Source organism: Aegilops tauschii, chromosome 5 (genome assembly GCF_002575655.3).
Source record: "Aegilops tauschii subsp. strangulata cultivar AL8/78 chromosome 5, Aet v6.0, whole genome shotgun sequence".
Lineage (NCBI taxonomy): Eukaryota > Viridiplantae > Streptophyta > Magnoliopsida > Poales > Poaceae > Aegilops > Aegilops tauschii.
The window spans coordinates 546,596,298-546,740,476 of record NC_053039.3 but is presented as its reverse complement, the minus strand read 5'-3'; the positions used below and the strand labels follow the sequence as shown (position 1 = coordinate 546,740,476).

General features: G+C 43.1%; 6 protein-coding genes and 1 long non-coding RNA gene across 7 annotated transcripts; 2 read left to right on the top strand and 5 right to left on the bottom strand.

Annotated features, from left to right (window-relative positions):
- Positions 1-58,968: 58,968 nt before the first annotated feature.
- Positions 58,969-63,182, top strand: LOC109733969 (pectin acetylesterase 3). The gene is made up of 9 exons (XM_020293181.4): positions 58,969-59,282; positions 61,208-61,290; positions 61,362-61,491; positions 61,591-61,879; positions 61,968-62,082; positions 62,221-62,298; positions 62,391-62,496; positions 62,624-62,772; positions 62,863-63,182. The coding sequence occupies exons 1-9, from the start codon at positions 59,156-59,158 to the stop codon at positions 62,962-62,964; spliced, it is 1,179 nt and encodes a 392-aa protein (XP_020148770.1). The 5' UTR covers positions 58,969-59,155; the 3' UTR covers positions 62,965-63,182.
- Positions 63,183-94,819: 31,637 nt separating this feature from the next.
- LOC123493914 (uncharacterized) lies at positions 94,820-95,752 on the bottom strand. Its single transcript, XR_006663337.1, has 2 exons — positions 95,256-95,752; positions 94,820-95,187 (listed from the first exon to the last, which is right to left on the bottom strand). It is a non-coding gene; the product is annotated as an uncharacterized lncRNA (long non-coding RNA).
- An 889-nt stretch (positions 95,753-96,641) lies between these two features.
- LOC109733962 (pectin acetylesterase 6-like) lies at positions 96,642-100,199 on the top strand. The gene is made up of 9 exons (XM_020293174.4): positions 96,642-96,936; positions 98,115-98,197; positions 98,329-98,458; positions 98,548-98,836; positions 98,992-99,106; positions 99,194-99,271; positions 99,391-99,496; positions 99,610-99,752; positions 99,858-100,199. The coding sequence occupies exons 1-9, from the start codon at positions 96,753-96,755 to the stop codon at positions 99,957-99,959; spliced, it is 1,230 nt and encodes a 409-aa protein (XP_020148763.1). The 5' UTR covers positions 96,642-96,752; the 3' UTR covers positions 99,960-100,199.
- Positions 100,200-106,181: 5,982 nt separating this feature from the next.
- Positions 106,182-126,250, bottom strand: LOC109733970 (uncharacterized). Its single transcript, XM_020293182.4, has 25 exons — positions 126,013-126,250; positions 125,770-125,911; positions 125,584-125,655; positions 124,778-124,879; positions 124,522-124,690; positions 124,293-124,391; positions 123,691-123,840; positions 122,336-122,375; positions 121,268-121,325; positions 120,334-120,422; positions 119,472-119,570; positions 119,280-119,395; positions 116,287-116,405; positions 114,819-114,889; positions 114,242-114,344; positions 113,467-113,606; positions 112,310-112,468; positions 112,125-112,228; positions 110,793-110,968; positions 109,754-109,943; positions 108,994-109,093; positions 107,797-107,965; positions 107,206-107,288; positions 107,058-107,134; positions 106,182-106,749 (listed from the first exon to the last, which is right to left on the bottom strand). The coding sequence occupies exons 1-25, from the start codon at positions 126,079-126,081 to the stop codon at positions 106,578-106,580; spliced, it is 2,868 nt and encodes a 955-aa protein (XP_020148771.1). The 5' UTR covers positions 126,082-126,250; the 3' UTR covers positions 106,182-106,577.
- Positions 126,251-132,502: 6,252 nt separating this feature from the next.
- LOC141023138 (uncharacterized) lies at positions 132,503-136,154 on the bottom strand. Its single transcript, XM_073499468.1, has 5 exons — positions 135,260-136,154; positions 134,965-135,115; positions 133,464-133,993; positions 133,252-133,368; positions 132,503-133,002 (listed from the first exon to the last, which is right to left on the bottom strand). The coding sequence occupies exons 1-5, from the start codon at positions 136,152-136,154 to the stop codon at positions 132,503-132,505; spliced, it is 2,193 nt and encodes a 730-aa protein (XP_073355569.1).
- Positions 136,155-138,192: 2,038 nt separating this feature from the next.
- LOC141022628 (uncharacterized) lies at positions 138,193-140,893 on the bottom strand. Its single transcript, XM_073498893.1, has 2 exons — positions 139,942-140,893; positions 138,193-139,026 (listed from the first exon to the last, which is right to left on the bottom strand). The coding sequence occupies exons 1-2, from the start codon at positions 139,981-139,983 to the stop codon at positions 138,193-138,195; spliced, it is 876 nt and encodes a 291-aa protein (XP_073354994.1). The 5' UTR covers positions 139,984-140,893.
- LOC109733981 (putative disease resistance protein RGA1) lies at positions 140,113-143,074 on the bottom strand. The gene is made up of 4 exons (XM_073499467.1): positions 142,787-143,074; positions 142,113-142,454; positions 141,330-142,013; positions 140,113-140,412 (listed from the first exon to the last, which is right to left on the bottom strand). The coding sequence occupies exons 1-4, from the start codon at positions 143,072-143,074 to the stop codon at positions 140,113-140,115; spliced, it is 1,614 nt and encodes a 537-aa protein (XP_073355568.1).
- Positions 143,075-144,179: the final 1,105 nt, after the last annotated feature.

Below are 144,179 nucleotides of genomic sequence, written 5' to 3'. Positions count from 1 at the left end.
TATAACTGCGGGTTTGCGGGGCAGATGCGGCTCGAAACCCTATCCTCCCGCCGCCGCGTTCCCCTCCAATTCCCCACCGCGCCGCTCGATTTCTCGCCACCGGCGAGCCTTGAACCACCATGGCCGACTCGGGGGATGAGGCGGAGCGCCGCCGCCGCGCCAGATCTGACGCTGCGCGCAAGCGGGGGGCGCGTCGGTGGCTCAACCAGGGTGCCCGGCCGCCGCCGGCATTCGACTGGCGCGAGCTCGACGAGTTCGAGCTCGAGCGCGCCCGTCGCCGCCGCGCCTCCTTCGGCAACTGGTCCGCGTGGAGCTCATCCGGCCACTGGTCCGCGGGGAGCTCATCCGCGGGCGCATCGAGCTCGCGGCTCGTTCCGGTGAAGAGGGAGCCGGAAGAGGCCGTGCCCGATGCGCCGCCGCGCCGAGGCGTCATCGGACCCGAGGACTACCTCCCACCGGGCAGGAGGAGCTCCTCGAGCGCGTTGTTCTCGAGCGGTCGGCGAGGGATCAGGAGGAGATGGAAGAGCGCATCCGGCGCGAGCTCGAGTACGAGCGGCTCTTCCTCGATTCGGGCCTCACAGCATCGCAGGCGCAAGCATTGAAGGAGGCCGACCTGCGCGTGATGAAGGAGGAGCAGGCGAAGCTCTTCGTCGACCTCGGCTCTGACTCCTCCGAGTCCAACTGATCGCCGCCGGTGGGCAGCTACCGCAGGAGCTCCGGTGAGCTCAATTTTGTTGCAGTGATGCGGTAGCGTAGGCCCTGTCTAGCATATCTAACCTCTATGTATGTATGTGGCATGTATGAAATTATTATGCGAAGAAGAACCATGTATGCGAGCGAGCTCGGGCGAGCTGTTGTTTAAATTTCTCGCGCGAAACAACTTTTTTTAAAATTTAGGGGTCCGTTTGCGGTTTCTAGTAGGCCGCCGCAATTTTTGGCCTGCATAATCGCCCCCGTGCGACCTGCAAACACATTTTATGGGTCGGCAAAATGCGGGGTCTACTAGAGTTGATCTAAGAAGATAGGGGTAAATATAAAGAAGACAAAAAGTAGAAAGTCTCGCACCGACACGGCTAACCAACGGGCTATGGAGATGCCCATCGATTGATATCAATGCGAGGAGTAGGGATTGCCATGCAACAAATGCACTAAGAGCTATAAGTGTATGAAAGCTCAATATGAAAACTAAGTGGGTGTGCATCTAATCCTATAATGAAAAATTCCCACTAGTAGTATATGAAAGTGAGAACATAAGAGACTCTCTATACGAAAAACATGGTGCTACTTTGAAGCACAAGTGTGGTAAAGGATGCTAACAATGCCCCTTCTCTCTTTGTTTATTATTTTTTTTCTTTTTTTTATTTTTTTATTTTTTTTTCTTTTTTTTTTTATTTTTTTTCTTTTTTTCTCTCATTGTCCGGAGTCTCATCCCGACTTGTGAGGGAATCATAGACTCCATCATCCTTTCCTCACTCGGGCACTTCTCTAAAAATGAATAATGATGATCATCACACTTCTATTTACTTATAACTCTGAAGAAATACAAATTACAACTCGATACCTAGAACAAAATATGACTCTATATGAATGCCTTTGGCAATGTACCAGGATGTGCAATGATCTAGCGTAACATGTATGAAAATGATGAACGGTGGCTGAGCCACAACTACTATGTCAGCTATATGATCATGCAAAGCAACATGACAATGAATGCTCAAGTCATCAAAACGGAAGCGGTGAAGTTGCATGGCAATATATCTTGGAATGGCCATGGAAAAGCCATAATAGGTAGGTATGGTGGCTGTTTTGAGGAAGATATAATAAGGCTTATGTGTGATAGAGCGTATCATATCATGGGGTTTGGATGCACCTGCGAAGTTTGCAAAGACTCTCGAGGTGAGAAAGGGCAATGCACGGTACCGTAGAGGCGAGCAAATTGCGAAAAGGTAAGAGTGCGTATAATCCATGGACTCACATTAGTCATAAAGAACTCATATACTTATTGCAAAAGTTTATTAGCCCTCGAAGCAAAGTACTACAACACATGCCACTAGGGGGATAGATTGGTAGGAAAACACCATTGCTCGTCCCCGACCACCACTCATAAGGAGGACAATCAATAATAAACCATGCTCCAACTTCATAGCATAAAGAGAGACTATACGTGCATGCTTTGGGAACCACAAACCTTAACACCAATATTCTTACTAAACACAACTAGTACCTTCCACATATTCCATCTCTATATCGCAAAACTATTGCAAGGAATCAAACATATCATATTCAGTGATCCATAAGTTTTATGTAGGATTTTATGACTAACCATGCAATTGACCAATTCCCGTTGACTCTCTAAATAGATATAAGCGAAGCATGAGAGTTTAATTCTTTCTACAAAAGATCATGCTCTAACAAGTATAAGTGAAGCAAAAGAGCATTCTACAAATAACGGTTTTCTATGTGAAGAGAAACAGGCAATCCAAACTTCAAATGATATAAGTGAAGCACATGAAGCATGATACGTCCATTTTGCATCATGTTTTCTTACTGTTATTTATGATGTTTTCATCCATAATAATGCTTTTTGGAGTAATTCTAATGCCTTTTCTCTCATAATATGCAAGGTATAGACAAAGAGGGAGAATTCCAGCAGCTGGAAATCTGGACCTGGAAAAGCTACGTCAGGCCACCTATTCTGCACAACTCCAAACAAGCTGAAACTTCATGAGGATTTTTTATGGAATATTTGAGAATTATTGGAGCAAATAACTACCAGAGAGGGCCCACCAGGTGGGCACAACCCACCTGGGCGCGCCAGGGAGCCCAGGCCCGCTCTGGTGGGTTGTGCTCACCCAAGCCCACATCCGGTGCCCATCTTCTGGTATATAGGTCATTTTGACCTAGAAAAAAATAAGGAGAGGACTTTCGGGATGGAGTGCCACCATCTCGAGGCGGAACTTGGGCAGGAGCACTTTTGCCCTCCGGCGGAGCAATTCCGCCAGGGGAACTTCCCTCTCGGAGGGGGAAATCATCGTCATCATCATCACCAACAACTCTCCCATCTTGGGGAGGGCAATCTCCATCGACATCTTCAACAACACCATCTCATCTCAAACCCTAGTTCATCTCTTGTGTTCAATCTTGTTACCGGAACTATAGATTGGTGCTTGTGGGTGACTAGTACTGTTGATTACATGATTACTATATGGTTTATTTGGTGGAAGATTATATGTTCAGATCCATTATGCTATTTAATACTCCTCTGATCATGAGCATGATTATTATTTGTGAGTAGTTACTTTTGTTCTTGAGGTCACAGGAGAAATCATGTTACAAGTAATCATGTGAACTTGATATGTGTTCGATATTTTGGTAGTATGTATGTTGTGATTCCCTTAGTGGTGTCATATGAACGTCGACTACATGACACTTCACCATATTTGGGCCTAAGGGAATGCATTGTGGAGTAGCAATTAGATGGTGGGTTGCGAGAGTGACAGAAGCTTAAACCCCAGTTTATGCGCTATTCCGTAAGGGACTGGTTGGATCCAAAAGTTTAATGCTATGGTTAGAATTTATTCTTAATACTTTTCTCGTAGTTGCGGATGCTTGCGGGAGGGTTAATCATAAGTAGGAGGTTTGTTCAAGTAAGAACAGCACCTAAGCACCGGTCCACCCACATATCAAATTATCAAAGTAGCGAACACAAATCGAACCAACATGGTGAAAGTGACTAGATGAAATTCCTATGTACCCTCAAGAATGCTTCGCTTATCATAAGAGACCATTTTGGCCTGTCCTTTGCCTCAAAAGGATTGGGCTACCTTGATGCACTTTTGTTACTACTATCGTTACTTGCTCGTTACAAATTACCTTGCTATCAGACTACTCTGCTACTTACAATTTCAGCACTTGCAGACATTACCTTACTGAAAACTACTTGTCATTTCCTTCTGCTCCTCGTTGGGTTCGACACTCTTACTTATCGAAAAGAGCTACAATTGATCCCCTATACTTGTGGGTCATCAAGGCTATTTTCTGGTGCCGTTGCCGGGGAGTGAAGCGCCTTTGGTAAGTGGAAGTTGGTAAGGAAACATTTATATAATGTGCTGAAAGTTATTGTGACTTGTTATTATGGAAAACAATCCTTTGAGGGGTTTGTTCGGGGTATCTTCACCTCATCCAGAACCACAATTAGCTACGCCTCAACCTACTGCACCTACTGAAAATATTGACTATGAAATTCCTTCGGGTATGATAGAACAACTGCTAGCTAATCCTTATGCAGGTGATGGAACCGAACATCCTGATATGCACTTGATATATGTAGAACAAATTTGTGGATTGTTCAAGCTTGCAGGTTTACCTGGAGATGAAGTTATGAAAATGGTATAGGCTATGCGATGATATTGGATCTTGGAATTGGAATCGACTAAAATTGGAATTTCACCCAAAAAAAATTATCCTATGCATCTAGTTCATCGTGATCGGAATTATATATATATAATTTTTGGCCTCGTGAAGGATAAAGTATCGCTCTAGCTTGGGGGAGGCTTAAGTCAATGTTATATTCATGCCCCAATCATGAGCTCTCAAGAGAAATTATTATCCAGAACTTTTATGCTCGGCTTTCTCGTAATGATCAAACCATGCTTGATACTTCTTGTGCTGGTTCTTTTATGAAGAAGACTATTGAATTCCGGTGAGATCTTTTGGCAAGAATTAAACGCAACTCTGAAGATTGGGAACTCGACGAAGGTAAAGAGTCAGGTATTAAGCTTAAGTATGATTGTGTTAAATCTTTTATGGATACCGATGCTTTTCAAAAGTTTACCACTAAATATGGACTTGACTCTGAGATAGTAGCCTCCTTTTGCGAATCATTTGCTACTCATGTTGAACTCCCTAAAGAGAAGTGGTTTAAATATCACCCACCTATTAAAGAAGAAACTAAAGAACCTGTACCAGTTAAAGAAGAAACTATACTTTACAATGTTGATCCAGTTGTTCCTTCTGCTTATATTGAGAAACCACCTTTTCCTGTTAGGATAAAGGAACATGCTAAAGTTTCAACTGTGGTTAACAAAAGCTGTATTAGAACACCTAAACCTAATGAACAAATTAAGCTAGAACCTAGTATTGCTATGGTTAAAGATCTCTTGGAAGAAGATATGGATGGGCATGCTATTTACTTCTGTGAAAAAGCTGCTAGAATTGCCAAACATGATAAAAAAGATAAACATAGAGCTGTTGTTGGCATGGATGTTATCTTAGTTAAAATAGGAGACCACTTTTAGCATGGTTTACGTGACATAGGTGCTAGTGTGAGTGCTATTCCTTACACCTTATATCAATAAATTATGAATGACATAGCACCCACAGAAATAGAAGACATAGATGTTACTATTAAACTTTCTAATAGAGATACTATTTCACCAATTGGGATTGTTAGAGATGTTGAAGTCTTGTGTGGGAAAATAAAATACCCTACTGATTTTCTTGTTCTTGGTTCCCCAGAAGATGACTTCTGTCCCATTATCTTTGGTAGTCCTTTCTTGAACACCGTTAATGCTAGAATAGATTGTAAGAAACAAACTGTCGGTGTTAGTTTTGGTGATGAGTCTCATGAGTTTAATTTTTCCAAGTTTAGTAGAAATCTTCATGAAAAAGAATTGCCTAGTAAAGATGAATTGACTGGTCTTGCTTCTATTGCTGTGCCACCTATTGATCCTTTAGAACAATATTCTAGACCATGAAAATGATTTACATATGCATGAAAGAAATGAAATAGATAAGATTTTCTTTGAACAGCGTCCTCTGCTTAAACACAATTTGCCTATTGAAACAATAGGAGGCCCTCCTCCACCTAAAGGTGATCCTGTGTTTGAATTAAAACAATTGCCAGCAGACACTTTGAAATATGCTTATCTTGATGAAGAGAAGATATATCCTGTTATTATTGAAAGTTCTAAGGAAGCACCAAGCTGCTATTGGATATACTCTTGATGATTTAAAGGGCATAAGTCCCACTCTATGTCAGCACAAAATTAATATGGAACCTGATGCTAAACCTGTTGTTGATCACCAACGTCGGTTAAATCCGAAGATGAAAGAAGTGGTAAGAACGGAAATATTAAAACTTCTGGAAGCAGGTATAATCTATCCTATAGCTGATAGTAGATTGGTAAGTCATGTTCATTGTGTCCCTAAGAAAGGAGGTATAATTGTTGTTCCTAATGATAAGAATGAACTTATTCCACAAAGAATTGTTACAGGCTATAGAATGGTAATTGATTTTAGAAAATTAAACAAAGCAACTAGAAAAGATCATTACCATTTGCCTTTTATTGATCAAATGCTTGAAAGATTATCTAAGCACACACAGTTTTGCTTCCTTGATGGATAGTCTGGTTTTTCGCAAATATCTGTTTCTCAAGCTGATCAAGAAAATACCACTTTTACTTGTCCCTTTGGAACTTATGCTTATAGACATATGCCTTTTGGTTTATGTAATGCACCTGCTACCTTTCAAAGATGTATGACTGATATATTCTCTGACTTTTGTGAAAAGATTGTTGAGGTTTTCATGGATGACTTCTCTGTTTATGGGAAGTCTTTTGATGACTGTTTAAGCAATCTTTATCGAGTTTTGCAGAGATGTGAACAAACAAATCTTGTGTTGAATTGAATTGGGAGAAGTGCCACTTTATGGTTAATGAAGGCATTATCTTGGGCCATAAAATTTCTGAAAGAGGTATTGAAGTGGACCAAGCTAAGGTTGATGCAATTGAGAAAACGCCATGTCCTAAAGATATAAAAGGTATTCGTAGTTTCTTAGGTCATGCTGGTTTCTATAGGAGATTTATCATATATTTTTCTAAAATTTCTAGGTGTCTTACTAGTCTTTTGCAAAAGGATATTCCTTTTGTTTTCGATGATGATTGTTTAGAAGCCTTTGAAACACTCGAGAAAGCCTTAATTTTTGCACCTATTGTTCAACCACCTAATTGGAACTTGCCTTTTGAAATTATGTGTGATGCTAGTGATTATGTTGTTGGTGCTGTTCTAGGACAAAGAGTTGATAAGAAATTGAATGTTATTCATTATGCTAGTAAAACTCTAGACAGTGCTCAACGAAACTATGCTACTACTGAAAAAGAATTCTTAGCAGTGGTGTTTGCTTGTGATAAATTGAGACCTTATATTGTAGATTCCAAAGTAACTGATCACACAGACCATGCTACTATTAAATATCTTATGGAAAAGAAAGATGCTGAACCTAGACTTATTCGATGGGTTCTCTTGTTACAAGAATTTGATTTACATATCATTGATAGAAAAGGAGCTGAGAACCCCGTAGCTGATAATTTATCTAGGCTTGAAAATGTGCCTGATGACCCACTACCTATTGATGATAGTTTTCCTGATGAGCAGTTAGCTGCAATAAATGTTGCTTACAGTACTCCTTGGTATGCTGATTATGCTAATTACATTGTTGCTAAATATTTACCACCTAGCTTTACATAGCAAAAAAAGAAAAATTCTTCTATGATTTAAGACATTACTTTTGGGATGACCCACATCTTTATAAAGAAGGAGTAGATGGTATTATTAGACATCGTGTACCTGAGCATGAATAGGGACAAATCCTACGGAAATGTCACTCCGAAGCTTATGGAGGGTATCATGCTGGAGATAGAACTGCCCACAAGGTATTGCAATCTGGATTTTATTGGCCTACTCCCTTCAAGGATGCCCGTAAGTTCATCTTATCTTGTGATGAATGTCAAAGAATAGGTAATAATGGTAAGCGTCAAGAAATTCCTATGAATTATTCACTTGTTGTTGAACCATTTGATGTTTGGGGATTTGATTACATGGGACCTTTTCCTTCCTCTAATGGGTATACACATATTTTGGTTGCTGTTGATTATGTTACTAAATGGGTAGAAGCTATTCCAACCAGTAGTGATGATCACAACACCTCTATTAAAATGCTTAAGGAAGTTATTTTCCCAAGGTTTTGAGTCCCTAGATATTTAATGACTGATGGTGGTTCACACTTTATTCATGGTGCTTTCCATAAAATTCTTGCCAATTATGATGTTAACCATATAATTGCATCACCTTATCATCCTCAGTCTAGTGGTCAAGTTGAGCTTAGCAATAGAGAAATAAAATTAATTTTGCAAAAGACTGTCGATAGGTCCAGGAAGAATTGGTCTAAGAAATTAGATGATGCACTTTGGGCGTATAGAACAACATATAAAAATCCTATGGGTATGTCTCCTTATAAAATGGTTTATGGAAAAGCTTGTCAATTGCCTCTTGAGTTAGAACATAAAGCATATTGGGCAATCAAAGAACTCAATTATGATTTCAAACTTGCTGATGAAAAAGAGGTTATTTGATATTAGCTTATTAGATGAATGGAGAACCCCAGCTTATGAAAATGCAAAATTATTCAAAGAAAAGGTTAAAAGATGGCATGACAAAAGAATCCAAAAGCGTGAGTTTAAGGTTGGAGAATATGTTCTTTTGTACAACTCTTGTTTTGGATTCTTTGCAGGAAAACTCCTCTCAAAATGTGAAGGCCCCTATGTTATCGAGGAGGTTTATCGGTCTAGAGCCATAAAAATAAATAATTCCGAAGGTACTAACCCGAAGGTTGTCAATGGGCAACGAATAAAACATTATATCTCAGGTACGCCCATTAATGTTGAAAGTCATATTATCCAAACTTTGACACCGGAAGAACACATAAAAGAGTCTTTCCGGAACACTCCAGAATCGTGAAAATAAGGAGGTATGTGATACGGTAAGTAAACGGACTCCGAAAAATCCCCAAAAATATTTTTTATCAGTTTTGGAATATTTAAAAACTTAGGAAATAAAGAAACTTCCAGGAAGCATCCCCTAGTGGGCACAAGACACCAGGGCGCGCCATGGCACGCCCAGGTGTCCTGTGCCCACCTGGGACACCTTCTGGACTCCGTTTTTCTTCCGTATACTTGTCCTCCAAGATAAAAAAATCTATATATACTTCCCGAACTTGTTGATCACCGTATCGCGAAGAAATCCTCTGTCCTCTTTTCTTGCTGTTTTCCTGTTAGATCTGATAATATGTCATGTCAAGACTCTGAGGGTGAGAGCTATGTTGCTGATCTCATCGCAAACCCCAAATCCTATGGGGATGAGAAGCACTATAGCTGGACCTCCGAAGAAGATGAAGATGAATCAGTTCCTCCCCGGTTCAAAAACGAAAGCATGGAGACGTTATGCAAGAGGATAATAAAACTCAAGATAGATAATGATGAGTTGAGGATAGATAATTTTATTCTCCGTCAGAAGCTGGAGGAAGCGAAGGGCAAACCCTCTACTTTCTCACCACCACCAGTACCTTCTTCTTCACCACCAAAGGAGAATTGAGTATCGGGTATGGGCACTCCCCTTGTCTTCTGCCAAGCTTGGGGGAGGTGCCCCGGTATCGTATCATCCTAGTATCTTTTTGCTTTTACTTATTTTAGTTCGATCCTTTGCTTTAGATAAATAAAAGTTTAGTTCGATCCTTTCTTCTTTGAGAGTTTGCTTAGTGATCGATCCTTGTAATCGTGTGCGAGATATATAATAAAGTTTAGTTTGAGTTTTTGCTTTCTTTACTTTCATGTTGCAAATAAAAGGAAAAGAAATAAGAAATAAAAAGAGAAAGGAAATAATTAGAAGAAAGTAAATAAATCAAGAAGATCATATACTAATCCTATGGTAGGTGATGGCACCACATAAGGAAAAGTATAAGTAGAAAATTTTATTAGAGATTGACAAACATAGCATTAGTCAATGATGCAACTCATGAAAGAATTAATAAGGGAAGAGAAGATTCACATATAAACATACTATCCTAGATATCTTTTGTGATTGTGAGCCCTCATCAAAATATTATATGCCAAAATTGTTGACGTTGGACAAGGAAGACAACTTAATGGTTTATGTTTGTTTATATTCACATAGAAGTCATATTATCATAGATCCTTTAACATGTGATTCTTGCCTCCTATCTTTGCTAGCGAAAAATTCCACACTAAGTAGAGATACTACTTGTGCATCCAAAAACCCTTAAACCCAAATCTTATTTTCAAGTGTCCACCATACCTACCTAGGGATTGAGCAAGATCCCTCAAGTAAGTTGTCATCGGTGCAAAAAGGCAATAAAAATTGCTTCTAAATGTGTGAGATCATTTAGTGTAAGAGTAAATTGAGAGTTGCACGAACTTGTGATGGTGAAGAATAAAAGCGACAGACTGCATAATAAAGGTCGCTATCACAAGGGGCAATGCAATGTGACATTCTTTTGCACTAAGGGGTTGAGCATACAAACAAATAAGCGCATGGCAACCTCTGCTTCCCTCTGCGAAGGGCCTATCTTTTACTTTTATGTATTTATTTTTATGCAAAGAGTCAAAGTTTTCCTTCTATTCCTTTCTATTTTTCTCCTTTGGCAAGCATCATGTGGTGAGGAAAGATCTAGGCACATTTTTCCAGTTGAATATAGATAGCATGAGTTATTATTGTTGACATCACCCTTGAGGTGAATATGTTGGGAGGCGAAACTATAAGCCCCTATCTTTCTATGTGTCCGGTTGAAACGTTTTGCTCATGTGTACACGGTGAGTGTTAGCAATCATAGAAGACTATATGATGGTTGAGTATGTGGACTTGCCTAAAGGCTCTGATACGTGACCCTTCCTGAAAAGATGATGAATTGTAGTTGCAAAGTTGACTGAGAACATAGTTTATTGATTTTTAATAGAGTTTCTGCTTTATACTTCGATTGTGTGATGAATTGTCACTTATTCATGAGAAGTCTATGATAAAAGTTCTATGATAAATGTCTTATGTTTAAATTTTTTGATGTTATAATAATCAACATGATGCTTCTATGTCCGTATTTTGTTTTTATCGACACCTCTCTCTCTCAAAGCATGTGGACATGTTTTTCGATTTCGGTTTTCGCTTGAGGACAAGCGAGGTCTAAGCTTGGGGGAGTTGATACGTCTATTTTGCATCATGTTTTATTACTGTTGTTTATGATGTTTTCATCCATAATAATGCTTTTTGGAGTAATTCTAATGCCTTTTCTCTCATAATATGCAAGGTATACACAAAGAGGGAGAATTCCAGCAGCTAGAAATCTGGACCTGGAAAAGCTACATCAGGCCACCTATTCTGCACAACTCTAAACAAGCTGAAACTACATGAGGATTTTTTATGGAATATTTGAGAATTATTGGAGAAAATAACTACTAGAGGGGGCCCACCAGGTGGGCACAACCCACATGGGCGTGCCAGGGAGCCCAGGCGCGCCCTGGTGGCTTGTGCTCACCCAGGCCACCTCCGGTGCCCATCTTATGGTATATAGGTCATTTTGACCTAGAAAAAAAATAAGGAGAGGACTTTCGGGACGGAGTGCCGCCGTCTCGAGACACAACTTGGGCAGGAGCACTTTTTCCCTCCGACGGAGCGATTCCACGGGGGAACCTCCCTCCCGGAGGGGGAAATCATCGTCATCATCATCACCAACAACTCTCCCATCTTGGGGAGGGCAATCTCCATCAACATATTCAATAGACCATCTCATCTCAAACCCTAGTTCATCTCTTATGTTCAATCTTGTTACCGGAACTATAGGTTGGTGCTTGTGGGTGACTAGTAGTGTTGATTACATCTTGTAGTTGATTACTATATGGTTTATTTGGTGGAAGATTATATGTTCAGATCCATTATGCTATTTAATACCCCTTTGATCTTGAGCATGATTATCATTTGTGAGTAGTTACTTTTGTTCTTGAGGTCACGGGAGAAATCATGTTGCAAGTAATCATGTGAACTTGATATGTGTTCGATATTTTGATAGTATGTATGTTGTGATTCCCTTAGTGGTGTCATGTGAACATCGACTACATGACACTTCACCATATTTTAGCCTAATGGAATGCATTGTGGAGTAGCAATTAGATGGTGGGTTGCGAGAGTGACAGAAGCTTAAACCCCAGTTTATGCGCTATTCCGTAAGGGACCAATTGGATCCAAAAGTTTAATGCTATGGTTAGAATTTATTCTTAATACTTTTCTCGTAGTTGCGGATGCTTCCGGGAGGGTTAATCATAAGTAGGAGTTTTGTTCAAGTAAGAACAGCACCTAAGCACCTGTCCACCCACATATCAAATAATCAAAGTAGCGAACACAAATTGAACCAACATGGTGAAAGTGACTAGATGAAATTCCCATGTACCCTCAAGAACGCTTTGCTTATCATAAGAGACCGTTTTGGCCTGTCCATTGCCTCAAAAGGATTTGGCTACCTTTCTGCACTTTTGTTACTACTATTGTTACTTGCTCGTTACAAATTACCTTGCTATCAAACTACTCTACTACTTACAATTTCAGCACTTGCAGACATTACCTTACTGAAAACTACTTGTCATTTCCTGCTGCTCCTTGTTGGGTTTGACGCTCTTACATATCGAAAAGAGCTATAGTTGATCCCCTATACTTGTGGGTCATCAAAGCATTCTATGAAGCCACCCTCAAAAGATATAAGTGAAGTGCAATGAGCATTCTATAAATCAACCATGGACTATCTCATACCAGCATGGTGCACAAAACAAAAGGGAAAAAACCTAAATGCAAAAGTTGCTCCAAGATTCACACATATCACATGAACGAAGCGAGAACGAAAACATACCGATACTTGCTGAAGAAAGATGGGATGCCTTCTAGGGCATCCCCAAGCTTAGACGCTTGCGTCTCCTTTTATATTTACTTGGGGTGCCTAGGGCATCCCCAGTCTTGAGCTCTTGCCTCTCCTCCTTCTCCTCATATCGAGACCTCCTTGATCATTGATCACTTCATCCACACAAAACTCAACAGAAAGCTCGGTAAGATCCGTTAGTATAATAAAGCAAATTACTACTCTAAGTACTGTTGCAAACCAATTCATATTTTTTTGTATTGTAGCTACTGTAATATAACTATTGCATGTCTTATTCCACTGATAGAATCGATAGTTTCATCAAAACAGGCAAAACAATGCATCGAAGACATAATCTGTCTTAAACAGAATAGTCTGTAGTAATCTGAACATTCACCATACTTCTGGTACTCTAAAAATTCTGAAACAATTAGGAAAAAATAAACAATTTGTATAGCAAGACTGTGCAAAAAGTTTCAAAAAGTTTCGACGTTCTAGTAAAAAATGTAAAATCGCACACTACAGCCAAAGTTTCTGTTTTTGCACCGCACATACCAAAAAGCAATCAACTCATCCTAAAGGCAAATCTTGGCACATTATTTTTATATAAAATTGAATTGTACAAGGGGATAATTACTTTTGTTGAAAAGTTTCTGTAATTCAAGATTGACAAAGTTTCCATGGGCATGAACAAAGTTCAAGGCACGCTCCCGCTTCCACGGTGCTCGTCTTTCTCACTTTCACTTTTCTTTTTGTGAAGTTTTAAGTTCCCCTCTATTTTTTTTAAACTTTATAAAAGCACTCAACATAAATAAATGACTCTCTAAAACTTCTGGGTTGTCTCCCTGGCAGCGCTTTCTTTAAAGCCATTAAGCTAGGCATAAAGTGGTCAAGTAATTGATCCACCCGGATCCCAAGGTATATCAAAGGCAATTTTAATTAACAATGATTTGGCATTTAGTAGTGAGCACAAAGCAACATATATCATGCAATAACGAAGTCTAACTCTCTTCCTATGCATTGGCATGTCATACAAGAACAATTCATGCACATCAAGTAAAGGCCTATACATAGCATACGAAGTTCCTTGCAATTCTTTCGTGTTGGAAACACAAAGAAGCGGAGATGTAGTTCCTCTCTCATAATAATTGCAAGTAGGAGCAGCAAGCACATGCATATTATACTCATCAAAATTATCATGTGTAGTGGTAGAACGCAACCCATCAATGTCATCCTTAATAAGAGCAAACTTCTCCGATATAGTGTAGTTTGGAGAATTCAAAAAGATAATAGGACTATCATGTGAGGGTGCAATAGCAACAATGTCATTCTTAACATAAGGAACTATAGCAAGTTCATCTCCATAAGCATAATTCATATTGGCATCTTGGCCACAAGCATAGCAAGCATCATAAAAAAGGGATATTTCAAACGAATCAACGGGATCATAGCAATTATCATGGCATTCATCCTTCGGTAAGAACAAAGGGAAATTAAATAATGTATGGGTTGAAGAGTTACTCTCATTAGAAGGTGGGCACGGGTTATCAATCCGCTCTTTCTCCTTTTGTTCTTCGCTCTCCTCCTCATCTTTTTCATCCAATGGGCTCACAATATCATCAATTTCTTCTTCCATAGACTCCTGCAAAATATTAGTCTCTTCTCAGACAGCGGAGATTTTCTCAATAAATAAATCAATATCGTAATTGCATTTATAATTATCATAGCAATATTTAAGGATAGCAAAATTTTCAGGTCTATAAACTGAATCATCAAAATCTTCAAACTTTTCAAACAAAGATTCAATTTCATAAGCACCCTTAAAAGCACCAAAACTCTTCTATTCGTTCCACATCATAATAATCATATCTACCATTACCATAAGAAGCCAAGGTTTCATTATCATTAAATTCACATGAAAAGGGAAGATGTGGAGCGTTCATCCTAGAGCAACAAGTATAATCATATCTCAAGCATAGCTCCCAAGCATACCAATGCAACATATGAATTTGATCCCATAACAATTTCCCTTTATGAGTCAAGCGATAATCCCTAAAGTATTCACGTTGATCCAACGTTACTACCATTATATAGTTGAATGGGGTTTTCACGGGATTATCAAAGTAGTGCATAATATTTTTCACATAACGAGCATCGAGGGTTTTAGGAGGTTCCCCATCTCCATGAGTAGCAAGTTCCACTAATTTTTTTGGTGTTTCATGTTCCATATCCATAACTAAAGATAGAGAACAACTTAGGACAGAAAATAAAAAACTACTTAGTGATAAAGCAAACAAGCACACACGAGAATATCCACCCCACACTATTGCTCCCCAGCAACGGCGCCAGAAAAAGGTCTTGATAACCCACAAGTATAGGGGATCGTTTGTAGCCTTCTTTGATTAATCAGAGTGTTGAACCCAATGAGGAGCTAAAGGCAGAATAAATATTCCCTCGAGTTCTATCGACCACCGATACAACTCTACGCACAGTTAACGTTCGCTTTACCTAGAACAAGTATGAAACTATTTTGCAATAATAAAACTATGAGTACTTTGCGAGAACAAAACTATGAATGAATTGAAAGGTAATAAAAGTGGATATATTTTGTCAACAAGAAAGTCATTTGTCCCTAGGCAATCCATAACAAGTACCGGTAATCATTCTAGCAATTTATATGAGGGAGAGGCATGAGCTAACATACTTTCTCTACATGGATCATATGCACTTATGATTGGACCCCTGGCAAGCATCCGCAAGTACTAAAGATCATTAAGGTCGTGAAACCCAACCATAGCATTAAGTATCAAGTCCTCTTTATCCCATAAGCAACAACCCACCTACTCAGATTTAACCTTCTGTCACTCTCGCAACCCACCATAAGCAAATCATGAACGTATTGCAACACCCTACAGCAGGGACCCCTCACGTTTGCGCAAGACGGAGGGCACCGTAGGACAGCACCATAAATAAAATATACAATCATACCAACCAAGATCACGATTAACCCACTGGACAAAACGAATCTACTCAAACATCATAGGAGAGCCAAATATCATTAGGAAATAATATATGGAGTTGAGCACCATGTTTAAGTAGAGATTACAGCGGGGAGAAGGGGTGTTACACTACTACATAGAGGGGGAGAAAGTTGGTGTTGACGGTAGCAAGATTGTTCATGTTTATCGCCGTCATGATCCTTGCCCCGGCGGCACTCCGGCGCCACCGGGAGAGAGGGGGAGAGAGCCCCCCTCCTTCCTTTTCTTCCTTGGCCTCCCCCCTAGATGGGAGGAGAGTTCCCCCCTCTGGTTCATGGCCTCCATGGCGGCGAAGGGGCGGGAGCCCCTCCGTGATTGGATCTCCTCTTTGTTCTCTTCTATTTTGCGTTCCCCTGGTCTGGCCGAAACCCATTTCTTATATTCCAGGAGATCCGTAACTCCGATTGCGCTTAGATTTTAACATGATTTTTTTGGATATAAGCTTCCTTGCGCCCGAAGTAGAGCTCCAACCGACGTACAAGGTGAGCACAACCCACCACCACGTGCCTGGTGAAGGGAATATGCCCTAGAGGCAATAATAAAGTATTATTTATTTCCTTATATCATGATAAATGTTTATTATTCATGCTAGAATTGTATTTACCGGAAACATAATACATGTGTGAATACATAGACAAACAGAGTGTCACTAGTATGCCTCTACTTGACTAGCTCGTTAATCAAAGATGGTTATGTTTCCTAGCCATAGACATGAGTTGTCATTTGATTAACGGGATCACCTCATTAGGAGAATGACGTGATTGACTTGACCCATTCCGTCAGCTTAGCACTCGATCGTTTAGTATGCTGCTATTGCTTTCTTCATGACTTATACATGTTCCTATGACTATGAGATTATGCAACTCCCGTTTACCGGAGGAACACTTTGTGTGCTACCAAACGTCACAACGTAACTGGGTGATTATAAAGGTGCTCTACAGGTGTCTCCAAAGGTACTTGTTGGTTTGGCGTATTTCGAGATTATGATTTGTCACTCCGATTGTCGGAGGGGTATCTCTGGGCCCACTCGGTAATGCACATCACTATAAGCCTTGCCAGCATTGTAACTAATGAGTTAGTTGTGGGATGATGTATTACGGAACGAGTAAAGAGACTTGCCGGTAACGAGATTGAACTAGGTATTGAGATACCGACGATCGAATCTCGGGCAAGTAACATACCGATGACAAAGGGAACAACGTATGTTGTTATGCGGTCTGACCGATAAAGACCTTCGTAGAATATGTGGGAGCCAATATGAGCATCTAGGTTCCGCTATTGGTTATTGACCGGAGAGGTGTCTCGGTCATGTCTACATAGTTCTCGAACCCGTAGGGTCCGCACGCTTAACGCTACGATGACAGTTTCATTATGAGTTTATATGTTTTGATGTACCGAAGGTTGTTCGGAGTCCCGGATGTGATCACGGACATGACGAGGAGTCTCGAAATGGTCGAGACATAAAGATTGATATATTGGACAACTATATTCGGACACCGGAAGTGTTCCGGAGAAGTTTCAGAAAAAACCGGAGTGCCGGAGGGGTTACCGGAACCCCCCGGGGAAGTATTGGGCCTTAGTGGGCCAGAGGGGAGAGAGAGGGCAGCAGCCAGGAGGTGGCGTGTGGTGGGAATCGTAGCATAATTTTAAAATTTTCCTACGCTCACCAAGATGCATCTATGGAGTATACTAGCAACGAGGGGAAAGGAGTGCATCTACATACCCTTGTAGATCGCGAGCGGAAGCGTTCCAATGAACGTGGATGACGGAGTCGTACTCACCGTGATCCAAATCACCGATGACCGAGTGCCGAATGGACGGCACCTCCGCGTTCAACACACGTATGGTGCAGCGATGTCTCCTCCTTCTTGATCCAGCAAGGGGGAAGGAGAGGTTGATGGAGATCCAGCAGCACGACGGCGTGGTGGTGGATGTAGCGGGTCTCCGGCAGGGCTTCGCCGAGCTTCTGCGAGAGAGAGAGAGGTGTTGCAGGGGAGGAGGGAGGCGCCTTAGGCTGTGTGTTGCTGCCCTCCCTCCCCCCCTTTATATAGGCCCCCTGGGGGGGGCGCCGGCCCCTGGAGATGGGATCTCAAGGGGGGGCGGCGGCCAAAGGGGGGAAGGGGTTGCCTTGCCCCCCAAGGCAAGGGGGAAGCCCCCCCACCCTAGGGTTCCCAACCCTAGGCGCATGGGGGCAGGCCCATGGGGGGGCGCCCAGCCCACTAGGGGCTGGTTCCCTTCCACTTTCAGCCCATGGGGCCCTCCGGGATAGGTGGACCCCCGGGACCCTTCCGGTGGTCCCGGTACAATACCGGTAACCCCCAAAACTTTCCCGGTGGCCGAAACTAGACTTCCTATATATAATTCTTCACCTTCGGACCATTCTGGAACCTCTCGTGACGTCCGGGATCTCATCCGAAATTCCGTACAACTTTTGGATTTCCGCATACACATATCTCTACAACCCTAGCGTCACCGAACCTTAAGTGTGTAGACCCTACGGGTTCGGGAGACACGCAGACATGACCGAGACGCCTCTCCGGTCAATAACCAACAGCGGGATCTGGATACCCATGTTGGCTCCCACATGCTCCACCATGATCTCATCGGATGAACCACGGTGTCGAGGATTCAATCAATCCCGTATGCAATTCCCTTTGTCAATCGGTATGTTACTTGCCCGAGATTCGATCGTCGGTATCCCAATACCTTGTTCAATCTCGTTACCGGCAAGTCTCTTTACTCCTACCGCAATGCATGATCCCATGACTAATGCCTTAGTCACATTGAGCTCATTATGATGATGCATTACCGAGTGGGCCCAGAGATACCTCTCCGTCACACGGAATGACAAATCCCAGTCTCGATCCGTGCCAACCCAACAGACACTTTCGGAGATACCCGTAGTGCACCTTTATAGTCACCCAGTTACGTTGTGACGTTTGGCACACCCAAAGCACTCCTACGGTATCCGGGAGTTGCACGATCTCATGGTCTAAGGAAAAGATACTTGACATTGGAAAAGCTCTAGCAAACGAAACTACACGATCTTTTATGCTATGCTTAGGATTGGGTCTTGTCCATCACATCATTCTCCTAATGATGTGATCCCGTTATCAATGACATCCAATGTCCATAGTCAGGAAACCATGACTATCTGTTGATCAACGAGCTAGTCAACTAGAGGCTTACTAGGGACACGTTGTGGTCTATGCATTCACACATGTATTACGATTTCCGGACAATACAATTATAGCATGAACAATAGACGATTATCATGAACAAAGAAATATAATAATAACCATTTATTATTGCCTCTAGGGCATATTTCCAACAGTCTCCCACTTGCACTAGAGTCAATAATCTAGTTACATTGTGATGAATCGAACACCCATTGCGTCCTGGTGTTGATCATGTTTTGCTCTAGGGAGAGGTTTAGTCAACGGATCTGCTACATTCAGGTCCGTATGTACTTTACAAATATCTATGTCTCCAATTTGAACACTTTCACGAATGGAGTTGAAGCGACGCTTGATATGCCTGGTCTTCCTGTGAAACCTGGGCTCCTTCGCAAGGGCAATAGCTCCAGTGTTGTCACAGAAGAGAGTCATCGGGCCCGACGCATTGGGAATCACCCCTAGGTCAGTAATGAACTCCTTCATCCAGACTGCTTCCTGTGCTGCCTCCGAGGCTGCCATGTACTCCGCTTCACATGTAGTTACCGCCACGACGCTTTGCTTGCAACTGCACCAGCTTACTGCTCCTCCATTCAAAATATACACGTATCCGGTTTGTGACTTCGAGTCATCCAGATCTGTGTCGAAGCTAGCGTCGACGTAACCCTTTACGACGAGCTCTTCGTTACCTCCATAAACGAGAAACATATCCTTAGTCCTCTTCAGGTACTTCAGGATATTCTTGACCGCTGTCCAGTGTTCCATGCCGGGATTACTTTGGTACCTTCCTACCAAACTTACGGCAAGGTTTACATCAGGTCTGGTACACAGCATGGCATACATAATAGACCCTATGGCCGAGGCATAGGGGATGACACTCATCTTTTCTATATCTTCTGCCGTGGTCGGGCATTGAGCCGTGCTCAATTGCACACCTTGCAATACAGGCAAGAACCCCTTCTTGGACTGATCCATATTGAACTTCTTCAATATCTTGTCAAGGTATGTACTCTGTGAAAGACCAATGAGGCGTCTTGATCTATCTCTATAGATCTTGATGCCTAATATATAAGCAGCTTCTCCAAGGTCCTTCATTGAAAAACACTTATTCAAATAGGCCTTTATACTTTCCAAGAATTCTATATCATTTCCCATCAATAGTATGTCATCCACATATAATATGAGAAATGCTACAGAGCTCCCACTCACTTTCTTGTAAACACAGGCTTCTCCATAAGTCTGTGTAAACCCAAACGCTTTGATCATCTCATCAAAGCGAATGTTCCGACTCCGAGATGCTTGCACCAGCCCATAGATTGAGTGCTGGAGCTTGCATACTTTGTTAGCATTCTTAGGATCGACAAAACCTTCCGGCTGCATCATATACAACTCTTCCTTAAGGAAGCCATTAAGGAATGCCGTTTTGACGTCCATCTGCCATATCTCATAATCATAGTATGCGGCAATTGCTAACATGATTCGGACGGACTTCAGCTTTGCTACGGGTGAGAAAGTCTCATCGTAGTCAACCCCTTGAACTTGTCGATAACCCTTAGCGACAAGTCGAGCCTTATAGATGGTCACATTACCATCCGCGTCTGTCTTCTTCTTAAAGATCCATTTGTTTTCTATGGCTCGCCGCTCATCGGGCAAGTCAGTCAAAGTCCATACTTTGTTTTCATACATGGATTCTATCTCGGATTTCATGGCTTCTAGCCATTTGTCGGAATCCAGGCTCGCCATCGCTTCTTCATAGTTCGAAGGTTCACCGTTGTCTAACAACATGATTTCCAGGACAGGGTTGCCGTACCACTCTGGTGCGGAACGTGTCCTTGTGGACCTACGAAGTTCAGTAACTTGATCCGAAGCTTCATGATCATCATCATTAACTTCCTCCCCAGTCGGTGTAGGCACCACAGGAACATTTTCCCGCGCTGCGCTACTTTCCGGTTCGGAAGGGGTGACTATCACCTAATCAAGTTCCACTTTCCTCCCACTCAATTCTTTCGAGAGAAACTCCTTCTCCAGAAAGGACCCGTTCTTGGCAACGAAGATCTTGCCTTCGGATCTAAGGTAGAAGGTATACCCAATGGTTTCCTTAGGGTATCCTATGAAGACGCATTTTTCCGATTTGGGTTCGAGCTTTTCAGGTTGAAGTTTCTTGACATAAGCATCGCATCCCCAAACTTTTAGAAACGACAGCTTAGGTTTCTTCCCAAACCATAATTCATACGGTGTCGCCTCAACGGATTTCGACGGAGCCCTATTTAAAGTGAATGCGGCAGTCTCTAAAGCATAACCCCAAAATGAGAGCGGTAAATCGGTAAGAGACATCATAGATCGCACCATATCCAATAGAGTGCGATTACGACGTTCGGACACACCATTTCTCTGAGGTGTTCCAGGCGGCGTGAGTTGTGAAACGATTCCACATTTCCTTAAGTGTGTACCAAATTCGTGACTTAAATATTCTCCACCACGATCTGATCATAAGAATTTTATTTTCCTGTCACGTTGATTCTCAACTTCACTCTGAAATTCCTTGAACTTTTCAAAGGTTTCAGACTTGTGTTTCATTAGGTAGACATACCCATATCTACTCAAATCATCAGTGAGAGTGAGAACATAACGATATCCTCCGCGAGCCTCAACACTCATTGGACCGCACACATCGGTATGTATGATTTCCAATAAGTTGGTTGCTCGCTCCATTGTTCCAGAGAACGGAGTCTTGGTCATCTTACCCATGAGGCATGGTTCGCATGTGTCAGATGATTCGTAATCAAGAGACTCCAAAAGTCCATCTGCATGGAGCTTCTTCATGCGCTTGACACCAATGTGACCAAGGCGGCAGTGCCACAAGTATGTGGGACTATCGTTATCAACTTTACATCTTTTAGTATTCACACTATGAACATGTGTAACATCACGTTCGAGATTCATCAAAAATAAACCATTGACCAGCGGGGCATGACCATAAAACATATCTCTCAAATAAATAGAACAACCATTATTCTCAGATTTAAATGAGTAGCCATCTCAAATTAAACGAGATCCAGATACAATGTTCATGCTCAAAGCTGGCACTAAATAACAATTATTGAGGTTTAAAACTAATCCCGTGGGTAGATGCAGAGGTAGCGTGCCGACGGCGATCACATCGACCTTGGAACCATTCCCGACGCGCATCGTCACCTCGTCCTTCGCCAGTCTCCGTTTATTCTGTAGCTCCTGTTTTGAGTTACAAATATGAGCAACCACACCGGTATCAAATACCCAGGAGCTACTACGAGTACTGGTAAGGTACACATCAATTACATGTATATCACATATACCTTTGGTGTTGCCGGCCTTCTTCTTGTCCGCTAAGTATTTGGGGCAGTTCCGCTTCCAGTGACCACTTCCCTTGCAATAAAAGCACTCAGTTTCAGGCTTGGGTCCATTCTTCGACTTCTTCCCAGTAACTGGTTTACCGGGTGCGGCAACTCCCTTGCCGTCCTTCTTGAAGTTCTTCTTACCCTTGCCCTTCTTGAACTTAGTGGTTTTATTCACCATCAACACTTGATGTTCTTTTCTGATCTCTACCTCAGCTGATTTCAGCATTGAATATACCTCAGGAATGGTCTTTTCCATCCCCTGCATATTGAAGTTCATCACAAAGCTCTTGTAGCTTGGTGGAAGCGACTGGAGGATTCTGTCAATGACCGCGTCATCCGCGAGATTGACTCCCAGCTGAGACAAGCGGTTATGCAACCCAGACATTCTGAGTATGTGCTCACTAACAGAACTATTCTCCTCCATTTTACAGCTGAAGAACTTGTCGGAGACTTCATATCTCTCGACCCGGGCATGAGCTTGGAAAACCAATTTCAGCTCCTCGAACATCTCATATGCTCCATGTTTCTCAAAATGCTTTTGGAGACCCGGTTCTAAGCTGTAAAGCATGCCGCACTGAACGAGGGAGTAATCATCAGCACGTGTTTGCCAAGCGTTCATAACGTCTTGGTTTTCTGGGATTGGTGCTTCACCTAGCGGTGCTTCTAAGACATAATCTTTCTTGGCTACTATGAGGATGATCCTCAGGTTCCGGACCCAGTCCATAGTTGCTGCCATCATCTTTCAGCTTGGTTTTCTCTAGGAACGCGTTGAAATTGAGGACAACGTTGGCCATTTGATCTACAAGACATAGTGTAAAGATTTTAGACTAAGTTCATGATAATTAAGTTCATCTAATCAAATTATTTAATGAACTCCCACTTAGATAGACATCCCTCTAGTCATCTAAGTGAAACATGATCCGAGTTAACTAGGCCGTGTCCGATCATCACGTTAGACGGACTAGTCAAGATCGGTGAACATCTCCATGTTGATCGTATCTTCTATACGACTCATGCTCGACCTTTTGGTCCTCCGTGTTCCGAGGCCATGTCTGTACATGCTAGGCTCGTCAAGTCAACCTAAGTGTATTGCGTGTGTTCCGAGGCCATGTCTGTACATGCTAGGCTCGTCAACACCCGTTGTATTCGAACGTTAGGATCTATCACACCCGATCATCACGTGGTGCTTCGAAACAACGAACCTTCGCAACGGTGCACAGTTAGGGTGAACACTTTCTTGAAATTATTATAAGGGATCATCTTACTTACTACCGTCGTTCTAAGCAAATAAGATGCAAAAACATGATAAACATCACATGCAATCAAATAGTGACATGATATGGCCAATATCATTATGCTCCTTTGATCTCCATCTTCGGGGCACCATGATCATCTTCGTCACCGGCATGACACCATGATCTCCAAAATCATGATCTCCATCATTGTGTCTTCATGAAGTCGTCACGCCAACGATTACTTCTACTTCTATGGCTAACGCGTTTAGCAATAAAGTAAAGTAAATTACATGGCGTTATTCAATGACACGCAGGTCATGCAAAATAATAAAGACAACTCCTATGGCTCCTGCCGGTTGTCATACTCATCGACATGCAAGTCGTGATTCCTATTACAAGAATATGATCAATCTCATACATCACATATATCATTCATCACATCTTCTCGCCATATCACATCACATAGCACTTGCTGCAAAAACAAGTTAGACGTCCTCTAATTGTTGTTGCAAGTTTTTACGTGGTTTGTAGGTTTCTAGCAAGAACGTTTCTTACCTACGTATGACCACAACGTGATTTGCCAATTTCTATTTACCCTTCATAAGGACCCTTTTCATCGAATCCGTTCCGACTAAAGTAGGAGAGACAGACACCCGCTAGCCACCTTATGCAACTAGTGCATGTCAGTCGGTGGAACCTGTCTCATGTAAGCGTACGTGTAAGGTCGGTCCGGGCCGCTTCATCCTACAATGCCGCCGAAACAAGACAAGACTAGTAGCGGCAAGAAGAATTGGCAAACTCAACGCCCACAACTGCTTTGTGTTCTACTCGTGCATAGTAACTACGCATAGCCTGGCTCATGATGCCACTGTTGGGAATCGTAGCATAATTTTAAAATTTTCCTACACTCACCAAGATGCATCTATGGAGTATACTAGCAACGAAGGGAAAGGAGTGCATCTACATACCCTTGTAGATCGCGAGCGGAAGCGTTCCAATGAACGTGGATGACGGAGTCGTACTCACCGTGATCCAAATCACCGATGACCGAGTGCCGAACGGATGGCACCTCCGCGTTCAACACACGTACGGTGCAACGACGTCTCCTCCTTCTTGATCCAGCAAGGGGGAAGGAGAGGTTGATGGAGATCCAGCAGCACGACGGCGTGGTGGTGGATGTAGCGGGTCTCCGGCAGGGCTTCGCCGAGCTTCTGCGAGAGAGAGAGAGAGAGAGAGAGAGGTGTTGCAGGGGAGGAGGGAGGCGCCCAAGGCTGTGTGTTGCTGCCCTCCCTCCCCCCCTTTATATAGGCCCCCTGGGGGGGCGCCGGCCCCTGGAGATGGGATCTCAAGGGGGGGGGCGGCGGCCAAAGGGGGGAAGGGGTTGCCTTGCCCCCCAAGGCAAGGGGGAAGCCCCCCCACCCTTGGGTTCCCAACCCTAGGCGCATGGGGGGAGGCCCATGGGGGGGCGCCCAGCCCACTAGGGGCTGGTTCCCTTCCACTTTCAGCCCATGGGGCCCTCCGGGATAGGTGGCCCCACCCGATGGACCCCCGGGACCCTTCCGGTGGTCCCGGTACAATACCGCTAACCCCCGAAACTTTCCCGGTGGCCGAAACTAGACTTCCTATACATAATTCTTCACCTCCGGACCATTCCAGAACCTCTCGTGACGTCCGGGATCTCATCCGGGACTCCGAACAACTTTCGGGTTTCCGCATACACATATCTCTACAACCCTAGCGTCACCGAACCTTAAGTGTGTAGACCCTACGGGTTCGGGAGACATGCAGACATGACCGAGACGCCTCTCCGGTCAATAACCAACAACGGGATCTGGATACCCATGTTGGCTCCCACATGCTCCACGATGATCTCATCGGATGAACCACGGTGTCGAGGATTCAATCAATCCCGTATGCAATTCACTTTGTCAATCGATATGTTACTTGCCCGATATTCGATCGTCGGTATCCCAATACCTTGTTCAATCTCGTTACCGGCAAGTCTCTTTACTCGTACCGCAATGCATGATCCCGTGACTAACGCCTTAGTCACATTGAGCTCATTATGATGATGCATTACCGAGTGGGCCCAGAGATACCTCTCCGTCATACGGAGTGACAAATCCCAGTCTCGATCCGTGCCAACCCAACAGATACTTTCGGAGATGCCCGTAGTGCACCTTTATAGTCACCCAGTTACGTTGTGACGTTTGGCACACCCAAAGCATTCCTACGGTATCCGGGAGTTGCACGATCTCATGGTCTAAGGAAATGATATTTGACATTGGAAAAGCTCTAGCAAACGAAACTACACGATCTTTTATGCTATGCTTAGGATTGGGTCTTGTCCATCACATCATTCTCCTAATGATGTGATCCTGTTATCAACGACATCCAATGTCCATAGTCAGGAAACCATGACTATCGGTTGATCAACGAGCTAGTCAACTAGAGGCTCACTAGGGACACGTTGTGGTCTATGTATTCACACATGTATTATGATTTCCGGATAACACAATTATAGCATGAATAATAGACAATTACCATGAACAAAGAAATATAATAATAACCATTTATTATAGCCTCTAGGGCATATTTCGAACAGTGCAATCTATGATGTTTCTTACCGATTTACCACTATAGTTTTGGGGTTTTGCATTAGAGACAGTTGCATTCACGTAAAAAAGGGCACCATCTAAATCTGTTTGAGACGACACCGTATGAACTGTGGTTTGGCAAGAAACCAAAGTTGTCGTTTCTTAAAGTTTGGGGTTGCGATGCTTATGTGAAAAAGTTTCATCCTGATAAGCTCAAACCCAAATCGGAGAAATGTGTCTTCATAGGATACCCACAGGAGACAGTTGGGTACACCTTCTATCACAGATCCGAAGGCAAGACATTCGTTGCTAAGAATGGATCCTTTCTAGAGAAGGAGTTTCTCTCGAAAGAAGTGAGTGGGAGGAAAGTAGAACTTGATGAGGTAATTGTACCTGCTCCCTTATTGGAAAGTAGTTCATCGCAGAAACCAGTTTCTGTGACGCCTATACCAATTAGTGAGGAAGTTAATGATGATGATCATGGAACTTCAGATCAAGTTATTACTGAACCTCGTAGGTCAACCAGAGTAAGATCCGCACAAGAGTGGTACGGTAATCCTGTTCTGGAGGTCATGTTACTTGACCATGACGAACCTACGAACTATGAGGAAGCGATGGTGAGCCCAGATTCCGCAAAATGGCTTGAGGCCATGAAATCCGAGATGGGATCCATGTATGAGAACAAAGTATGGACTTTGGTTGACTTGCCCGATGATCGGCAAGCCATTGAAAATAAATGGATCTTCAAGAAGAAGACTGACGCTAATGGTAATATTACTGTCTACAAAGCTAGAATTGTCGCAAAAGGTTTTCGACAAGTTCAAGGTGTTGACTACGATGAGAGTTTCTCACTCGTATCTATGCTTAAGTCTGTCCGAATCATGTTAGCAATTGCCGCATTTTATGAAATCTGGCAAATGGATAAAACAAAACTGCATTCCTTAATGGATTTATTAAAGAAGAGTTGTATATGATGCAACCAGAAGGTTTTGTCAATCCTAAAGGTGCTAACAAAATATGCAAGCTCCAGCGATCCATCTATGGACTGGAGCAAGCATCTCGGAGTTGGAATATACGCTTTGATAAGTTGATCAAAGGATATAGTTTTATACAGACTTGCGGTGAAGCCTGTATTTACAAGAAAGTGAGTGTGAGCACTACAACATTTCTGATAAGTATATGTGATTGGCATATTGTTGATCGGAAATAATGTAGAATTAATCTGCAAAGCATAAAGGAGTATTTGAAAGGAGTTTTTCAAAGACGGACCTCGGTGAAGCTGCTTACATATTGAACATCAAGATTTATAGAGATAAATCAAGATGCTTGATAAGTTTTTTCAATGAGTACATACCTTGACAAGATTTTGAAATAGTTCAAAATGGAACAGTCAAAGAAAAAGTTTCTTGCCTGTGTTACAAGGTGTGAAATTGAGTAAGACTCAAAGCCCGACCACGACAGAAGATAGAAAAAGAATGAAAGTCATTCCCTATGCCTCGGCCATAGGTTCTATAAAGTATGCCATGCTGTGTACCAGATCTATTGTATACCCTACACTGATTTTGGCAAGGGAGTACAATAGTGATCTAGGAGTTGATCACTAGACAGCGGTCAAAATTATCCTTAGTGGAATAAGGATATGTTTCTCGATTATGGAAGTGACAAAAGGTTCGTGGTAAAGGGTTACGTCGATGCAAGTTTTGACACTAATCTAGATGACTCTAAGTCTCGGTCTAGATACATATTGAAAGTGGGAGCAATTAGCTAGAGTAGCTCCGTGCAGAGCATTGTAGACATAGAAATTTGCAAAATACTTACGGATCTGAATGTGACAGACCCGTTGACTAAAATTATCTCACAAGCAAAACATGATCACACCTTAGTACTCTTGGGGTGTTAATCACATAGCGATGTGAACTAGATTATTGACTCTAGTAAACCCTTTGGGTGTTGGTCACATGAAAATGTGAACTATGGGTGTTAATCACATGGTGATGTGAATTATTGATGTTAAATCACATGGCGATGTGAACTAGATTATTGACTCTAGTGCAAGTGGGAGACTGAAGGAAATATGCCCTAGAGGCAATAATAAAGTATTATTTATTTCCTTATATCATGATAAATGTTTATTATTCATGCTAGAATTGTATTAAACGGAAACATAATACATGTGTGAATACATAGACAAACAGAGTGTCACTAGTATGCCTCTACTTGACTAGCTCGTTAATCAAAGATGGTTATGTTTCCTAGCCATAGACATGAGTTGTCATTATATTAACGGGATCACCTCATTAGGAGAATGACGTGATTGACTTGACCCATTCCGTTAGCTTAGCACTCGATCGTTTAGTATGCTGCTATTGCTTTCTTCATGACTTATACATGTTCCTATGACTATGAGATTATGCAACTCCCGTTTACCGGAGGAACACTTTGTGTGCTACCAAACGTCACAACGTAACTGGGTGATTATAAAGGTGCTCTATAGGTGTCTCCAAAGGTACTTGTTGGGTTGGCGTATTTCGAGATTAGGATTTGTCACTCCGATTGTCGGAGAGGTATCTCTGGGCCCACTCGGTAATGCACATCACTATAAGCCTTGCAAGCATTGGAACTAATGAGTTAGTTGCGGGATGATGTATTACGGAACGAGTAAAGAGACTTGCCGTAACGAGATTGAACTAGGTATTGAGATACCGACGATCGAATTTCGGGCAAGTAACATACCGATGACAAAGGGAACAACGTATGTTGTTATGCGGTCTGACCGATAAAGACCTTCGTAGAATATGTGGGAGCCAATATGAGCATCTAGGTTCCGCTATTGGTTATTGACCGGAGAGGTGTCTCGGTCATGTCTACATAGTTCTCGAACCCGTAGGGTCCGCACGCTTAACGCTACGATGACAGTTTCATTATGAGTTTATATGTTTTGATGTACCGAAGGTTGTTCGGAGTCCCGGATGTGATCACGGACATGACGAGGAGTCTCGAAATGGTCGAGACATAAAGATTGATATATTGGACAACTATATTCAGACACCGGAAGTGTTCCGGAGAAGTTTCAGAAAAAACCGGAGTGCCGGAGGGGTTACCGGAACCCCCCGGGGAAGTATTGGGCCTTAGTGGGCCTGAGGGGAGAGAGAGGGCAGCAGCCAGGAGGTGGCGCGCCCCCTCCCATGAGGAGTCCTAATTGTACTAGGGGAGGGGGGCGCAGCCCCTCTTTCCCTCTCCCTCTCCCTCTCTTTCCTTCCCCCCTCTCTTCCTAGTAGGACTAGGAAAGGGGAGTCCTACTCCTACTAGGAGGAGGACTCCCCCCTCTCCTTGGCGCGCCCAAAGGCAGCCGGCCTCCCCCTTGCTCCTTTATATACGGGGGCAGGGGGGTACCTCTAAACACAGTTGAGATACAATCTTTTAGCCGTGTGCGGTGCCCCCCTCCACCATATTACACCTCGATAATATCGTTGCGGAGCTTAGGCGAAGCCCTGCGTCGGTAGAACATCAACATCGTCACCACGCCGTCGTGCTGACGAAACTCTCCCTCAACACTCGGCTGGATCGGAGTTCGAGGGACGTCATCGAGCTGAACGTGTGCTGAACTCGGAGGTGCCGTGCGTTCGGTACTTGATCGGTCGGATCGTGAAGACGTACGACTACATCAACCGCGTTGTGTTAACGCTTCCGCTTTCGGTCTACGAGGGTACGTGGACAACACTCTCCCCTCTCGTTGCTATGCATCACCATGATCTTGCGTGTTCGTAGGAATTTTTTTTAAATTACTACGTTCCCCAACACCTGGCTCCTCGGTGCGCCCTGGTGTCTTGTGGGCTGTGTGGGCCTCCGTTTGCGTTGATTCCAAGTCCCAAAAATCACATATATTCCAAAATAATTCTCTTTCAAATTTTACCGCATTTAGAGTTTGTTTGATATGGATTTTCTGCGAAACAAACAACATGCAAAAAACATGAACTGGCACTAGGCACTGGATCAATAGGTGCCAGTTCATGTTTTTTCTGACTCTTATAGTAAGCAAAGCGTTCTTGAGGGTACACGGGAATTTCCTCTAGTCACTTTCACCATGTTGATTCGATTTGTGTTCGCTACTTTGATAATTTGATATGTGGGTGGACCGGTGCTTAGGTGCTGTTATTACTTGAAAAAACCTCCTACTTATGATTAACCCCCTCGCAAGCATCTGTAACTATGAGAAAAGTATTAAGAATAAATTCTAACCATAGCATTAAGCTTTTGGATCCAATCGGTCCCTTACGGAATAGCACATAAACTGGGGTTTAAGCTTCTGTCACTCTCGCAACCCATCATCTAATAACTAATCCATAATGCATTCCCTTAGGCCCAAATATGGTGAGGTGTCATGTAGTCAACGTTCACATGACACCACTAAGAGAATCACAACATACATACTATCAAAATATCGAACACATATCAAGTTCACATGATTACTTGCAACATGATTTCTCGCGTGACCTCAAGAACAAAAGTAACTACTCACAAATGATAATCATGCTCAAGATCAGAGGGGTATTAAATAGCATATTGGATCTGAACATATAATCTTCCACCAAATAAACCATATAGTAATCAACTACAAGATGTAATCAACACTACTAGTCACCCACAAGCACCAATCTATAGTTCCGGTACAAAAATTGAACACAAGAGATGAGCTAGGGTTTGAGATGAGATGGTGTTGTTGAAGATGTTGATGGAGATTTCCCTCCACAAGATGGGAGAGTTGTTGGTGATGATGATGATGATTTCCCCCTCCGGGAGGGAAGTTCCCCCGGCGGAATCGTTTCGACGGAGGGCAAAAGTGCTCCCGCCCAAGTTCCGCCTCGAGATGGCGGCGCTCCATCCTGAAAGTCCTGTCCTTATTTTTTCTAGGTCAAGATGACTTATATACCATAAGATGGGCATCGGAGGTGGGCCTGGGTGAGCACAACCCACCATGGTGTGCCTGGGCTCCTTGGCGCGCCAAGGTGGGTTGTGCCCACCTGGTGGGCCCCCTCTGGTACTTATTTGCTCCAATATTCTTCAAATATTCCATAAAATTCTCTGTAAAGTTTCAGCTTGTTTGGAGTTGTGCAGAATAGGTGGCCTGACATAGATTTTCCAGGTCCAAATTTCCAGCTGCCGGAATTCTCCCTCTTTGTGTGTACCTTAAATATTATGAGAGAAAAGGCATTAGAATTACTCCAAAAAGCATTATTATGCATAAAAACATCATAAATAATAGTAGGAAAACTGATGCAAAATGGACGTATCAATCATCTCTGCCAACAATGTCGACAATAAGCTCGCCGATCCGACATGCTTTGCCCTAGTTGCTCCTTCCTTCTCTCGTTCGGTCTTGCCATGAGTTTAGCCAATGCAGTACCATCTCCACCTGGCTCGCCATCTTCATCCACATAAGTAGTTTGGGAGCTTGAGATGTCGTTGTTTTATTTCTTCTTGGATGCAAGGTTGGGGTTGTTGAGTAATGTAATATGGGAATTCCATTATTTGCCTTGTTCACCTTGAACCAAGATGCAATCTAAACTACGGAAAAACTGGAAAATGGCACCAAGCGACCTGGAAATATAACACCACGTGATAGTTTAGGATTGATCAAGTCTATCTTGGAGGGGGGATGAATAGACTACTAAGCCAAAAGGAGACTCTTTTCAAAATTTTAATTTTCTTGAAAATTTTAGGCTTTTCTAATAATCTATGGAGCACCCTACACATGTAAGTCTACAAGAGTATAGGCAGTAGAAATTAAAGACAGCAAGTGTAAGTAACAAGGTAGGGTTAGAGAGATGTAAACCTGGGTTCGCTCAATGAAGATTTTTCCTATGGTTCGAATATTTGGTGCTATCTTACATCCATGTTGATGTAGGATTTTAATGAAGGGCATAAGATCACAACGATCATAGTTGCGAGGTCCCACAAAGAGAGGGTCCACGGAGGTTACCAAGTTGGTGACATCATCTCCAATCCAGTCCCATGTTGCAAGGTTCCACATTGAAACCATCTAGTCCTGGTGATGCATTTAGCTTCATATCCTTGAGAATCTGTAATATTTCATTCTTATCAGGGATTGAGTAAGTGGGGTCCTCTTGATGAAGTAGCGGATGTGTCTCAATATAAGGCCTGCGCATATTAATGTTAGGAGAGGCAAAGATGAATCTGAAGTAGTTGACAAAGGCATTAGCAATTTGACTTGGTTTAAAATGAACTACATTATACTCATCTTTGATGGAAAAATAGTGTTTCTTCTTCATCTTTTAAGAGCAGCTTGCTGGAAAAATCTAGTGTTTCTATCCCCACCTTTAGCCCAGTTTTTCTTCGCCCTTTGCTTGTAGTACTGATTAAGTTTAGAAAGGTTATGCTCATACCTGATTGTAAGGCAGTTCTCTAGTGCATGATCCTGCTGATGAAGAGGCTTTAACTGGATCTGATTGATTTGACCTTCCAATTCTTTTAACTCTTCCTGAATAGGCTTCTTCTTTTTGCACCACCTCTTTAAAGATCCTGCAAGACAAAAAATTCTATCATACAGGTATATTACCTCCTCACATTAGTGACACAAATATTGCTCTCATCCCTAAAAAGTTGGTTCCTCAAGTTCCTACTGATTATCGCCCAATTAGCCTTTGTAATGTTATTTATAAGATCATTGCTAAATCTTTGGCTAATAGGTTCAAACCACACCTCCCTGATTACATTGAACCAACTCAGCAAGCTTTCACTGAGGGGCGTAGAATTAGCGATAACATCATCATTGCTCAAGAAATTACTCATACATTTGTTCTTAAATCCTGGAAACAACACGCTTTCATGCTTAAGATTGATCTTGCTAAGGCTTTTGATCGTATAAAATGGAATTTTATTGTCTTTGCTCTTGCTTGTAAAGGTTTGCATTCTCATTTTATCAATCTTATTTATGCTTGCATTTCCTCTCCCAGTTTTTCTGTCATCATTAATGGTCAACCTACTCAGAAATTTAAAAGCAGCAGAGGCATTAGGCAGGGATGTCCGCTTTCTCCTTATCTTTTCGTGCTTGCTATTAATGAACTTTCTCTTGCACTTAATGAGGCCATGGCTAATAACCACTTACATGGTATTTTGCTTGGTACAAATTGCCCCCCTATCCGCTCTTTACTCTTTGCAGATGATCTTTTGGTCTGTGGTCAAGCAAGCATTCAGGAGGCTCAAACGATGGCTCAGATTATTCAACATTTTTGTGCTCGATCAGGTCAAACTCCTAACTGGTCCAAGTCGGCTATTCTTTTTAGTGCACATGTCAATCAATCAACTATTGCTGATATCAGGAGCATCTTTCCTGTTAGTTCCATGGATGAGAGTTTTAATCACCTGGGCCACCCCTTAATCCTTCCAGCCAAGAATAGGGTTGTAGCTTACAATTTTGTTCTTGATAAATTTAAGGCTAAACTTCCTTCTTATAAAGCTAACATGCTTTCACATGCGGCGAGACTTGAGCTTATTCTAGCTGTTTTCTCAGCCATTCCTGTTTATTACATGTCCAATATTTTATTCACCAAAAAATTTATTACTAAACTCACTTCTATTATTAGAACATTTTGGTGGACAGGAATCAGGGAGGACAATTCCAAGGGACTTTGCCTAAGAGCTTGGAAAGATATCTACACTTCTAAGAAAGGAGGGCTAGGAATTAGAAACCTTCATGCCATGAACCAAGGCCTCATCCTTGCCTCGGCTTGGAGACTTGCAAACAATCCAAACTCCCATTTACATCTTGTTCTCAAATCGAAATATTTTTCAGATACCTCCATTTGGGCTGCCTCATCCGACACTCCTAAGTCAGCTTTTTGGTCATCCATTCTCAAGATGCTACCTAAACTTAAGAACCATTCTTTCTACCACATCACTCAAGGGAACATCTCCATTGGGAGCAATCCTTGGTGCTCAGCTTGGACTGATATTCACAATCATCTCATTATACAACCTACTGGCTACATCTATCCTGCACAAGTGAGAGATCTTTGGCTCCCAGGGCATAAAACTTGGAACATTAGCTTAATTCATTTTCTTTTTCAGGAGCCGGCGGCATTTATTATTACTCTGACTACCATCATTCCAAATGACTGTCCAGACATTCTTTGCTAGGATCTTACTCCTAATGGTAAATGTAACTCTAAATCCACTTACAAGTTGTGTTTGCAGGATATTCAAAGGCAGCCAAGGAACCAACCTTCGCAGGTCTCCCTACAGGTTAAATAGCTTCTTAACCAAGTTTGGAAGCAAAAACTGATGGCACCAAGAGTTCAAACTTTTGCCTGGAGGTTACTTTGGAAAGCTCTTCCAACAGGTTTGAGAGCTAGTCGATTTTCGTCTCATATTTCTAAACAATGTTGTCATTGTGATCTTGAAGAGGATGACATGCATCTCTTTTTGTTGTTGCACTTTTGCGAGAGCATCTTGGTTTGCTCATCCTTGGTACCTCAGAAGTGATCTTCTAACTGAGAATCATCTTTCTATGCGAAGTGTTATTCATGCTCTGCTCAATATGAATCACCCCTATGCATCTATATCTAACATTTTCAATTTCCCTTGGTGCATATGGAAATCTAGAAATGATTGCTTATTTGCTAGAAAAATTTCTCTTCCTCGTCAGGTATACATTGCTGCTTCAGCTTTGGCTGAACACAATAATTACTTACAGAATTCAGTCCATGATGGTAAGCAAACTAATCAGCTTCTTACCTCTCATAATATAAGTACCTTACCTCAACAGGGCTGCACTATTAGGACGGACCTTCTCATTTCAGGAGCTAAAATTTATTCTGATGCCGCTTTCAATTGTTCGAAGATTCCAGGACTTCTACATGGAACAACAGCTACTGGAGTTGGAGTGTTTCTCTGTTTTTTGCAGGATCAAGCTGAGGTCAATGTGCAAATTCAAGCTTCCACCCGAAACACAAGCACGCCTCTTCAAGCTGAAGCCCTTGCTTTTCTTCTTGCAGCTCAAATTGCTCACAGGCTTCACATTAATAGGCCTACTTTCCTCACTGATTGTCTCTCCTTGGCAAAAGCGGCAGCAGAAAAAAGTGTTTTGGCTGATTCTACCCCTTGGTCCATCACGAAATGTCTTGCTGAATTTTCCTCTCTTACTAAAGATGTCCAAGCAAAGGTGTTTCATATATCAAGAGAGATCAATGGCATAGCTGACAATGTGGCTCATCAGGTTCTTAGATGTTCTATAGAACCTGACATTAGTTGTTTTGCTTCAGCTCATTCAAATAGGACATGCCCTGTAGTTTCCCTCCTTTCCAATATCAATTTTCAGGGCTATGTACTTCACGTTGTACGATGTTATTGAGTTGAATAAAAATGTTGGCGCTTTGTGCGCCTTTCTCTGTTCAAAAAAAGAAGGAGCAACCAACATATTTCACCATGTCGTACGCCCACGAACGACTAGTCTTACTAAGGGTAAATCTTCATGAAGTACGCGATCTCTAAGCTCTTTCAAACTTCTTGGCTTCTTCACAAACTTGAAAATTTCCAAGCGCCTAGCCGATAATTTTTTTTTGCAAGAAACTTTTGATCTATTCATCTTCAATCATGGCAGTACAACGAACACCTGAAATAATAAAAATTACATCCAGATTCATAGACCACCTAGGGACGACTACAAGCACTGAAACGAGCTGAAGGTGCACGCCGTTGTCGCCCCTCCCTCGCCGGAGTCAGGTACAACTTGTTGTAGTAGATAGTCGGAAAGTCGTTCTGCCAAGGCCCTATAGGACCAACGCACCAGAACAACAACCGCCGCCAATGAAGAGAATATTAGATCAGAAGAATCCAACCTGAAGACACGTGAACAAAGATGAAGAAAGACCGAATCCGAGCAAATCCACCAAATACAACCACCGACCGAATCCCGCGAGATCCGTCGGAGACACACCTCCACACGCCCTCCGACAATGCTAGAAGCACCACCGGGACAGGGGATAGGCGGCGAGAACCTTATTCCATCTTCAGGAAGCCGTCGTTGTCTCGTCTTCCTGAGCATGGCACAAACCCTAACAGAACTTGAAGAAGCACCTAAAAACTAAGCCCTCTCGCCGGCAAGGGCGGGTCCACTGCGCCTCCATGGTCTAAGGACCATAAGAGATGAGGAGGACCAACAGCAGCCGATGAGAGGCTGGGTAAACCCTAGTGCGAGCCGCCTAGGTCATCGCCTCTTAGAAAACGATTCACGCGCCTAGCCGATCTAGGAGGCACACACTCTCCAAATCAATAAGATAGCGGTTGCTTGGTTATGAATCCATTGCTCTTGTGCTTCAAAAGATAATCTCCTCAACACCCAGACTCTATCAAGCTTTGGCTTTTGAATTGGAGAAGTAGGAGTCGAAAGCGAGAGGTATGAGATCTCAAAGGATTGGCTTGGATGGTTGGAGTAGAAAGCCACTAGTAGAAAAAGGGTCATCTGTCCCGGTTGGTAAGGGCCTTTTGTCCCGGTTGTTGAACCGGGACTAAAGGGTCGTTACTAATGCCCTAGCCCTTTAGCCCCGGTTCTTACACGAACCGGGACAGATGGGCCTCCACGTGGTGAAGGAAATATGCCCTAGAGGCAATAATAAAGTTATTATTTATTTCCTTATATCATGATAAATGTTTATTATTCATGCTAGAATTGTATTAACCGGAAACATAATACTTGTGTGAATACATAGACAAACAGAGTGTCACTAGTATGCCTCTAATTGACTAGCTCGTTGATCAAAGATGGTTATGTTTCCTAGCCATTGACAATGAGTTGTCATTTGATTAACGGGATCACATCATTAGGAGAATGATGTGATTGACTTGACCCATTTCGTTAGCTTAGCACACGATCGTTTAGTATGTTGCTATTGCTTTCTACATAACTTATACACTTTCCTATGACTATGAGATTATGCAACTCCCGTTTACCGGAGGAACACTTTGTGTGCTACCAAATGTCACAACGTAACTGGGTGATTATAAAGGTGCTCTACAGGTGTCTCCGAAGGTACTTGTTGGGTTGGCGTATTTCGAGATTAGGATTTGTCACTCCGGTTGTCGGAGAGGTATCTCTGGGCCCTCTCGGTAATGCACATCACTTAAGCCTTGCAAGCATTGCAACTAATGAGTTTGTTGCGAGATGATGTATTACAGAACGAGTAAAGAGACTTGCTGGTAACGAGATTGAACTAGGTATTGAGATACCGACGATCGAATCTCGGGCAAGTAACATACCGATGACAAAGGGAACAACTTATGTTGTTATGCGGTCTGACCGATAAAGATCTTTGTAGAATATGTGGAAGCCAATATGAGCATCTAGGTTCCGCTATTGGTTATTGACCGGAGACGTGTCTCGGTCATGTCTACATAGTTCTCGAACCCGTAGGGTCCGCACGCTTAACGTTTCGATGACAGTTATATTTTGAGTTTATATGTTTTGATGTACCGAAGGTTGTTCGGAGTCCCGGATGTGATCATGGACATGACGAGGAGTCTCGAAATGGTCGAGACATGAAGATTGATATATTGGAAGCCTGTGTTTGGATATCGGAAGTGTTCCGGGTGAAATCGGGATTTTACCGGAGTACCGGGAGGTTACCGGAACCCCCCGGCAACATAATGGGCCTTAGTGGGCCTAGGTGGAAGAGAGAAGAGGCGGCTAGGGCTGGGCCGCGCACCCCTCCCCCTAGTCCGAATAGGACAAGGAGAAGGGGGCAGCGCCCCCCTTCCTTCTTCTCCCTCTCCTGTTTCCCCCCTCCCAAGTCCTAATCCAACTAGGAAAAAGGGGGAAGTCCTACTCCCGGTGGGAGTAGGACTCCTCCTGGCGCGCCCCAAGGCTGGCCGCACCTCCCCCCTTCGATCCTTTATATACGGGGACAGGGGGCACCCCATAGACACAAAAATTGATCATTGATCTCTTAGCCTTGTGCGGTGCCCCCCTCCACCATATTACACCTCGATAATATCGTAGCGGTGCTTAGGCGAAGCCCTGCGTCGGTAGAACATCATCATCGTCACCACGCCGTCGTGCTGACGAAACTCTCCCTCAACACTCGGCTGGATCGGACTTCGAGGGACGTCATCGAGCTGAACGTGTGCTGAACTCGGAGGTGCCGTGCGTTCGGTACTTGATCGGTCGGATCGTGAAGACGTACGACTACATCAACCGCGTTGTGTTAACGCTTCCGCTTTCGGTCTACGAGGGTACGTAGACAACACTCTCCCCGCTCGTTGCTATGCATCACCATGATCTTGCGTGTGCGTAGGAAATTTTTTGAAATTACTACGTTCCCCAACAGTGGTATCAGAGCCTGGTTTTATGCGTTGATGTTCTAGGAGTAGAACACAAATGAGTTGTGGGCGATATAAGTCATACTGCTTACCAGCATGTCATACTTTGGTTCGGCGGTATTGTTGGATGAAGCGGCCCGGACCGACATTACGCGTACGCTTACGCGAAACTGGTTCTTCCGACGTGCTTTGCACAGAGGTGGCTGGCGGGTGTCAGTTTCTCCAACTTTAGTTGAACCGAGTGTGGCTACGCCCGGTCCTTGCGAAGGTTAAAACAACACCATCTTGACAAACTATCATTGTGGTTTTGATGCGTAGGTAAGAACGGTTCTTGCTAAGCCCAGTAGCAGCCACGTAAAACTTGCAACAACAAAGTAGAGGACGTCTAACTTGTATTTGCAGGGCATGTTGTGATGTGATATGGTCAAGGCATGATGCTATATTTTATTGTATGAGATGATCATGTTTTGTAACCGAGTTATCGGCAACTGGCAGGAGCCATATGGTTGTCGCTTTATTGTATGCAATGCAATCGCCATGTAATTGCTTTACTTTATCACTAAGCGGTAGCGATAGTCGTAGAAGCAATAGTTGGCGAGACGACAAAGATGCTACGATGGAGATCAAGGTGTCGCGCAGGTGACGATGGGGATCATGACGGTGCTTCGGAGATGGAGATCACAAGCACAAGATGATGGCCATATCATATCAATTATATTGATTGCATGTGATGTTTATCTTTTATGCATCTTATCTTGCTTTGATTGCCGGTAGCATTATAAGATGATCTCTCACTAAATTTCAAGATAAAAGTGTTCTCCCTGGGTATGCATCGTTGCCAAAGTTCGTCGTGCCCACACACCACGTGATGATCAGGTGTGATAAGCTCTACGTCCATCTACAACGGGTGCAAGCCAGTTTGCACACGCAGAATACTCAGGTTAAACTTGACGAGCCTAGCATATGCAGATATGGCCTCGGAACACTGAGACCGAAAGGTCGAGTGTGAATCATATAATAGATATGATGAACATAGTGATGTTCACCATTGAAAACTACTCCATTTCACGTGATGATCGGTTATGGTTTAGTTGATTTGGATCATGTGATCACTTAGATGATTAGAGGGATGTCTATCTAAGTGGGAGTTCTTAAGTAATATGATCAATTGAACTTAAATTTATCATGAACTTAGTACCTGATAGTATCTTGCTCGTCTATGTTGATTGTAGATAGATGGCCCGTGTTGTTATTCCGTTAAATTTTAATGTGTTCCTTGAGAAAGCAAAGTTGAAAGATGATGGTAGCAATTACACGGACTGGGTCCGTAACTTGAGGATTATCCTCATTGCTGCACAGAAGAATTACGTCCTGGAAGCACCGCTGGGTGCCAGGCCTGCTGCAGGAGCAACACCAGATGTTATGAACGTCTGGCAGAGCAAAGCTGATGACTACTCGATAGTTCAGTGTGCCATGCTTTACGGCTTAGAACCGGGTCTTCAACGACGTTTTGAAAGTCATGGAGCATATGAGATGTTCTAGGAGTTGAAGTTAATATTTCAAGCAAATGCCCGGATTGAGAGATATGAAGTCTCCAATAAGTTCTACAGCTGCAAGATGGAAGAGAATAGTTCTATCAGTGAGCATATACTCAAAATTTCTGGGTATAACAATCACTTGATTCAACTGGGAGTTAATCTTCCGGATGATAGCGTCATTGACAGAATTCTCAATCACTGCCACCAAGCTACAAGAGCTTCGTGATGAACTATAATATGCAAGGGATGAATAAGACAATTCCCGAGCTCTTCGAAATGCTAAAGGCAGCGGAGGTAGAAATCAAAAAGGAGCATCAAGTGTTGATGGTCAGTAAAACCACTAGTTTCAAGAAAAAGGGCAAAGGGAAGAAGAAGGGGAACTTCAAGAAGAACAGCAAGCCAAGTTGCTGTTCAGGAGAAGAAACCCAAGTCTGGACCTAAGCCTGAGACTGAGTGCTTCTACTGCAAGCAGACTGGTCACTGGAAGCGGAACTGCCCCAAGTATTTGGCGGATAAGAAGGATGGCAAGGTGAACAAAGGTATATGTGATATACATGTTATTGATGTGTACCTTACTAGAGCTCGCAGTAGCACCTGGGTATTTGATACTGGTTCTGTTGCTAATATTTGCAACTCGAAACAGGGGCTACGGATTAAGCGAACACTGGCCAAGGACGAGGTGACGATGCGCGTGGGAAACGGTTCCAAAGTCGATGTGATCACCGTCGGCACGCTACCTCTACATCTACCTTCGGGATTAGTATTAGACCTAAATAATTGTTATCTGGTGCTAGCGTTGAGCATGAACATTATATCTGGATCTTGTTTGATGCGAGACGGTTATTCATTTAAGTCAGAGAATAATGGTTGTTCTATTTATATGAGTAATATCTTTTATGGTCATGCACCCTTGAAGAGTGGTCTATTTTTAATGAATCTCGATAGTAGTGATACACATATTCATAATATCGAAGCCAAAAAATCCAGAGTTGATAATGATAGTGCAACTTATTTGTGGCACTGCCGTTTAGGTCATATCGGTGTAAAGCGCATGAAGAAACTCCATACTGATGGACTTTTAGAATCACTAGATTATGAATCACTTGGTACTTGCGAACCGTGCCTCATGGGCAAGATGACTAAAACGCCGTTCTCCGGAACTATGGAGAGAGCAACAGGTTTGTTGGAAATCATACATACAGATGTATGTGGTCCGATGAATATTGAGGCTCGTGGCGGATATCGTTATTTTCTCACCTTCACAGATGATTTGAGCAGATATGGGTATATCTACTTAATGAAACATAAGTCTGAAACATTTGAAAAGTTCAAAGAATTTCAGAGTGAAGTTGAAAATCATCGTAACAAGGAAATAAAGTTTCTACGATCAGATTGTGGAGGAGAATATTTGAGTTACGAGTTTGGTCTACATTTGAAACAATGCGGAATAGTTTCGCAACTCACGCCACCCGGAACACCACAGCGTAATGGTGTGTCCGAACTTCGTAATCGTACTTTACTAGATATGGTGCGATCTATGATGTCTCTTACTGATTTACCGCTATCGTTTTGGGGTTATGCTTTAGAGACGGCTGCATTCACGTTAAATAGGGCACCATCGAAATCCGTTGAGACGAAGCCTTATGAACTGTGGTTTGGCAAGAAACCAAAGTTGTCGTTTCTTAAAGTTTGGGGCTGCGATGCTTATGTGAAGAAGCTTCAACCTGATAAGCTCGAACCTAAATCGGAGAAATGTGTCTTCATAGGATACCCAAAGCAGACTGTTGGGTACACCTTCTATCACAGATCCGAAGGCCAGACATTCGTTGCTAAGAATGGATCCTTTCTAGAGAATGAGTTTCTCTCGAAAGAAGTGAGTGGGAGGAAAGTAGAACTTGATGAGGTAACTGTACCTGCTCCCTTATTGGAAAATAGTTCATCACAGAAACAGGTTCCTGTGACACCTACACCAATTAGTGAGGAAGTTAATGATGATGATCATGGAACTTCAGATCAAGTTGTTACTGAACCTCGTAGGTCAACCAGAGTAAGATCCGCACCAGCGTGGTACGGTAATCCTGTTCTGGAGGTTATGTTACTAGACCATGATGAACCTACGAACTATGAAGAAGCGATGGTGAGCCCAGATTCCGCAAAATGGCTTGAGGCCATGAAATCCGAGATGGGATCCATGTATGAGAACAAAGTATGGACTTTGGTTGACTTGCCCGATGATCGGCAAGCCATTGAAAATAAATGGATCTTCAAGAAGAAGACTGACGCTGACGGTAATGTTACTGTCTATAAAGCTCGACTTGTTGCGAAAGGTTTTCGACAAGTTCAAGGGATTGACTACGATGAGACCTTCTCACCCGTAGCGATGCTTAAGTCTGTCTGAATCATGTTAGCAATTGCCGCATTTTATGATTATGAAATTTGGCAAATGGATGTCAAAACTGCATTCCTGAATGGATTTCTGGAAGAAGAGTTGTATATGATGCAACCGGAAGGTTTTGTCGATCCAAAGGGAGCTAACAAAGTGTGCAAGCTCCAGCGATCCATTTATGGACTGGTGCAAGCCTATCGGAGTTGGAATAAACGCTTTGATAGTGTGATCAAAGCATTTGGTTTTGTACAGACTTTTGCAGAAGCCTGTATTTACAAGAAAGTGAGTGGGAGCTCTGTAGCATTTCTGATATTATATGTGGATGACATATTGCTGATTGGAAATGATATAGAATTTCTGGATAGCATAAAGGGATACTTGAATAAGAGTTTTTCAATGAAAGACCTCGGTGAAGCTGCGTATATATTGGGCATCAAGATCTATAGAGATAGATCAAGACGCTTAATTGGACTTTCACAAAGCACATACCTTGACAAAGTTTTGAAGAAGTTCAAAATGGATCAAGCAAAGAAAGGGTTCTTGCCTGTGTTACAAGGTGTGAAGTTGAGTAAGACTCAATGCCCGACCACTGCAGAAGATAGAGAGAAGATGAAAGATGTTCCCTATGCTTCAGCCATAGGCTCTATCATGTATGCAATGCTGTGTACCAGACCTGATGTGTGCCTTACTATAAGTCTAGTAGGAAGGTACCAAAGTAATCCGAGAGCGGATCACTGGACAGCGGTCAAGAACATCCTGAAATACCTGAAAAGGACTAAGGATATGTTTCTCGTTTATGGAGGTGACAAAGAGCTCATCGTAAATGGTTACGTCGATGCAAGCTTTGACACTGATCCGGATGATTCTAAATCGCAAACCGGATACGTGTTTACATTGAACGGTGGAGCTGTCAGTTGGTGCAGTTCTAAACAAAGCGTCGTGGCGGGATCTACGTGTGAAGCGGAGTACATAGCTGCTTCGGAAGTAGCAAATGAAGGAGTCTGGATGAAGGAGTTCATATCCGATCTAGGTGTCATACCTAGTGCATCGGGTCCAATGAAAATCTTTTGTGACAATACTGGTGCAATTGCCTTAGCAAAGGAATCCAGATTTCACAAGAGAACCAAGCACATCAAAAGACGCTTCAATTCCATCCGGGATTTAGTCCAGGTGGGAGACATAGAAATTTGCAAGATACATACGGATCTGAATGTTGCAGACCCGTTGACTAAGCCTCTTCCACGAGCAAAACATGATCAGCACCAAGGCTCCATGGGTGTAAGAATCATTACTATGTAATCTAGATTATCTACTCTAGTGCAAGTGGGAGACTGAAGGAAATATGCCCTAGAGGCAATAATAAAGTTATTATTTATTTCCTTATATCATGATAAATGTTTATTATTCATGCTAGAATTGTATTAACCGGAAACATAATACTTGTGTGAATACATAGACAAACAGAGTCTCACTAGTATGCCTCTAATTGACTAGCTCGTTGATCAAAGATGGTTATGTTTCCTAGCCATTGACAATGAGTTGTCATTTGATTAACGGGATCACATCATTAGGAGAATGATGTGATTGACTTGACCCATTTCATTAGCTTAGCACACGATCGTTTAGTATGTTGCTATTGCTTTCTACATAACTTATACATGTTCCTATGACTATGAGATTATGCAACTCCCGTTTACCGGAGGAACACTTTTTGTGCTACCAAACGTCACAACGTAACTGGGTGATTATAAAGGTGCTCTACAGGTGTCTCCGAAGGTACTTGTTGGGTTGGCGTATTTCGAGATTAGGATTTGTCACTCCGATTGTCGGAGAGGTATCTCTAGGCCCTCTCGGTAATGCACATCACTTAAGCCTTGCAAGCATTTCAACTAATGAGTTTGTTGCGAGATGATGTATTACAAAACGAGTAAAGAGACTTGCCGGTAACGAGATTGAACTAGGTATTGAGATACCGACGATCGAATCTCGGGCAAGTAACATACCGATGACAAAGGGAACAACTTATGTTGTTATGCGGTCTGACCGATAAAGATCTTTGTAGAATATGTGGAAGCCAATATGAGCATCTAGGTTCCGCTATTGGTTATTGACCGGAGACGTGTCTCGGTCATGTCTACATAGTTCTCGAACCCGTAGGGTCCGCACGCTTAACGTTTCGATGACAGTTATATTATGAGTTTATATGTTTTGATGTACCGAAGGTTGTTCGGAGTCCCGGATGTGATCACGGACATGACGAGGAGTCTTGAAATGGTCGAGACATGAAGATTGATATATTGGATGCCTATGTTTGGATATCGGAAGTGTTCCAGGTGAAATCGGGATTTTACCGGAGTACCGGGAGGTTACCGGAACCCCCCGGCAACATAATGGGCCTTAGTGGGCCTAGGTGGAAGAGAGAAGAGGCGGCTAGGGCTGGGCCGCGCGCCCCTCCCCCCTAGTCCGAATAGGACAAGGAGAAGGGGGCAGCGCCCCCCTTCCTTCTTCTCCCTCTCCTCTTTCCCCCTCCCAAGTCCTAATCCAACTAGGAAAAAGGGGGAAGTCCTACTCCCGGTGGGAGTAGGACTCCTCCTGGCGCGCCCCAAGCTGGCCGCACCTCCCCCCCTTTGATCCTTTATATACGGGGACAGGGGGGCACCCCATAGACACAACAATTGATCATTGATCTCATAGCCGTGTGCGGTGCCCCCCTCCACCATATCACACCTCGATAATATCGTAGCGGTGCTTAGGCGAAGCCCTGCGTCGGTAGAACATCATCATCGTCACCACGCCATCGTGCTGACGAAACTCTCCCTCAACACTCGGCTGGATCGGAGTTCGAGGGACGTCATCGAGCTGAACGTGTGCTGAACTCGGAGGTGCCGTGCGTTCGGTACTTGATCGGTCGGATCGTGAAGACGTACGACTACATCAACCGCGTTGTGTTAACGCTTCCGCTTTCGGTCTACGAGGGTACGTAGACAACACTCTCCCCTCTCATTGCTATGCATCACCATGATCTTGCGTGTGCGTCGGAATTTTTTTGAAATTACTACGTTCCCCAACACGTGGCCGGTGTGGCGAGCCCGGGCAGGAGGGCCTCTGGTCCCGGTTGGTGGCTCTAACCGGGACCAATAGGCATCCACGTGTCAGCATTTCAGGGGCTGGGCTTTTTGTTTTTTTTTTGAAATGGGGGGGGGGGGGGGTTGGGGGTTTTGGGGGGTTAATTTAGGTGTTTCATATATTGTGTTAGCTAGCTAATTAATAGAGAGAAGTGTCCTCTCTTATCTCCGTGCTTGGTTGACGCTACGTACTATATACGTATAGAGAGGACTAGACATGGTAGCTAGTAAGCAAATGAAGGAAACAGAAGATTGTCATGAACATATATATGCATACAGAGAGAAGTGATATCGACCACCTCTCCTTCTCCGAGAGATTGGTCGAACAACAAGTTCTCGTATATCTATCCGACACTACCAGTTACATATATACAATCATTATCTCGTACAATATAATCTCCTAATTATATATGTACACAGGGTCCACATAGTATTCTCCGTTTTCAGCGATCACGTGGTCAAGGAAGAATGCCGCCAATTCCTCTTGAATTGCTCGCATACGATCTAGTGGTAGGAGTTCCTCCCGCATCCGAAAGATCTAATTTGAAGAAGGGGTCAATACATATATATATGAATAAATGAAACTCAACACAAATGATGGTAATAAAATAAAATTGTGAATATTATTGCTTACGCACTTCATATTGTTCGTCAGAGTAGCCCCGCTCACAGGTCGTGTAGCGGATGGACTCGCAAACGTAGTATCCACAGTAATTATTCCCGGCTTCCTGCCACAACCACTTTACAAGAAATAGAGGTCAATCAAACTGATAAGCAAGCATGCTAAATGGTATTGATGAAACTAACGCTTGAATCACTAGGAGATGTGCGGAACATGCTACTATAGTACATACTTTCGGGTGTCTAAATTGCAGGTTCTTCAGCAGTCCCGGAGCTTTTTTGGTGAATTTTCTCCAAACCCTGCCAGACAAAGGAAACAATTACTTGATATCAGGAAATAAACAAAGTTGCTGATATGGTGGATAATGATCGATTTAACTTACTTCTCGAGCATTTGAGTCATGTCCGCATAGTCCTGGGGATCTTTTCGTCTCGAGTCTAAGACGGTTACTAGTCCCTGCTCAAGCTTAATCTCTAGGAGAATATAGTGGAAGCTGCGCACGCATGCATAAGTCATCAATTACATTACTATAACCTGGACTAATAAGGGAAACCGAATATGCACAAGACAGTAACACTCACTTGAAGTTGTAAGGAAAGAGTATCATATCTTTGTTTTCATTTATTACACACGATCGTAGCAAGTTGGCCTCGGTATTTTTGGCATGATATTTAACCTCAGTTGCATCTATGAGATTTGTGTTAATGAATCCAATATTACCGATTTGTCTTTTCTTCAATTCGGCGATCTTCAATCTGCATAATATAGTGAGGATAATTATAAATACATGCAATGAAAGAGCTGACCTATATAGAGAGACTTAATGACAGAAGTAGTACTACTTACAGACAGTAGCAAGTGATCGTTGATTTATCGAGGGCCTTTTGATTGAAAAACTGGAAGAACTCCTCAAATGAAACATTCAACATTTCAATTCCAACGAGGTCATGCTCCTCTTTAACTCTCAGCGTCAAAGTATTCCTCCCCCCAGACTCTCTGCAGGTTTTCATGTACCAATCATGTAATCTTCGCATCATCGTTGTTACAGATCTTTCATCTTTGACGAGAGGCTTCCCGTAATGGTATTTGTGTTCGTCCACCTCCAAGAAATCATAATGTACATCGTCGGGTGGGTAATCTCCAAGATTGCTATAACCGGGCACCATCCTCGGATCATTAGCGACGATGTCGCTAGACACCTTGAGCGGGGGGGCACGATTGGTTCGCTTGTTCGCTGAGCTGGGCAATTTTTTTCCCAGCTCGTCGTTCTTTTAACCTTTGATCACTGACAGTACTTCCTGACCGCTCCGCTTCGACAAATGTCTTTGCAATAATGCGCTCATAGTTGCCTTTCGGCGGAGACTTTGGTGGTTTTGTCAGGGCAGCAAGAGTGCGCTTCGCTTTCACCGGATCTACCTTCTCCTCCGGAGGTGGATGTTTCTTTGCTTTCACCCCTTCAAAGAAGTTCGTCACTTTGGCTCGCACGATCTTCGTGGTTTCCCCCTCGGTCCTCTCGTATGGTAACTTCTCTGGAATCTTCAGAGAAGGACCGAATCTATATTGCCTCCCGCCTCTGGCTGTACTGCTAGACGCCGGCAGAGCAGAAGGAGCAGCTGCGGCTGTCTTCTTTCCTTGCTTATGAGGCGGAGGAGAAGGACTACGATGCGCCGGAGCAGCCTGAGAGGTGGCGGGTCTCTTCCGCCCTTGCTGACGAGGCGGAGAAGGAGGAGGCTGGCTGCTCGGGCGCGCTGGCAGAGGCGGAGAAGGAGGTGGAGTGCCTCCACGCGCCGGAGAAGGAGGCTGAGTGCCCTGATCACTCGCCGGAGGAGGAGGCGGAGTGCCGCCACGCGCCAGAGAAGGAGGCTGAGTGCCCTGATCACTCGCCGGAGGAGGAGGCGGAGTGCCCTTACTCGCCGGAGGAGGAGGAGGAGGCGGAGGCGTCCAATTCGGAAAGTTGATGAGCTCCTTCCGCCATAGGCATGGAGTCTTCAGAGCAGAACCCAGCCGAGTCTCCCCTTCACAGGTAGGGTGGTCAAGCTGGAGGTCCTCAAATCCCTCCATTATTTCTTCCACCGTCACCCTAGCATATCCTTCTGGAATCGGACGACAGTGAAAAGTTGCGCCGGGTTCAGGAGGTCAAACAGAGCCGACAGCCGCCTTGACTTTGAAGTTCTGCCATTGCGTCATAAGGTGGCAATGTTGAGACTCCGTGATAGCATCCACGGGGTAGCTAGCAGGAGCCGTCAAGACATGCTCCGGCTGAAGCAGCTCGGTGGAAGCCACGCTGCTTCTCCGCTGAGATGGCAGGGTAGCTTCGGGGGTAGTTTCGGCAGGTCGCTTGTTGCGAGCTACGTCTCGTTCCTCTAGCGCTTGAACCCTTTCGTGCAGCTTCTGAATTTGGGTCTGCTCCACTTTTTTCCTCCTCTCCTGGCATTTGTAACCGCCTACGTCCGGAAAACCAGCCTTCCATGGAACGGAGCCTGGCGTGCCTCGTGTCCGTCCAGGGTGCTCAGGATTCCCGAGGGCCATTGTGAGCTCGTCGTTCTCTCTGTCTGGAACGAACGTCCCTTGCTGCGCTGCATCGATATAGTGCTGAATCCTCTTGACTGGTATTCTCAAAAGCTCGTCCGTCCAAACGCACTTCCCTGATACAGGGTCCAAGGTTCCGCAAGCCCCGAAGAACCAAGTCCGGCAACGGTCTGGCCAGTTCATTGTCTCTGGTTCGATCCCTTTATCAAGCAGATCATTCTCAGCCTTGGCCCACTTAGGCCGGGCTTTGAGGTAGCCACCTGACCCCGTGCGATGGTGAAGCTTCTTCTTCGCAGCATTTTTCTTGTTTGTCGCTGACAACTTCTTACTCTTTTCCGATGTCTTGTGGGCCACAAATGCGGGCCAGTGATCTCTGATCTTCTCATATTTGCCGATGAATTCTGGTGTCTCTTCTTTGTCGACAAACATTTTCAGCTCATTCGTCCACCTCCTGAATAGGTCTGCCATCTTCTTAAGATCATGAGACTTGATTAATTGCTCTTTAACTGGCTTCTCCAGATCCTCCTCTGGCGGTAGGGTGAAATTTGCCTTCAGCTCAGTCCAAAGATCATCTTTCTGCATATCATTGACATAAGACACCTCAGGGTCTTCCTTCTTAGGCTTATACCATTGGTGGATGCTGATCGGGATCTTGTCCCTAACAAGAACCCCGCACTGAGCAGCAAATGCTTCCTTTGTCCAGATGGGTTCAATCGGTTGGCCGTCGCGCGCGATTGCTGTGATCTCAAACCTTTCATCCCAGCGCAACTTTCTCTTTGGGCCTCGTCTCTTTACCAAAGTTGTGCTCGATCCGGAGGGCTAGAAAAAAAGAAGAAAGACGAGAGTTAATTAATATGTGTACATACCAAAACAATGAATGCATCAATTAGCTAGTCAGCACAGGCTTAACTAATATATTTACCTGGCCGGACTCTGTTCGGTCACCGGAGCCGTCACCACGGGCTCCTTCTTGCACCAGCATTGGGTCACCGGAGCCATCATAATCATGTCTTTCCTCCTCCACTCTTCGATCATCGTAGCCTGCTTCTTCACCCTATTCTTCCAGACCATCATTGTCGTTAAGATACGACAAGACATCACCTCCGGCTAAGATAATGTCCCCCAACACCTCTTCTGCTTCCTCGTCTCGTCTGTGCTCCATTGTTTCTGCAAATATTACAACATGGCAATTATTACACAAACATGACAGCAGGTGGATATATTAGTGCAAACGTAGACCTAGCTTATTCCGGGTTTGGGGTAGCCTCGGCAACGCTTCAAGGGTAGGGGCGCGGCGGGAGGGGGTAGGAGACCGACATCATTTTTTTCTAGGGATTGGGTGTCCTCGAGAGTTTTGGTCGAGCGAGAGGGCCGGGGGTTGCTCCCGTGGTATAAGTTATCACGGTCGAAGTTATCCGGCAGGGGGTTATATCGACAATGACGATATACATACATGGGAAAATAATGTTATCGGGGAGGGGGTAGGTCGAACCCCCCCCCCCCCCTCGTGTTGAAGTTATCGGGACACGGGGTATATCGACAACGACATATCCGATAAAAAATAAGAAGATGAAGAAGAAATAAAAAGAGGAGAAGAAGATATTAATAGAGGAGAAGATTGAAGAAAAGAAAAGAGGAGAAGAAGAAAGGAATAGAGGAGAAGAAGAGAAAATAGAATATTATTAATAGAGGAGAAGATTGAAGAAAAGAAAAGAGGAGAAGAAGAAAGGAATAGAGGAGAAGAAGAGAAAATAGAATATTCTATTTTCTCTTCTTCTCCTCTATTCCTTTCTTCTTCTCCTCTTTTCTTTTCTTCAATCTTCTCCTCTATTAATATCTTCTTCTCCTCTTTTTATTTCTTCTTCATCTTCTTATTTTTCTTCTTTTTTCTTCTTCTTATTTTCCTTTTTCCTCTCCTTCTTTTTCTTCTTCTTCATTATCTTCCTAGCTAGATATATAATACTTTTCTAAAAATGTAACTTTTGCATATATAAAACTTTTTCTTCTTCTTCCTTCTTCCTTCTTTTCCTGAATATATAAAACTTTTCTAAAAATGAAACTAACCTAAAATATACTAAATCAGAGAACATATATAGATAAAACTAACCTAAAATGTACCCAAATGTACTAAAAATCTAACTTTTATATGCACAGAGAACATACATATACACATTTTTATAAAAATGCAAAAAACAAATCATCATATATATGAACAAAAAATTTGAAACAAATAGGACATATAATCATATATACACACATACATATGGTCACACATATGCACATAATCTGGAAAAAAATATCATATATATGAATTTAACAGAGAGGAAGGCCGGCGGCCGGACCGAATGGGGCGGCAGCGTGTGGTCGGGGCAGGCCAGGGGCGTGGGGCGGCGTCGGGGCAGGGGCTCAGTCCGGGGCGGCGCGTCGGGGCAGGTACACGAGCCGTGGCGGCGCGTCGGGGCAGGGACACGGGCCGAGGCGGCGCGTCGGGGCAGGGCAACGGCGCGGGGCGACGGCGACGAGGACTGGGCGGTGACGAGGAGCGGGCGGCGGGGCGGCGACGACGAGCATGGGCAGCCTGGCGGCGTCGGCGAGCACGGGCAGCAAGGGCGCGGGGCGGCGACGGCGAGCACGAGCAGCCTGGCGGCGTCGATGAGTTCGGCGTCGTCGGGGGGCAAATGGTCGATGAAACTGAAAAATTTACAAGTCCTGCTTATATACGGAGAGCATTGGTACCGGTTGGTGGCACAAACCGGTACCAATGCCACCCTTTAGTCCCGGTTGGTGTCACCAACCGGGACCAAAGGCCTCTTTTCAGCAACCCAAAGGGCGGGAAGCGGCGGCCTTTGGTCCCGGTTGGTGGCACCAACCGGGACTAAAGGGGTGCATTGGTACCGGTTCGTGCGAACCGGTACCAATGCACCCCTTTAGTCCCGGTTGGTGCCACCAACCGGGACCAAAGGCCTTGTGCTGTTGCGCCCGCGTCGAAAGTTTAGTCCCACCTCGCTAGTTGAGAGGGGCGCGCAGTGGTTTATAAGCCCCACTGCCACTCCCCTCTCGAGCTCCTCTCCATTGAAGGCTTACGAGCCTAATTGTCACTGCTATGCCTGATGGGCCTACCGGGCCTTCTGCAGGCCTGAATCCTGGCCCATCAATGGGTTTTTAGTCGTATTCAGGCCGTGCTGGCCCAGTAGGTGGCATATTTTTATTTTTTGCCTTTTTTTGTTTTCTTTTTTGCTTTATTTATTTCGTTTTGTTTCTACTTACAACAAAAAACTTATTTATTTTATTTTATTTTGTTTCTAATTACTTATTTATTTTACTTTATGATAATTCTTTTTGCTATTAAAGTTTCTAACAAAAAAAGTTCTTTACGAAAATTCTTTTTGCTTTCAATGATTTTGAACAGAAAATACTTCGATAATTTTAGTTGCATCAATTTTATATAATTTTAGTTTCAATAATACTAGAGGTTGCTTATAATGTTTTGAACAGAAAATACTTTGATAATTTTAGTTTCATAAATTTTATTTATGTTATTAAAGTTTATTTTATTTTGTTTCTACTTATATATTTTATTAAAGTTTATATTATTTTGTTTCTAATTACTTATTTATTTTATTCGTTATTTTTCATGCACCATTTTTCATGCATTTACTGATTATTTTGAGCTATAAGACCCTAAAATTGAAAAGCATTTCGAATGAACTCTGAAAAGGTTGAAAGTTGGCATGGTATCATCATTTCATCCACATAGCATGTGCAAGAAAGTTGAGAGTGTTACGGCAAAAACTGGATGCACTTCGTGTACAAAACGGACAATCTCTTTCGAAGTATCAGGATTTCATACGGAAACTCGTCTGTTACAAAGGGATTTCATTTTTTTAACTTATTTGAACTCCTGAATTTTTGTGTGTTCAAAATGCACCATTCAAAGCCACATCATCAATTTTCAACCCTTTCTGACTTCATTTGTTATTTTTCATGCATTTATTGACTATTTTGAGCTATAAGACCCTGAAATTGAAAAGCATTTCAAATGAACTCTGAAAAGGTTGAAAGTTGGCATGGTATCATCATTTCATCCACATAGCATGTGCAAGAAAGTTGAGAGGGTTACGGCAAAAACTGGATGCACTTCGTGTACAAAACGGACAATGGTAGCATACTCGTCTGTTACAAAGTTGGCATGGTATCATCATAATAGTTGCGGGAGAAAGTCTTCACTTTTTCTTCGCTTGTGTCATTTGCTTATTGCGTCGTAACCATGGATAATCTTCATCGTTTATCAGGATGCTTGGGTCAGCCTTGACTTTGAAGGGAGGAATTTCATGAAACTTTTCATAATCTTCAGACATGTCGGTCTTGCCCTCCACTCCCACAATGTCCCTTTTTCCTGAAAGAACTATGTGGCGCTTTGGCTCATCGTATGATGTATTCGCCTCCTTATCTTTTCTTTTTCTCGGTCTGGTAGACATGTCCTTCACATAGATAACCTGTGCCACATCATTGGCTAGGACGAACGGTTCGTCAGTGTACCCAAGATTGTTCAGATCCACTGTTGTCATTCCGTACTGTCGGTCTACCTGTACCCCGCCTCCTGACAGATTGACCCATTTGCACTTAAACAAAGGGACCTTAAAATCATGTCCGTAGTCAAGTTCCCGTATGTCCATTATGTAACCATAATATGTGTCCTTTCCCCTCTCGGTTGCTGCATCAAAGCGGACACCGCTGTTTTGGTTGGTGCTCTTTTGATCTTGGGCGATTGTGTAAAATGTATTCCCATTTATCTCGTATCCTTTGTAAGTCAGTACAGTCAAAGATGGTCCCCTGGACAACGAGTACAGCTCATCACAAACAGTGTTGTCACCTCTGAGACGTGTTTCCAACCAACTGCTGAAAGTCTTGATGTGTTCACATGTAATCCAGTCGTCGCACTGCTCCGGGTGTTTGGAGCGCAGACTATTCTTGTGTTCATCGACATACGGGGTCACCAAGGTAGAGTTCTGTAGAACTGTGTAGTGTGCTTGAGACCAAGAATGCCCGTCCCTGCATATTATTGAGTCCGCTCCTAGCATGCCTTTTCCAGTCAGTCTCCCCTCATACCGCGATTTAGGGAGACCTATCTTCTTAAGGCCAGGAATGAAGTCAACACAAAACCCAATGACATCCTCTGTTTGATGGCCCATGGAGATGCTTCCTTCTGGCCTAGCGCGGTTACGGACATATTTCTTTAGGACTCCCATGAACCTCTCAAAGGGGAACATATTGTGTAGAAATATGGGCCCAGAATGACAATCTCGTCGACTAGATGAACTAGGACGTGCATCATGATATTGAAGAAGGATGGTGGGAACACTAGCTCGAAACTGACAAGACATTGCGCCACATCACTCCTTAGCCTTGGTATGATTTCTGGATCGATCACCTTCTGAGAGATTGCACCGAGGAATGCACATAGCTTCACAATGGCTAATCGGACGTTTTCTGGTAGAAGCCCCCTCAATGCAACCGGAAGCAGTTGCGTCATAATCACGTGGCAGTCATGAGACTTTAGGTTCTGGAACTTTTTCTCTGGCATATTTATTATTTCCTTTATATTCGACGAGAAGCCAGTCGGGACCTTCATACTGAGCAGGCATTCAAAGAATATTTCTTTCTCTTCTTTCGTAAGAGCGTAGCTGGCAGGACCTTCATACTGCTTCGGTGGCATGCCGTCTTTTTCGTGCAAACGTTGCAGGTCATCCTGTGCCTCAGGTGTATCTTTTGTCTTCCCATACACGCCCAAGAAGCCTAGCAGGTTCACGCAAAGGTTCTTCGTCACGTGCATCACGTCGATTGAAGAGCAGACCTCTAGGTCTTTCCAGTAGGGTAGGTCCCAAAATATAGATTTCTTCTTCCACATGGGTGCGTGTCCCTCAGCGTCATTCGGAATAGCTAGTCCGCCGGGACCCTTTCCAAAGATTACGTGTAAATCATTGACCATAGCAAGTACGTGATCACCGGTACGCATGGCGGGCTTCTTCCGGTGATCTGCCTCGCCTTTGAAATGCTTGCCTTTCTTTCGACATTGATGGTTGGTCGGAAGAAATCGACGATGGCCCAGGTACACATTCTTCCTGCATTTTTCCAGGTATATACTTTCAGTGTCATCTAAACAGTGCGTGCATGCATGGTATCCCTTGTTTGTCTGTCCTGAAAGGTTACTGAGAGCGGGCCAATCGTTGATGGTTACAAACAGCAACGCGTGCAGGTTAAATTCCTCCTGTTTGTGCTCATCCCACGTACGTACACCGTTTCCATTCCACAACTGTAAAAGTTCTTCAACTAATGGCCTTAGGTACACATCAATGTCGTTGCCGGGTTGCTTAGGGCCTTGGATGAGAACTGGCATCATAATGAACTTCCGCTTCATGCACATCCAAGGAGGAAGGTTAAACATACATAGAGTCACGGGCCAGGTGCTGTGATTGCTGCTCTGCTCCCCGAAAGGATTAATGCCATCCGCGCTTAAACCAAACCATACGTTCCTTGGGTCACCTGCAAACTCAGCCCAGTACTTTCTCTTGATTTTTCTCCTCTGCGACCCGTCAGTAGGTGCTCTCAACTTCCCGTCTTTCTTACGGTCCTCACTGTGCCATCGCATCAACTTGGCATGCTCTTCGTTTTAGAACAGACGTTTCAACCGTGGTATTATAGTAGCATACCACATCACCTTCGCAGGAACCCTCTTCCTGGGGGGGCTCGCCGTCAACATCACCAGGGTCATCTCGTCTAATCTTATACCGCAATGCACCGCATACCGGGCATGCGTTCAGATCCTTGTACGCACCGCGGTAGAGGATGCAGTCATTAGGGCATGCATGTATCTTCTGCACCTCCAATCCTAGAGGGCATACGACCTTCTTTGTTGCGTATGTACTGTCGGGCAATTCGTTATCCTTTGGAAGCTTCTTCTTCAATATTTTCAGTAGCTTCTCAAATCCTTTGTCAGGCACAGCATTCTCTGCCTTCCACTGCAGCAATTCCAGTACGGTACCGAGCTTTGTGTTGCCATCTTCGCAATTGGGGTACAACCCTTTTTTGTGATCCTCTAACATGCGATCGAACTTCAGCTTCTCCTTTTGACTTTCGCATTGCGTCCTTGCATCGACAATGACCCGGCGGAGATCATCATCATCGGGCACATCGTCCGGTTCCTCTTGATCTTCAGCAGCTTCCCCCGTTGCAGCATCATTGGGCACATCGTCTGGTTCCTCTTGATCTTCAGCAGCTTCCCCCGTTGCAGCATCACCGTATTCAGGGGGCACATAGTTGTCATCGTCCTCTTCTTCTTCGTCGTCTTCCATCATAACCCCTATTTCTCCGTGCCTCGTCCAAACATTATAGTGTGGCATGAAACCCTTGTAAAGCAGGTGGGTGTGAAGGATTTTCCGGTCAGAGTAAGACTTCATATTTCCACATTTAGGGCATGGACAACACATAAAGCCATTCTGCTTCTTTGCCTCAGCCACTTCGAGAAAATCATGCACGCCCTTAATGTACTCGGAGGTGTGTCTGTCAGCGTACATCCATTGCCGGTTCATCTGCGTGCATTATATATAATTAAGTGTGTCAAAAACCATTACAGAACATCATGAATAGATAATTAAGTGACCAAATTAATAGAAGTTCATCATCACATTAAAACCAAAGTACATACATATAGTTCTCATCTAACAACATATAGCTCTCCAGAGCATCTAATTAATTAAACCATACATTGAAACTATGTAAAACGTTTCAATGCGAAAACAAATGCGATCATAATCGCAACCAAGGTAACAATTGATCCAACGGCATAATGATACCAAGCCTCGGTATGAATGGCATATTTTCTAATCTTTCTAATCTTCAAGCGTATTGCATCCATCTTGATCTTGTGATCATCGACGACATCCGCAACATGCAACTCCAATATCATCTTCTCCTCCTCAATTTTTTTATTTTTTCCTTCAAGAAATTGTTTTCTTCTTCAACTAAATTTAACCTCTCGACAATAGGGTCGGTTGGAATTTCCGGTTCACATACCTCCTAGATAAATAAAATCTATGTCACGTTGGTCAGCATAATTTTCATAAACAATAAATGAACCAATAGTTATAAAGATAATATACCACATCCGAATCATAGACAGGACGAGGGCCGACGGGGGCGGATACCAAAACCATCGCACTATATAATAACAAGCAATAAAATAGTAAGAAAATTAGACAAGTATCTATCTAAAGTAAGAATTTTTTATCTTTCAGAAAGAAGATAAGAACAAGAGGCTCACCACGGTGGTGCCGGCGACGAGATCGGCGCGGGCGATCGACGGCGGTGAAGACGGGAATGGGACGTGATGGGCCGCTAAACCTAGACAAATCTCGAGGAAAATGGAGCTTTGAGGTCGAGCTTCGAGAGGAGAAAGCTTAACTAGTGTGGCTCGGGCATTTCATCGAACACCTCATGTGCATAGGAGGTGAGCTAGAGCACCACAAAACCCTCCCCTCGCCAGCCAGAGAAAAACAGAGCACTGGAGTGCTCTGCTCGCGGGCGAGGGGTATATATAGGCACCTCATTGGTCCCGGTTCGTGGCATGAACCGGGACTAAAGGGCAGCCTGTGGTCCTGGTTCAAGCCACCAACCGGGACCAATGGTGGTGGGCCAGGAGCGAGGCCCATTGGTCCCGGTTCGTCCCACCAACCGGGACCAAAGGGGCCAGACGAACCGGGACCAATGCCCCCACGAGGCCCGGCAGGCCCCTGGCCTCACGAACCGGGACCAGTGCCCCCATGGGTCCCGGTTCTAGACTGAACCGGGACTAATGGGCTGACCCGGCCTGAACCAAAGCCCTCTTTTCTACTAGTGAGCCCTTTTAAGTCATCACAAGGAGGTGGAGTTTTCTTTGAGAACAAATGATGGGAGTGGAGTTTGCTTCGAGTAAAAATGTGGGATATGTGGGGGTATAAATAGGAGCGATCAGAAATCTGACTGTTTTACAACTCAGAAGCTCTAGAGTGTCAACTCGGAGGCTCCGATGTGAATAAAAGAGGCAACTTTCAAATGACTCGGATGGTCCTACCAAAGAACATTTGAAGGTTGTGAAAGGAACCCTCCAACAGTGGCACACTCTCTATTGTTGTTTCGGAAATTCCAACCGGATGACGTCAGAAATTCCAAGGAGGCAACAGAAGGTTTGCCAAGAGCTTCATCCCTAAGGATCCTCCAAACCTATCAGCATAAGGGTCACATTCATGCGGCAGGGCGCGAGAATACCTAGACTCCAGGTCCTTAGGCAAGCATATATCCGACCACTTGACCATATGGTATTCCTGGTGCCCATCGACCCGCCGGCCCAAAGAAACATGATAGATCCTTGTCGAAGGAGCTATGCACCCCTTCTGACAAAATATACAACATATGTCATATACATGGGAAGGATAGAGAGACAAGAGTCGATAAATACAAATTTACTCCCTTTGGAGGTGAATCTCCCGGCCACGGCTCTGTCTTGGACGCAACCCGTCCTGTAAGAGGGTCAATGTCGTGGATCAGGATCCTAAAATTTGACAATGGCATCCCCAGGTATGCAATGGGGAAGGAGGACAGCCTACAATTAATGTTGTCCTCAATCAGCTGTTGATCTGCAGCCGAATACCCAATGAGCACAATCTCACAAAAACATCATATTCTCATGATTATTACCAACAGTTCCTAGATAAGAAAGTATCCAATACTTAAGTTGACGTGAGATCTTTGGTGGTGATCGGTCATTGTCTTTCTCTTAGTTTGAGCAGGTGCGTGTGACTATAGAAGATGTGGGTGTAACTATATATAGAATGTCTTCATCATTGGGTGATGTATTGTCTCATGGATAGATATACTTGCGTGGTGATAAGGTTCGCTTGGGTATGGACGCGACGGACCGAGAGAAGTTGAGACGTGTTGCACCCCGATCCCAGAGTACGAGACATATAAATCTCGAAGCTTCACTTCTTGAAATTACGTGCTGGCAAATTGGCACATATGGAATGGGGATTGACTTTCTTGTACGAGACATATATCTTGAAACTCCACTTCTTGAAATTTTGTGCTGTCGAATTGGCACGTGTGGAAGGAAATGTAAGCAAAGTTGTAGCTAGGCCCCCAGGCGGTGTGCCATGCCATTTTTCTTTAGCTGGACCAGCATATACGCATGTATGGATTGGATACATGCAAGCATCCGGTCCCCGCATTTAATACCTACCTTTTATTTATTCTTATTTACTAGTACCAATTTAGTTCCTTTATTTGGTACTATTTGATTTGAGGACCATCAATATATATATTCCTGTAACAGCTCAATCATCGATTCGGCTGGCATATATATTTCTTTGGAGCCAGGGAGAGAGAGCCGTGAGTATCCATCTCCATTGTTGAACTTGAAGATGGGGGAGAAGATTGGGATGGCCAAGCTTTGGGCGCTTTCTCTTGTGGTTTTGGTCCTCGCGGCCGCGCCGAGCGTACCGGCGGTGCCTATCACCCTCATCACATCCGCCGTCGACAAGGGAGCCGGTATGTACATGTACATGTGTCGATGCCAATTTTTAATCAACCTTTTAATACTACGTTTTAGAGCATGTCCAGTTTTCCAACCACAAGCCCCCCGCCCCCCAATTAGTTTGGAAGAGTTTTATGATTCATTACAATTTCTATATCCATTCAAAGTGAATCCCCATAATTCAGTTATGATTGTCCCCTAGAAGCCGTATTTGCTGGCCCAGGGACTAGTAAGTGCTATAACACGTATGTCTGCTTGTTTCAAAATTCACATGTAGTCTCAAACATAAAGACAGATGCAGCAGCAAGTATTCAGATGTGACTCTTTTTTCAAGCAGTGTGGCAAGAGCTGTCTTTTCGTCAAAAGGAAGCATACCTTAGATTTTAATTACCATATGGAAATCAGGCAAAAACCAGCACCGCAGACCCAACCTTCTCGATTTTCACACCTTAGATGGAAAATCTACTTTCAACCCTTTTGATTTGCAAAAATAGCACCAAATTGAAATTCAAGCGTTTCAGTTGGTTTCTCCACTCTATGTTTGTATCTATCTCTCTTATATATATTATTTAAGGAAAATACTTAATGTTATTGTTGTCCCTCTTTTTTTCCATCCTCCCTCCCACCTCCCCATTTCTGGGTTGTCGATCTTTTTCCCACCGATTTTTTCTTGAGAACGGCCCCTAATAGTCGACGTCTTATTGGCTTACCATATAAAATCATATCTTACGAAATAGTATTCAATTGAATCTTTGGTATGCCATCACATCAACAATGAAATGGATGGTACAACTAACGGAATTGAATAGTATCCAACTGTACTGCAAATTCAATATCTTTGGTCATGAATTTGTTGGATCCTTACAGATTCCGTCTTAAATGCACACTAACTACCATAATATTCCCTATTACATCCTGCTAATTCAACACTAATTAGGCAATTATTATGTTGCTTGATAATATCACATAGCTCTCTTGCAATATTCCAAACAGTTTGTACTAATATTCATATTAAATCATGCAAATTCAACAGTTTTATTACGATGATTGATGATATCAGATCCTACTTACTAGCATTCTTGCAATATTCCTTGATTCCTTTTTTTAGTGGAGTTCCCTGATTCTTACGACTCTTGAGTGCTACATATTCGTAACCACGACTTGTCTCATGTGTTCAATGGCTTTCACGATTTTGATTAATTCGGTGATTATCTAACTTAGTCGATTTCTTGTTAGGCTATTTAATTATTCTCTGAACGTGGGATGACGATCTGTTGAATTCATACCTCATGTAAAATGGAGAAAACATGCACTGTACCTATGGATGCATCTTCGAGATAGTGAAGATTAAAACATGCACCTTCGAGATAGAGGCATGACGGGCAATGTTGTACAAATAGATAGCCCGAATCAAGATTATACATATGAGCTATAAACCTAAAGTATAGGTACAACATTCATGTACTGACCAACCTAATCTAACCAGGGAATACCCCGCTCGTTGCTGCAGTGATCGATTGCAATATATTTCAGTGATTTGATTGTATGAAACGGGCATAGTTAAATTAATAATACATGAATGAAAACAAAAAATGAGTATTATATTCTGTATTTGATTATTGTGTAGTCGAAAAATATTTTGAATATAAGAGGCATGATATAATGGGAAAAAATCCCCATGCATGTTGAGTGGACTTTTGATGAGATGGCATATGTGGTGAGGTGAGATGTGTGCATGTGATCAACTAATAATGGAGAACTTTTTCTCATGCATGTGGTGGGTCTTTAATAAGATGTCATGTGTGCATGTTAAGACAATAGAGACAGGGAGGATGCATTATTTGGGTATATAGGATCATGTGGAAATTTATTGGGATAAGGGTGTACTGAAGCAGACCCCATGTATGTGACGACACCATTTATGAAAAATGATGTGCAGTGTGCATGGATGGTACGCCGCCAGCTTACCACATGGATCCGGGCTCCGGTGCAGGGAAGAAGAGCTGGATCGTCAACCTGGAGGTACATATACACAGAAATATTTTGCCAGAACATGTGATACATTTTACCAAATCCATCGAACACAAATGCAGGGAGGCGGATGGTGCGAGAGCGTGACGGCGTGCATGTACCGCAAGGGCAGCCGCCTCGGATCTTCGAATCTCATGGAGAGGCAGCTCGAGTTCCGTGGCATCCTGAGCTCCAACCCCGCCGAGAACCCTGGTCCGTACATACATACATATGGCTCATAAATACGTACAGTATGCGGTATGCGTCGACGTTGGATTTACTAACGCTTGCACTCCTGCGTGCGCACATTAGATTTCTACAGCTGGAACCGGGTGATGATCCGCTACTGCGACGGCGCGTCCTTCGCCGGCGAAGGCTACGACGCGGGCTCGAGGGTCTACTTCCGGGGCCAGCGCATATTTAACGCCGCCATCCAGCACCTCCTCTCCATTGGGATGTCCTCCGCGGATCAGGTGCTGCTGGCGGGCGGCTCCGCCGGGGGCCTGTCGGCGATACTGCACTGCGACCAGTTCGGCGCCTTCTTCGCCGGCCGGAGCACCACCGTCAAGTGCCTCGCCGACGCAGGACTCTTCCTCGACGCGTACGTTACAAACACATGCATCCATGCATAGCTCATCCATCCACTGTGAATCGATCTATCATGGTTCTGAATGCATGCATGCACGCAGCGTCGACGTCGCCGGTGGCCATACCTTGAGATCCTACTTCGGAGGCGTCGTAGCCACGCATCGGGTGGCGCAGACCCTGCCGAGGAGTTGCACCGGTCATCTCGACGCCACCTCGGTGCGTAACGTGAATACATGCATAGCGCTCATTTCATCTGTTTCCATGCATGCATGCTTGCTAGCTGTTGAATCCTACGTATAACCCATGAAGCAGAACTCAACTGACCCCTACCATCTCATGTACACATGCATGCAGTGCTTCTTCCCGCAGAACATAATCGGCAGCATAAAAACCCCGATCTTCCTGTTGAATGCAGCCTACGATACATGGCAGGTAGGAAGCTGTGGTATATTTGACCTGATATCATCTCAGCATAGTTTCTTGCTTTTTGTATGTGTTGACAATAAAGAGCAAATGTAATTCAGATCCATGAAAGTCTGGCCCCGGACGTAGCCGACCACGGCGGCGCCTGGCGAGCCTGCAAGTCCAATCGTCTAGCCTGCAACGCATCCCAGATGAAAGTCCTGCAAGGTATACATACATCTATCTACAGATTAATTTAGCAGCACACTAAATTATGATATTTGCATTATTGCATATGATGATCAAACAATGATCTGAGATTGGGGTGTCGCATGTATCAATCCTACGGATGCAGCTTTCAGGGAACAGATGGTGGGAATTGTGGAAGGCGCCTTCTCCCGCTCCAAGGGCAATGGGTTCTTCATAAACTCGTGCTTCACGCACGGCCAGTCTAAGGTCCCGGCTACATGGAATGCAAATGGCTCTCCTACTATTCACAATAAGGTATCTACTGGCTACCAATTGGATTTTAAAGTGGGTTATATAGTTCATGCTCATTGGTTCATTCATTTGTGTCTTGTTCTGCGTGCACAGAGTATCGCGAAATCTGTGAGTGACTGGTACTTTGGCCGGGCTGAAGTGAGGGCCATCGATTGCCCCTACCCCTGCGACCACACATGCCACAACGACATATGAGAACAGCTGATTTGATTACTCTTAGCGTGTCTTGGAGTAATGTTTTGTTGCGTGTACTTTTTCTGTCAACTCGTTACGGAGGAGACAAATATGCTTATCAAGGCAGGTGAACCAATCACTGCACCAGCAGATGAGCTCAAGCACATCAAGATTGAGTAATTACAAACTAATTACATTATACAAAGGACCCGGATATCCAGCGACCGTCAGATTTTTAAGCATGACAAATATGTTTGCTGAGGATGGCAAGTTTACTTGGCGAGCTAACTAAATTTGCCATCATCATCCAATATAAATGGCGGGTACTAGGCGCCGGTCGATCGGCCCAACTTTGGGCCGATCGAACCCTGCACGTCCAATTTGGTATCTTCCGGCCGTCGTATCCAGTCAGCGATAGCAACCCTGACCCTCCCCCTCCCCCCTCTCCATCTCTAACCTCACACCCCTGTTCTTTTTCCCTCAAATCACATCAATGAGCGTAGGGGAGAGAGAAAAACGGAGTCACCACGCCCGGCACGCCCTACTACGCTCCTTCGCGAGGCGTGGCGGCCGCATTCATCGTCGACGGCGGCCCCGGCAGCACCAACGTGTAGCACCCTCTCTCATTTGCCACCATCGATTGCAACACGGCTTCATTCGTGTCCAGCCCAAAAAGTGCTACAAAAAATGAGATGATCCAACCAGCGGTCGCTTTTACTGGAACAACGACTAGGGATGTTGCCACCAGCGAGGCGATTTGCTGAAAACGGCGGCCACATTAGCTAGAACCGGTGACCACGTATATTGGGACTGGCAAAATAAAAATTGTAAGCATTGTTGCTAAAAGTTACTAGACGGAAAAAAATGCTAGAACCGGTAAATCAAAAAATGTTGATGTCGAAAGGGAATTGCTGCAACTGGCGAAATAAAAAACTGGAACCGTCGACGTTGGGAAGCTACTACCGACAAAAAAATATCTGAAACCAGCAAATCAAAAGTTGGTGCTGGCGAGGGGGGTGGGGGTGAGTGACAACGCCAAGGGAAGAAGAATCCATGTCATGGTGAAGCGGGGACGGCCAGCGTGACAATAGATGGATAGAGAAAGGAGACGCGTGGGATGTATGGCTAAGGCCCTGTTTGGTTCATAAGTCCTAGGACTTTTTCTAGTCCCAACTAAAAAGTCCCTAGTCCCTAAAAAGTCCCTCCCTGTTTGTTTCCAGAGACTAAAAAGTCTCTAGTTCCTCCCTAAAGGTTATTAAATGACATGTAAAAAACCATGTTACCCCTAGTATACAGAAAAATAACAACCAAACAACACCACGGGGCGGCGGGGCAATGAACGCAGGGAGGGACATTGTTGGAAAAGTCCCAAAAAGTCCCAAAAAAGACTCTCCTTGAGAGTCTTCTTCATTTAGTCCCCAAAAGCAACTTTTAGTCCCTAGTAGTCCCTCCTGTTTGGTTAAAAAGTTTCTAAGAGGGACTTTTTCTAGTTCCTACACCAAAAAGTCCCTGGAATCAAACACCCCTAAAAATATGCAGTTGAGAAGATAAGGCTGAGGAGCATCACGAGTGCGGTGGGTGGTCCAACGAAAAACACATGCGTGCGAGCGGGAGCATCTAATTTTCGTCGATCGAACGACGCCCGCGCGACAGGCCCAACACTCGGCCGGTCGGCCGCTGTAAATCATTTCTCAGTATAAATTGTCATGGAAAACTTTAGAGTTGACATGCCTAAAAATCTGACATCAGATTTAACGATTCCGTATACAAAACGCCACCGCATCTTCTGTAGTTTTGTCCCCCTACGCGATTGACCATCGTAAACTGTAAAGAGAACAGATACAAGTGTGGATTCTGAACATCAGCATACTGTAGCTACAGAAAATATCTCACATCTAGTTCAAGATGCGGCTTGGGCTAGGCGGCCCTGTGTTGGTATGTTGTTGCTTCTTCATCACTCGTGTTGTGGAAGATGGCCCTGTGTTGGTATGTTGTTGTGTGAGACTGGGCGGCGTCGTGAGGCCAGTGTGCTACATGGTGTGGTGGACCCATTAACTTGGGTTGGTATTAAGTAATCGTAAACATACTTCTAAACCTTAGTAGTTGATGTGATCCCACCCCGTGTATAATATAGCATGGCTAAGCAATGTAACTGCAATCATTGGCGACAAGGAACGGGGTTGAGACATATGGCTATTCTCAGCATATTCTCCCGGGTGCTCCCCCCCCCCCCCCCCCCCCCCCCCCCCCCCCCCCCCCCGCGCCATGTTGAAGTTTCGTGAAAAATACGAGAAAACATATGCGTGGCGAAGAAAGTACTATCCGATCTACGATCCATCCAAACCGGGTTTTTTTTCTGTACATACAATTTTTTTTGCCTATTTTTAATGAGAATACGCTTCTTAGTATTTTTTTCACGAAACTTCAAACAGGAGTATTGGGCACCCGGGTTAGATATCCCAAATTTCAGTTTTTGTTTACTATTTTTGCTTTGTTTTTTAATTTAATACTCATATAGGGGGTGGGTTGGAGCAAGTGCTCCAAATCCTCTTCCTATACTCACACCCTATTCATGGCGTACTACATGCATACTAAAATAAGGGTGGCCTGATCCAATATACCACTTTCCTGCTAATTGTTGACGTTCTTCACTCTCGGGATCCTGACAACGCTACTCTTTGCTCTCCGATCTATCTATTGTAAGTAAAAGAAATAGGATAAATGCCATATAGAAAAATCAAAAGAACAAATAAATAGTTATGGCCAGGTTTTTTTTTTGAGAAACAGTTATGGCCAGGTTAAGAAACATCAACATAATTATGGCCAGTTTAAGCAACGCTATGGGGAGTGGTTCAATCCACCCAACTCCTTCTTTCTCTCACATTTATGCCATTGTAGCCACCGCATAGCCTTCTTCGATTAACCGGTCTACGACAATGACTCTTGGTGCAAAAAAGAAGGTTGCCGCCAGCCCGCCACCGCCAGCTTTGTCCTTCCAAGAGATTGGAAGAAAGGTGATTCGCTGCCCCCTCCTTGATGGAGGAGAGCCATTTGGTGAAGTAATCTCATGCAGGCTTGATCCCCACGGAGGATTTGAACCAGTTGAGGGCGCCCGGCGTGGAAATGGTGCCGACTTTGCATGGGATGAGTGCATACTCCACCGCCCCTTTGTTGATCGAGGCATGTCCTTTCCCCTACACAATTCAAATTAAGGAATCCTCTCTTTCTACGGCATACAACTCTGTCACCTGAGCCCCAAAGGCATGCTGCACATTGTCTGTTAGATCATGATGTGCAAATGCGTCCTGAGCACCCATCGTGTTAGGGGATTTGGAAGTGAATCTTCATAGTTAAAATGCAACCGGTGAAGAAAGGCAAGCAAATGTCAATCTATGGAGGTGCCGCCATTCTAGTGGAGTCGGGAGCCAGCTACTTTCATATTTCAAATCACATCGAAGCAGGCTTAATGAGGGTTCTAAACAGATTTCAATCTAGCGCATGATCCCAATGTTAGAGATAATCCTTTAGGGTTAACTAGCAAATATGTCTGTGCGTTGCAATGGGAGAAAAAATAGCTTTGTGTTGTCCTACTAAAAAACACAACGTGCTAAACGAAAGAATCGGGACATAATAGAACTTTCAAGAATTCTTCAGCACCAACGTTAACCGGTTTGTCCAAATTTGAATAATCATTGAAGACACATAGAATTGATTGAAGAATGAAATGATACAAAGTTGATTACCATTCAATAAAATGGCACATTTCTTTTGACTGCAAGTTTATTAATTAACATTATAAAATTGAGATGAATTTAAAATTTTCAGAATTCTCGGGCATGAATGTTCACAAGACCGAGGGTGTTACATTCGAAAAAATAACAAATTTAATATTTTTATAGAATTATTTTTCATGGTGTTCATTGACTTAGAAATAACAATTACTAAATTATCGAGAAATAGCTCATTGATATTACTTTGTGCAATTTTGAAATAATCTAGAAAAATGGTTTGCATAGGTCATTATCAAAGTTAGAGAAATTTACAAATTCCAAACTTAAAGAAATTATTACAAAATTTTCATTTGTGATAATTTTTGTTCCGAGCGTATCTAATGAATTGAGGAAAACATTATCCTAAAGTTGGTCAAAGAAATACACAAACTTTGATGTTTTTATCCTATTTTTTTGCCCACATTGTAAACATCTACAAGGCTTCACGTCATTCCATGAGAAGTTGATACAATAACTAAGAAAACCATGTACTCCTACAAACCCTGAGATGTTAAAATTTAGCACAACAAAATTCTAATCATCCATATGGTTACTAAGAACAAAAATTGCTTTTTTTCCACATAACTTGACATCCACAATTTTTCTGCTGGTCTATCCCAACACTAATTTATTTATTGTCGAAATTAACCCCGCCTATATATGGCATGTAAGCATCCAAATTAACCCTATCTATTTATATCCACCTCTAAGTAATATTTTTTACGTGTTTGTTTAGAAAGAACGGGTGTGGATATGTTTGTATGCCCTTTTTTACTTTACCTTTAATATTTATATGGTGTGCAACATCTTCTCCTTTATTACTCCCATTGAATTAGGAGTCAATTAGTAGGCACAACAACCCGGAATTCCATTTAGCGGAGGCATGCATGTCCCTCCTTTATTTTCGGCATTTGAATTTTTGTTTCCCTGAATCCTGGTTAACCAAAGGCTCATGATCTCTACTCCTAATGGAGCAGTTGGTAGTCTCCGTTCCGGGGTTTTTTTCGTCCCACCTTCGTTGGTTTTTTTCATCACGGTTTCTTTTCTCTGGTTTTATTTCGTCCCACCTCACATCCCGCTCCTCCTGGGTTTTTTCCTGCCTGTACGAGTGTACGTGCTACCCACCGGTTTTCTCCTCTCCCTCCCGAAAACCCCCCGAGCCGCTCCCGTCTCTCCCATCGCGCAAACCACTCCTATCCCCGATAGCCCTCTCGCGTGCTAGGGTTCATTGAGCCGCCGCCGCACCGGAGCTCCTCGATCAGCCCCACCTCCTGCCGCTCCACCCACTGCTTCTCCCTCCGCTCGCTGCACTCGCCCTCTCCGCCGCGCCCGCCTTCCCCGATGGTCGCTCCCTTCCCCGTCGATCCTCCAATCGGCACCTTGTGGTTGGGGAGCTCAGCAGCCGTGGTCTGAAGGACGTGGGGAAGCCGCCCCCCTCGCTGACGAACGAGGCCCCCTCAAACACCCTTGCACAGCCACCCACTTCCCTCTCTCCCACCCAGAGCCGCCCTCTTCCCCGCCGGCGCCGCCCTCTTCCCTCTCTCCCACCCCGAGCCGCCCTCTTCCCCGCCCGCGCCGCTCTCTTTCCCGCCCGCGCTGCCCTCCACTCACCTTTTATTCTTCAAGCGGGGATGCCCCAGATCGAGTCGAGCAAGTCAGCGGGGCAGCGGCCAGATCTGCCACGGCCACATCTCGTCGAGTAGGGCCGCGCCGGGAGAGGTAGATCGAGGCGGCGGGCACCGTGTGTGTCTTGTCTCCTGGGACGCCGCTACGACCCGATCCGGTGAGGAGGCAGCCTCCGTGTGCGGCAACGAGGGCGGCGGCCGGCTGTGCGAGAGGTTGAATTGATTGTGCCTCCATGACGGCATCGTGAGGTCTATGTGTGCCATGAATATTGTTTTAGTTCACCTTCAGCCACTAAAGCGATCACACTGTTGGGGAACGTAGTAATTTCAAAAAAAATCCTACGCACACGCAAGATCATGGTGATGCATAGCAACGAGAGGGGAGAGTGTTGTCCACGTACCCTCGTAGACCGAAATCGGAAGCGTTATGACAACGCGGTTGATGTAGTCGTACGTCTTCACGATCCGACCGATCCAAGTACCGAACGCACGACACCTCCGAGTTCTGCACACGTTCAGCTCGATGATGTCCCACGAACTCCGATCCAGCAGAGCTTTGCGGGAGAGTTCTGTCAGCACGACGGCGTGATGACGGTGATGATGATGCTACCAACGCAGGGCTTCGCCTAAGAACCGCTACGATATGACCGAGGTGGATTATGGTGGAGGGGGGCACCGCACACGGCTAAAAGATCAATGATCAATTGGTGTGTCTATGGGGTGCCCCCCTCCCCCGTATATAAAGGAGTGGAGGAGGGGGAGGGCCGGCCCTCTCTATGGCGCGCCCTAGGGGAGTCCTACTCCCACCGGGAGTAGGATTCCCCCTTTCCTAGTAGAACTAGGAACCCTTCCAAGTAGTAGGAGTAGGAGAGAAGGAAAGGGAAAAGAGAAGAGAAGGAAGGAGGGGGCGCCGCCCCTCCCCCTAGTCCAATTCGGACTAAGCCTTGGGGGGCGCAGCCTCCCCTCTCTCTTTCCCCTAAAGCCCAATAAGGCCCATATACTCCCCGGCGAATTCCCGTAACTCTCCGGTACTCCGAAAAATACCCGAATCACTCAGAACCTTTCCGATGTCCGAATATAGTCGTCCAATATATCGATCTTTACGTCTCGGCCATTTCGAGACTCCTCGTCATGTCCTCAATCTCATCCGGGACTCCGAACTACTTTCGGTACATCAAAACACATAAACTCATAATACCGATCGTCACCGAACTTTAAGCGTGCGGACCCTACGGGTTCGAGAACTATGTAGACATGACGGAGACACGTCTCCGGTCAATAACCAATAGCGAAACCTGGATGCTCATATTGGCTCCCACATATTCTATGAAGATCTTTATCGGTCAAACCACATAACAACATACGTTGTTCCCTTTGTCATCGGTATGTTACTTGCCCGAGATTCGATCGTTGGTATCTCAATACCTAGTTCAATCTCGTTACCGGCAAGTATCTTTACTCGTTACGTAATGCATCATCCCGCAACTAACTCATTAGTCACGTTGCTTGCAACGCTTATAGTGATGTGCATTACCGAGAGGGCCCAGAGATACCTCTGCGACAATCGAAGTGACAAATCCTAATCTCGAAATATGCCAACTCAACATGTACCTTTGGAGACACCTGTAGAGCACCTTTATAATCACCCAGTTACGTTGTGACGTTTGGTAGCACACAAAGTGTTCCTCCGGTAAACGGGAGTTGCATAATCTCATAGTCATAGGAACATGTATAAGTCATGAAGAAAGCAATAGCAACATACTACCGATCAAGTGCTAAGCTAACGGAATGGGTCAAGTCAATCACATCATTCTCCTAATGATGTGATCCCGTTAATCAAATGACAACTCATGTCCATGGCTAGGAAACTCAACCATCTTTGATCAACGAGCTAGTCAAGTAGAGGCATACTAGTGACACTATGTTTGTCTATGTATTCACACATGTATTATGTTTCCGGTTAATACAATTCTAGCATGAATAATAAACATTTATCATGATATAAAGAAATAAATAATAACTTTATTATTGCCTCTAGGGCATATTTCCTTCTGTCTCCCACTTGCACTAGAGTCAATAATCTAGATCACATCGCCGTGTGATTTAACATCAATAGTTCACATCACCATGTGATTATCACCCATAGTTCACATCGTCATGTGACAAACACCCAAAGGGTTTACTAGAGTCAGCAATCTAGTTCACATCGCCATGTGATTAACATTCAAAGAGTACAAAGGTGTGATCATGTTTTGCTTGTGAGAGAAGTTTAGTCAACGGGTCTGCGAAATTCAGATCCGTATGTATTTTGCAAATTTCTATGTCAACAATGCTCTGCATGGAGCTACTCTAGCTAATTGCTGCCAAATTCAGATCTGTATGTATTTTGCAAATTTCTATGTCAACAATGCTCTGCATGGAGCTACTCTAGCTAATTGCTCCCACTTTCAATATGTATCCAGATTGAGTTTAGAGTCATCCAGATCAGTGCCAAATCTTGCATCGACGTAACCCTTTACGATGAACTTTTTGTCACCTCCATAACCGAGAAACATATCCTTATTCCACTAAGGATAATTTTGACCAATGTCTAGTGATCTACTCCTAGATCACTATTGTACTCCCTTGCCAAACTCAGGGCAGGGTATACAATAGGTCTGGTACATAGCATGGCATACTTTATAGAACCTATAGCTGAGGCATAGGGAATGACTTTCATTCTCTCTCTATCTTCTGCCGTGGTCGAGTTTTGAGTCTTACTCAACTTCACACCTTGCAACACAGGCAAGAAGTCTTTCTTTGACTGTTCCATTTTGAACTACTTCAAAAACTTGTCAAGGTATGTACTCATTGAAAAAATTTATCAAGTGTCTTGATCTATCTCTATAGATCTTGATGCTCAATATGTAAGCAGCTTCACCGAGGTATTTCTTTGAAAAACTCGTTTCAAACACTCCTTTATGCTTTATAGAAAATTCTACATCATTTCCGATCAACAATATGTCATTCGCATATACTTATCAGAAAGGCTGTAGTGCTCCCACTCACTTTCTTGTAAATATAGGCTTCACCACAAGTCTGTATAAAACTATATGCTTTCATCAACTCATCAAAGCGTATATTCCAACTCCGAGATGCTTGCACCAATCCATAGATGGATCGCTGGAGCTTGCACATCTTGTTAGCACCTTTAGGATCGACAAAACCTTCTAGTTGCATCATATACAACTCTTCTTTAAGAAATCCATTAAGGAATGTAGTTTTGACATCCATTTGCCAGATTCCATAAAATATGGCAATTTGCAAACATGATTCGGACAGACTTAAGCATCGCTGCGAGTGAGAAAATCTCATCGTAGTCAACACCTTGAACTTTGTCAAAAACCTTTTTCGACAAGTCTAGCTTTGTAGATAGTAACACTACTATCAGCTTCCGTCTTCCTCTTGAAGATCCATTTATTTTCTATGGCTTGCCGATCATCGGGCAAGTCAACCAAAGTCCACACTTTGTTCTTATACATGGATCCCATCTCAGATTTCATGGCCTCAAGCCATTTCGCGGAATCTGGGCTCATCATCGCTTCCTCATAGTTCGTAGGTCCGTCATGGTCAAGTAACATGACCTCCAGAACAGGATTACCGTACCACTCTGGTGCGGATCTCACTCTGGTTGACCTATGAGGTTCGGTAGTAACTTGATCTGAAGTTACATGATCATCATCATTAGCTTCCTCACTAATTGGTGTAGGAGTCACAGGAACAGCTTTCTGTGATGAACTACTTTCCAAAAAAGGGAGCAGGTACAGTTACCTCATCAAGTTCTACTTTCCTCCCACTCACTTCTTTCGAGAGAAACTCCTTCTCTAGAAAGGATCCATTCTTAGCAACGAATGTCTTGCCTTTGGATCTGTGATAGAAGGTGTACCCAACATTTTCTTTTGGTTATCCTATGAAGACGCACTTCTCCGATTTGGGTTCGAGCTTATCAGGTTGAAACTTTTTCACATAAGCATCGTATCCCCAAACTTTAAGAAACGACAGCTTAGGTTTCTTGCTAAACCATAGCTCATACGGTGTCGTCTCAACGGATTAGACGGTGCCCTATTTAATGTGAATGCAGCTGTCTCTAATGCATAACCCCAGAACGATAGTGGTAAATCAGTAAGAGACATCATAGATTGCACTATATCCAATAAAGTACGGTTATGACATTCGGACACACCATTATGATGTGGTGTTCCAGGTGGCATGAGTTTGTGAAACTATTCCACATTGTTTTAATTGAAGGCCAAACTTGTAACTCAAATATTCGTCTCCGCGATCAAATCACAGAAAAACTTTTATTTTCTTGTTACAATGATTCTCCACTTCACTCCGAAATTCTTTGAACTTTTCAACTGTTTCAGTTTCATTAAATAGATATACCCATATCTGCTCAAATCATCTGTGAAGGTCAGGAAATAACGATACCCGCCGCGAGCCTCAACACTCATCGGACCGCATACATCGGTATGTATTATTTCCAATAAGTCAGTAGCTCGCTCCATTATTCCGGAGAACGGAGTCTTAGTCATCTTGCCCATGAGGCATGGTTCACAAGCATCAACTGATTCATAATCAAGTGATTCCAAAAGCCCATCAGCATGGATTTTCTTCATGCGCTTTACACCAATATGACCTAAACGGCAGTGCCACAAATAAGTTGCACCATCATTATTAACTTTGCATCTTTTGGCTTCAATATTATGAATATGTGTATCACTACGATCGAGATCCACCAAACCATTTTCATTGGGTGTATGACCATAGAAGGTTTTATTCATGTAAACAGAACAACAATTATTCTCTAACTTAAATGAATAACCTTATTGCAATAAACATGATCAAATCATATTCATGCTCAACGCAAACACCAAATAACACTTATTTAGGTTCAACACTAATCCCGAAAGTATAGGGAGTGTGCGATGATGATCATATCAATCTTGGAACTACTTCCAACACACATCGTCACTTCACCCTTAACTAGTCTTTGTTCATTATGCAACTCCCGTTTCGAGTTACTAATCTTAGCAACTGAACTAGTATCAAATACTAAGGGATTGCCATAAACACTAGTAAAGTAAACATCAATAACATGTATATCAAATATACCTGTGTTCACTATGCCATCCTTCTTATCCGCCAAGTATCTAGAGCAGTTCCACTTCTAGTGACCAGTCCCTTTGCAGTAGAAGCACTTAGTCTCAGGCTTAGGTCTAGACTTGGGCTTCTTCACTTGAGTAGCAACTCGCTTGTCGTTCTTCTTGAAGTTCCCCTTCTTCCCTTTGCCCTTTTCTTGAAACTAGTGGTCTTGTCAACCATCAACACTTGATGTTTTTCTTGATTTCTACCTTCGTCGATTTCAGCATCACGAAGAGCTTGGGAATCGTTTCCGTTATCCCTTGCATATTATAGTTCATCACGAAGTTCTAGTAACTTGGTGATAGTGACTAGAGAACTCTGCCAATCACTATCTTATCTGGAAGATTAACTCCCACTTGATTCAAGTGATTGTAGTACTCAGACATTCTGAGCACATGCTCACTAGCTGAGCAATTCTCCTCCATCTTGTAGGCAAAGTACTGTCAAAGGTCTCATACCTCTCGACACGAGCATGAGTATGAAATACTAATTTCAACTCTTGGAACATCTCATATGCTCCGTGGCATTTCAAAAAACGTCTTTGAAGCCCCGCCGTAAAGCATGGTGCACTAAACTATCAAGTAGTCATCATATCGAGCTTGCCAAACGTTCATAACGTCTGCATCTGCTCCTGCAATAGTTCTGTCACCTAGCGGTGCATCAAGGACATAATACATCTGTGCAGCAATGAGGATAATCCTCAGATCACGGAGCTAATCCGCATCATTGCTACTAACATCTTTCAACTTAGTTTTCTCTAGGAACATATCAAAAATAAAACAGGGGAGCTAAACGTGAGCTATTGATCTACAACATAGATATGCTAATACTACCAGGACTAAGTTCAAGATAAATTAAAGTTCCATTAATCATATTACTTAAGAACTCCCACTTAGATAGACATCCCTCTAATCATCTAAGTGATCATGTGATCCAAATCAACTAAACCATGTCCGATCATCACGTGAGATGGAGTAGTTTTCAATGGTGAACATCACTATGTTGATCATATCTTCTATATGATTCACGCTCGACCTTTCGATCTCCAGTGTTTCGAGGCCATATCTGCATATGCCAGGCTCGTCAAGTTTAACCCGAGTATTCTGCGTGTGCAAAACTGGCTTGCACCCGTTGTAGATGAACGTAGAGCTTATCACACCCGATCATCACGTGGTGTCTTGGCACGACGAACTTTCGCAACGGTGCATACTCAGGGAGAACACTTTTATCTTGAAATTTAGTGAGAGATCATCTTATAATGCTACCGTTAATCAAAGAAAAATAAGATGCATAAAAGATAAACATCACACGCAATCAATATAAGTGATATGATACGGCCATCATCATCTTGTGCTTGTGATCTCCATCTCCGAAGCACCATCATGATCACCATCGTCACCGGCACGACACCTTGATCCCCATCGTAGCATCATTGTCGTCTCGCCAACTATTGCTTCTACGACTATCTCTACCACTTAGTCATAAAGTAAAGCAATTACAGGGCGATTGCATTGCATACAATAAAGCGACAACCATATGGCTCCTGCCAGTTGCCGATAACTCGGTTACAAAACATGATCATCTCATACAATAAAATATAGCATCATGCCTTGACCATATCACATCACAACATGCCATGCAAAAACAAGTTAGACGTCCTCTACTTTGTTGTTGCAAGTTTTACGTGGCTGCTACGGGCTGAGCAAGAACCTTTCTTACCTACGCATCAAAACCACAACGATAGTTCGTCAAGTTAGTGCTGTTTTAACCTTCACAAGGACCGGGCGTAGCCACACTCGGTTCAACTAAAGTTGGAGAAACTGACACCCGCCAGCCACCTGTGTGCAAAGCACGTCGGTAGAACCAGTCTCGCGTAACCGTACGCGTAATGTCGGTCCGGGCCGCTTCATCCAACAATACCGCCGAACCAAAGTATGACATGCTGGTAAGCAGTATGACTTGTATCGCCCACAACTCACTTGTGTTCTACTCGTGCATATAACATCTACGCATAAACCTGGCTCGGATGCCACTGTTGGGGAACGTTGTAATTTCAAAAAAATTCCTACGCACACGCAAGATCATGGTGATGCATAGCAACGAGAGGGGAGAGTGTTGTCCACGTACCCTCGTAGACCGAAATCGGAAGCGTTATGACAACGCGGTTGATGTAGTTGTACGTCTTCACGATCCAACCGATCCAAGTACCGAACGCACGGCACCTCCGAGTTCTGCACACGTTCAGCTCGATGACGTCCCACGAACTCCGATCCAGCAGAGCTTTGCGGGAGAGTTCCGTCAGCACGACGGCGTGATGACGGTGATGATGATGCTACCGACGCAGGGCTTCGCCTAAGAACCGCTACAATATGACCGAGGTGGATTATGGTGGAGGGGGGCACCGCACACGGCTAAAAGATCAATGATCAATTGTTGTGTCTATGGGGTGCCCCCCTCCCCCGTATATAAAGGAGTGGAGGAGGGGGAGGGCTGGCCCTCTCTATGGCACGCCCTAGGGGAGTCCTACTCCCACCGGGAGTAGGATTCCCCCTTTCCTAGTAGAACTAGGAGCCCTTCCAAGTAGTAGGAGTAGGAGAGAAGGAAAGGGAAAAGAGAAGAGAAGGAAGGAGGAGGCGCCGCCCCTCCCCCTAGTCCAATTCGGACTAAGCCTTGGGGCGCGCGCAGCCTCCCCTCTCTCTTTCCCCTAAAGCCCAATAAGGCCCATATACTCCCCAGCGAATTCCCTTAACTCTCCGGTACTCCGAAAAATACCCGAATCACTCGGAACCTTTCCGATGTCCGAATATAGTCGTCCAATATATCAATCTTTACGTCTCGGCCATTTCGAGACTCCTCGTCATGTCCCCGATCTCATCCGGGACTCCGAACTACTTTCGGTATATCAAAACACATAAACTCATAATACCGATCGTCACCGAACTTTAAGCGTGCGGACCCTACGGGTTCGAGAACTATGTAGACATGACGGAGACACGTCTCCGGTCAATAACCAATAGCGGAACCTGGATGCTCATATTGGCTCCCACATATTCTACGAACATCTTTATCGGTCAAACCGCATAGGAACACACGTTGTTCCCTTTGTCATCGGTATGTTACTTGCCCGAGATTCGATCGTCGGTATCTCAATACCTAGTTCAATCTCGTTACCGGCAAGTCTCTTTACTCGTTACGTAATGCATCATCCTGCAACTAACTCATTAGTCACATTGCTTGCAAGGCTTATAGTGATGTGCATTACCGAGAGGGCCCAGAGATACCTCTCCGACAATCGGAGTGAAAAATCCTAATCTCGAAATACGCCAACTCAACAAGTACCTTCGGAGACACCTGTAGAGCACCTTTATAATTACCCAGTTACGTTGTGACGTTTGGTAGCACACAAAGTGTTCCTCCGGTAAATGGGAGTTGCATAATCTCATAGTCATAGGAACATGTATAAGTCATGAAGAAAGCAATAGCAACATACTAAACGATCAAGTGCTAAGCTAACGGAATGGGTCAAGTCAATCACATCATTCTCCTAATAATGTGATCCCGTTAATCAAATGACAACTCATGTCCATGGCTAGGAAACTCAACCATCTTTGATCAACGAGCTAGTCAAGTAGAGGCATACTAGTGACACTATGTTTGTCTATGTATTTACACATGTATTATGTTTCTGGTTAATACAATTCTAGCATGAATAATAAACATTTATCATGATATAAGGAAATAAATAATAACTTTATTATTGCCTCTAGGGCATATTTCCTTCACACACATGGTGACCTGTGGCGCCCGAGTGGATCTAGACGTTGGGAAGTTGCACTAAGTTGCTGCGGCAGCGGCCAGCTGCAGTAGTTGCACTACAGGGCGGATGGCAGCAACAGTAAGATGAGGCGGTGAGTGGCAGCATCTGCAATTTGGGACGGCGGTAGCGAGTAGCAGCAGTAAGGCGAGGCAGTGGTGAGTACTAGCTGCCGTGCGAATTGCAAGAAGTATGAAGCAGGGGCAGCACCTTATGGCGATATAATTCATCAGGTATTACTTCTTTCATATGACTTATGTTTGAGCATGATTAGGAGCTAGCTTGAGAAGAGAAGTTAGTGGACGTCCTCTAACTCTAATGTACCATGATAATTGCTTCATGTCTAATGTATCATGGTAATTGCTTCAGTTCACTATTTTTTCGAGTTTACATATCCTTGGTTGAACCTCACGGCATGTAGCTGAAGGAAGATGGGTTGAAGGAAGATGGATGTTGACAAAGGCCAATGTCGAATTTAGAAATTGTAAGCCCCTTGAAGCACGACAAATTATGAGTGATGCTATGATTTTTGGTGAGTTAAGCAGTGCAATACTAATGGAGCAAAAATATATGCAATATGTTTCATATATTTGTCATCATTGCTGGAACGAGCTTTTGCTTCCGTTTCCTTGTTTATTGGTTGCCTCTCATATTTCCGATGAAGTTTTGTTTTGTGCCTAAAATTGATGAAATGTTACTTTGTGTTGTGATGGTGCAGGGCATATTTTTCCATCGGCCTTGTGAACATTCTTACAGAATGTTCGGAAAGAAAGCAAGAGAACATTCAAATCCGTGGATGTCAAATTCATTGATGTTTACTTACAGCCAGGTATGCACTATGATAGATCAAGCATGCTTAGAACTATAAAATATTGTATTTAATCTGTTCCTCCTAATAATAAAAGACTAATACCCGAGCCACATTGTTTATATAGTTATATGACATATGACATCTCATTATGTTGGCATATTGACAGGTAGATAACACATATGCACGAAATATTGAGAGATTTGTCCACAAAGTGTGAAAGCATAGTCTTCTGCGGGAAACAAGACTACAATGTCTGTCCATAATGGTATGTGTGACTTTGTAGCTCTCTTCTTCCTTTTAGGTACCTTCTCTTTCTAAAGTTGGTTCCTCTCCTGTGTTGATGGGTTTTAGTAGTGATCAGATCCGCTTGAGCAGTTGAAGAAGAATGTGGAGATGTCAGGGACAAGGCTCACAACCCCTGCCTCCTTTTTACCATCTGCGAGTTTTCCGATGTCGAGCCTCTCATTTATTATGTACTTATTATCAACACCTTCAAGTCGATAATACGAAATTGTTGCATGTTCATTGCTGAGGTATCAATACTCCTACAGAATCCACCTCTCAGTATATATAGTGTACTGACGGCTTGCATTTTGGTTCAGCCTTACACAAGTACATGCCCTTCGGCAGCCTGGAGAGTCATCTCTTTGGTAATACTTCTCTCAAAATTATTTAGACTTGCTAATAGAGCAGTCGATGTTTAGCTTCTGCCAATCTGTACATTCTGTTCTTAGATTTATTTTCCCTCAATACCTTGTTTAGTACAAGGAAGGACTAATATTATTTCGCAGCCAGGGTCGTTGATTATTGTTTATTTTATCATAGTTTGGTGTTTTTCATCTGAAAATAGATTCAAATGGGTACAGATAGGCTTGGCTCAACTCCTAAACCGGATAAAGTCCCCATAAGATTTCAATAGAATTTTTTTTGGACTCGGCAGTTATAAGATTTCAATTGAATATTGATATTGCGATGGATCGGACGCCAAAATTTGTTTTCATTTTTGTATTGAAATGGATATGGTATTTTTTTACTAAGATACCTCCACTTGTTTTCAAAATGGATTTAGATTTTTTACTGAAACTGGAATGGATATGATTTTCTACTGATATATGGTATTAAATTGTGGTACTGAAATTGTGATCCGGTCTATCGAATTTGTGGTAGTGAAACTGGGAATTGGATGTGCGCTCTTCTACTCGGCTACTCGGACGTGCCCTCAGGGTACTCAGCTCATGAGCCTCCCGCTATTCCTTATGAAGCAGCAAATGCAACATACCTAAAGGTGAATAGAGTATTTATTTGTAATATAAATGTCATAAGAAAAAGTTGACTTTATGCTGGTTATAGTTTACCCATGAATCATCATGTCATCCTTAGGTGCCTAAATTAAGGTGTACATAATTTATTTTGTAGAGGAAGAATATGGCAACTTAAACAATATTACATGTGATGCCATGTCACCGCAAGGAAGCATTCGCGCACTCATGTTTGGCATATTCCATGCAGCAGACCTGTCGTCATTGGTTGAGGTAAGCAATGTTTATTGCTTTGTCATATATTTGTTTTTATTCACTAAGTTCGACTTTGCACTTAAGAAGTCAAATCACTATTTCTGTTCAAGGTTGTCGTGAAAATTTCAAAAATGGACTGGAATGAATTGACAGTGCACTTCTGCGTTTTTGGCTTAGATGTTGCAAGGCTGCGAGGTAAGGGCAGACGATGCACGTCATCACTGCCTCTCTCCCCTGTCACTGTTTTTCTCTTTGCTGCAGAAATTTCACACAACCACCAGCAGTGAATAGGGTTACAGTTTGTGAACTGAGATGTTTGTGTAGTTCCTGCACTTTTATTACTAGTTCTGATTAGTTGCGGATGCAATGATGTTTAGTTGATGTGGAATATTTTTGACTAGAATCCTTGATTGTGTAGTTGTTGCATTTTTAACTTGATTTATTCATGCTTCATACACATTGGAGACAGTTTCATCTAAGAAAAATCAAGTTCTGATTTAAAAAATAATAATTAAGTTCTTGGCACGATTAACATTGGATGACCTGCCTTGCTATATTTTGAACATGCTTGCTTTAAATTATTGGTTAATTGAAATAATTTATAATTTTATTTCTGTTCAAGGCTGTCGTGAAAATTTCAAAAATGGAATGGAATGAATTGACAGTGCGCTTCTGCGTTTTTGGCTTAGATGTTGTAAGGCTGCTAGGTGAGGGCGGACGATGCACGTCATCACCGCCTCTCTCCCCTGTCACTGTTTTTCTCTTTGCTAGAGAAATTTCACACAACCACCAGCAGTGAATAGGGTTACAGTTTGTGAACTAAGATGTTTGTGTAGTTGCTGCACTTTTATAACTACTTCTGATTAGTTGCAGATGCAATGATGTTTAGCTGATGTGGAATATTTTTGACTAGAATCCTTGATTGTGTAGTTGTTGCATTTTTTAACTTGATTTATTCATGCTTCGTACACACTGGAGACAATTTCATCTAAGAAAAAATCAAGTTCTGATATATATAAAAATTAAGTTCTTGGCACAATTCACATTGGATGACCTGCCTTGCTATATTTTGAACATGCTTGCTTTAAATTATTGGTTAATTGAACAAACTTCGGTCATCAAATCACATAACTCATAATACAAATCGTCACAGAATGTTAAGCGTGCGGACCCTACGGGTTCGAGAACTATGTAGACATGACCAAGACACGTTTCCGATCAATAACCAATAGCGGAACCTAGATGCTGATATTGGCTCCTACATATTCTATGAAGATCTTTATAGGTCAAACCGCACAACAACATACGTTGGTCCCTTTGTCATCGGTATGTTACTTGCCCGAGATTCGATCGTCGGTATCCTCATACCTAGTTCAATCTTGTTACCGGCAAGACACTTTACTCGTTCCGTAATGCATCATCCCGCAACTAACTCATTAGTCACAATGCTTGCAAGGCTTATAGTGATGTGCATTACCGAGAGGGCCCAAAGATACCTCTCCGACAATCGGAGTGACAAATCCTAATCTCGATCTATGCCAACTCAACAAACACCATCGGAGACACCTGTAGAGCACCTTTATAATCACCCAGTTACGTTGTGACGTTTGGTAGCACACAAAGTGTTCCTCCGGTATTCGGGAGTTGCATAATCTCATAGTCATAGGAACATGTATAAGTCATGAAGAAAGCAATAGCAATATACTAAACGATCAAATGCTAAGCTAATGGAATGCGTCAAGTCAATCACATCATTCTCTAATGATGTGATCCCGTTAATCAAATGACAACTCATGTCTATGGCTAGGAAACTTGACCATCTTTGATTCAACGAGCTAGTCAAGTAGAGGCATACTAGTGACACTTTGTTTGTCTATGTATTCACACATGTACTAAGTTTCTGGTTAATACAATTCTAGCATGAATAATAAACATTTATCATGATATAAGGAAATAAATAATAACTTTATTATTGCCTCTAGGGCATATTTCCTTCACACACATGGTGACCTGTGGCGCCCGAGTGGATCTGGACGTTGGGAAGTTGCACTAAGTTGCAGCGGCAGCGGCCAGCTGCAGTAGTTGCACTACAGGGCGGCAGGCAGCAACAGTAAGATGAGGCGGCGAGCGGCAGCATCTGCAATTTGGACGACAGTAGCGAGTAGCAGCAGTAAGGCGAGGCAGTGGTGAGTACTAGCTGCCGTGCGAATTGCAAGAAGTATGGAGCAGGGGCAGCACCTTATGGCGATATAATTCATGAGGTATTACTTATTTCATATGAATTATGTTTGAGCATGATTAGGAGCTAGCTTGAGAAGAGAAGTTAGTGGACGTCCTCTAACTCTAATGTACCATGGTAATTGCTTCATGTCTAATGTATCATGGTAATTGCTTCAGTTCACTATTTTGTCGAGTTTACATATCCCTGGTTGAACCTCACGGCATGTAGCTGAAGGAAGATGGATGTTGACAAAGGCCAATGTCGAATTTAGAAGTTCTAAGCCCCTTGAAGCACGACAAATTATGAGTGATGCTATGATTTTTGGTGAGTTAAGCAGTGCAATACTAATGGAGCAAAAATATATGCAATATGTTTCATATATTTGTCATCATTGCTGGAACGAGATTTTGCTTCCATTTCCTTGTTTATTGGTTGCCTCTCATATTTCCAATGAAGTTTTGTTTTGTGCCTAAAATTGATGTAATGTTACTCTGTGTTGTGATGGTGTAGGGCATATTTTTCCATCGGCCTTGTGAACATTCTTACAGAATGTTCGGAAAGAAAGCAAGAGAACATTCAAATCCGTGGATGTCAAATTCATTGATGTTTACTTACAGCCAGGTATGCACTCTGATAGATCAAGCGTGCTTAGAACTATAAAATATTGTATTTAATCTGTTCCTCCTAATAATAAAAGACTAATACCCTTGCCACATTGTTTATATAGTTATATGACATATGACATCTCATTATGTTGGCATATTGACAGGTAGATAACACATATGCACGAAATATTGAGAGATTTGTCCACAAAGTGTGAAAGCATAGTCTTCTGCGGGAAACAAGACTACAATGTCTGTCCATAATGGTATGTGTGACTTTGTAGCTCTCTTCTTCCTTTTAGGTACCTTCTCTTTCTAAAGTTGGTTCCTCTCCTGTGTTGATGGGTTTTAGTAGTGATCAGATCCGCTTGAGCAGTTGAAGAAGAATGTGGAGATGTCAGGGACAAGGCTCACAACCCCTGCCTCCTTTTTACCATCTGCGAGTTTTCCGATGTCGAGCCTCTCATTTATTATGTACTTATTATCAACACCTTCAAGTCGATAATACGAAATTGTTGCATGTTCATTGCTGAGGTATCAATACTCCTACAGAATCCACCTCTCAGTATATATAGTGTACTGACGGCTTGCATTTTGGTTCAGCCTTACACAAGTACATGCCCTTCGGCAGCCTGGAGAGTCATCTCTTTGGTAATACTTCTCTCAAAATTATTTAGACTTGCTAATAGAGAAGTCGATGTTTAGCTTCTGCCAATCTGTACATTCTGTTCTTAGATTTATTTTCCCTCAATACCTTGTTTAGTACAAGGAAGGACTGATATTATTTCGCAGCCAGGGTCGTTGATTATTGTTTATTTTATCATAGTTTGGTGTTTTTCATCTGAAAATAGATTCAAATGGGTACAGATAGGCTTGGCTCAACTCCTAAACCGGATAAAGTCCCCATAAGATTTCAATAGAATATTTTTTTGGACTCGGCAGTTATAAGATTTCAATTGAATATTGATATTGCGATGGATCGGACGCCAAAATTTGTTTTCATTTTTGTATTGAAATGGATATGGTATTTTTTTTACTAAGATACATCCACTTGTTTTCAAAATGGATTTTGATTTTTTTACTGAAACTGGAATGGATATGATTTTCTACTGATATATGGTATTAAATTGTGGTACTGAGATTGTGATCCGGTATATCGAATTTGTGGTAGTGAAACTGGGAATTGGATGTGCGCTCTTCTACTCGGCTACTCGGACGTGCCCTCAGGGTACTCAGCTCATGAGCCTCCCGCTATTCCTTATGAAGCAGCAAATGCAACATACCTAAAGGTGAATAGAGTATTTATTTGTAATATAAATGTCATAAGAAAAAGTTGACTTTATGCTGGTTATAGTTTACCCATGAATCATCATGTCATCCTTAGGTGCATAAATTAAGGTAACTTAAACAATATTACATGTGATGCCATGTCACCGCAAGGAAGCATTCGCGCACTCACGTTTGGCATGTTCCATGCAGCAGACCTGTCGTCATTGGTTAAGGTAAGCAATGTTTATTGCTTTCTCATATATTTGTTTTTATTCACTAAGTTCGACTTTGCACTTAAGAAGTCAAATCACTATTTCTGTTCAAGGTTGTCGTGAAAATTTCAAAAATGGACTGGAATGAATTGACAGTGCACTTTTGCGTTTTTGGCTTAGATGTTGCAAGGCTGCGAGGTGAGGGCAGACGATGCACGTCATCACTGCCTCTCTCCCCTGTCACTGTTTTTCTCTTTGCTGCAGAAATTTCACACAACCACCAGCAGTGAATAGGGTTACAGTTTGTGAACTGAGATGTTTGTGTAGTTGTTGCACTTTTAGAACTGCTTCTGATTAGTTGCGTGATAACCCACAAGTATAGGGGATCGCAACAGTTTTCGAGGGTAGATTATTCAACCCAAATTTATTGATTCGACACAAGGGGAGCCAAAGAATATTCTCAAGTATTAGCAGTTGAGTTGTCAATTCAACCACACCTGGATAACTTAGTATCTGCAGCAAAGTATTTAGTAGCAAAGTAATATGGAAGTAACGGTAACGGTAGCAAAAGTAATATTTTTGGGTTTTGTAGTGATTGTAACAGTAGCAACGGAAAAGTAAATAAGCGGAGAACAATATGTGAAATGCTCGTAGGCATTGGAGAATTATGCCGGATGCGGTTCATCATGTAACAATCATAACATAGGGTGACACAGAACTAGCTCCAATTCATCAATGTAATGTAGGCATGTATTCCGAATATAGTCATACGTGCTTATGGAAAAGAACTTGCATGACATCTTTTGTCCTACCCTCCCGTGGCAGCGGGGTCCTAACGGAAACTAAGGGATATTAAGGCCTCCTTTTAATAGAGTACCGGACCAAAGCATTAACACATAGTGAATACATGAACTCCTCAAACTATGGTCATCACCGGGAGTGGTCCCGATTATTGTCACTTCGGGGTTGCCGGATCATAACACATAGTAGGTGACTATAGACTTGCAAGATAGGATCAAGAACTCACATATATTCATGAAAACATAATAGGTTCAGATCTGAAATCATGGCACTCGGGCCCTAGTGACAAGCACTAAGCATAGCAAAGTCATAGCAACATCAATCTCAGAACATAGTGGATACTAGGGATCGAACCCTAACAAAACTAACTCGATTACATGATAAATCTCATCCAACCCATCACCGTCCAGCAAGCCTACGATGGAATTACTCACGCACGGCGGTGCGCATCATGAAATTGGTAATGGAGGATGGTTGATGATGACAATGGCGACGGATTCCCCTCTCCGGAGCCCCGAACGGACTCCAGATCAGCCCTCCCGAGAGAGTTTAGGGCTTGGCGGTGGCTACGTATCATAAAACGCGATGAATCCTTCTCTCTGATTTTTTTTTCTACCCAAACATGAATATATGGAGTTGGAGTTGAGGTCGGTGGAGCTCCAGGGGGCCCATGAGGCAGGGGCGCGCCCAGGGGGTAGGGCACGCCCCCCATTCTCAGGTGGTTCAGCAATAGGTTCACTAGAAGCATGCAAAGTCCTATCATTTTTCTTTTTCTTCTTTTTAGAAGGACTAGGTGCATCTACATTATTTCTCTGAGAATCTTGTTCAATTCTCTTAGGGTGGCCTTCATGATACAAAGGTTCCTGAGTCATTTTACCAGTTCTAGTAGCCACTCTAACAGCATAGTCATTATTCTTACTATTTAATTCATTGAGCAAATCATTCTGAGCTGTAAGTACTTGTTCTACTTGAGTGGTAACCATAGAAGCATGTTTACTAATGAGTTTAAGTTCACCTTTAACTCTAGACATATAATCACCCAAGTGTTCAATCATATAAGCATTTTGTTTCAATTGTCTACCAAAATAAGCATTAAAGTCTTCTTGCTTAACCATAAAATTATCAAACTCATCCAAACATTGGCTAGCAAACTTAGTAGGAGGGATTTCAGCTTTATCATATCTATAGAGAGAATTTACCTTTACTACCTGTGTCGGGTTATCAAGACCATGAGTTTCTTCAATAGGTAATGGATTAAGATCATATATTTCTTCAACAGGCGGTAAATTAAGACCATGCATTCCTTCAATAGGAGGTAAATTCTTAACATCTTCAGCTTTTATACCTTTTTCTTTCATAGATTTCTTTGCCTCTTGCATATCTTCAGGACTGAGAAATAGAACACCCCTCTTCTTCGGAGTTGGCTTAGGAGTTGGCTCAGGAATTGGCTCAGGAAGTGTCCAATTATTTTCATTTGTCAACATATTATTCAATAAAATTTCAGCTTCATCTGGTGTTCTTTCCCTGAAAACAGAACCAGCACAACTATCCAGGTGGTCTCTGGAAGCATCGGTTAGTCCATTATAAAAGATATCAAGTATTTCATTTTTCTTAAGAGGATGATCAGGCAAAGCATTAAGTAATAGGAGAAGCCTCCCCCAAGCTTGTGCGAGACTCTCTTCTTCAATTTGCACAAAATTATATATTTCCCTTAAGGCAGCTTGTTTCTTATGAGCGGGGAAATATTTAGCGGAGAAATAATAAATCATATCCTGGGGACTACGCACACAACCAGGATCAAGAGAATTAAACCATATCTTAGCATCACCCTTTAATGAGAATGGAAATAATTTAAGGATATAAAAGTAGCGAGTTCTCTCATCATTAGTGAACAGGGTGGCTATATCATTTAATTTAGTAAGATGTGCCACAACAGTTTCAGATTCATAGCCATAAAATGGATCAGATTCAACCAAAGTAATTATATCAGGATCAACAGAGAATTCATAATCCTTATCAGTAACAAAGATAGGTGAAGTAGCATAAGCAGGATCATATTTCATTCTAGCATTCAGAGTTTTTTGTTTCAGCTTAGCTAATAATTTCTTAAGATCACTTCTATCATTGCAAGCAAGAAAGTCTCTAGCAGTTTCTTCATCCATAACATAGCCCTCAGGCACAACAGGCAATTCATATTTATTGGGGGAGTCTTCATCATCACTTTCATCAATATTATCAGTTTTAATAATTTCATTCTCTCTAGCCCTAGCAAGTTGTTCATCAAGAAATTCACCAAGTGGCACAGTAGTATCAAGCATAGAAGTAGTTTCATCATAAGTATCATGCATAGCAGAAGTGGCATCATCAATAACATGCGACAGATCAGAATTAATAGCAGAAGCAGGTTTAGGTGTCGCAAGCTTACTCAAAACAGAAGGTGAATCAAGTGCAGAGCTAGATGGCAGTTCCTTACCTCCCCTCGTAGTTGAGGGATAAATTTTTGTTTTCGTGTCTTTCAAGTTCTTCATAGTGACCAGCAGACATAAATCCCAAGTGACTCAAAGAATAGAGCTATGCTCCCCGGCAACGGCGCCAGAAAATAGTCTTGATAACCCACAAGTATAGGGGATCGCAACAGTTTTCGAGGGTAGAGTATTCAACCCAAATTTATTGATTCGACACAAGGGGAGCCAAAGAATATTATCAAGTATTAGCAGTTGAGTTGTCAATTCAACCACACCTGGATAACTTAGTATCTGCAGCAAAGTATTTAGTAGCAAAGTAATATGGAAGTAACGGTAACGGTAGCAAAAGTAATATTTTTGGGTTTTGTAGTGATTGTAACAGTAGCAACGGAAAAGTAAATAAGCGGAGAACAATATGTGAAAAGCTCGTAGGCATTGGATCGGTGATGGAGAATTATGCCGGATGTGGTTCATCATGTAACAATCATAACATAGGGTGACACAGAACTAGCTCCAATTCATCATTGTAATTGAGGCATGTATTCCGAATATAGTCATACGTGCTTATGGAAAAGAACTTGCATGACATCTTTTGTCCTACCCTCCCGTGGCAGCGGGGTCCTAACGGAAACTAAGGGATATTAAGGCCTCCTTTTAATAGAGTACCGGACCAAAGCATTAACACATAGTGAATACATGAACTCCTCAAACTATGGTCATCACCGGGAGTGGTCCCGATTATTGTCACCTCGGGGTTGCCGGATCATAACACACAGTAGGTGACTATAGACTTGCAAGATAGGATCAAGAACTCACATATATTCATGAAAACATAATAGGTTCAGATCTGAAATCATGGCACTCGGGCCCTAGTGACAAGCATTAAGCATAGCAAAGTCATAGCAACATCAATCTCAGAACATAGTGGATACTAGGGATCAAACCCTAACAAAACTAACTCGATTACATGATAAATCTCATCCAACCCATCACCGTCCAGCAAGCCTACGATGGAATTACTCGCGCACGGTGGTGAGCATCATGAAATTGGTGGTGGAGGATGGTTGATGATGACAATGGCGACGGATTCCCCTCTCCAGAGCCCCGAACGGACTCCAGATCAGCCCTCCCGAGAAAGTTCAGGGCTTGGCGGTGGCTACGTATCGTAAAACTCTATGAATCCTTCTCTCTGATTTTTTTCTCCCCGAACACGAATATATGGAGTTGGAGTTGAGGTCGGTGGAGCTCCAGGGGGCGCGCCCAGGGGGTAGGGCGCGCCCCCCACCCTCGTGCCCAGGGTGTGGGCCCCCTGGCCTTGATTCTTTTGCCAATATTTTTTATTATTTCCAAAAATAATCTCCGTGGAGTTTCAGATCATTCCGAGAACTTTTGTTTCTGCACATAAATAACACCATGGCAATTCTGCTGAAAACAGCGTCAGTCCGGGTTAGTTCCATTCAAATCATGCAAGTTAGAGTCCAAAACAAGGGCAAAAGTGTTTGGAAAAGTAGATACGACGGAGACGTATCATTGCGGATGCAATGATGTTTAGCTGATGTGGAATATTTTTTACTAGAATCCTTGATTGTGTAGTTGTTGCATTTTTTAACTTGATTTATTCATGCTTCATACACATTGGAGACAATTTCATCTACGAAAAATCAAGTTCTGATTTAAAAAATAATAATTAAGTTCTTGGCACAATTAACATTGGATGACCTGCCTTGCTATATTTTGAACATGCTTCCTTTAAATTATTGGTTAATTGAAATAATTTATAATTTTATTTCTATTCAAGGTTGTCGTGAAAATTTCAAAAATGGAATGGAATGAATTGATGGTGCGCTTCTGCGTTTTTGGCTTAGATGTTGCAAGGCTGCTAGGTGAGGGCAGACGATGCACGTCATCACTACCTCTCTCCCCTGTCACTGTTTTTCTCTTTGCTGCAGAAATTTCACACAACCACCAGCAGTGAATAGGGTTACAGTTTGTGAACTGAGATGTTTGTGTAGTTGCTGCACTTTTATAACTACTTCTGATTACTTGCGGATGCAATGATGTTTAGCTGATGTGGAATATTTTTGACTAGAATCCTTGATTGTGTAGTTTTTGCATTTTTTAACTTGATTTATTCATGCTTCGTACACAGTGGAGACAATTTCATCTAAGAAAAATCAAGTTCTGATTTAAAAAATAATAATTAAGTTCTTGGCACAATTAACATTGGATGACCTGCCTTGCTATATTTTGAACATGCTTGCTTTAAATTATTGGTTAATTGAAATAATTTATAATTTTATCTATATAGTTGCATGCTCCATATTTTGATGAAATTTACAAATGTCAGATTTTGTTCATTAGCATAGGTTCATGAATGCCAAGTGCATCCAATCAACGTCATCAAACTTTGGGCTCTTGCACATCCCTGTGTTTGTGAGGATGGGTCAGTAGTGCGCTCACCAAGTGGATGGCGGTAGAAGCAACACTCAAAAGGAGCGGCACAACAAAGAGGGTGGACAACATTGAGCGGAGGTGAGCCACTAACAATTTATCATGGAAGATAGTTTCTTTTCCTTCCGCCTCATGTGTTACGTCTGATTGTTTGAACTTTGTTGTTATCAAGCTAAAGGTCTTGTAGTTTCCGCGGATGATTTTCTTTCATACTCTAAAATATTTTCCCTAAATATTTTGGTACCTATGGGTGTAGGGCTCCTTGACATTCATGATCGAAGTGATTTATTTCTGAGTTGGATGACGGAGACAAGGCTAACTACATGGCATTTCAGCAATGCAGGAAGCATTGGAAAGGCAATAGTAAGATATTAAGGTTGTGGTGTGGTTTGGATGACGGTGACGAGGCTGACATGAAGGATGATGAACTTGAAGTAATTTTGAGTGTGATGGTGTGGTGGTGTGGCTGATCATTAATTCATCACATCCAGATCTTACCCCAATGTTATCAATGATCTTGTTTATTTTGTGCTTATTGATACATAATTTCTTCTCACTGGCTTATTTCTATATTTCCTTATTGACACATAATTTGTTGTGACTTGCCCTCTCCACCCCTCCTCCCGATGGCTTGAGCTAGCAGCGATGTCAGGCACCTTGTTGATGGGGTTGATTTGAGGTGTGTGGAGAGAGCATTGGGGAAGGGGTCATGTTGAGGACCCATTTGGCGCTGATCCGGCTCCGGTGGAAAACAAGCCACGCTCACCCCACCCCATGGATGACCCTGACCAAGGTGCAGGTCGGTGGTCACCTTGGGTGCATCCGCACGGCCCAGTGGCCCGCACCTAGCAAAAGTTGTGAAGCATGGCAAAGCCACAAGACCAGATGTTCCCCTCAACCTAAAGATGTGAACTACGCTGCTGCTCTTGGTATGTGTGTTGCTTCCCCTGGATGATGCTTTGTTGCCGTTGTTGCCTTATCCCTCCCAACTGTCTTGTTCTTCCCTTCTCTTGTTACTCGACGAAGTTGGTCATGCCATATACTTTTCATACTATGGAGTCTCTATTTCTACTTATGATAATTCAGTTTTGGTCTATACATGTGTTTGTACCAAGGTCTAAGACCTGGCTGATGATATATTTTGAAATAATGATTATTATCTATACTTTTTTGGTATATATGTATGTCAGTATACATTATTAAGTATCTGCCAAAAGAGGGGGATGTATTATATCTCAGTGTGGAACATCGTCTTTTAAGTGAATATATATGTTTATTCAATCTGAATTTAGATGTTTTACTTAGCTTGTACTAGCTAGCTTGTGATTCCCTATTCTCAAACTGTAATGAATTTTCTTTTAACATAGCTTTCTATTTCCGAGGCAACGCATGAGTGGCGTTGTCGTGGTAGAGCCCAAAATGAATGGTGTTTCCAGTATGGAAGTAGGAGGTACTAGCACTAAGATGGGAAGGCGGTTGCCACCCTTGTCCCTTGTTGCTGGCCTGCCATGACGACATCGATCAATGGCTCATTTAGAACACGAGTAACTGGATTTAGTGAGAAGCCTGAGGGTTGTGAGTTAGCGGGATGGGAGTTGGGGTTGGTCTGTTCAACTACGGATGTCTAAGTGGAATAATTCCCCTACATTAGAAAATGTGGCAAATTGCATGAGCGAGTGGTTCATTGCCTTTTTTCCCGGGGATGTTGCCTTATTTCTATAGTAAGCAAATAAACAGTGTGATGAACTTAATAACTCTCTATCCTTATTTGCTATTTCTCTTATTCATACCAAGTTTTCCCCATTTATACATGTAATGATGGTGAACTTAGACTTTTTGTAAGGTGAGCCATTCTGTTCTTTGAACTTAACATCTCTCTATTCTTATTTCTCTAGAAAACTTTCAGACGATACTCACACCATCTGATTCCTTGCAACATGAAGTGTTTTTCACATCTGTTACAATACAATGTTTGTTTATTAATCATATTATTTATGTTCATAAGTAGTATAAAGTTGCCTCAAAATTGTTTATATGATTTTGGATGATATATTATGATGCTGACAAGGAGGTTATTGGTGCTCATTAAAATAGCAGTATGAAATAAGCCTGCATATGTTTGTTGGTTTTCAAATTAAGCCTTTCAACTCAACTGGAATTATCATTTGTACATTATTTACTGACATTTACCTCTTGTTTCGCAGGCTATCTAGAATGACTGCAGGTTTTAATCAAGAAGTCCTCAATAGGTGGACTGGCTCAAAATGGAGAAGCATGCTGGTAGCTTTTCTGTTGATTGTATTAAGCATTTAAGGTCGTAGCAATTCATAACGTCAATATCTTTGGGATGCCTTGTAATATTTTAGAAAACTGTCTTTTTTTCGGCCTGATCTGGCGTGTTGTCCATACACGTCCTTACCCCATTTCCTTCTCACATATTGTATGGGTTTTCGGATAGCCTAGATATACGGAGACAATTTGGGGGTGTCGATTCTCTCTCTCTCTCTCTCTCTCTCTCTCTCTCTCTCTCTCTCTCTCTCTCTCTCTCTCTCTCTCTCTCTCTCTCTCTCTCTCTCTTGCACGCACGCACACATATTATGGACCTTCTCCTCAGTCCTACCGTGCATTATTTGACTTTTGTGCTAATAGATGAAAAAATATGTTGTAAACTTGTGAGTTGTGAGCTACTCCCTCCGTTCCTAAATATATGTCATTCACACTTTCACCCTTATATTTGATGTTAATGTATGAGTGTATGTCTAATTAGGGTTTCTCTCCAGTTGGTTGGTGTTTCAATAGGGGTTGCTTGCTTCCCTTTTATGGTGTAGCTCCTATTACAACACACACATTTCCTTTTGAGTTTTATGTGAAAATCCTTTTGAGCCGATACACAAAATATGAAGTTACATAACGCAAACAAAATTGAAAAATTGTTATAAAAATACAAATAAATGCCAATAAAAGTTTAAACAATGAATGTTATCAAAGATTGATATATCTACCTGTCACAAGAGAGGTAGGAGTAGCATGTTCTAGAACATGTGTTTTTCTTTATTACTTTCTAAATGGTAAATTGTATGGTTTGAAGCGCCTAAATCCATATTATGTAATAGTTTGCCAGCCAATTGCATATTGCAACGAAGTTTCTGGTTGGAACATCTTGGAACATTTGTTTAAAGGAAAAAAAATTATTCATGTGTTGTTTTTAATTAATGGATAATAACAATGCACATGCTTTCATGAGGAAAACGATTTTAAGAATTAAAAAAAGGCATTCAAGTGTTATTATCATTTGTAATGCATTGCAGAATAAAGAGTTCAGTGTTTGTGTACCACCTTCTTTATTTTGTACATCAGGTATAGGGTTGAATTACATTTTTTTAATCGAAGTACATTGAAAGCGAATTAGATTCCAATTATTTTTTTATTTGTTATTGCCTATCTTTCTATGTATGTAAAATTTTACATGTAACCGATACAAATTTTTAAAAGCCCGTGGCAACGCACGGGCAGTCTACTAGTAATTATTAGGGAATCAATTAGCGCCATGACAGACCACAATTCCATTGAATGGAGGCTCCTTTATTTTCGGCAATTGAAATCCAGTTTTTTTTAATTAGAGCCAGCCTTCTTTTATTGTGGCGCTCATGTCCTCAATTATCGGGTCTTTCTCTTTTTGTTGACATGTGCAGTCAAGGGCACAAACCGTAGAACATGGCAGGCCTAGTGGCCCATGCAAGGGATAAACAAAAAAATTAGAAACAATGCGCAACCCACGCACCAGGAAATTTGCAAAATGTCACGACGGACCAAGAATACCTATTTGCTTTATTATTATTAGGTAAAGACATAAAAGGATCATAGATCTCATACTTAGAACTCCTGAGCGAAATATTAGTGATAAGTTGTGATTGGCATGGACTAATAGAGGACAAACCATGCTCCTTCCGTGAGCCTCCAGCGATATGGAGCTTGTTAGAGAAGATGAGTAGCAAGACAGATGGTTCGCGGGCACAACCCTCTCCATAGCCGGCGACAGAGATGGTCTTCACATACCACATCACAGCTTTAGGATTGACGCTAGGTCGTTTAGATCATCTTGCAGTCATCACTTCAAAACAAAAGAATTATCTCTTAAATGTGTGTGGGGGCGGGGGGGTACAAGCAACCAAAACCAAAAATGTTCTGGTGCACGGATGAGACGTGGTGCTCATTGATGTTAGCATGTAAACTTTGGAACCACTTCTTTTGCTCATCATCCATGACAGCAGTGTCGAAGAACATGACCCTCGACTTCTTGGTGAACCATGCGAGCCCAAATTAGCCGGCCTTGGTTGTTGCTCTTTTTCCCTCAATGCCCATCTTCTCCCTCTTGATGTTATCCCCTCCCTCGTAAGTTCCGCTTTGTGGCTACTATTTCCATGAACCCCTTGAACCTTTCTTCTTTCTTTTTTTCCCTTCCTGTCACCTCTCTCGTCACTTGAAACCTCTTTGTTAGAGATCATCTCTACCAACGAGGTCAATAATGATGAGCTCGTCGATCAGATATGTTCTGCCCTATTTTGCTCCCCCTGGTCTTGCCACGCATTTAGTGAGTGCAACATCATTTCCACTTGGCTTGCCATCTTCATCCACACGAGTAAATTGCAAGCTTGAGTCGCCATTGGTCTTTTGCTTCTTGGATGCAAGATTGGAGTTCTTGAGTGATCCAATGTGGCCATTTCGTTTATTTTCCTTGTTCAAATAGATCCAAGATGCAATCTAAACTACTGGAAAACTGAAAAATCTTATCGAGCGACCTAAAAAAATGATACAACGTGATAGGTATAAGGGTGTCCCATTCTTTCAATGAGAGGTACTCATTTGATTTGGGTGGAGTCGAGTTTGACGATCCGACTAAAATGTGTGACAACGTTGAATTTTTATTGACCATGTTGGGGCACCATCAACCTGACCACGAATGTCTAATCCCTACAGGCAATCGAAGAACTATGATTTGTGATATGAATATTGCAAATATGTACGAAGAATAGATGAAAGCTGGAGTTTCGTAAGCAGACATGGAATGATCGTTGAACACAAACAAAGTAGACGGAGTTGCTGATATGGAAAGCTTTTAACTAAACAAAGCAGAGTCTAAATGATGCCCTAGGGGTGATATTTATGTAGGTACACGAAAATCCAGCCAGCCCTATAGGGGGGTCCCACCTTAAGTCGGTTTTCTCCACTATTGTGGCTCTAAAACCTACCTATGGTCATACATTTCAAAATTACATGGGCTTGGCCCAAAAGTAATATGGCACAACACCTATAGAAGGCCATGGATGAAATATGAATTGTGATCTTCGATATTTCATCTATGTGTTCTTACATCATTATGGTGGCTCCGAAGTTACAAAATAACCACTTGAAACTCCATCTTCCTTCCATGTATTCTTGCCGCCATCTCCATGCTTGCTCATGCCCCAGTGCTTGTCCCTCTCGTCCATGCAAGTTCCTTTCTTCCTTAACAATAAAAATATATACGGTTTATTCTCATGATCATTAATGAAAGTTCTCAGAGGCGCAAGTACCTGATATTTAATTTGACGTCTTTCTTTCCCCTCTCGGAAGACGACTAGGGCAAAGTCTTCCTCCACTCGATCTCCAAAGGCGAGCCTGTGGATTCACCTTTCCTCTACCTGCCGCTCTGGCGGCCGGTGGCGGGTAGATGAATCATGGTGCCTCGGCTCCTGCTAGCAGATAGCTTATGGTTCTATTCCTCGCAAGGGTGGCGCTCGGACGGATGGCGACGCTTCTTCTCCGAGTCAGTCTTCGGGGCTCGGATCCTCCTCAAGTTTGTCTATCGGGGCGGATTAGATAGAGCTCTATCGTAGATTCCTTCCTATTCCTCAGCGCGTTGAGGTTGGGATTTCTTGTTGTGTGTACACAACGGCAAGATTTGGTGTTAGGTTCTTCGATTCAAGGGTTCAATGGCGGCAACCGCGTCTCAGGGGCGCTGGTCCTTAGGGGCACGTGCACGAAAACTTCCCGACTATCATCGGTAAGGTCAGGCCAAGTCTGGTATGAAAGCGACGCATCGGTGGCTCTTTCTAGCGGCGGCAGTAGTCGTTCAGTGAGGGGTGCTTTGTACTTCTAATGAACTATGATAATAGATGCGAGTCCTTTTCACCAGTACCTGATATTTAAGTTGACGTGTCAGAGCACCGCTGATTGGTCCTTATCTTTCTGTGACTTGAACAGGTGTGACAATATCAGCGGTGACCGAAATGGAAATGTGCTCATCACATGGTCATATACGTGTCTAATGGATAGATACATTTGTGCAGTGATAAGGTCCGCTTGGATATGAACGGACCGAGCAAAGTTGCGATGGATTGCACCACGATCCCAGCGGCGTGATTGACTTTCTCATATGTGTCGAAGCTCCACCTCTTGAAATTTCGTGCTGGCAAATTGGCACATATGGAAGCGGGCCGGGGTGATGGACTTCCTTGTATACGAGACATATGTCTCGAAGCGCCGCTTTCTAGTACGAGACATATATCCTGGAGCTCCCCTTCTTGAAATTCTGTGCTGGAAAAACTGGCACATATACAGAAGGAAATGTAAGCAGAATTGTACGCTAGGCCCCGAGGCGGTGTGCCATGACATTCATGCTCTGCTAGATCTTCACGTACGCGGGTATAGTACTCCCTCGGTTCCTAAATATAAATCTTTTAAAAGATTTCACTATAGACTACATATAAAGCAAAATGAGTGAACATATACTCTAAAAGACATCTATATTTATCCGAATGTTGTTTTTATAGTGAAATATCTAAAATGACTTATATTTAGGAACTGAGGGAGTACAATGGATGTATACATGCAGGTGGTCGCTGCATTTAATACCTACCTATTTTTCTTGACCAAGCTGATATTCCTTCCTTCATGCCGTGTTTGAATACCAGTATCTCAATATATATACTTGTAGTAACTGCTCGATCATCAATTCGACTCGCTTATATATACTTCGAGGAGCCAGCAGGGAGAGAGTCGTGAGTATCCATTTTCCGTAGTTGAAGCAGATGGAGGAGAAGGCCGGGATGGCCAAGCTTTGGGCGCCTTTTCTTGTGGTTTTGGTCCTCGCCGGGAGCGCGCAGGCGGCGGCCGACCGGAACATGAGCCGTGGTGGTATGAGGCGGCTTGCCGGGGCGCCGGGCGTACCAGTGCCTATCACCGTCCTCACGTCCGCCGTCGCCATGGGAGCCGGTACGTATATGTACATACGCTTATAGCAATTTTGAGTTAACCTTTAGTACTTTTTCGATCATGTTAAAATTGTCCATCCACCACCGGTTTGGAGGGGTTTTAGGCTTCGGTGCAAATTCCATATCGTCATGATTGTCCTTAGATGCCATATGTGTTGGCCCAGGGACTGGTGAGAGCTGTTCTTTCATATAAAAAAAATTCCCAGGACAATTATTTACAAAAAAAGGAAATGAGGTGAAAACCAGTACCACAGACCCAACCTTCTCTGTTTTCATATACCTTAGATAGAAAATTCACTTTCAACCTTTTGATCTTTTGATCTGCAAAAGTTGCACCAAGTTACTCCCTCCGTCCCATAATATAAGAACGTTTTTCAAGCTAATATAGTTTAAAAAATGTTCTTATATTATGAGACAGAGGAAGTAAAATTCAAGCGTTGCAGGCAGTTTCTGCACTCTGTCTATATCTATATACCATATATAAAGGCCCAAAGGGATAGACACAACAGATCTCAAGCATATATCCTACCAATTAATATGCTACCAAATATGAACGTGAAATCAATATTCTACCATATATCAACGTGCAATAATATCTCCACATGTAATGATAGGAGTATATAAGTAGTGTTCTATTGCACGATTAATACAGTTAAATTTGTTGGATCCCTAAAAATTCCCTCTTAATTGCACATTAACTACCACAATATTCTCCCTAAAAAACTACTACTACTCAAAACGACATGCATGTTTTCACAAAGTACTATCAAATCATTTAGATTTGTACAATATTCTCTTTGAAATCCTGCAAACTGACATTTATTAGGCATTCATTATGTTGCTCTTGCAATCTTCCAAACGTATTCTTCGACTCTTGAATGGTACATATCCGTAACCAAGGCTTGTGTCATGTCTTCTGTGACCTGCACGATTTTGATAAATAAATTTAAATAAATGACATATGTAATTAAGTTGTCAGTGTTTTCGTAACTTGATCTATTTCCCGTTAGGCTATATTTCTCTGAAAGTGGCCGACGATCTGTTGAATTGACACATGCATGATATATAAAATGAAAACACTTGTACATATATATATGTGGCTGCAGCTGTGTTATCCGTTCCTAAAAAAAACTAGTATTATCCATACGTAACGGCTCTGTACATGTAAATGATGTGCAGTGTGCATGGATGGGTCGCCGCCGGCTTACCACATGGATGGGGGCTACGGTGCAGGGAAGAACCGTTGGATCGTCCACCTAGAGGTACATACTCTACATATGCATATATAAAGACATGCATGTTGTTTTCCCAAAAGAAAAAGACACGCATGTGTGTCTGAGCATTGTGATGCATTTCACTCAATCAACCGACCAACATGCTGCACTACACTCAGGGAGGCTCATGGTGCGAGAGCGTGGGGTCGTGCCTGTACCGCAAGGTGAGCCGCCTCGGCTCGTCAAATCTCATGAACAGGCAGATGTACTTCGGCGGCATCTTGAGCTCCAGCCCCGCCGAGAACCCTGGTTCGTGCATGCTCCCTCCGTTTCAAAATACTTAAATTCTATGTTTATTCTAAGTCAAACTTCTTGTATGCGTGTGTGCCCATTATTAGATTTCTTCAGCTGGAACCGGGTGATGATCCGCTACTGCGACGGCGCGTCTTTCGCCGGCGAAGGCTACGACGCGCGCTCGGGGCTCTTTTTCCGGGGCCAGCGCATATGGAACGCCGTCATCCAGCACCTCCTCTCCATGGGGATGTCCTCGGCGGATCACGTGCTGCTGACGGGAAGCTCCGCCGGGGCCCTGGCAGTGGTGCTGCACTGCGACCAGTTCGCCGGCTTCTTCGCCGGCCGGGGCACCACTGTCAAGTGTCTCGCCGACGCGGGATTCTTCCTCGACGCGTACGTACATATGCATGCATAGCTTATACCCATCCAATAAAATCAGTACTCCCTCTCATCCATATTAGTTGTCGCTCAAATGAAGCGACAACTAATTTGGACGGGAGAGAGTACTAAAGTCGATCTATCATTGTTCACCCGGCATACACATGCAGCGTCAACGTCGCCGGGTGGCATACCTTGAGAACCTACTTCGGAGGTGTCGTGGCCACGCATGGGGTGGCTCAGAACCTGCCCAGGAGTTGCACCAGTCATCTCGACGCCACCTCGGTGCGTAACGTGAATTCTCTATGATTAACTCATCAAGAACTCGACTGACCGCTACCGATCATCTCATGTGCACATGCATGCATGCAGTGCTTCTTCCCGCAGAATGTAATCGGCGGCATAAATACCCCGATCTTCCTGCTGAATGCAGCCTACGATACCTGGCAGGTATAGGAAGCTTATATATTGACCTGATATCGTCCAAGCTTAGGTTATTTTGTTATCTGTTGAACAGTATCGTCCACACCACACACCCGTACTGACAATAAAGAGCAAATGCAATTCAGATCCGGGAAAGCCTGGCCCCGGACGTAGCCGACCCCGGCGGCGCCTGGCGAGCCTGCAAGTCCAGTCGTTTTGCCTGCAACGCGTTCCAGATGAACATCTTGCAAGGTATACATCCATGGATTTACTAATTTAGCAACGCACCAAACGATGATCGTCCAAGTTCGAGTTCTGAATGTCACATGTATATATCAATGATCAATATGTACCTATGAGTGCAGCTTTCAGGAACCAAATGGTGGGCACTGTGCTAAGCGTCTCCCGTTCCAGGAGCAACGGGTTCTTCATAAACTCGTGCTTCACTCACGGCCAGTCAGAGTATGCAACTTGGAATGCGTATGGCTCTCCTAATCTTCAGAACAAGGTACCTACTAGCTATCACTTGAATATTGAAGTGGACTGTACATATAGTTCATCATCATATATAGGTTCACTTCATGTTTTGTGTTGTTCTTGCGTGCGTGCACAGGCGATCTGGAAATCTGTGGGTGACTGGTACTTTGGCCGGGCCGAAGTGAGGGCCATCGACTGCGCCTACCCCTGCGACAACTCATGCCATCACGACATGTGAGGACAACTGATTTGATGAAAAAAAATGTGGAAAATATACATTACAGCTAGCAGAGTGATTACTTAATAGTGAGCTTGTGTCTTGTAATATTACTTTGTTGTGTGTACTTTCTTATGCCAATTCGTTTCAGACGAGACAAATATGTATAACAGTTAAAGCAGGTGAAATAATCACTGTACCAGCATATGTGCTGAAGCACATCCTGCCAAAAACTTTTCAAGATTAAGCAATTACAACCAATGAGCTAGCACTAATTATATTACATATACAGAATGCCACCGCAGCACCTGAATTGTGTATGACTACACAGAAGCATTTCTCCACGGTGTGATTGTTGCCTGAATTGTGTGTCCTTGCGAGCAAAGAAACATTGCATGAGAACCGCATGTCCATGGAAGCAATGATTTCTCTGTCAAATGAATTTGACTGGACGGTATTGATACCGAGTGGCATTTTTTAGCACGCACTTAATGGAATGATAACATTTTTTAGCAACTGAAGCATCTGGTGGTAAAATTCATTAGTGTGACACAACAAAAAATGAAAAAAGAAACTTGATATTTTCTTTTAAATTCGATCAACGTTAAAGAAGTTCGCCTTTAAAAAACTTAATACACATATATAACTACTAAGTGCCTCTTTGATTCGTAGGATTTGTAAAATGTAGGAATAGGAAAACATAGGAATGGAGTGGCATGACATCTTCAATGTGACATGACTAGTATGGTCATTTGATAGTGCGCAGGAAAACCGTAGGATTCTTCACATGAGGTTGGAGTGTATGAAAATTATCCTATGAAAACTAGTACAAATTAATCCTACGAATCAAACAACTACACAGGTAAAAATCTTAAGGATTGGAACCCTCCAAAATTTCTTTAGGAATCCTTTGAATCAAAGATTCCCTAAGCCGGCATCACCTCACCAAAACGTACCCATCGACATATCACCACCCCCACATACATGAGAACAACAAATTAGACGGTAGCTTTGTAAAATCAACTGCAAAATGAACTAAGCTGGCTACTGCTTTTAAGATATTTTTACCACAGCTTTTGATATTTTTTAGTAAGGATTACCCTTTTTAATACATTTTCTTTCGTTTTACCTCATTTAAGTACATTTACATCACATTTTAACTTTTTATTTTTACACACGTTCTTTCATACTGGACACACCTGTCAGCGCACATGTGGCGTGCGGGTTTACTTCCAAAAATTTTATCTCTGTTCAGCATATTAGTTGAATACTCTTTTGCCATATTCATTTTGGAGTACAAAATGATTAGTGATCTGTTTCTTAAGAATGAAATAAATATTTGCTCTGTTTTTATTTACTCTGCATATTAGCTTTGTCCTAAATTAAATTTTATAAAGTTCGACCAACTTTATAGAAAATAATATGAATACAAGTGTATATGATGTGAAAATATATTCAATGAAGAATCTAATAGAACTAATTTCGTATTGCAGGAGGGCAATGTTAATTATTTTCTTGAAAAACTATCTTGCGAACGTTCACTGGGGGGCCAATCCTAGCGAACACGCTCTCTCCCATCGGATTCGTTTGCACGAATCTTGGCGCAGGATCGGAGCCACATCTGACTGTTAAACTAGCCAGGACACGTAAGATTTGTTCTCTCTTTTTTACACTAGATGACAGTTTTTCTAGATAATATTAACATGGGATTTTATAATTTTTCAAACTATGTCAAATGGAATTTTCCAAAAGAAACACTTTCTTCTTTCGTTTCACAAAGTTTGCTTTTGTGCGTGCATTTTTATTATTTAAGAGACGGCATTTTTTATTACGAAGAGATGGCTTTTTAATTACTAAGAGGTGACATTTTTTAAGAGATGTAATTTTTTTATTATCAAGAGATGGTAATTTTTATTAAGAAATGACATTTTTATTATTAAGAGATGGTATTATTTTGTTTATTAAGATAAGACATTTTTATTATTAAGACATGGTAATTTTATTTATTAAGAAATGGCATTTTTATTAGTAATATATGGTATTATTTTGTTTATTAAGATAAGGCATTTTTTATTTATTAAGAGATGGCATTTTTAGTTTATTAAGAGATGGTATTTATTTTTTATTGAGAGATTGCATTTTTATTACTAAGAGACGGCATTTTTTTTATTAAGAGATGGCATTTTTTGTATTAAGAGATGACATCTTTTTGTTTATTAATAGATGGAATTTTTTATTTATTAAGAGATGGCATTTTTATATTATAAAGAGATGGCATTTTATTATTTAGGAGATGGCATTTTTTTGTCAGTGCATTTCTTCCCTCTTTGTTGACATGGTAACTCAAATTATAGGACCATGACAAGTTTTAATTCCAGGTTTTTAACACTAATAGTTAATTTTGAGATGAGAGGGCGACATTTTTCATAAATTGTAAGCATGGCATTTCAAATTTTAAGTTTTCTCCATTTTTTATAAGAATTGTCCACGGACATTTATGGCCAGAAACGCGTTGGAGATGCCCTTACCCTACAATGTTGTCCAAGCAGCAGTGTGTTTCGGTTTCAAGTGTGGGTTGTACGGGTAGTGTCTCTTTCTCATTAGATTATCCATTTTCACTCACACTAACATTAGGTCTGCCAAATAAAAGGCTCCAATAGTATTTGTTCTGAATATTGATTTACAATATCGATCGTACACATTTTTTTTCATAAAAAGCATTTTTATTAACTAAAAATATAGCATCAAGCGAATACAAAGCATGATGAGCAACATCTGGCCTCTGCATAGCTAAAATGCACACAGCCAATTTTGACTGTAGACTACCTATTACTCATATCCATATGGAAGCAAATCCGTCGACATTGCATGCTACGTGTGCAATGGCAAGTGGACTAGCGTGACAGAAGCACCAAGCCATCCCCCAAGGGAGGCTATAACGGAATGTGGTAAAATCCAGTTGCTAATGCTCCCGGCTGTGGGTTCTTCACAATTAGCAGGGCTTCTATTCTACTCCCTCCGTTCCTAAATACTTGTCTTTCTAGGCATTTCAACAAGTGACTACATACGGAGTAAAATGAGTGAATCTACACTCTAAAATATGTCTACATACATCCGTATGTGATATTCATTTGAAATGCCTAGAAAGACAAGTATTTAAGAACGGAGGGAGTAGTACAGAGATCACCACTTGTTATGCTAGGGTCTCCTTTTTCAAGTTGGTTACTGTCTTGTTGAGCAACATTTTCCCGGCAATCTCCGCTTATTAGGGTGGCCTCTAACAGGTTGGGAGAGTACTAAAAATCTGGCTCATACGCCTCGCAAGATTGAACATCTGCGAAAGTCCTCTCGAAGCTCTGACTCTCGAGAGAAAGTCTTGGGCTCAAAAATTAAAGAGGCGATAAAATGTGGCATAAGTTTAGTTAAATTGGGTAACATGGATGGGAATCCCTTAAATGAGGTAATCCCTCTAAAAATGACAAAATAGGGGATAGAAGGTCGAAAGAGCTCGAGCTCAGAATTTTTTGAATTTGTTTTCATTTATTTTGGACTGTACTGTTCTCCAAGCTCATATGAGCTCGGGCTCAGTTTATCCACTTCCGAAATTAACTCTAAACATTAGCAGAAACTTGTTTGAGCTTGAAATCCATCAATTCAAGCAGCGGCAACCGGGGGCTGGAAGAGAGGCACGTACTGCCCAAGTGCCCATTGACATCGCAGGAGTGTGAGCGGTGCCAAACCCCGACGATCTCGACGGGGACGACGCTGGTGAAGCCATCATCGTAGAGGATCCGGAGCTCGTGGTCCTCACGAGGGTGCTCGTTCTGCAGGACGACGCGGACGGTGGAGAGGTCGGGCGCCGCGAAGCAGGCCGGGTCGATCTCGCGCACGAACCCGAACCCGCTGCAGTTGTCCCCGATCATCTCCTCCGTGCGCTGCTCGACGGGGTACGTAGTCGCGCAGCGCCGCGTGGACGAGGTAGTCGTGCGTGACCCGCCGGACGTTGGGCGTCTCCCCCTCGCGCACGAGCCTCACGGTGACCCCGTCCAGCAGGAACGGCTGCCGGCGCATGGCCGCCTCCCGGTGGTCGGGCGTGCGGAAGCGCACCGCCATGTCGCCGTGGCAGGTGTCCGGGAGGAGCTCGAAGTTCTGCGGCAGGTCGAGCGCCAGGGTGCGGAAGGCGCGGCGGATGAAGGGCCCCGGGTCGGCGCGGCAGGGGGCCTCCGGCGGCGTGATGTACGCGTACGCGAAGCGCCGCGCGTGGTAGACCGCCTCGGGGTCGCGTTTGCGGGTGGAGTTCATGTACACCTTGATCGAGTCCGGGCGCTCCGTGCGCGGCGGAAAGGCCAGGCGGACGGCGGTGGCGGCCGGAGGGCCGTCGAAGTACACGCGGGTGACGAAGGCCGGGCGGTCTGCGGGGATCTCCAGCGCCGTCGCCCCCTCCGGCATGGCGCGGTGGGCGCCGGCCGGCACCATATTGGTCGGCGGGCTGGAACGGAAGCGCTGATGAAACGAGGCTCCGTGGGTGATTCGTGGGATGGGAGGCAGGAGATGAGAGGGAGCGGGGATTGTTTTATGGTCACGGCGTTGATGGGGGAGGCAGGAGAGTGGCAATTGACAAATTTGACCTATGGATGAAATCAAATCAACTATCCGTGAAACTATTTCACGCGGTTGACTTTTTTTATGACGCCCGACACGAAGGCGCCACACTATACTGTGCAACGGCTCACAGATAGGCGCTACACGCCTGGCCAGCGTCGCACCCGTGTGATCCGAAAATTACTAAGTCAGTGTGCAGCGCCTGAGAGCTAGCGCCACACTATACAGTGTAGCGCCTAGCTTCTAGGCGTTGCACTAGTGGTTGCTTCATTTTGTAGTGCAACCACTAGTGCAGCGCCTGACAGCTAGGCGCCACACTATACAGTACATCGCCTAGCTCTTAGGCTCTGCACAATGACTTAGCAATTTTTAGGCAGTCTGGGATGCAACGCTGGCCAGGCGTGTAGCGCCTATCTGTGAGGCGTTGCACAGTGTAGTGTGGCGCCTTCGTGTCGGGCGTCGCACAAAAAGGTCGGCCACGTGAAATAGTTTCACGGGCAGTTCATTCTGTGATTTGATTTCGTTCACGGGTCAAATTTGTCAAATTTGCCGGCAGGAGATCGAAGGGAGTTGGTGTGCGCGATTAATGGCAGGCGGCGTGCGTTGCGGCGGCGCGGATTCTCGGGGCTGGGTTGGTGTGATCACGGCACGCATGCAGCTCTTCGCCCCAAGGACCTTGCATGTTTGACTCCCCATTGATTTCGTCCCGTATTTCTTTCCAATTTTCAAGTCGATCATAAGTTATTTTTTTAAATAGCACAAACGCAGATGTCCACATACACACACAAACACTGACTTCAACCTCACAACCCTGATGTATTGGTTTCATCATAAGAAATCTAACCATCTAAACTATGCTTTGTTCGCGTTGATCAGGAGTTCTTGGAACTACTCCCTCCGTTCCAAATTACTTGTCATGGTTCTAGTTTAAATTCACGACGAGTAATTTAGAACGGAGGGAGTACCTGTCATCTCTCATACATGGCTCAGACTCACCATGGCCAGCGCTCCTCACGCCATTCCCGTCTTCAGCCTCGCTTTTCACATAAAGAGTGATTGACGCCACACAAAATTCGGGTATCTGATTATTAGTAAACATGAATAATTTCTCCGATTAATTGTAGGTTAATAGTTGGCACGGCGTACATGTTCCAGAGAGTGCTCCTTGCAATAGCAAATTTCAAATGTCATTTTGAACCATCGAATACAACACTAGCACCTTCTGATCTCGCGAACGCCAGATGAGGGAAGGTCCCAGCAAACCCCATCACAGCCGTTTGATCGTGAAAAAATGACTTCAAAACTAAAAACGTCTTATGTTAAGTTACAAAGGGATATATTTTACTCATCATACAATTCGGTGGAGGAATTTGTACACCAAGCCGCCAACGCGCCCTGGCAACTTCAGAAAGATGCAGTTGTGCCTCATACACAATCCAAGTCTCTTCATAAGAACACCGAGCTATATGGCCTGACGAGCCACAGGTCACCTAAGACAAATGGGAGATTAACTACAGAGCATGTACATCGTACGATCAGAGAAGCAACGGAGCATGATTTTCTTGACAGTGAATACATTCTGCAATATCTGGGACCAATAAAAGGGGATGCAATGACACATGCATACCGACTGCAACAAGATACCTTTCACCAATAACCTTTATCAAGAAAATTGACGGACAGTGTACATAGGTATCATGTTCAAGGACTCGAGGGTAAGATGAACCCCAGTTCAGGTTTTGGTAAGATGGATTCGGTTAACCACGCAAGAAAATGGAGCCCAAAAATGTATGCACCGTCCAGTGCATGTTTACACCCTTTCTGTGTCAGCTCTTCTAAAATGAAGGGCCCGCAAGCCCCCTCGTCATCTAAATAAAGAGGGTGTGACCAAGGAGGATCGAACCCCTGTGTGCTGCATCTAGAGTTGCTGGAGTTCGTCCTGTCGCCTTTTTAGACCTCCACAAAAGCTATCGCCCATGGTGCAAGCATTTACAAGGATCATGTCAAACTGTGTACCCAAGTTGAAAATTACTGTGCTCAGTTAATCTTGGGCTTCGGCCTCCTTGGGCGCAAAAGAAACCAAAGCAACCCAAAAACAACTATAAAAGCAGGGATGGTTGTCATGTCTAGCTGTACGTCAATTTTCCTTTGACGAGCACATTTTGCAGGGTGTAGATTTGAGATGGTTGAGTTCACAGCATGAGAAAATCTGACAGGGAAAAAACAGAAAAGCATCAGAATACCAGGTATGTACCAGATCATTCCAGTTAGGGACACAACTCCATTTGATAAAACAAAAAACATCTTAATGTAATTCGCTAACATGCACCTTAATGAGTTCCAGAATATTTTAAAAAAGCTTAAGCTTGAGCTTAATAGCTTTTGTAAGCAGCTAATTGCATTTTATTCCAACAAGAAATAAAATATTCACAAATGCACATTATCAAATTCTACTTCACATAACAAAACAAATCAGACAAGACGTAAATAAAGTGCGAAAGCTCAAGGACTACTGACCCATTAGAAGCCTCCTCAAGCGACGACATGAGCTTTACCGCATCACCATACCGCAACCCTCTAGACATAAAGGCAACCTACAAACAAAACATTAGCCCCCATACCAAAAATAAAATAGGTAAAAGAGGCATATCCGCCAACAACTTACCCTTCTCCACATGTTAACAACGGAATTGTACTTTTCAACCATCACGCTCTCCTTGGTCTTGAAAATTTTAAAGCCTTGTTCGGCTGCAGATTGTTAAGGTTACAACAATAACAAAGCCTTTTGTCCCAAGCGAGTTGGGGGTAGGCGTTGTTAAGGTTAATGGAAAAGCAAAACTGAATAAAATGCAAACATCCCTGATACAGAGCTTTTGGCTAAGTTTGAAGCCACAACGTCCACTATAGTACAAGTTGGACTATCAGTTGGCTAGCATGGATGTAAATTGTGCAAAAAAAAGTGTGTAGTGGCAAAATTGGATAACATATGGATGTTGGTAAGTTGTACAACAAAGATATTTTGCGCAAATTTTTGATAGTACACATAATTTTCAGCAGTGTGCATCAATGATATTTTTCCCACAAATTTTCAAATGTGCATGTGTTTTTTTTCAACTGAGAGCATGTGCCCCAACTATGAATCACTGTGTGAAGTTCATAGTACTTGCTCCAACTAGTTAAGTTCAAAGCAGGCATAAAAAGTATTACTCGCAGCTAATTTTCAAGAAATTGAATGACAAGACAATTCTTAGGATACATGTCCTCTCTGTTACCAATCGTTGAATTGCTGAATTGACTACTCGTATGGATTCCTCCACTCCAGTAATAATATAGTTCCGTGCGATCACATCTTGCTGAAATTCTGAAAGTTGCCAACCTTTAGAACTAATAGATAAGGGATTACAGCCCACAGACCATGTCCAGTCCTAGAAACACCAGAAAAATAAGAAGGTATGAGAAAAGGAAGGGGCTCAAAAATACACACGCAAGCAGGTAAAAAAAGGGGCGAAATAAAATAATGAAGAAATGCTAACAACAATGCGAATTAGGTAACAGACAAGATATAAAGCTGCAATGGAGGAGAATATAGAAGTTGCCAACAAACAATGATGGACAATTCAACACAACTAAGTAATAAAAGATGGAAAATGTATTCTAAAATACATATATCGGGCAAAGTAAATATTTATCAACCTAGAAAGGTGGTAAATGCCACAAAATTTTCCTTACCTATGACATTTAGCAGTAATTTTCAAGTTTTATCTTGGCAAATATAAGTAAGTTGATCATATCAAAAGTATTTCAGCAATATCTGGCATAGATGAAAACTGTTAATAAAATTGTATGTAACATATCTATTCCCTTTTTCATGCATGTGGTTTGGTGGGTGTAGAACCTACAAGTAGCTCCAATGGAATTAAACACTACATCTAATGAAAATTGGTAGCAAGTGTCACATGTACTAGAGGAAGGTAATCCATTCTGGATCAAACATCAAGTTAAGCCAACATGCACAATGGTATGTTTGCGTGGAATACTGGAATTGCATATCATAGCAAGAGAATCATGGGATTGTGAAGACAGCATGTTGCTATGATATTGGTATTAAGAGTTGTACATACTTTTCATGCATAAGTTGTGTAATAACCCTATCATGTAAGAGGTTTCTGCATATTTCCTACACCTGTACGTGTATGAGGATCATAGCAAGAGAATCATGAGACTATATGACATCAAGTTACTAGGATATTGTTATTACAGTTGTACAAACTTAACATCTATCATCTAAAAAATAACCCAATTGCACAAGGGGTTTCTGCATAGTTTCCACACTCAGTCTATGGCCTCATGGAATAGAAGTTGCATACTTCCTTGCATGGTATCAGAGCCTAGGTTTAGGTTACACATTAGTCAACAAATAATTAAACTGATAGACATGAAAGGCAAAACAAACCTCTGATGCAGTTTCATGAGCTGAGCTATAAGCCAAATGCGAAGGAAGTAAACCAGATACATATTCAGCAGATGCAGCAATAGCCGCCTTAACTGGTTTCCTGTTTACAGTGAGTTATTAGTATTTAGTACCATTGATGCAATTGTCTATGATGGCGGACATGTACGTGAACCAAACTCAAAATGAGAAAGAAGACATATTTAATTGTTTTTGGGTAGCATGGGTACAATGTGTGCCAAGTTATGTGCTTGTTCTTATGACTGATGATATAAGGGAGTTCACTGTGTTAGAAAGTTGACTTGAGATCACAAACAAAACGGCTGTTTGTATGCCAAAGAAAAGTTAGCTCCTCAATTTAGCTGCCACATAGTTTTTTGTCCAACTCATATGGCAGGTCAAACAAATTCTGTGTAAAACAATCAATTAAAAATGATGGTACAGTCCCATGTGTGGTCTTAAATCAAGCACACCCTAAAGTAGCAACAGTTTGGCTTCATGAGAAAAATAGGTCCAATTATGTCTATTCAAATGACAAGTCAATGAATCAGAATTCAAATTTAAATAGTGAGTTAACATATGCTTACCGGCACCTTTTAGAAAAATGGAATTTTAAGCTTTGGTAAATGAAAATAAGGCTAGGATATTATATATTGCAAATGGAACCAGCCAGCAACCCCGTAACTGTGAGCTATAGAATGGTAACTCGCCAGGTTAATGCCAATGTTCCCATAAAACTAATGCATAATACTACCAATCATACCTCAGATCCCATAAGATTGACCTCCCATTGCATTGTATGTGGCTTTCCCAAGAATCGACATCTGACTGAACCACGACTACCATGTTTGAAAGAGCCTTAGCTTGATAATGTTTATCCAGTAATAGGGGTTCACCATGTATGAACCAGAATACTGGAACCTCCAATGTTGACCTGTGATTTGTATGTTCTCCTGTGTATAGAAGCAAAGCATAGTTTATAATAATCCATCATACTGTAGCATGTGATGGTGGCCTACTAAGTCATGACTAATACAAATGCAATTCAACATAGTAAAGACTTGCTCCATTTCTCTACTAACAAATCCCAGATATGATAGTACATCAGTTCTTGAATACACATTGACCTAAACACCATGCAGTTTATGGTATCAGTATGGCCACAATATAATCCAGAAAGTTACAAGCAAGACAATACATGGAACGTTCTTGTGGTACATTAGGACTTTTGTGTTTATCTTAGCATACAAGAACATCCATAGAAAGATTCTATGCTTTCGACTTCTCTATTTCTGGATCTTTTGAGCCCTTTTCCGTGCAAATGTTGTGTTGCCACAAAAATTGGCATCCAAACATATTTTTTTTCAATTGAAAAAACTAAGTCGCATCACCATATGTTTAACAATTTTTCAAATATATATAATTAGAACGGAATAAACAAAGGTGTGTGTGGGATATCAGGTTGTCCAAAACAACAGATAAAGAGAATGGTGTTAGCATTGCAAAAACAGATTCATGAACTTCTCACTTTTATTTCCTCTAACAAAATCCCAACATTAACTTTAGCCTCATAAGACCAATAGCAGTATAGCACACAATCCTCGCATGAATCCATGCATGATGTTCTTTACTCATGTTCATCATCATATGCAAGACCAGACTTCAATCTGACAACTAAAACACATGCATGCATGTGAATGGTCAAAAGAACAGCATGAACTATGCAACCAAAGGGCATTCTTCAGGCTAAACCGCATTAAGTGCCCAGGATTATGAGAAGCAAAAATATAACAAATATATACCTTTAAGTGCAGTTTGCTCACTTAATTTCTGTAACTGGTGCTGGAGAATAGCAGAATCGAGGTATGTACGGACTGTGGACCTATAGGTACCATTGACCAATAGAAGTGGAACCGCGGCTGCACGGCGAGCCATAGAAAATGCCATCATCAATGCTGGTTCCTCTGACAATGACAGCCTGAACATCAACATGCAGAATTCAAACTCGTAAGAGTGGGGAAACAAATCAGTATAGGTAATGTCCACGTAGGTAGCTTATAGTCTCAAGATAGTTTGCGAGGATGTCAAGATAACTGTAAGAAGCACACAAGGCACACAACACTTTCTGGATTTTCCTGAATTTATATTCCTTAAAGGAAAAAACTCAATTTGGCTCTCAGGCACCAATGATCTCGCTATCCGGGCCACCTAGTTTGACCCAGCATCCATCTGTGTCTCGCATCCAGCCCATGCTGGCTCAGTTATAAAGATTGAACACGAGTCAGTCTATAGATAACTAGGACCATATTCCTTGCTGTGCCAGGCGCATTGATGTGCTGGTCTACTACTACTTATCTCATGTCTGACTTCCACTGAAAACGACCTAGGTGGCTAGGTTTAGTCGTCGGTATTGTTAATCCATCCACACATAAACCAGTTCAATTAGGTAATCCCAATCTACTGTGTGAAAGAAGGTACTCCTGATCTACTTGCTATTGTATTGCTGCCAATAGAACTTCTGTTCATGGATTACAATACCATCATGTTAACAAGCAACGACAGATAATGCGTGAACACTAATCATGACTAACAGTCAGTTGTTAAGTAACAGAATGCCACATCAGATATTTGTATCAATCCACAGGAATCCTTGCAAGGTTAGAGGTACCAAAAAATAATTAGCAGACATTCAAGACAAATTTGTACCGCTATGAAGGATTGACAGAACGGACTACACCAACAATTTTGTACAGCACACAAAAAAAGCCCCACCCATGTTCTTGCCCACATGAAAAACTAAAATGAAAATTTTAACCACTATTAGAAGTTCATTACAATGATTTTTAGGGGGGAAAGACTAAATTTTCACACAAGTTGCAGATTCATCCACCCCAATTGAAAGTTTCATGCATAGCATAAGAGAAAGAAGTGCATGGATTTCACATGCAGTGTCATATCAAAAGTACATGCACATAAATTTCACATAGAAGTTCTATCTTGATTAGTTTTAAACCCTGTGGTAAGTTTATCACTCCATATTAGTAGCTAACGAAGCACTTCTTTTGCTCTTGCTGATGGACAAAGGGCAAGTAATAACACTATAAATCAAGATTGAGAAAATGAAGTACACGTACATGTGTTGGGTAAACATTGACTTCTGAGACGGTAATAACAAAGAACTAAGGCCATCTCTGATGGATTTTACATTAATGGGCAACTGCTTTATGGTCCTGACTTTCTGGATAAGAAAAAGGACAATGCAGGGGGTGAGTAACTTTATTGATATAGGAAAAATAAGCAAAAGAAATACAATAGCTACCTCTTGTGTGACGAAGTACAACTGAAATGATAGCTTCTCATAGTAATGGTATGCTCTGTGAGAAACAGATGGAGCAACTACATGCCTCATAGAGCCCCATAATGTTGACCCCAGGTGTGCAAGAAATGAATCACGAGCCACTGTGTAACTATGATGTTCCTGGAATTACAAGATGGAATTCTGCTATTAGAATACCTGTAAAGACATTGTTATTAAAAGAATGATTAACAGTAGGAGAGTATTGATATTAGTAGAAAAATGAGTTCATATTAAAACACAATTTTAGTGTGATTCTTCATCGTGCTTTTTGTTATTGTGCATGTGATGCATGGCCAAATCTCATCATACTTCTTACAAAACCATCAGTCTAATTTCTGTTATTCGTTCTGACATGCAAGGTGCAAGAATGAACATGTGATGTTGTACATAATTAGTTTAAAGATTGTATCAAACTAATATAACATCTTACTTGCATTTTATTTGTATTATCGTGTTATATACGACGGGGCAACGAAAAAATGGAACAAAACAAGACCCATCTGATTATTTCTCAGCTACCAGTTATATGCAGTTGGGATGTACCAGGCTAGAGAGTTACTTGCTACAAACTTTATAATGTCTGCATCTATATTGTTACTTCCTAGACTCTACCATGTTGTAATTAGCAACACTTTCTGTTACTTGATGGCAACCTGTCAACTGATTAATACAGGCAACTACAGGTGGTAGCCCTACATTATTTGGTAGCAACCATAGAAGTTATCCATGCGACTCCGTATTGCTATGTAGCAGCTATTTATTTTAGTAACGAGTGCCAGTACTTGTGCATCCATCTAACCACTGGCACTTGTTACTAAAATAAAAATAAGTGGGACATAGCAATACAGAGTTAAATGGAGTAACTTCTATGGCTGGTACCAAATAATGTAGGGTCACCATTTGGTAGCACCACGTCTTCTTTTGTTAAGCCTATCATATGGTACACAATGATTCAGATGGAATGCCAATCTTGACTCTGCTAAAGATAATAAGATGAAGTACAAGAACTGTATCTCCAATTGTCTAGTCCCCCATGTACATGAGTAAATGTGCGCTTACAAAGTGGCAAAACTGCATGCTCTGTGCTACAAAAGTATAAGTAGTTGGACCAAGCTAACCTCAGAGGTATCTTTAAACAAGTTCCAATTTTCCATCCTCTTCAGTGCATCAAGAGCTTTCTTCTTATTAATTTCTTCAGAATCTCCACTATTGTAGCCCTCCAGTTCATTTTTCAGCTCGTGCATTCTCTGATCGAGTTCTGAGCAGAAAAATGAAGGTGGTAATTATGTTTCTGATAAAAGTAATATTGTGAACAGGATAAAACTCAAAAATGTAATTTACGAACGCTTCTGACAACTCAACCAATTTTCTAGGAAACCAGGGATAAACAGGGTGGATTTGTTAGAACTAATATTGCCATTATCTTAAACATATGCATGCTTGCCTGAAGCTTCTAGTCCAGCTATATTAACTTTTTTGAAGGAAAAGAAATACCAGTTACTTAGTGGCTTTCACAATTCATACGAAAACATGATGTTCATGCTCTTTTGGGTGGCGTAGGGGTGAGGGTAGGGGTAAATACTTAATCCCTGGTGTGAGCTCCTGGACCAAAACGAATAAATAACCAAGTAATATGAAACAGCGGTGTAAGTGTGTTAAGGAGTATTAGTATTGGTATAAGTCTCCTTACGTATTCGTATAATCGTATTGGTTTAGATTTCCTTACATGTACTCAAAAGTTTCTTTCTATATATATTCACGCCTTGGCCTATGCAATACAGATAAGTTGCTTCTTAACAAAGTGCACAACTTAGACGACAGATATCACCTACAAGTTTACCACTATGTAGGATAGTAAAACAAAGGTGCAAATTTATGGGCATCCGGAAGTACCTTTGCAAAGGGCAAGTTGTACCCTTCTTTTCATGCAATGCTTGAAAGCAAAAAGTTCATATACATCAATCTCTGCCAATAGGATATCTACGGCATGGTAATCCTGAACCAAAAGAAATCAGTCCATATAAAAATCAAGAGCTAGTTTCATTTTTCAAGATGTCAACAGAAAAGGAAAAAAAAGTGCTAAGTAGAGAGAGTCCATGCCCCTAAAGGCAGTTGGGGCGTCATTATGCTGTGAGAGATTAACCAGCTGTAAAGCGACTTATCAACAGTTCTGGCATCAGAAGTATCATTTATAACCCAGTAAAGGAAACAATTTCAAGTATCCCAAATCTTTCTGCTCCCTCTCTTCTTACCTGTTATGCTGCCAGAGCCCTTCCTACCTCTAATGTTTCATGAATATCCTCACACTTAGTGGTTGGGGCAAGACAAGAAGAAATTTGTAAATCAGCACCACCACCCTTCTATTACAAATCTACTATGCCCCATCAAGGAGATCAGAACATAAATGTGTCTCAGTTCATAATATTGAGTTGGCAGTAAAGAAGAATATCTAAACGAATACTGACAGTACCTCGCCAACAGAAGAAAATCTTTCTCTGATTGTATCTTGTAGACTTTCTTCAGCCTCTTCCTCTGTGACTTCTGCATTAGATCAACTACAGTCACTTAATGCTGAACAAACAAATTGGTCAGAAATTCCTGTGCTACAGAACATTATTGTAGACGTACACTAGAGAAAATGCACTCTACAGCTCAGTCTGCCACCTGGACAAGCCTACTCACTAGTACTCGCTTGGGCTCTCGTACCTGCTTCCGTCAAAAGATATAACACGGAGTTGCAATATACGACCCTTAAGCATTATATGCTCCTATTTTATGTTTGAACTCTATGCGGCAAAACTAATCCCACCGCTACCACACCTGTGCCCCACAGTTCCACTAGTTAGACCAGGGAGTTCATTGACGCACCATGCAAATGGGTTAATGCCCTCAGCAATAGCCCCTTTGTGCCGATAAATGCCTGGAACCCCCTCAGTAAACATTCAAACAGTTTACCCTCCAGAGACCAACATGCATTTGTGCTGATAAAGCAATGGTCATAATCCAGTAATATTCACAACACCCACATCAAGTTGTTCGGCCATTTGACAGACCTCAAGCATTATATTATAAATTCACTCCTTGAACTCTCTGTGTGAGACTAATCCGATACTAACCACCAGAATGCTAGCCTCTTGGCCATCATTAATTGGCCAGGCATACTGCAGGAATTGGGCTTGTTACTGGGTTTCCAAACCCTGCTTGTTTGCCAGTAATACGCTGGAAACTGAACAGCGCCCAGTGTATATCAAGCAATTCCCGGTATACTACAAACACGATATATCAAGTTATCAACAAATGACATCCATCGTAATTTTATGATAGCGTGCATCTCAACTTTCTTTATTTCAGCAAAAGACATTTGTTCTGGATGGTTTCCCCTTAGCTCAGTCAAAACAATCACTATACAACTGTCTTAACTTGTGTTCAGACATTTCGCCAGTTAATAACTTCCTCTAACAACATTATAACTGGTGTACTCTACTTAATGCTACTTCCCTACAATCCATATTACTTGTCACAGCTTTAGTACAAGTTGTACTAAAGCTGCAACAAGTAATATGGATCGGAGGGAGTAACAGAATTTGGAACGACGTGATGAAATGAATACAGCTTATGCAGGTGGTTTACTAAAAATGAGTTCAAGGCATAAACAGACTGACATGGTTAATAGATCACCTGTTGCTACAATTAACTGTAAAGCAATGACTAGTAAGACAATATATGGCCTTGAGAACAAGAGCAAGAAACAGTAATGTAATATTAAGAACATGCTAGCAGCTAAGGAAACTAATGAGGGGTAACTTTTGAAAAAGACAATAAACATAGTGACGCCACACACCATGCATCCCTAATGCATAAGCAACCAGGCTCTGAAGTGTAGAAACAGATAGTAATGAAACATCATATGTACAAAGAAAAATGAAAAAAAAACTGACCTGCGACAGCCCCAACAGTTTTTGCCACATTTGGCAGAGTAAGTTCTGTACGAACACCATCCCCACCGACAGCAGGGCCCCAGGAAAATGGTCCGGCAGTAAGATCAACAAAAGCAAACCTGGAAAAGGTAATTTTGGTTAGAAGAAAGGGAACCAATCCAACCTCAAAAGTACAGGAAAGAGTATATACTGCCCCCTGGGCTTTGATGGCATATCTGCTTTGCCCCCAGAACTACAAACCAGGTTTCTAACCATAATTATTTATTATATTCAGGCGTTAAGAGTTATATTATGTTTCCATGTATAGCGTGTATAGTTTCCCCTAGTATAAGGGGCTTCCTGCATATTTACCACCTGTACATGTATATATATACTGGCCCTCGGCCCCCAATACAAGTTGCATATTTCCTAACATGGTATTAGAGCCCTAGCCCCTAGGTCAAAAAGATATTAGCACGCGCAACTCGTGCCAATCCAATCTCGTGCTGCCGCCATCCTTGGCTGGGCCAACTATCGTGCAGCCGTCTTCCTCCTCCATCGATCATTCGTCGATCAGCACCGTCCTCCTTGCCATGCCTCCTGCAGTTGGCCTCATGCGACTCGGCGCCAGCCTGTGAAGCCCCCGGCCTCCCGTGATCTGTGTCGTCCGCCACCAGCGGCCTCTGGTGCCCGCCCACGATCCGCCCACAGCCCGCGTCATCTATTGCCAGGATCCAGCGTCAGCCTCTCATCCGGTCGCCTGCGTCCTGGCGACCTCCATCCGTGCAGCTCTATCCCCCTTGGTCGTTCACCTCCTAGCCATCTAGTTGGCTATTGCCTATGCCTGCTCCAGCGCTCGAGGTGTTGGATTTGATCGTTCACCTGGTTACTAGGCCAGTTCGATCATTCGTCTGCTTCCGTTCTAAAAAAAGTTACAATGTCTTCATCATCGAGCTACATCGCCCAGTGATTTTCGATGGTGTTAACTACACCGAGTTTGTTACCTTTCTGTGCATTCATATGCATGACCTTTGTCTCTGGGGTGTTCTTTCCGGCGAGGTGTCCTGTCCGCCGCGCCTGATTCCCATGTGTCTCATGTCTTCTACCCCGCTGACGCCACTGGCTCTTGCCATGGATGCTTCTCAGACTGATAAGGATGCAGGAAAGGTTGCTGATTTTGCGGTTGATGTTTATGGGCAGCAGGTCTTACAGTCTTACAATCAGGAGGCTCTTCACACTTATCGTAATACAACATGATACAACGGAGAGAGAAGTGCTACGGCTCTCCTTGCCACTGTTGAGAGTCTATAATGTAGCCTCTGCTCCGGCCCACTCCACTCTCGTCACCGACGGAAACGTCCGGCAATGTAGGCTCGGAGAGGAGCGTGGCTTCCCTTTGCACATATTAGGTCTAGGTTTTGTGTTGTCCTAGTGGCGTGTGGCGAGATGCCATGAGCAGCCAAGCCCAATAACCAATTGGGGAGCGGCCCGTACAAACCAAGTGGCGTGCGAGACGAGCCTGATCTAGGGAACATGGCCGTCGGATTGATCTGGGCAAGTCAGAGGAAATTCTAGCTCATGGTGACGAGATTGAGGAACTCAATCTTAGGAGACTGGAAAAAAAATCTGATCGGGGGGCACGAGTTGCGGCGCCATGAGGAAAAACCTAAACCATAGGCTCTAGTACCATGCTATGGGTGCAACTTATATCTATTGCATAACCTAAGGAGAATATATATATTACACGACTTGGGGTACAAGGAAACATAGCCTAATAAGGACTCCTGGACCAATACTAATACTCCTCAACACTTACTTCTCTTGCCATTCATGCGATGTGTACGCTCAAACTACCACCCCAGATTGTGGAGCACCTCGATAAACTTCATCATCGCTGTCTTTAGAACAAAAACACTGATGATGGTGTGAAGTGTAACTCGCTGGCAGCTTGGGACCTTGTTTGCCGACCGAAGAAGAATGTGGGTTTGGGCATTTCAAACATCAACATGCAGAATGATGGGCTACTTCTTAAGCACCTACACAAGTTTTATAACTGAGTTGATGTCCCGCGGGTACAGCTTGTCTGGTCTGCCAACTATAACAACAGGATCCCTCACAACATGGATGCATGCAGTTCATTCTAGTGCCGGGATGTCTTGCAACTGACAAGGCATTTACAGAGGTCGCGGCTGTGATGATTGGTGATGGAAAAACGGCGTTATTTTGGAAGGATTTATGGACCCGGAACGTGCTCGTGACACACCCTAGAGCCTTCTCCTTTGCTCGCAATGAGAATGCCTTGGTGGCGAACATTTTGAATGTTGTGGACCTGGGCAACATCTTCCATTTGCTGCTATCAATTCAAGCCTGAGAGGAAGGGAGAGCCAGGTCATAACGGTGCAATTTGTGATGCATGGCAACGTATTGGGGCATCAGTTCAAGGCTAGCAAATACTATGTGTACTTGTTTCCGAGAAGTGCATGCTGATCCGGCCTTCAAATGGATTTGGAAATCCAAGTGCCCAACGAAACTCAAAGTTTTTGTCCGCCTTCTGCTAGCTGACCGTTTCAATACAAGAAACATGCTTCCCAGGAGACGTTTTAATGTCCAGGACAATGATTATGGTTGTCTCTTATGACCTGCCCCCAGAGGAAACTGTGGAACAACTATTCTTCCAATGCAATTTCAGTGCTCATTGTTGGGTTTCCTTGGGCATATCTTGGCCTGCCTCTGGATCAAGACTAGAGCTGTTACACGCAGGTAAAGAAAGCTGGAGCAAAGCTATGTTTATGGAGATATTTGACATGGCTGCATGGAGTATTTGGAAGGAAAGGAACAACAAACACTTATATATGTCAGTGAGGTGCTCCCTCAGTCTTCAACGTTAAAAATTAAAAAAACAGAGAAAGGAGAAAATCTGGTAGCTCATGGCGAGTAGACATCAAATTTCAGGGGGGGGGGGGGTAATAATAGCTTTTTTTCCAACAGTAAAGCAAAACAAAATCATAGCAGACCTGTTTCTGCCGACCCATATATCTGTAAGGCATTCAGCATGCAAACCCTTCAAATCACTGGACATGAGTGCGCTCTCTAGAACATCATGCAGCTCATCTTTTGCACCATGTAATATCTAACAAGAACACATGACGTTACTTATACATACATGATAAGATATTTAGTTTTGTGCACTGATATAAGTGTGGCACCTGAACAGCTTTGTCATAAATAATGTCCTCTTTACTTTTTCCTGCCTTCAACAGTTCAAAACCACTTAAGGCTTCCTTGCACTGTTTTGACCAATCACCCTGTACAAGACATGAAAAGGGCATTTTATTGAGTTACACGTAATATTGTCACGATTGGTTTTCATGTAACCTTGGGTTACACACAATAATAATCCACAAGTCATACAGTACATCTTGGCAACAAAACAAGTATGCTGAAATTAAACAAGGTACTTGAAAAGCACATAAGGTATGATCCAAACTAGCAGTGCAAAATAGTTGTGCTGATTCCTACTGACTTCCTAGTTTTTGCTTTCATAAGACTAATAACAACTGAATATCTAAACTCAAAAAGTTCAAGTGCCTCAATACACAGGGCAGGTAATATAAACTGACTATGACAAAAACTAACAATCACATATAGATCAGTAGGTCCAAAGCTTAAGCACACTCGAGAACCAAACAGTGGTTGGATGCTTAGTGGGGTGGTTGTACCCCCGGAACACCAGGGATAATAACCCAGTTTGGCACTTTGCTGTTTCATTAATGCGGATTATTCTTTCAGTGGGAGGTGACGTTCCAGTAGATAGCGAGGTGCATGTGGTGACTTTGCAAATCACGTGACTCTGGTCTTCACTCTTCAGTAGCCAGTGTGTGTGTGTGTGTGTGTGTGTGTGTGTGTGTGTGTGTGTTTGTGATGGTGTGAGAGTGAGTGTGTGCATCTAGCTGTACTCGGTGTTTCTAAAGGAAAAGTTTGAGCACACTCACAACACCAGATTTGGGGTGGATGTACAAGATGAATAATATAGCACAAATGGAAATGCTTGACTGAAACAAAACATACCATATCCACATTGTCAGTTGTGGTCCATGAAAATGATGACAGGGGATGATTTTCATACAAGGGCCTTTTGTTGACTCCCTTCTCTATATCTGCTTAATACAGACATGCTGCATGGTAAAGTAGCAGAAAAGCATACCGTATAATTTTAATAGAAGTACAAGTGAGCTAATAGTGTTCTCTTCTGAGGAGTTTTACAGTGAAAATATCAACTTTGCCTTTACAAGGCAGAATTATTGCACAAAGCAAAATATTTGAATAAAAGAAAAACCATGTTTCTCAGTTGGGATGAGTTGGGAGGACTGGATGCATAAAATCCACATGGCCTTGGCCATATCTCAGTGCCAGTGCCCATCAACTAACCTGCCCCAGACCAAATTTTTCTAATACTGAATCACTGTGTGGTATGCATAAAATGAATGCACAAAAAGCAGCTGACCCAGTTTCCCTTTTCAATAAAGATGTTCGAGCACACTCTGGTATGTTGATTGCAGATGTGGATAAAAATAAAAATTATTAAAAAGTTAAAACTACACATAGGTAGAATAAGTATCTGACGAGATCAGAACAAAGTTCAACAGGGATATTACAGGGATGTCAGATAAAATTACATGACTGTTAGAGAAAATAATGAGCTAGGGAAGTTGTATAGAAATTATGGTAATCAATATCATAACCAACTCATGCAATTCAAAATTTTGGTATACCATAGTAATGCCATATGCAGACAATCCTTATTCAGAAACCTATTTTTCAGCTTTGCATTTGCATAGACTAACTTCTGAGGAAGCAATGTCAGCACCCAATGCATATATCTCTTATTGATCCAAATATTAAAATATGGGTCAATGAAGAGTTGTATGTGTTCTCATCTTTAATGTTACATGAACTCAGAAATCAGAAGTTAATAACATAAAACAGGAAAGACAATATTTACCAAGATAAAGTTTTGGGTCCCTTTTAGATTGGAGTATCCGAGCTTGTAGGGTCTTATTCTGAAAAAATAACCACTAACATGTCATGTTCCAAAAAATTACAGCTTTCCTCACTAAAGAATAGAATTACATTCAAGATCAATAGGGAAATTCACACTAAATTAAACATAGGTTGTGCAATATCCATGTATAGAATAAGAATCCCATGGAATAATAGGGCATACACATTAAAAATTATAAGCGTCTAATATGCAGAACACAGGGACATATGTAACTGTTAGAGTTATATATATAGTCAAGTATAGCCATTGTATTTTTCTCATTGTATAAGGCGCTTGCTGCATATTTCCCACACTTGTACATCTGTATATACTGGCCTTTCGACCGAACTCCTGCTGCCATGGGAACTGTTAGGTTTTATATGCTTTGTGAAGCCTTCGCATCTCAACTTTTAACATAGCCAGAAAACCCTAGAAAAACATCACTTAAGGTTCAGCTTCTACTCATAACACTCTAGAAAATATTACTTGGAGGTTAAGAAAACAAACAAATACAACAACATATGACTTCAGGACCAACTTATCAGTCGAATCGATTTGACTTCAGATCTTTTTTCTTTATTTTTCTCTACTGTTCATCACCATATCTTCTATAAGGGGACAATTGGTGACACTTGAGCTAATCACAACCATGCATATATCATTCTATTTTTTAGGGAAACACATTATTCTATTGCAATAGAGTTATGTGTTATGGGTTACTGGACCACATGGGCCAAACCTAGAGTCCTTGACCACATGGGCCAAACCTAGAGTCCTTGACCATGTCTATGGGCCACATTCACTAAGCCGTCCTACATAAATGTATCACACTTTAGGAGAAAAAAGCCATGATGCCCTCTCTTGTTGCCAAGCCAACAGCTACCAATTGAAGATATTTTTATGTACAAAAAATGCCATAACAACAATATGCACACCAAAGAGATTCATGGAATCAACATTCAACAAGATAGAAGCACAATGATATTCCTCAATTCCTTGCAGGAAGTTTGCTAAAGCATGCAAGCATACCTCCCTCAGTAAGTTGATCTCAGACTCGGAGAAGCCCTTCCTGTGAAAACCGATAGCACAAAATACAAATAAATGAGTATGAAAAGAATTAGATGATGTGCTATTGGTTGCCAAAATGTACCGTTACTCTTGAATAATGAAACAGTATGAGAAGGAATGCACAAAACACTACCCAGAAAAAGTAGAAATCGACAATGTGCAGAGTTTGTACTCTTTCCATCTTAGCAGCAGAATTAGAATATTTGAAATAAATAAATTTCTAAAAGGCAATACACTATCCAACTTACGACAATTGCTCTAAGTCCAGGCATTTCCAGAAATGAGACGGCTGTGTGCAATACATGGCAACATTGCACAATCAGATTCATATAGTAAAAATAGGTTTCTAGATAGGTCTGGGTATGTTAAGAGTTAACAAAACTATTTAGAACTAAGACGTGTGTCGTGCTACATAATTACTAAATAATATTGTTCCATATTTGAAGATTAATGAATTGAAAAGGTCATATGTGTTATATGTAGATTGCCCAACCTCCTTCATCAGTTCGAACATTTGGTTCTACTGGTTGGTGCATGAAACTTGAGATGGTATCATAACCAAGAGGTCTTGGCTTAAATTCTTGAATTTCGCACTTTAAAAAAAATTGCCCCCTTTCTGTTCACGTTTAGGCCTTATCAAGCCACATATGAGAGGGGGTGTTTAAGTATATCTGGATTACCCAACCTTCTCCATCAATTCGGGCTTTTACTTCTCTACTGGTTGGTGCATGAAAGTTAATATGGTATCAGAGCCAAGAGGTCATGTGTTCAGGTCTTGCCTTTCACAAGTCTTGGTGCATGAAACTTATTAATATGCACATTTTCGTGTTCAAATTCTCATTCGCATATATAAGGCTCGTGACTGAACAGAAAAGTGTCCAACTCGGCCATGTTTTGTAATGACCATCTTACATGATGGACAGGCATGGTCAACGCCATAAGAGGATTAATACTGGAAATCTTGGCTACAACCCTTTGAGTAAATAATAATTAACATGGCCATTTAGACCTCGATTATTTAGCAAATAAGAATATTAGTCTTGCAGATTCTACCTGGCCATACATCATCTCGAACCAAGTCTTTAGAAACGCAAAACCATGTGTTTTGCCATTCAAGACAGGCCATGCAGATTGAAATGTCATTGCAGCAAATTAAATCCAAAAGGTTCATACCATGAAAAGTTACCAAAAAATGACACATCATGTTCTTGTTTTATCACAATCTTGTCACTAATTGTAAATGAGTGCATCTACTATCAGAATCACGTTGGTGTTAACTACACAAAATGTAGTAACATAAATATCTGTAAACTCACCGATAACCATACTGAGTACTCTTTTCAATAGGCTTGGGGTTAAGAATGAAGATGTTGTATGCTTCTTGTATCTGAAGGTGATCAACAAGTGTTGAAAATACATGCTCCATTTGATCACTGTCCACTTGCCAAATCGACGCCCCATTTTCACTGTATAACGTAAAGAAAATAATATTTTTAAGCAACGATAAAATGATGGGAAATGCGAGGTGGCATCGTTGAGGTGATTGCAAAGGCCACCAGAAAGGATTTCCAAGCAAGTGTATGGTAAGCAGGTTTTACCCTGTAACAAGTCTATAAGGTATTATCAAAGAAAACTAGGAATAAACTACAAAACCAATAGCTACACACTCACACACTAAAGCGTATTTCGTTGGATAATAAACACACAGAAATCTTGGATGTGTTATTGTTTTGAAACAATACATTGCATTTGCAAGTAACAGAGTGAGACAATATTTTAAGGTTCTTCTGGATGCACAATCAAAATTGCGGTGTCAGTCTACGGTTGCATTTTCTGGTATATGCTTGCACAATATGACACACTTAACCAAATTGCAGAATGTCAAGAACTGCAACAATGTGTTTCAAGAACATCTGACCTGGGATCTGTGAGATCTTCTCTGCGTGATAGAACTTTTACAGCATGTTCAAAGACAGACATGATATCTTCTCCCATGTGTATTGCATGCACAGAAAAACTACACCAAAAAGAAAAGGAGATGGAATAGTTGAATCAGTACTCATGGAAGCATACCATGGCCTAATTACAGAAGAGGGTAAAAACATTGTATGATAAATTGGAACAACTTAAGTGTACAGGTTCATTACTTGTGATTCACATGGCTTACTAAAGGAAGATCATATTTCTTTAGTCTCTTAACGGTAGTCTTATAGAATGGGCTAAGAACTTCTCCAACCGGAGGGATTCTCGTATGCTCAAATATGTGATCGATTTTTGTAAACCAGCGCTCCAGTTCTTCAGGTCCCAACTTAAACTCTGACACAATATAGAGTGACTGTTAATGCTCGGTGTGAACAAACAGCTAATGGAAATAGTATTATTGCATTGGTATATATAATTTACCATGGCCCCCTTTGCCATCAAATCCCATAAAGATGAAGTTCACAGGGATTGAAAAATATATCGAATCAACTTCCGCCAGGTTCATATAGTTTGCAACATTGCCTGAATACAACAGAAGAATAAGCAAGGGATAAGCACAGTTGTAAAGAGAAATATGTTTTCTGATAAGCAATTGAGCACACAATCTTAAGTCCTATACTATCCATATCTCGTGTGCAATCGATTGCTTCAGATGCGCATATATTAGTCCTGCCATCACTCTAGTCACCTCTCCACACAGAAATGAAGCCAAACCTTCAATATATGATACTTACCATGAAGCAAAACCTGTTGCCAAGACAATGGCCACATGGCAATAACACTATCTGTAAAAAGTACCCATGACGGGTTTGTTCATATTGAAGTTGCATCTGCCGGTTGCTCTGATCATTAATTCTCAACTACATACAAACCCTAACTTCCCTTCAATTCTATTAGTTCCTTATTGCAGATCTTAGCCTGCAAGTTCTACAAGATACTGATATTGCTGTTACTGGTTAATGATTACAGTGGTATAAACGGTTATAGCACTCCTGCTGAAAGAATGGCGATAGGCCCATGGGCAGAAGTTTATTTTAAGCTTTGAACCTACAGTTCCAATTCAGAATATAATGCAGTGGCGATAACATCCAAACATTGATTTAAAAGAAGTATCACTGCAGGGGCTATGCTGAAGCTACTGAAAAATAAGCTTCTGACAAAGCTTCGATGTGGTTTGACTGAGACATGACATTGAAGAAAATTGATGAACCAGCACCAGAACCCACCAGCTCTCGTGAAGTTCAGAAGCCCAATGTTGATGGAGTCCCTTGACTTCGAACCCTCCAAGTCATCGAACTCTACAACAATCAAGAAACGCATAAGCACCCCCGACCCCATAATGCCACAAACAAGCAGGAACACCAGGTGCCAGGACAGAAACAAAATAATACTACTGAAGTGAGGAACCGGACCTGTCCGCATGACCGATTCCGTCCAGAACTTGCTCTGGGGCTTCATGTTGAAGAGCGAGAACACCGAGGAACCGGCGTCGCGGCCGAGTTTGCGCGTACGGGTCCCCGGCGTGGTGGGCTCGGCCGCCTCCAGGGACGGGACCTGCGGGCGAGAAGGGGGCGAAGGGCGTCAGGAAGCCGGGGGAAAGGGGGCGGGATGATCAGATCTGACCAGAGAGCTAGGTTCGCGAAAGAGCAGATTACCAGAGCGAGCAGCAGGAGGACGAGCGCGGATACGAAGGGGGCGGCGCGCAGCCGGAAGGGGCTCTTCATCTCGCCGGCCGGGGCGCCGCGGCGCCGGACAGCGGCTGCGGCGGGGAGACCGGGAGGCGAGGTTTTGGGGATTCCGGATCAGGGGTTCGTCGCTCGCTACTGTCAGTTCATCGCGCTTGGTGATGGTGTGTTCTGTTTCTTCTGACCAGTGCTGGCATGGAGTCTTCCCTCTATCTGTCGCAAAGGCATCGCACAAGTACTCGCGTCCTGGGCCGGCCCACTTCGAGCGCTCCTCCGATTTTCTTTCCGTTTGTGTTTTCTTCTTTTCTACTATCAGGTTTTCCCAGCCGGTTTTTCCAAAAAGAAACCCGCTGCTAGAATTTTTACTGATTTCAAAAAATCTGTAATGACAAGATTGAAATTTTACAAAAAAAATTAAAACATGCCCGTTAGTTAAGCAAATGTGCATGAGTCTTGAAAATGGTCATGAATTATCAATTGTTCACACATCAAACATTATTCATGTTTTCTGAAAATTTCTAGTCTATTTAAAATGTTCTCATATTTAAAAAATATATGAATTTAATTATTTTCTTTTATTTTAAAATTCTTGGATTTAAAATATATCCATGGATTTTTTTTAAATCATGAATTAGAGAAAAAAAGTGGAGAAACACATAAACAAAAAAAACCGAATAAACCAAGGAAAACCCAAAGGGAACTTGAAATAGAAGGACAAAGTGAGAAAAAGATGGTGGGCAGGGTCGACCAAGTGCGCTCTCCTTGCGTGTTTGCCCATCAAAATGTCACGCAGACAACAAATAGGATTTACCCTTGACATTTTGCAAAGCTTTGAGTCTAGGCGGGAGACCGACCACCTAAGGGTCGAGATCCCATATGTACATCCCCTGCATTGCTCAACCCAAGGAGGAAAAGTAAAAAAAAAAAAACTAGGCGGGAGGGACCAACCGCCTAGGGTCGAGGATCCCATATGTACAACCGAATAAACTAGAACCGATCAGCGTATACTCGTGCTCGGCCACTCTTAATAGTGGCACAACAGAATGAACTTTGACAATTTGTCTTGGCTCTCGACGGCAACATGTCGATGTGCCTTCTCACGGCATGTCGACCTCTCGGCCTCTCGCTCCACAGGCAGATGCACCAGACATACACGTGTGCCCATGATCGAGTCATACATGACGTCGGATTGGTAGGGTTCTAGTTTCTAAAAATATAATTCCATGTATTTAGTCTCTTTCACAATTTTAGGTCTTAGAATGGTCTCGAAGAAGTATTTGTCGAGTATTGAAAGAAGGGAAGACATAAAACGAGAGGATCAACATATTATCACCAAAGGTGCTTTAAATAATTTATGTTGAGCTTCAAGTACCGTTGATGTCAATGAAGCTATGTGATGTATCAAGAAGGATGTGTTGGACAACTTTGATATTGATATTGTCCTTGATGAGTGATGACTTTGCATGAAGAAAATGCTCGAAGAAGAAAAAACTGAAGCATTATTATCGACTGTGTCGTTGAAATAAAATTCTTGTTTGAAATAATCATGCTAGTTCCATTTTGCTATTCGTTATTCTTTTTGCAATAATATGACATTGCTCCGTGATCATTTTTAGACATCTCGAACTAAGGATGTGTGGTTAATTAAAGGTTAAGTCTTAATACTTTGCAAGTGAAAGTACACACATTTATGTATATATACCCATATGCACATACATATATACAGATATAAGTGCCCATCTTGTCGACTTCCCCCTAAGCCTCCAGAACATAGTGTCGGCCTGTTTAAAAAAGAAATAGTGTCGGCTTGCATGTGCATGTTTTTTCTATGTTGGTTCTTCATTGTACTTTTTTTCTGCAACCAAGATCCCCCAACATCGGCGACAACATACTAGCCAAAAGTTTGCGGCACCACCTTGGCGATAATGTGAACGAGGTTGACCGGGCGATATAGCCCAAGGCCGAGGCATCAAATATACCCCAAGGCCGAGGCATCAATCATTTGAGCAACACGATTAGCAGGGCCAAATTCAAACCCTGGAACCCTCACACACAAAGCGAGTGCAGCTTGGCAAAGACAATCCCTGATTATGGTTGGAGGACATCAGTCATGAACCCATCTGGCCCCGACGCCTTCCTTCGCGGCAAGCGACACATCATCTCATAGACTTCTTCCTCCGTAAAAGGATCATAGAGGCTGACCAAGTCCTTCGAGCTTGAGCCTGGAAAATATAGGTTTAGCAAGAACTCACACCGCTCAGTCGTTCCCAGAAGTGAGTTAAAGTATTCGTAGGCCACCTCACGCCGTGTAGTCCGACACCAGTCCATGCATCGCCTTCTATGCTTTCGGTAGGAGGTGTGCCGATGGGAGAACAATGTGTTAGTGTCGCCCTCACCCAGGCAATCTTTGAACGTTTGGCGGGCCATTTTTTGATAAAGGGCGATTTTATTATCTCAAATGTAGCATCAAGCGGATATAAAGCATTATGAGTAACACCCGGCCTCTGCATAACTATGATGCACATGGCCCAATATGAAGGTCTGACAAAAAATGATGAAAAAAACCGACAAATCGGCAACAGTAGAGCCCTATAGGCCAACACTATGCCTATGTCGATGGAGGTGGTGGATCGATCCGAAGGTTATGTTGCCACCCATGTTGGGAAAAAACCTCCATAGCCACCTGCTCCAATCGCATACACACCGCCTTGAACATCGGTTGGTCCTCCGGTCGTTGTAACATAGACCACATACGTAGCAATTGCGTACACCGGAAAATAACCTGTAGAGGAGAAGCATTTCTTCCATTAAAAACAAAATCATTTCTACATAGCCAAAGCGACCAAATTAAGGCATACGCTCCCACCCTTTATTAGCGTTTTGAACCTATTTGAAATACCGTCCAACCTATGACCATAAATATTGGCAACAGTTGTGGGCGGATACAAATTTGACGCTATTTGGACGACTGACCACGTAGAACGTGCAAACTTGCATTGAAAAAGGAGGTGTTTGATTGTCTCGTCATGAGTACAAAAACAACACTTCTTACTCCCTTGCCAGTTGCGTCGTGCGAGATTGTCTTTGATTAACACAACCCCCCTACGAAGATACCACATGAAAATTTTCACTTTTAGTGGAATCTTGGATTTCCAAATTTTCTTGTTATTACTCACTGGTATCTCAGAATGTGTGAGCGCACGATACATAGAGTCTACATTGAAAGACCCTGATGTAGTAAGGTTCCAGCGAAACACATCCCGGCCTTGTGTCAGGTTAATCGAATCCAGTCGGGATAAAAAATTATGCCATGACACAAGTCGGGGGCCAATCAAATCCCGCCTGAACGAAATATTCAGCGGGAATGAACTGAGCACTTGCGCAATACGTTTGGCGGGCCATGGTGCACTCTATCAAAGCGAGCTCCAGATGTGCATGCTTAAGCATGGCACGCAATTGACGCTTATGCTCCAAAAGCTGTCGCGACACCATGGCCACATGGAATAGAAGGTTGAGATTGATCTGATCCAACATGTATGATGTGTCATAGGGATCTAGTATTCAACAACCTAAACCGAACAATCTGTTTCCAATCGATAACATCAAATGAACCTTGATTTGTACAGTATATAATCTATAAATCTAATATGCTCCATAATTTTTAAGGCCTCACATTCAAATTGAGGTCGTCAATTTAAAATTGACTCGCCCAATTTTGACAAGGTCAATAATTTTCCAGGGAGCTCTCTCATTCAATGCTTTTAATTCACTATGCTCCCTAATTTTGAAGCTTTCATGTTTGATTGATCTATTTAATTTTGGATTTGCTTCATGATTTTGACCGGGTCAAGGATTTTCAAATCAATCTAGCAAACGGCCTATAAAAACATAGCAATCCGACGCATCCTCTCACCATCTAGAAAAAGAAGCTCTAACATGTGATACTCTAGCACCATTATAGTACGTGAAGTCACCGACGCATAAAATGTCTCCACATAAATATGAATTAATTAGCAGAAGGTCCACCAAAATACCGTATTATAAATAAAAGAAAACACACTCCATCAAATCCCCCACTCGCCAAATCAAATACTCCCTCGGTTGCAAAATATAAGGTGTATTATGTTTTTTTTAAGTCAAATTTCTTTAACTTTGTCCAAGTTCAAAGCCAAAAATATCGACATCCATAATACTAAATAAATAAATATTCATTTCATGATGAATCTAATGATACCAATTTGATATTACGGATATTGATAATTTCTCTATAAATTTGATCAAACTTATAGAGGTTTGACTTAAAAAAAACTAATACACCTTATATTTGAAACGAAACAGAGGGAGTAAAAAATTATGAAAACCCAACAACAGCAACGGTGCAACAAAGTGCGCCCATCCCATCTAGAATTGGTGAATGGTGATGGTAATTTGTTGGTAGCACGCACGGGTATCTTACTAACGCCGCCCCATGGTGTAAATATTAGTTCAAGGAGAACCAAGACAACGAAGCCTCCTCGGTGAAGAATCGATCTCACATTGCTGTAATACTCACTTAGACGTACTAGGGATATCTTCTCTGAGGTCTACTGGTCTGCATTGACAACTTTCCGATCCTGGGTTTATAAAAGCTGTTTGCTCCGCCGAGGCGAAGGTTTAGAGGCGGCATGGAGCAATGCTCATGATGCACCACCGGTGCACGTAGAAGGAAGAAGACTTGAGGACATTCAAGGATTTGATTGTAATTTTATTTTTTGTATGAATATGTGTATAAAGACATGTGATACTTAATATATGGCCTCAGGTCTTCTCGTCGTAAAAAAAACACATATCAGGGATGTCAAAGACCTCATACATACAGCGATCGTCACCTTCTCCGTCCAAGGGGAATCACCGCTTTTGATTCGCGGCCGCATGACAGTCCACCGTGCCCAGCTTTTAAGACCGGAGAACGCAAGTTGTGGAGCAGCAAGCCAGCAACAGGGAAAGAGTGGCCATCGTCAGTCACCTAGAAGCTCAGGCGTTTTCCTCTCGTCGGCAAAAACGGCAATGTGCTCGAAGTTGCACATGAATCGCAAAAGAGTCGCAATGTATCGATGATGCTTTCGGTGGTGCCGGCGATCCACCGACGAGGTGCAAACTGCAGAGTGTACCCGTCGGTGTCATGTCTTTGGCCGGCGGCGTCTTAGAGCGAGGAGGATTTTGGAGGGAAGGGGTTTGTACGTCCGGTTGCCTTGTTGGGATTGTCTAGCTCGATCTATAGACGGCTGCAAGTCCGAAAAAATGATGTTACTAGATTATCCTTAGCAGGACCATGCGTCAGTTAGCTTATAAGGAACTCAAGTTCTTTTACTCTGGACCTTTACACCCTTGAGGCCTTACACAACCATGAAACTGTTACAGAGTTATTTAGCCCCACAACACAATAAGTTTAACTTACAAACGCACAAACTAGACGTGCACACGCTCCTCACCACCAGCACCACACACGCACACGTGCACTGACACAACGTCGACTAAAGATTGGAATGTAGAAACCTATGTGTAAGCGTCTCAAATCTCCATACATGGAGACCCGCGGTGTATATATTGATTGAGGGGATCGGTACAGGAGATGGCAGCGTCGAGGCTAACCATCGAGAGATATTACAGAAGGGTTTAGGAGATAAGAGAGATAAACACAAAAAGAATAAATCTCCTAACTACCATGCCGTGAGCCTCAAGGCCTCATAGCGTGTTACAAGAAGACACGCCAAAACCTGTACAACATATGTGTTTAACATCCTCCCTTAATCTGAATTTCTCAAGTTTAGATTACGCTTAAATTCTTCAAATGATCTTGTGGGCAAAGCTTTTGTGAAACCATCCGCAACTTGGTCCTTTGAGGGAATAAACCGAATTTCCAATTCCTTGCTAGCAACCCTCTCTCTCATAAAATGATAGTCAATCTCAATGTGTTTAGTTATTGCATGAAAGACAGGGTTAGCAGAAAGATATGTTGCACCAATATTATCACACCAGAGACATGGAGTTTGTGTATAACATATGCCAAGTTCTCTAAGCAGAGCTTAACCTATATTATTTCAGCTGTAGCATTTGCCAGTGCTTTATATTCTGCCTCAGTACTTGATCTTGATACAGTTGCCTGTCTCTTTGCACACCAAGAAATTAAGTTGGGCCCAAAGAAGACCGCAAATCCACCTATAGACCTCCTATCATCCAGGCAGCCTGCCCAATCAGGGTCAGAGAAGGCACTAACCAGAGTGGAGGTTGACTTGGTGAAGGTTAACCCAACACTCAATGTGTTCTTTACATATCTGAGTATACGTTTGGCCGCAGTCCAATGAATAGAAGTAGGTGCATGAAGGAATTGACATACTTTATTTACTGCAAAAGAAATGTCAGACCTGGTGAGTGTCAAGTACTGAAGTGCTCCTACCAAGCTCCTGTATTTGGTGCCATCCTATGGACTCAAAGGAACACTCTCTGCAAGAGACAACTGTTCTGAACTGGAGAGTGGTGTTGGTGATGGTTTACAACCCTGCAACCCTGCCTTGCTCAGAAGATCAGTGGCATACTTTTCTTGAGAAAGATGGAGACCACCTTCCTGATTCCTCTTGACCTCAATGCCAAGGAAGAAGTGCAGGTCACCGAGATCTTTGAGAGCAAAATCTGACTGCAAGTCTTTCAGGAGAGCTGTGACTGCCTCATTAGATGAACTAGTGACAATGATGTCATCAACATAAATAAGCACGAAGATGACAGTGTTGGATTTGTTGTAAATAAATAATGAAGTGTCAGACTTGGAGGGAACAAATCCAAGAGTGTGCAGTTTGGAGCTGAGGCGAGAATACCATGCCCTTGGAGCTTGTTTCAGTCCATAGAGCGATTTATCCAGTTTACAGATATGAAATGGTTTATCAGGATCAACAAACCCAGGAGGTTGCTTCTTGTAAACTTCCTCTTCCAGAACACCATGAAGGAACGTGTTCTATACATCTAGCTGACGAATGCACCAACCTCGAGAGACAACTATGGATAAAACAAGACGAATAGTGGCGGCTTTAACAACCCGACTAAATGTGTCCCCATAGTCAAGGCCGTACCTTTGCTTGAATCCTTTGGCAACGAGACGAGCTTTGTAGCGATCTATGGAACCATCTGACCGTCGCTTGATGCGAAAAACCCACTTGCAATCAATCAGGTTTGTACCTGGACGGAAAGGAACAAGATGCCAAGTACGATTTTTCTGAAGTGCTCCGAACTCCTCACGCATGGCAAGTTTCCACTTCAGATCAGCAAGAGCCTGAGAAACAGTGCGTGGTTCCCCTGTAACAACATCAGAAGCAATTAAACCATATTTGGTTTTATAATTAACAGGTGCAAGTGTTCCTGTACGAAGGCGGGTGCGAGGCAGTGCGGACGGCTCAAGAGCAGGCGTAGAAGATCCGTCAGAAGTGGCAGGGTCCGCGGCAGCAGATCCAGCCGATCCCGAGGAGGCAAGCGCGTCAGGGCTGCCGGGATCGTCTGTGGCATGCGCAGGCGCCGAAGTGAAGGGAACCGCCACAGAGGATCCGGGCGAGCCGGCCTGATCCAGCTCGGGGCGCGCGTCGAGCCTGCCTGGCGCGACCTGGTGGAGTGCGGGGCCCGCCTGGTGAAGAACCGTGGGGTGGGCGCATAGTGCGCAGGCGACAAGGCCCCGGCCGCTGATTGGCGCACCGAGCCCACGGGGTCTGATGCCGCAGCACGTGACGGCGTGGCGAGGTCGGGTTGGTGCGGAGGGACGAGGCGATCCGCCTGGCACGGGGAGGATCCCGAGGCGGATGCTGTCGGGTCTGACGCAGCCGGGCGCATGGATCCCGAAGGAGATTGCACCAGATTTCCTGCGTTCGCTGCTGCATCATCTGGAGCACTGTTTTGACCGATTTTTGCACCATTGGAGCTGCAGTTTTTTCTGTATCAAACTCGGGCAAAGGATTAGGAGTATTAGCCAATACATGATCATCACAATTATCATTACCCACACGAAGACTGGATGGAAGGAGAAGGATTTCTTTCCTAAGAAGAGCACCGACATTAGGATGAAGTTTGGCGAATGGAAACTGTGTTTCATCAAACATGACACCGCGAGAAATGTAGACACGGCCGGTTGCAACATCAAGGCATTTAACACCCTTGTGTTGAGCACTATACCCAAGAAAGACACACTCTTTGGATCGAAACATAAGCTTAGGAGTATTATAGGGACGAAGGTTGGGCCAACAGGCACAACCGAAGACACGAAGAGTGGTGTAATTTGGTGTAACATGCAAGAGGCGTTCAGTGGGAGTTTCATTGGAGATAACACGACTTGGCCACATGTTAATGAGATGTACGGCAGTGAGAAACGCTTCATCCCAAAACTTTAGTGGCATGGAAGCTGAAGCTAGGAGGGCGAGGCCTACTTCAACGATGTGACGGTGCTTGCGCTCGGCAGAACCGTTCTGCTGATGAGTATGTGAGCATGAAATATGGTGAGAGATACCAATCTTTTGGAAAAAAGAGTTCAATTTTTCATACTCACCACCCCAGTCCGACTGCATGGCTATGATTTTACTGTCGAATTTACGTTCCACGAGAGCTTGAAAGTTATGAAACACTTGGAACACGTCGGATCGTTTCTTGAGGAGATAGATCCAGGTATACTTGCTATAATCATCGACAAAGCTCACATAGTAAGTATGCCTACCAACAGAAGTGGGTGCTGGACCCCAAACATCAGAAAAATAAGTTGCAAGGGCTTGGTTGACACACTAGTGGAAACATGATATGGCAATTGATGACTTTTTGCCTTTTGAGTTTATCTCACCAACAATTGGGTGTTTATTTCTACTAAGAATTTGATGAACAGTAGAAAAAGATGGGTGACCTAAGCGACTGTGCCACCTTTCAGCAGAAAGCTTGATGGCACCATAGACTTGTTTATTGAATTGGCAATACTTGGGAAGCAATGCATAGAGCCCTTGCACACAAACGCCCCTATGGAGAACCCTCTTCGTGACCTGATCCTTGATCAAAAAGAAGAACGGGTGAAATTCTAGAAAAACATTATTGTCAAGGGCAATGCGATGAACATATAACGAAGTTTTGGAAGCATTAGGGACATGCAAGATTTCATTGATCTCAAGGTTTTTATGTGGGGTTTTGATAACTGCTTGACCAATATGACTAATCTCCATACCTGCACCGTTTGCTGCGGTGTAGACTTGATCTTGGCCACGATATTGTTCGTGCATCGTCAGCTTCTCCAGTTCGCCAGTGATGTGATTGGTGGCACCTGTGTCCATGTACCAGTTGGTATCGACACCATATGACGTATCGGTTGCAGCTGCAATTTTTCTCTTTTGGGCACCATCCTCGGCATAACGCCAATTACAATCCTTAGCTATATGCTTTGTTTTCTTGCAAATTTGACATTTACCCTCGTAGCCCTCATAGCCTTGGAAGTTGCGCCCCTTGTTGTTGTTGTTGTTGTTGTTGTTGGGGCGACGCCGAGCGTTGTTGTTGCCGTTTGGGGGGCCCTGGTGATGGTAGCCGCCACCACCACCATGATAGCCCCCGCCGCCGCCTTGGTTGTTGTTCTGGTGGTAGTTGCCACCACCGTTGTAGCTGCCGCCTCCATTGCCGTGGCTGGCGCCACCGTAGCCGCCGTCGCCACTGTAGCCACCGCCGCCACGGGAGCCACCACCGTTGCCCTTCTGGTTGCGGTAGTTGCCCTTGTTGCCTCGGCCGCGAGAAGCAATGTTTGCTGACGACTTGAAGGCGGCGCCGCCGCCGCCATGGAACATCTCGACCCGCTGGTCGAAGTTCGCCACCATGGAGAAGAGGATGTCGACGGTGATTGGCTCGGTGCGGACGTCCATCGCAGAGACGATCAGCTGATATTCCATGTCGAGGCCCGCAATGATGAAGGACATGAGCTCTGGCTCTGCGATGGGTTTGCCCGCCGCCGCGAGTTCATCAGAGAGCGAGCGCATGTGGCCGAAGTACGCTGAGGCGGATTGAGACCCCTTCTGTGCGTTGGTGAGAGCGGCTCGGATGTTGTTGGCGCGAGAGAGGGAGACAGCGGAGAACATGTTCCCTAGAGCGCTCCAGATCGCATGTGATCACTCAAGCGACGCGACTTGAACGAGAACCTCTTTGGAAAGATTCCTGAGAAGATAGGCTATGATTTGTTGGTCCTGGATTAACGGGGGGCATAGGCAGGGTTCGCAACAACTTGGTCCTTGTCATCGGTGGTCTTGGTGGTGATTGTTTTGGAAGGTTCTTCGATGGTTTGATCGACGTAACCGTATAGGCCGGCGCCCATGATCTGTGATCTGGCTTGAGCGCGCCATAGGATGTAGTTGGTGCGGGTAAGAGGTTCAGATGTATTGTTGTTGAGGCCAGAGGAGATGACAGAGGTGGAAGACGACATGGTGGGTGAAGGTTGATGGCGCTAGATGTGATGGAAGGGACTAGCTCTGTATACCATGTAGAAACCTATGGGTAAGCGTCTCAAATCTCCATACATGGAGACCTGCGGTGTATATATTGATTGAGGGGATCGGTACAGGAGATGGCAGCGTCGAGGCTAACCATCGAGAGATATTACATGAGGGTTTAGGAGATAAGAGAGATAAACACAAAAAGAATAAATCTCCTAACTACCATGCCGTGAGCCTCAAGGCCTCATAGCGTGTTACAAGAAGACACGCCAAAACCTGTACAACATATGTGTTTAACATGGAATACCGGAGTTTTAAGATTGACGCGCGGAGACACATTATCTAGCCACACAACACAAAAGGGAAAACTGTAAAGTACTCAAACCATCGGAGACACAAATAAATAAATTAGTCAAGGGAAATAAAAGGCGAGAAAATACAGAAATGAAGATCAAACGTTGATTTTAAGTGAGGGTCTCCACACATGGCGTCAGAACAGCTTCAAGGCCGGCATCCTGAATCGTGAACATTCCATCTGGATCACCTCGTACTCGTCCTTAGCTTCAGCTGATAAACTGCAATGGAGTAGATATTGAGACCTTTTACAGTGCATCAAAATAATATGAGCCGTCTAGATATTTGCCTAGCTGAGCTAGTTTGGTTTACCTCCGAGTTAAAATTATTGTGTTGAATATCATTTGAATTAGAAGGTAACATTAGACAACAAGCAAGACTTGCGAGGTAATATACATGTGAAAGAGGATAAATTATTATATGCATAAATAGTCAGTAAAACATAGGAGCAATGAAGGGCTGCATGTATCTTTTCCTTGATGTGAGCTAGTTTCATCTGGTTCTCTTCTAACTGACACCATCCATATAACTGAGGGCAGTTCGAAATACGAAGTTCTTGGAGCTTGATGAGTAATCTCTCCGGTAAAGAGATGATGCTCGTGCAAAAACGAATCTCAAGTGTCTTCAGCAAGGTGAGTCCTCCTAACCATTGCGGTAGTAACACCAGTGTATCACAGTTGTCGAGATTCAGATATTGCAACTGCGTAGGTTGCCTCAAGTTCAGGTGCAATTTCTGTAGGTAGTGCATGCCTTTTAAGTTCAGCTGCCGAAGAGATGTGAGCTGACTGAACCATTCTGGCAAATTTTGCAGGCTATTAAATTCTAGGGAGAGTGATTCGAGAGAGGTGAAGGCTCGGCCGATCTCTGGTGAGATTGTCAGATCATTGCAATAGGCGATAGTTAAATCACTAAGGCCGGGTAGGTTGTGAAGCAATCTCCACTTGTGCAAAGGCAGCCTGGAATATTCAACTTCCAGTTTATTCACAGGAGAAGATGAGGAGGAAGCAGATGTGCTTGAGGCACACTCTCCCCACGACGATAGCACGTTGTCACATTGCGACACATGCCAGTACTCAGCTCTAGGCGGACACGGTTTAATCCTCAACTTGGGGCACTTGTACATTTTCAGATATTCAAGTTTAGGCAACGAGAGTTCATTCGCACCATCCTCACCCATTGAGTATGTTGTGTTAAATTCTTGCAGGTTACTCATATTGCCGAGAATAATCTCGCGTAGGTTGGGTAGTTGGACAAGTGGTGGTAGGCTGCTGCATGGCGAATGCGACATCTCCAGACTCACAAGATTAGGAAGATATTTGCTTATATCCATTACTCAGTATGGAAAGATGGCATCCACGTAACCTATTATCCTCAAATGCTTTACATTGATTGGTGGCACTAGCTCTGTCAGCAACTCCATGTGTTTCAGATAATCCACACGTCTGCACCACAGCAAACTCAAACTTTCAATGTTCTGTTTCTCCATCAACCTTATACTGCGTGCCTCTTCTACTGACTTCACATTTTCAAGATTGAAGATGTGCAACACATTAGGATTTGTATGATTAAGAAAGAAAAGAGTGCTGCTGGATTCACTATAACCTTCACGCACGTTAAACACGATGTTTTCGTTTCCCACCGGTTCCAACAAGCCAAAAAGCCTCTGAATATCCACTTTCGCCACATCTTCTGGAATGCTAGCAATCCGATTGCAGCCGTAGAGGTTCAGTTTCTTGAGGCTGCTAAAACTTTCAGGTACACTAAAACCATAATTGTTCAAAGACAAGTCCAACTGCTCCAGATTGGGAAGGGCACCAATACAATCAATGAAAGTTTGATTTGCTGAAGGGATGCCCAGTGAATGATAACCCGTGCAGGTTGATATATTTAAATACCGGAGCTCCATGAGTTTGCTGATGACCTTTGGCAGGCCTATGAGTTCTCTGCGACGTGATAAATTCAAATATTGGAGTTTGGTAAGGGCACCCAGAGCTTTTGGTATCCTTATAGATTCTGGTGGTGATACCGAAAAATTGAGCTTCCATGAAGCATCAAGATACCTCAGCTGTTTCAGTTGACCAATAGAATCAGGCAACTCTTGTGTGCAGTACCTGCTTAAATCTAGTACACGGAGACATTTGGCTGGTGAAAATGCATCACCATTAAGCTGAAAGTTGCCAGGATCATGAAAATGTAGTGCCCTCATTCCCCTCCTCCTCCCCCGCGTCGCCTCCCCGAGCGGGGCGACCGGGGGCCCTCGTCGCCCCTCCCAGCCCTCCCCTCCCCCTCCTTCCCTTCCGCCGCCGTCGGCCTGGGCCACCATACCTTGCCCGCGTGGTGCCGACGGCGGCGGCCCCGGCCTTTCCCCCCCGCATGGCGCCTCGGCTCGGGCAGACGGCGGCCGACGGGGGTGCTCCTCGGCGACAATGGATCCGGCGGCGGCGCGGCTCCCTGGGCGGCGGAGTGCTGGGTGGCGTGGGGGCGGTGGCGCGGCCGCTTGGCGGCGGGGCGGCGCGGTGGCTTGCGGCGGGCCTCCCCGGCCCAGATCTGGGCCCTTTTGGGCTCGATCTGGGTATGGGCGGGCCTGGCCCGGTCTGCTTGTGGCGTCTCCGGCGGGTCGGGGGCGTGACTCGTGCTGGGGGTGGTGGCGACGGTGGCTCGCCTTCTGCAGCGCGGCGACGGGGGCTTCGCGAGCCCGTTTCGGGCTCGGCTGGGCCGGGGGTGGCCCGGTTTGCCCCTGTGCTGCGTCCGGTCGGATCCCGCCGGGGGCGGTGGAGGATGTCCCCTCCCGCGAGGCTGCTGATGTTGCCGCTCCTGGTTCCTGGTTGCGTCGTCTTGTTTCCGTCGGTCCCGTTTCGTTTGCCATGGTGAGACAGCGATGGAGACTGCTCGACCGTGGTGGCGCAAGTTGGTGGGCGGTGTGTTTGGTGGCGCGGGATGGATCGTCTGGGGTCGTGGTTGGTGGATGGTCGGGAGAAATCCTTGTCGGCAGGGCCGGCACCGACGCGGTGACGCCTGTGGGCGCCGCCGTGCCTTCCTGAAGGGCGTCGGGCATACCCCTTCCACCCCACCCCTCGCGTACCGGGGAAAACCCTAGGACATGTCCGGGCAACAGCGTCGTCATCGTCGCGATCCTTCTTGAAGGTGTTGTTTGGTATGCGGCGGTCCGGAGTGCTAGGAGCGTGGTGGAATTTTCCGGTGGGCGCGGCGGTTGCGGGTCCTCATTGTTTTCGTTGATCCGCCGTTGTTGGCATTATTTTCTCTTCAGTTCCTTTTTCGTTTCTTTTGGGCTTGCTTGTGCTGAGGCCCCAGCAAGTGTATCGTGTGATCGTTGCTTTATAATATAAAGCGGGGGGCAACCCTTTTTCGGTAAATGTAGTGCCCTTATCTTGGCGAGTGGAATCACTGCTGAATTAAATAGCTTTCTCTGATCTGTCAGCCATGCATATCGGCAGGTAGGAACATCTATGTCAATTTCATCAGCCATGACTGATCTTGCAAGATCATGCACCAGGTCATGCATGATAAAGAATATACTGCCGTCGTCCCCAAGCTGCATCAATAGTATACATACTATCAGACTTCAGAATTCACACCTTTCATACTATTATGTATTTAATAGATTTCATTAAGAACTAAATGGTAAAGGAAAGGAAAAAACAAGTACACATGATATCACACCGGTGAGTGTTGTCTAAGGTGGGCATAGTGGGAAGTAACATGCATATGTTACTAGTCCAGTTACTACTTCCGTAGTGGGTAGTAACATGTGTAGTATCATGTAAATCTTTATTTATTTAGATGTAGACTCATTTTGTATTGGGGTGTGTTATGTTATCACAAACATCTCTCTTCTCATTAACTCCTTGCCATATAAGCAAATTTACCTTGGGGTGCGTTATGTTACTGGCTAAGTTACTGCCACTATGGCCGGCCCAATATATAGGGAGAATGGAGGGAGTAGAATAGATGGATTTTCTGCTCTAGCGCATGATGGTTCACGATGCTTTCTGGATTTTCTCAACAAAACGAATAATCTTGAGCCCCCTACCTGACATGTAAACCTCTAAACTACGGAGCCAACAAGGCAGAGTCGGGCCCTCACTGACATGTGAGGTTGTGAACATTTGGTTTCTAGTCTGTCTTGAAATACATGAATAATAGATGATTATGCAGTCTTAGTTTCATAGGTCATGTTTCAAATATATGATTCAAAGTTCTTAATCGGCTACTAAAGGTAAATTTAGTAAAACACTAGGCGTGAAAGTTCTACCTAATTAAGATGTATCAATATATGAATTTCGGTTATTTAAGAACGGAAGAAGTATGTTGAGCTCCAATGTTAAAAAATTATCCCAACAAAATGGTGGTGTTGGCAAAATTCTCAGGAGAATATGCACCATATGATCTGCATTTCCATAAGTTGAAGAAAACAGTTGAACATTCCCACAAAGGTGTGCAGTAACTCACCCATGGCAACTTTGGTTGTTCAAGGAAGGACATGCCTAAAAGCTGATTAATATATTTATCACTGCTATATTTATTAGAGAGTGCCCTCAGTGGCTCCACAAGTCCAAGAGCAATCCATTGGTGAACTAGATCTTCTTTAGCTATAAAGTGACCTTTTGGGAAGATTGCACAATAGCCAAAGCATAGCTTCAAGTATGAACTCATACTGCGATAGCTTAGTAGCAAGGATGCATGCACATGATGAGGTGAATATCCTTCTGAGGCAAGCACGTCCCACAACTCACTGTTGTTCACCGACACCCATTCATCAAATTCCATAGAGTCCAACATATACCCAATAGATCGGGCTGCTAAAGCCAAGCCTGCACACTTCTTTGCAATGTCCATCCCGACCAGCTCTAACAGCGCTCTGTCAGTTCTAGCTTCAAAGGAAGTTTTATCTTTTATGATAGTCCAACAAATGTCATCTGTCAAGGGAGCTAGCTTATATGGCCCCACCGTCTGAATTTTTTGTGCAATATATTCATCTCGTGTGGTTACTACCACCACTACTTTGCTCCCTTCACCCAGCTCTAGCATAGTCTTCAACCTTTCTAACTGATGCGGTTCCCTCTCCCACAGGTCATCTAAGATGATTAGTACGCTTTTAACAGAAAGGTGCGTTTGAAGGTTATTTTCTATCATCTGAAGGTCGGTATACTGACTATTGCTATTGGATAGTTGTGATATTATAGAATTCCCAATTTTCTTCAAATCAAATGTCTCGGACACATAGACCCACACCCGAGAGTACTCTTTGAACTCCGAATCCTTGAAAACTAATTGTGCCATGGTTGTCTTCCCTATGCCTCCAATACCATATATCGGAAGGATGGTGATCACTTTTGTGATGCTCCCAGACAAACGAGCCATGATTTCCAGTTTTTCCTTATCCCTCCCTACGACTCGTGCTTCCGTCACAGCCGCTGTTGTTTCCCGGTTGTAACAGACTTCCTGCACGCGAGGGGCAGTTTCTTGCATGAAAGTGAAAGGAATGCGGTCTTCTGTGATCCCCTTCAACTGCCCTCTCATGTTCTTCATCTTATTGGCCATTTTCAACCTCAAAACAGTTGTTTGAGGGTACCACTGCAAAGGCAAAATAAATCTGATTTTATCGTACACTTTGATGTTCAAAGTAATGAAATATAAATGGACAGTCCTGGGAATAAGATAATACATATTATTATTTAGAAATCAAACACCCCAACACAACGTAATTATTTTCGTTAGTAGAAATAATTGTGTTGAATACATTTGTAGGAACTGTGAGCATGACGTACTTCATACATTCCTTGACTCTCAAAAAGAAATTCCTATGTTAACTTAATTAAAAAAATTGTTACTTATTCCAACAAGAGCTGCCCAGAACATTTAGAGCTCAAGCACTGGTCAAATTTGATCTTGGTTCAGTCACATACCTTTTGTGCATCAGGTTCGCTGTTGACTTCGAAATCATCGATCATGTGAGAGATCTCATACATAGCGTCCTTGAGCCGCCCCAGCCACAGACGCACCGCCAGATCCGTGATGGACCGCCTCTCAGCGTCTTCGAGCAGGGCCTCCACCGTCTGCAGCGACGATCTCATCTTCTGTAGGTCGCTCGCGAAGTTCCACTGCAGCTTGATCTGCCCTTTGATGGCGGACATGATCTGTTTGCTCACGACACCCAGGATGGCCGAGGCGATGACGCCCCCGACATGCGCCATGGCTGCTCACGTCTCTCAGCCCCTCAATGGGCTGAAGGCTGTGGACGATCGGTCAGCTTTTCTCACGCCTGTTGGAGTTCAGGCTGCGCCACCAGTTCAACCGTCAACGCCTATGAGTATTTGACGGCTGTGCTAAGCCAACGGAAGCAAACCTATAGACCAGAATCGTCGTGAGTTCATATGTATATTGCCCTCGGTCTTCTCATCGTCCTACATTCCTTCGCCGGTCATCCATCCATGAGACAAGTACCGAAGGCAGACCTTGTAATCATCTTCATCAGCGGAGTTTCTGTACTGCTGAAGATGTTGTGCTCATTAAAAAAAAATGCTCCGAGCCTCCGACACCCTATAGGGAGAGTGCGTTTTGGTCCCTGGAGACTACCTATAAAATCTACTCCCTATACATTCTTTTGCTCACATTTCTCTTCAGTTGTGCACACACACGCTCTACGTTAGCTCCATTCCAGTTTTACATCGTATATAATTTGAATTATTAACGACATTTTAAATTCATATGTCAGAAATTCAAATTCAAATTCAAACACCTATAAATCTGAGTTCTGCGAGAAGCTCAGCTGTACCTAAAAGCGAGTTGAAGTGGGTTAGATTAGTACACCACAAATATTCAGCCATCCTATAATTTCAACATTTGTAGGCATTCCAGCATTGCCACGTGGTCCGACACCTCACCAGGCTATGGGTCACTGTCAACGATCAAGAGACTCCAGCTGAACAGGTGGCGCGGGAAAGAGAGGTTCAACCTTCAGCCAGGCCCCGTCGCAAGCCGCAGCGGCCTGCTAGGCTTGCTGGGCCTAAATGGACTCATATCACTGTAACTGATACTTAAACCAGTGTGTGTGCGTGAGTAGGGCCATGCTGGCAGAACGGCTAGAAGCCGGAGCACGGCTTGTGCGTGTAGCTGGATAGGATCCGATCCCCTTCCTCGGTTCAAATTTTAGCTCGAATAGCTTGCAATCCGCCATTAATTCTCAATAGCAAGGTGCTGTGTTGACAATCTGGCATCAGAGCCGTTCGATCCATCGGCCCTTCCAGTCCACCAACGGCACACAAGGCTAACCGACCGGCTGCGTGCGGTGGCAGTGGA

Bases quoted from the DNA above. Each gene is read 5' to 3' on its own strand.
- LOC109733969 (XM_020293181.4), top strand. From the start codon at position 59,156: ATGGGGGAGAAGATTGGGATGGCCAAGCTTTGGGCGCTTTCTCTTGTG. The intron at 61,492-61,590 runs GTCCGTACATAC...TGCGCACATTAG, and splicing joins CAACCCCGCCGAGAACCCTG to ATTTCTACAGCTGGAACCGG. The intron at 62,497-62,623 runs GTATACATACAT...CTACGGATGCAG, and splicing joins CCAGATGAAAGTCCTGCAAG to CTTTCAGGGAACAGATGGTG.
- LOC109733962 (XM_020293174.4), top strand. From the start codon at position 96,753: ATGGAGGAGAAGGCCGGGATGGCCAAGCTTTGGGCGCCTTTTCTTGTG. The intron at 99,107-99,193 runs GTGCGTAACGTG...GCATGCATGCAG, and splicing joins GTCATCTCGACGCCACCTCG to TGCTTCTTCCCGCAGAATGT. The intron at 99,272-99,390 runs GTATAGGAAGCT...AATGCAATTCAG, and splicing joins CAGCCTACGATACCTGGCAG to ATCCGGGAAAGCCTGGCCCC.
- LOC109733970 (XM_020293182.4), bottom strand. From the start codon at position 126,081: ATGAAGAGCCCCTTCCGGCTGCGCGCCGCCCCCTTCGTATCCGCGCTC. The intron at 116,406-119,279 runs GTCTGCTATGAT...TACCTTTTCCAG, and splicing joins ATATGGGTCGGCAGAAACAG to GTTTGCTTTTGTTGATCTTA. The intron at 106,750-107,057 runs GTCAGTAGTCCT...TTTCCCTGTCAG, and splicing joins CTTGAGGAGGCTTCTAATGG to ATTTTCTCATGCTGTGAACT.
- LOC141023138 (XM_073499468.1), bottom strand. From the start codon at position 136,154: ATGTTCTCCGCTGTCTCCCTCTCTCGCGCCAACAACATCCGAGCCGCT. The intron at 133,369-133,463 runs GTCCGCACTGCC...ATGTTGTTACAG, and splicing joins TCTACGCCTGCTCTTGAGCC to GGGAACCACGCACTGTTTCT. The intron at 133,003-133,251 runs GTACAAACCTGA...GTGTTCTGGAAG, and splicing joins TCTTGTTCCTTTCCGTCCAG to AGGAAGTTTACAAGAAGCAA.
- LOC141022628 (XM_073498893.1), bottom strand. From the start codon at position 139,983: ATGACGACGCTGTTGCCCGGACATGTCCTAGGGTTTTCCCCG. The intron at 139,027-139,941 runs GTACGCGAGGGG...GGCAACTTTCAG, and splicing joins ATGTCCTAGGGTTTTCCCCG to CTTAATGGTGATGCATTTTC.
- LOC109733981 (XM_073499467.1), bottom strand. From the start codon at position 143,074: ATGGCGCATGTCGGGGGCGTCATCGCCTCGGCCATCCTGGGTGTCGTG. The intron at 142,455-142,786 runs GTATGTGACTGA...TTGCCTTTGCAG, and splicing joins GCGAACCTGATGCACAAAAG to TGGTACCCTCAAACAACTGT. The intron at 142,014-142,112 runs GTGTGGGTCTAT...ACCGACCTTCAG, and splicing joins AGTTCAAAGAGTACTCTCGG to ATGATAGAAAATAACCTTCA.